General features: G+C 42.7%; 1 protein-coding gene and 1 pseudogene across 1 annotated transcript; one reads left to right on the forward strand and one right to left on the reverse strand.

The window, feature by feature from the left end:
- The first annotated feature begins 22,331 nt into the window (after nt 1-22,331).
- LOC124039603 (heparan-sulfate 6-O-sulfotransferase 1-B-like) lies at nt 22,332-120,233 on the forward strand. Its single transcript, XM_046355751.1, has 2 exons — nt 22,332-23,160; nt 118,233-120,233. Exons 1-2 carry the CDS (start codon nt 22,643-22,645, stop codon nt 118,942-118,944), a joined length of 1,230 nt encoding a protein of 409 aa, XP_046211707.1. The 5' UTR covers nt 22,332-22,642; the 3' UTR covers nt 118,945-120,233.
- Nucleotides 120,234-126,839: 6,606 nt separating this feature from the next.
- LOC124038965 lies at nt 126,840-129,182 on the reverse strand (annotated as a pseudogene).
- Between the last annotated feature and the right edge of the window lie 14,997 nt (nt 129,183-144,179).

The raw sequence follows: 144,179 nt of genomic DNA on the forward strand, positions 1-144,179 counted from the left end.
TGAGGGTTGTTTCATGGACGAAGCATGGGTTCGGAAACATGACATTCCTTTCAGAGAGTTAGAGAAGCCTACGCCCATGTTCGCCTTAGATGGTAGTCATCTTCCCAGTATCAGATTTGAGACACTACCTTTAACCCTCACAGTATCTGGTAACCACAGTGAGACTATTTCTTTTTTGATTTTTCGTTCACCGTTTACACCTGTTGTTTTGGGTCATCCCTGGCTAGTATGTCATAATCCTTCTATTAATTGGTCTAGTAATTCTATCCTATCCTGGAACGTTTCTTGTCATGTGAAGTGTTTAATGTCTGCCATCCCTCCCGTTTCTTCTGTCCCTACTTCTCAGGAGGAACCTGGCGATTTGACAGGAGTGCCGGAGGAATATCATGATCTGCGCACGGTCTTCAGTCGGTCCCGAGCCAACTCCCTTCCTCCTCACCGGTCGTATGATTGTAGTATTGATCTCCTTCCGGGGACCACTCCTCCTCGGGGTAGACTATACTCTCTGTCGGCTCCCGAACGTAAGGCTCTCGAGGATTATTTGTCTGTGTCTCTTGACGCCGGTACCATAGTGCCTTCTTCCTCTCCGGCCGGGGCGGGGTTCTTTTTTGTTAAGAAGAAGGACGGTACTCTGCGCCCCTGCGTGGATTATCGAGGGCTGAATGACATAACGGTTAAGAATCATTATCCGCTTCCCCTTATGTCATCAGCCTTCGAGATTCTGCAGGGAGCCAGGTGCTTTACTAAGTTGGACCTTCGTAACGCTTACCATCTCGTGCGCATCAGAGAGGGGGACGAGTGGAAAACGGCGTTTAACACTCCGTTAGGGCATTTTGAGTACCGGGTTCTGCCGTTTGGTCTCGCCAATGCGCCAGCTGTTTTTCAGGCATTAGTTAATGATGTTCTGAGAGACATGCTGAACATCTTTGTTTTTGTCTATCTTGACGATATCCTGATTTTTTCTCCGTCACTCGAGATTCATGTTCAGCACGTTCGACGTGTTCTACAGCGCCTTTTAGAGAATTGTCTCTACGTAAAGTCTGAGAAGTGCTCTTTTCATGTCTCCTCCGTTACTTTTCTCGGTTCCGTTATTTCCGCTGAAGGCATTCAGATGGATTCCGCTAAGGTCCAAGCTGTCAGTGATTGGCCCGTTCCAAGGCCACGTGTCGAGTTGCAGCGCTTTTTAGGTTTCGCTAATTTCTATCGGCGTTTCATTCGTAATTTTGGTCAAGTTGCTGCCCCTCTCACAGCTCTTACTTCTGTCAAGACGTGTTTTAAGTGGTCCGGTTCCGCCCAGGGAGCTTTTGATCTTCTAAAAGAACGTTTTACGTCCGCTCCTATCCTCGTTACTCCTGACGTCACTAGACAATTCATTGTCGAGGTTGACGCTTCAGAGGTAGGCGTGGGAGCCATTCTATCCCAGCGCTTCCAGTCTGACGATAAGGTTCATCCTTGCGCTTATTTTTCTCATCGCCTGTCGCCATCTGAGCGCAACTATGATGTGGGTAACCGTGAACTGCTCGCCATCCGCTTAGCCCTAGGCGAATGGCGACAGTGGTTGGAGGGGGCGACCGTTCCTTTTGTCGTTTGGACAGACCATAAGAACCTTGAGTACATCCGTTCTGCCAAACGACTTAATGCCCGTCAAGCTCGTTGGGCGTTGTTTTTCGCTCGTTTCGAGTTTGTGATTTCTTACCGTCCGGGTAGCAAGAACACCAAGCCTGATGCCTTATCCCGTCTGTTTAGTTCTTCTGTGGCTTCTACTGATCCCGAGGGGATTCTTCCTTATGGGCGTGTTGTCGGGTTAACAGTCTGGGGAATTGAAAGACAGGTTAAGCAAGCACTCACGCACACTGCGTCGCCGCGCGCTTGTCCTAGTAACCTCCTTTTCGTTCCTGTTTCCACTCGTCTGGCTGTTCTTCAGTGGGCTCACTCTGCCAAGTTAGCTGGTCATCCCGGTGTTCGAGGCACTCTTGCGTCTATTCGCCAGCGCTTTTGGTGGCCGACTCAGGAGCGTGACACGCGCCGTTTCGTGGCTGCTTGTTCGGACTGCGCGCAGACTAAGTCGGGTAACTCTCCTCCTGCCGGTCGTCTCAGACCGCTCCCCATTCCTTCTCGACCATGGTCTCACATCGCCCTAGACTTCATTACCGGTCTGCCTTTGTCTGCGGGGAAGACTGTGATTCTTACGGTTGTCGATAGGTTCTCTAAGGCGGCACATTTCATTCCCCTCGCTAAACTTCCTTCCGCTAAGGAGACGGCACAAATCATTATCGAGAATGTATTCAGAATTCATGGCCTCCCGTTCGACGCCGTTTCAGACAGAGGCCCGCAATTCACGTCACAGTTTTGGAGGGAGTTCTGTCGTTTGATTGGTGCGTCCGTCAGTCTCTCTTCCGGGTTTCATCCCCAGTCTAACGGTCAAGCAGAGAGGGCCAATCAGACGATTGGTCGCATACTACGCAGCCTTTCTTTCAGAAACCCTGCGTCTTGGGCAGAACAGCTCCCCTGGGCAGAATACGCTCACAATTCGCTTCCTTCGTCTGCTACCGGGTTATCTCCGTTTCAGAGTAGTCTGGGTTACCAGCCTCCTCTGTTCTCATCCCAGCTTGCCGAGTCCAGCGTTCCCTCCGCTCAAGCGTTTGTCCAACGTTGTGAGCGCACCTGGAGGAGGGTGAGGTCTGCACTTTGCCGTTACAGGGCACAGACTGTGAGAGCCGCCAATAAACGCAGGATTAAGAGTCCAAGGTATTGTTGCGGCCAGAGAGTGTGGCTTTCCACTCGCAACCTTCCTCTTACGACAGCTTCTCGTAAGTTGACTCCGCGGTTCATTGGTCCGTTCCGTGTCTCCCAGGTCGTCAATCCTGTCGCTGTGCGACTGCTTCTTCCGCGACATCTTCGTCGCGTCCATCCTGTCTTCCATGTCTCCTGTGTTAAGCCCTTTCTTCGCACCCCCGTTCGTCTTCCCTCCCCCCTCCCGTCCTTGTCGAGAGCGCACCTATTTACAAGGTACATAAGATCATGGACATGCGTTCTCGGGACGGGGTCACCAATACTTAGTGGATTGGGAGGGTTACGGTCCTGAGGAGAGGAGTTGGGTTCCGTCTCGGGACGTGCTGGACCGTTCACTCATTGATGATTTCCTCCGTTGCCGCCAGGATTCCTCCTCGAGTGCGCCAGGAGGCGCTCGGTGAGTGGGGGTACTGTCATGTTTTGTCATTTATTATCTTGTCTTGTCCCTGTGCTTCCCATTCTATTCGTTTCCCTCTGCTGGTCTTATTAGGTTCTTTCCCTCTTTCTATCCCTCTCTCTCCCCCTCCCTCTCTCACTCTCTCGCTCTCTCTTCTCTCTATCGTTCCGTTCCTGCTCCCAGCTGTTCCTATTCCCCTAATCAATCATTTAGTCTTCCCACACCTGTTCCCGATCCTTTCCCCTGATTAGAGTCCCTATTTCTTCCTTTGTGTTCCGTTCCTGTCCTGTCGGTTCCTTGTCTAGAATTCACCGTGCTGTGTTTGTGTATCGCCCTGTCGTGTCGTGTTTTCCTCAGATGCTGCGTGGTGAGCAGGTGTCTGAGTCTGTCTGGTTCAAGTGCCTTCCCGAGGCAACCTGCTGTTCACCTGCTGTTCAAGATCGAGTCTCCAGTTTGTCCTCGTCATTTCGAGTGAAAGTTGTGTTTTTTGTTTGTATTTACTTTACTGGATTAAAGACTCTGTTTTCGCCAAGTCGCTTTTGGGTCCTCTTTCACCTGCATGACAGTAGCTACCCTTTGCCTTGATGACAGCTCTGCACACTCTTGGCATTCTCTCAACAAGCTTCATGAGGTAGTCCTGGAATGCTTTTCCAAAAGTCTTGAAGGAGTTCCCACATATGCTGAGCAACTCATCCCAAGCCATCTCAATTGGGTTGAGATTGGGTGATTGTGGAGGCCAGTCATCTGATGCAGCACTCCATCCCTCTCCTTCTTTGTCAAATAGCCCTTATATAGCCTGGAGGTGTGTTGGGTCATTGTCCTGTTGAAAAACAAATGATAACCCATCTGGTTTGCACTTAGTGGGACTGGCATATCGCTGCAGAATGCTGCGGTAGCCATGCTGGTGTGCCTTGAATTCTAAATAAATCACTGACAGTGTCACCAGCAAAGTACCCCCACACCATAACACCTCCTCCTCCATGCGTCACGGCGTCACACAAAGACACAGCGATTGGAACCAAAATCTCAAATTTGGACTCATCAGACCAAAGCACATATTTCCACCAGTCTAAAGTCCATTTCTTGTGTTTCTTGGCCCAAGCAAGTCTCTTCTTATCATTGGTGTCCTTTAGTAGTGGTTTCTTTGCAGAAATTCGACCATGAAGGCCAGATTCACGCAGTCTCCTCTGAACAGGTGATGTTGAGATGTGTCCTTACTTGAACTCTGTGAAGAATTCATTTGGGCTGCAATCTGAGATGCAGTTAATTGCCGATTTCTGAGGCTGGTAACTCTAATGAACGTATCCTCTGCAGCAGAGGTAACTCTGGGTCTTCCTTTCTGTGGCGGTCCTGATGACAACTAGTTTCATCATAGCGTTTGATACTTTTTGCAACTGCACTTGAAGAAACTTTTAAAGTTCTTGACATTTTCTGCATTGACTTACCTTAAAGTAATGATGGACTGTTGTTTCTATTTGCTTATTTAAGCTGTTGTTGCCATAATATGGACTTGGTCTTTTACCAAATAGGGCTATCTTCTGTATACCACCATTACCTTGTCACAACATAACTGTTTGGCTCAAACGCATTAAGATGGAAAGAAATTCCACAAATTAGCTTTAAACAACACACACCTGTTAATTGAAATGCATTCTAGGTGACTACCTCATGAAGCTGTTTGAGAGAATGCCAAGAGTGTGCAAAGGTGTCATCAAGGCAAAGGGTGGCTACTTTGAGGAATCTCAAATATGAAATATATTTGGATTTGTTTGATACTTTTTTGGTTAATACATGATTCCATATGTGTTATATCATAGTATGATGTCTTCACTATTATTCTACAATGTATAAAATATAAAAAATAAAGGAAAACCCTAGAATGAGTAGGTATATATATTTGGATGTGATATTTTATTCCTCTGTGGGTATGATTGTAGTTACACAGGCTAATAATGCTATGAGATAGTGGAGGTGTGCGGAATGGCAGCCTGGTCTCATAGACTAGCCGTAACAAAGTAAACCTAAATCCGGGACATTCAAATGACTATTATATGTTACATTTAGTATGGTTACGTAAGACAGAAGGTTACTTAAGGCAAAAACAAGGGTGGTTGGTCGGGGTGGATGGTAGGCACGTAACGCAAAGATTGTGTGTTTGAATCTCATCACGGAAACTTTAGAATTTTAGCTAATTAGCAACTTTTCAACTACTTACAACTTTTTGGGTACTTTGAAACTGCATGCTAGCTAACCCTAAACTTTAGCCCTTTAACCTAAATCCTAAGATTAATCCTAACTGCTAACTGTAACCCCTAGCCTAGCTAACGTTAACCAGCTAGCTAATGTAAACATTAGCTACCTAGGCAACATTAGACACAAAAAATTAGAATTCGTAACATATATGTTTAGCAAAATTGTAACATATTGTACGTTTTGCTAAATCGGAGCATTGTACGTTTTTCAAATTCGTAACATATCAATGAATTGTAATTCGTAACACATCATACTAAATGGCTGAAGGACATCCACAAATTAATCGAGCCATACGAAACTCAAAATAGCATATTAAATGGAGTGTCTCTGATTTACATACAGAATAATACAAAATGCTCTGAGACCAGGTTGACAATGGTGGTTGTGTGACTGACTCACATTTACACCCATAACCTCTCTTATGTCGTGTATACAATACCTAATCAACGTCTTTTGTCTGACATGCATTGCTCTTTGATTCCTGTTCTTCTTTTGTTTCTCTCTCTCTCTCTCTCTCTCTCTCTCTCTCTCTCTCTCTCTCTCTCTCTCTCTCTCTCTCTCTCTCTCTCTCTCTCTCTCTCTCTCTCTCTCTCTCGCTGTTTGAACTGTTGATTACATTCGGACTGTTTGATGTCAGGCAGATAATTACATTGAACTGCCTGGCGTGGAGACATGTTCCATGCATTGTTTGTTCGTTCTCGTCGTGTGTCGGTCGGAGCCTCCGGGTTCCTCTCTGTCTTTGCCCTGTCAGAAACGCCTGTGAACTGCCTTTATCAGGCTTCTGAAGCCTGTCATTGGTCTGCCGTCTCACCGATAATAAACTTTGAAGTGACAGCCCCATCCGTACCCCTAATGGATGCAAACCAATGAGGATGTCACTCATGAGCTTTTTCATGTCACAACTGATTGTAATAATATCACACTGCACTCAATATGCTCCATAGGCTTATTATCAGGGACCAGCAATACTATAGAAGTGTTGTGATAACACAGTTGAAATTATGGCGATGGTGCAATCACATGAGTGGAATAGGACGAGCAATCTCAATGCACCTCTGCTCATGCAATTTGGATGTGAACGGCTTTGTGAATGGCAATCTCAGACAAAAGAGCCCTCTTGAACAGGGTGGAAAGCCAGAAGACCGGCCATTTTCCATCACCGGCATACCCTTAAGATCAACTTGCGCACTCAAAGAACCCTTCATTCCTCTGACAAGTCCAACAACTGCTCTTGGTGGCTATGGTCAGGATCTACAGCAGGGATTGGAAACTAGATTCAGCTGCGGGGCAATTTTTGTCGAAGGGGAAGTTGTGGGGCCGGAACACTGCAAATTGAGCACAACTAAGCCCCAAAATAATTATTCTTTGATTACATTGAGACACTATCACGTCTATTTTTTTATTCATGGGAATAGATTTCCTATATATATATATATATATATATATATATATATATACATTCACTGGACAGTTTATTAGGTATGGATGACTTCTACAAAGTGAGTCACGTGGCCGTGGCTTTTAATTTTTTAAAATCTTTATTTAACTAGGCAAGTCAGTTAAGAACAAATTCTTATTTTCAATGACGGCCTAGGAACAGTGGGTTAACTGCCTGTTCAGGGGCAGAACGACAGATTTGAACCTTGTTAGCTCAGGGGTTTGAACTTGCAACCTTCCGGTTACTAGTCCAACGCTCTAACCACTAGGCTACCCTGCCACCCCGGCCTGCTTTATAAAGCAGGCAGACAGGCATCGAGGCATTCAGTTACTGTTCGATTGAATGTTAGAATAGGCAAAACGAGTGACCTAAGCGACTGAGCGTGGTATGATCGTCGGTGCCGGATCCAGTATCTCAGAAATGTCCGCCCTCCTGGGCACCCTCCTACAGTTTACAGAGAATGGTGCGACAAACAAAAAACATCCAGTCAGATGCAGTCCTGTGGGCAAAAATAGCTAATTCATGAGAGAGGTTGAAGGAGAATGGCAAGAGTCGTGCAAGCTAACAGGCGAGCCACAAACAGACAAATAACGGTGCAGTACAACAGCGTTGTGCAGAACGGCATCTCGGAACGCAAAACTCGTCAATCCTTTTCATGGATGGGCTATTGCAGCAGACGACCACACTTGGGTTCCACTCTTATCAGCTAAAATCAAGAAGAAGCGTCTCTAGTGGGCACGTGATAACTAACACTGGACAATTGAGGAGTGGAAAAACATTGCCTGGAACATGACAGAGAGTTCTTGAGTGGCCTGCACAGTCCCCAGACCGTAGCCCAATAGAGCATCTTTGGGATGAGATCGAACAGGCTGTTCGCAGCATACTGCCATCCAATCTGCAGCAACAGCTTGATGCCATCGTGTCGACATGGACCAACCTCACTGTGGAACGTTTCTGACACTTTCTAGAATGCCCAGAAGATTTCAGGCTGTTTTGGAGATCTAACCCGGCACTAGATCGGTGTACCTAATAAACTGTTCGGTGAGTGTATTTAAAAAAAATACTCGCGGGACGGTTTTTGCCGACCCCTAATCTACAGAATGCCTGCAATTGGAACAGAAGCCTTACTACGTCAAGGTGATCATATACTATACTTGTAGCTTTGTTGCTTCTCTTTTGAATATCTTATCAATCCTAAAGAGCAATCCAGTTACTGCTTTTGCCAGTACAGAGGACTGCACCAGTTGTAATGACCATCTGTTGAGTCAGACAAACAACAGACAGAGATCAATGCATTCTAAATGAGAAGTTCATATTACCTGTTCTCCAATCACAACAACACAAGATTAGTATCTTATGTGTAATGTTTCTCTATGCCCAACCCGGTAAAGAGTAGCCCAACCCGGTAAAGAGTAGCCCAACCCGGTAAAGAGCAGTTCAACCCAGTAAAGAGTAGCCCAACCCGGTAAAGAGTAGCCCAACCCGGTAAAGAGCAGCCCCACACGGTAAAGAGTAGCCCAACACGGTAAAGAGCAGCTCAACCCGGTAAAGAGCAGCTCAACCCGGTAAAGAGCAGTTCAACCCGGTAAAGAGCAGCTCAACCCAGTAAAGAGCAGCCCAACCCGGTAAAGAGCAGCCCAACCCGGTAAAGAGCAGCCCAACCCGGTAAAGAGCAGCCCAACATGGTAAAGAGCAGCCCAACACGTAAAGAGCAGCCCAACACGGTAAAGAGCAGCCCCACACGTAAAGAGCAGCCCAACACAGTAAAGAGCAGCCCACCACGGTAAAGAGCAGATGGCTGTGTTTCTCTACGCCCAACCAGGTAAAGAGCAGATGGCTGTGGTTGTGCATTTTCGACTGGCATGATTGCCTCCCCATCTCAAAGAGACAAAGAGTACTTGCACAAAGTACCATATGCCCCAACGTTGCAGAGCATATGTTGCTGGCCACATGAAATGGAAAAACATCATTCAAGTAATGAGGTTTCTTGTCAAAGCATCCATGCACTTCAACCTGGAGGCTGGCACGGACATGGACTTCAGGCGCACAGTCCAGACGGTTCCACTTTAACCTTGGAATTGTAAAGGATGATATCATTCGACTGTGCCATCTTGAATGGTATGATGATATGTGACGCAGGCAGCGAGGTTGTGTTCATTATGGGACATGGTGGAAACTGGTTTAAAATGTTATACAATGGAAAACAAAAATGAGCGTTTCTTATTGGTCAAGTTCAGTGTCATATACACTAGCCAACAAATGGCAGAAAACAGACTGAAAGGGGGAGGGACTACCTATACTTGTCCAATAAGAAAACCTTATTTAATTTTCCGTAGCGGTGTGCACTAATGAATACGACCCAGGTAGTCCTTCTCCGTTTCTGTCAACTTTCATTCGTTTGATGCCTACTGAACACAACCTATAGATATACTGATTGTGAACGTTGACCTTTGAGCATGAAACAATTCCTCTTACAGCCTGCACGTGTGGATGCAAAGAAAGAGCGACGGGAAGGCATGCATGTCGCTGTGCCCAACACATTATGATTTATTACACCAATCACAACCCAACCTCATGGTAAATAGAAGTGAAAAATAGCACCCTCACTTTAGAAATGGTGCATTATTTCTCATGGCTCTCGGGACATTGGTGTGTATGACCTCACTCAGTTCAATGAAGGTGATTAAAACAGTTTCAGTGCACCATTGACTGTACAGTTTGAGGGGGAGCCTCAATGGGAGAATACAGTAGGTGCTATTCATCACCCATTCCTTAGTCACTTGTACTGTGGAGAATAAACCACAGGGTCAAAGTTATTCAAGGTTATGGGGTTTACGAATAATAGACAGAGCACCCTGCTGTCATTATAGACTTCGTTATAAAACCATTGATGGAATGTTGGAGCAATGTTTACTGACAAAAGTGTAAAGTGGGCAGGTGGCGCCACAGATAGAGCAAGCCTTATGGGAGCGCTCGCCTACAGAATGGGCCTGTGAGTAGTACCCTTGACAATAGAAAATGTCTCTGTCATTACAGTTTCATTCCTCAGGAGAAAAGTAACTGAAAATCAATAGAATGTTAGTATTCTTCTAGGAAGACTGAATCTATTTCAACGGATGAAAACAATCTCTGTCTGTAACCTCCAACTCCCACTCACCAAGAGCAGACTGTGCGTGAAAGGGTAACTGGATGTGTAAGCCTAATACGTAACAGTGTAGGCCTACACACGGTGGAGAGGCATAAACCTAGTATCCTAGATAAACCTAGTATCTCCAAAACTTTCAGGAATTGAAAACAATATATATTTTCAGATCTATTGGCATGTTGGCCTAATGAGTCAACACCTGAGATACAAGTTTTTTTTTAGGATGTCGATGAATTTCTTCAATCATGGTGATTCAATGAAGCATATTATTTACAAAAAATATTTAGATTAACCATATGCATTTTTTGTTTCTGATTACCTTAAAAGGCCCGGTTTAGTCAGAAACATGATTTTCCAGTGTTTAATACAATAAACAAAATATAAACAGAAGTTACAGTTCATATGAGGAAATCAGTACTTGAAATAAATAAATGAGGCCCTAAATCTATAGATTTCACATGACTGGGAATACCGATATGCAGCTCTTGGTCACAGATACCTTTAAAAAAAAGTAGGGGCATGGATCAGACAACTAGTCAGTATCTGGTGTGACCACCATTTGCCTCATGCAGCGAGGCACATCTCCTTCGCATAGAGTTGATCCGGCTGTTGATTGTGGCCTGTGGAATGTTGTCCCACTGCTCTTCAATGGCTATGCGAAGTTGCTGGATATTGGCGGGAACTGGAACTAGCTATGGTACACATCGATCCAGAGTATCCCAAACATGCTCAATGGGTGACATATCTGGTGAGTATGTCAGAAGAACTGGGCCATTTTTCCATGCTGAAACATGAGATGATGGCGGATGAATGGCACGATAATGAGCTTCAGGATTTCGTCACGGTATCTCTGTGCATTCAAATTTCCATTGATAAAATGCCATTGTTTTCGTTGTCCGTAGCTTATGCCTGCCCATACCATAACCCCACCGCCACCATGTGGCACTCTGTCCACAACATTGACATCAGAAAACCTCTTGACCACACAACGCCATACACGCTGACTGCCATCTTCCCGGTATAGTTGAAACAGGAATTAATCCATGAAGAGCACACTTCTCCAGCTTGCCAGTGGCCATTGAAGTTTGTGCATTAGCATACTGAAGTCAATTACGACGCCAAACTGCAGTCAGGTCAAGACCCTGGTGAGGACGACGAGCACGCAGATGAGCTTGTCTGAGACGGTTTCTGACAGTTTGTGTAGAAATTCTGTCAGCTGTCCGGGTGGTGAAGAAGCTGGATGTAGAGGTCCTGGGCTGGCATGGTTACATGTGGTCTGAGGTTGTGAGGTACATACTGCCAATTCTCTATAAAGATGTTGGAAGCGGCTTATGGTAGAGAAATGAACATGGTGGACATTCCTGCAGTCAGCATGCCAATTGCACACTCCCTCAAAACTTGAGACATCTGTGGCATTGTGTTGTGTGCACATTTTAGAGTGACCTTTTATTTTCCCCAGCACAAGGTGCACCTGTGTCATTATTATGTTGTTTAATCAGCTTCTTGATATGCCACACCAGTCAGGTGGATGGATTATCTTGGCAAAGGAGAAATGCTCACTAACAGTGTTGTAAACAAATTTGTCCACAACATTTGAGAGAAGTAAGCTTTTGTGCGTATGTACAATTTCTGAGATCTTTTATCTCAGCTCATGAAACATGGGCCCACTATATGTAATTTTAACTTACATGTCCGAAAGAGCCCCTACAGATCCGAACGCGACTGCAACAATAGAGAGAAATTTAATAATTTATGCTGCTGCTCTTGCATTTCACGAGAGTGGAGAGTGACGCTTGTTGCTGTTGGCCAATCATAAGTTATCAAAGCCGCAGTAGGCTAGTCATAGAGCCTCAGTGTATAGCAAAAGTGATCAGATATCTAATTAATGGAATTAAAAGTTAAAGGAGAAGGATAGGCTACAACCACCACGACTATATGAATGGAATTATTTGTAAGTGTAGGATGAGAAAGCGTTACCACTGCAGCCTCAACTGGCCTAGCTCGCCAGCTTCACTAGCTTCTCCCGGTTGGATGCAATCAAGATTTGCACTACGCAATCATATTTGATAAATAATTGAGCTATGGCAGCTATTCATCTACTTGTTGCGTTTATAGTTTTGTTCAGTGTATATACAAAACATCTGAAGTAAAATGTTGTTTTTAAGAATGGAGGTCTAGTGGTTTAACATAACTGTTTACAATGGGCTTTGAGAAGATTGAAGATAGTGAGTGGTTTCTTGAAAAATTCTGTTCTAGAGCTTCTATAAATACATTTTTTTTCGATGGTTTGTTAAAAGTGTCACACTTGAATGGATTTGGTGTGTACAATGTCAGTTTTATTTGAATGTTACAGATCTATTCGTCTCTCGTTGACACACTTTTTCTTTCCAACATTTAATCATTTTCAGTGGTGATTGGATTTAGTGTCCTAATATTTACACAGAAAACACTTGATTCTAAATCGATCATATTCTATACCTTTACACTTGACATCCTCAACAAGACACACAGATACCCATTCAAGTAATATCATTGAGACAGGTCAAATAACCTCCTAGACTAAGTCTAACAAAACCTATACAGGTCAAAGGCCAGAACCATTAGGTTTTACAAGTCAATGATTGAAGCATTACTGTTGCAACACTTCAGTTTTAATTGGACAGCCCATCATGCTGTGTGTTTTATGGCCGGAGATTGGTGAAATTTTACAGCCTTAGATTGGTTGAACTTGTCTGCTCATTAGCTAAAATCCAATGAACCATATGTTCGCCTCAGTAAGCCGCTCGTTGGAACAGAGGGGTATTTACCCTCAGATGTGTGTCTCTTTGTGCAGGTGTTGGTCCATTTGTGTGGACTGGAAGTTAATTGTGTAAACTCTTGTTCTTCAGTGAAGAGTGAATATGAAATTATCTTGGGAACAAGCAATTATATGGCCACATTTACTACATTTACTACATTTTTTCAGAGGAGAGTAAAAGACAGAAAACATAGCAACAGTTTAAGCTAGAATACCTTTTATGTTTCCAAATTCCTTCCCTTTTCTAATCAGCAGAGGACCCTATACAGCATATTCCTCAGTTTCGCTAATATTCATTGTGAGCTGAGAAATATGACAACACCAGAAAAAGTGATACTCGCCATTGTTATACACATTGTTATATTGTCATGTTATACGTTGTTGTATGGTGCGGCAGGTAGCCCAGCAGTTAAGAACATTGGGCAAGTAACCGAAAGGTCTCTGGTTGGAATCCCTGAGCCGGTAAGGTGGAAAATCAGCTGTTCTGCCCTTGAGCACGGCCGTTAACCCCCAACAACAACTGCTACAGGGGCACGGATGATGTGGACGTGGATTAAGGTAGCCTCACCTCTCTGATTGAGAGAGATTGAGTTAAATGTGGTAGTCAAATTTTGGTTGAATGCATTCAGTTGTGGAACTGACTAGGTATATCCTTTCCCACCTTGGAGCATAACAAGGTGACAGAACTTGAAAGGGAAAAATCACTTTATCATTGATTGAGGGTGGAATTGTCAAATAATGTGAAATCAACAACAAATGTCACCATGTTATTGGATTTATGTTAAAAGAAAAAATATGAAATGCCCTGACGTTGATGACTTTTGCAAATCCAATCAGTTTTCCACATTGATTCAATGTCATCACATAGATTTTTTGGGTTGAAATTACGTGGAAACATCGTTGATTCAACCAGTTTTTGCCTAGCGGGATAACACATGATTGGTTTCCTCTCGTCCCATACTGACAAAAGTGACAGTAAGAATAGCCATCTACATGGGGGAAAGTGAACCCAGAAATACCGACACATACACATGTGAAAAATGTGATTTTCTTTGCGGTTGAGATTCAGATACTTGTTTTTCTTGCAAAAGTTTACGTCACTTTAAAGGGCAGATTACGTCAGTGACTGGAGCAGCTGCACAGAAAATGTAATTAGTAAGAGATGAACGCCACCCTGAGAAGCGCTGTGTATTTCCGAGAAGCTTTTTGGAAACAAATGTATCACAGCTCAAAACCCTTTCCATTATGACCTCATGCAGCCTACTGACTATGGTTTTAAGACCTAAAGTGCACCTTATGTGGCACCTTCAATTCTCCAATAGGAGGTTGAGGAGACGGAACAAGGAAGTAGTGAAATAAATGGAAATACTTAAAGGTCCAGTGCAGCTGTTCTTATCTCAATATCAAATCCTTTCTGGGTAACAATTAAGTACCTTACTGTGATTGTTTTCAATTAAAATGGTCAAAAAGAGCTTCTTAGCAAATAGCAATTTTCCAAGTAAGAATTTAGCTATGACTGTCTGGGAGGGGAAAACTGAAAACTAGAAGAGAGGTTTGGAACTAAATTTCTTATTGGTCTATTAACTCATTTAACTACAGTATTTGAAAATTGCTCAGCCTAGATCAGTTTCTAGGCACCATAGTGATGTCATATTCCGGCGTTTCAAATCTCCCAGAGGGGATAGAGACACGTTAATGTTCAATGCAGCATTTGTCTGGCCCAGACGTGCTCCACGACATAACATGTTGTGCCAAAAATAAAATCACACAATCAATTGAATGTGTTCTCAAGAGGCTTTCCTGCCAAATATCATGCAATGTGGCTAGGACAAAACTCAAAGAGTGATTTGGGGGAGGAAAGGCATTGGTTTGGGTGGTGCTTCCCATACTACTAATTCAATTAGCGCATAGGCTCTGGATAACTGAAATCATTCCTAACTTTTTTTCAAGAGGAGGAAAGAAAATGCATGTCCTACTAAACACACCGTTTCACCACTAGGTTCATTTCATAAGGGACTGTCTCTCTTTGTTTTCAATGAAGGCTTGCACACTTTTAGAACTAGATTTAAAGATCTAAAAATAAATGTCAGTAAACTATCTCAAATTACAGGGAGGGAGGGAGGGAGGGAGGGAGGGAGGGAGGGGGAGGGAGGGAGGGGGAGGGAGGGAGGGGGAGGGAGGGAGGGAGGGAGGGAGGGAGGGAGGTGCATCTGCACATCTATCACTCCAGTGTTAATGTTAAATTGTAATTATTGTTGTTTTTGTCGTACTTTGCTTAATCTTGGCCAGGTCGCAGTTGTAAATAAGAACTTGTTCTCAACTGGCCTACCAGGTTAAATAAAGGTGAAATAAAAATAAAAAAGGAAGGAAGGAAGGAAGGAAGGAAGGAAGGAAGGAAAGAAGGAAAAGAAAGAAAGAAAGAGACAGATACAAGGCTATTGAGTGATGTCTTGGGTATAGGGATCTGTGTCTATTTAGAAAAATGGGATGAACTAGAGAGGAATGTGCTCTGTGGGGATTTGGGGCCATACCTACCTGCCACAGTGGAAACCGATGGAATTATGTTGAAATAAGGCCTTCACTGAGTGGCTTAACATACCGATTAAAAATGCCCTCAGCAGTCCCTTGTCCATCACGCTTCAATACTGCCAAAATCTGATGAGTCATTTCTCAACCTAGCTGTGTGATGTGGCTTCAATACTGGAGGAAGGGATTTGGATAGGAAAAATGCTAACTAGTCCCTATTAGGTAGATGTTCATGAATCAGATGTGTAACACAATTAAGTATTTGCTCTTACCAATCCAGAAGATTGTCAACCGTGGATGAATTTGGGTTCAAACAGGAAAAGCAGATGTTGGACATGGAGATAGCAGCATTTCCAGGAAATGCACCACAATTTTGGCGGAAACAGGTGGAGATGCATTCTCCAGTCAGTCCTGCACCCAATTAGACCACACAATAAATTAATTCAAACAGGCAAATACAAAAGCATATACATTTTACTCTAATATAGGCACCTCTACCCTGTTACCCTGTTGACTTCGCTTTTAGGACATTTTTCAGGCTCTAAACTAGTGGCACCATAATTCCCCAAAAATGATATTACATTTACTTAATTTAGAAGACACTTGTCCAGTCCAGAGCAACTAGGGTTTAGTGCCTTGCTCAAGATCACATCGACAGATTTTTCATCTAGTCGTCTCGGGGGAAACAAACCAGCAACCTTTTGCATACTGGCCCAACGCTTTTAACCACTAGGCTACAGTTACATGGCAAACATACAATAATGGCACTTTAACACATCAGCACCAAACCATCCGGATTTCACAAGAGCACTCTTGACATAGTATTGTCAATATGTTAAGAATTTGTTGTGCTTAAGATCCCGGACTGCATCTTTAAATACAGTGAAAGATGTTAATAGAATGTGAATGAAATCCACAAAGTATAATGTGGTTAATGATACAGAGAGAGAGAGAGAGAGAGAGAGAGAGAGAGAGAGAGAGAGAGAGAGAGAGAGAGAGAGAGAGAGAGAGAGAGAGAGAGAGAGAGAGAGAGAGAGAACACGTGCCTGTGTGTGTATTGGTATTGCTCCATGCCCTTCCAGTGAACTTTAGGATACTTTTTTTTGCCCGTCCTTGATTTATTGTACGTTGATTTATTGTATGTCTCCTCTCCATCGAGGAAGCTGACTTCAGATCTTTGGTCAACAAGAGAACAAATTAAATGCAATTATGGAGGGGTTGGAGCAGGCTAGGCTAGGTGCTCTGTCCTAGCACATTATAGGAACTTAAGGTACTAGCTAACATGCTCCACTGCCTTCAATCCCTACAGGCAAATAGCTAAGGTTAATGTCAAAACAGTCCACCAATGTACAAAACTGAGGACAGTTCTGTGCGACGAGGTCATTTGCACCAATGGTCATTCATTAGCAATAGAGCCCCATGTGCATGTGGAGTATTTTTAATCAACCCTCCATAGGTACTTGGTGCCCTAGCTAATTATCATTGAATGACATGTTTAGTAAGTCAAATAGTGGCTTTTACTTCTATACATTTGCTGAGTACAATTAACATGTTTTTTGATAGAAAGTCATGGTTAGCTCTGTTTGATATAGCTTCAATTAAACCAAACAAGTCAAATGTCTGTTTAGGAAACTGCAAAATACACATAGGCCTACCATATCCTGACAACTGAATGATCTATCTGACTGTGAGGGGGGAGTCAGCCTGTATCTCTATCATTGTGCTCGTGCTAAGTGCTATCAGGCCTTATTGAGGCCTGGGTCAGGCTAGTGCTCTGATTTACAGTATGTTGCTCTTCGTTCTGTTTATTATTTTCTAAATATTGTAAGTATTTGGTGCTAGTTTATTTGCACTTTGCAAAATAAAAGACTTCACCTTGGGCAGAAAAACAATACTATCCGTGTGTGCCTCCTTACTGCAACAGTATATTCACTGTGGTAGCCTACCTCACAGACCAACACACACAAATGGTTTATATGCTAGGCCCACTGCGTTATAATACAATGGTGTTTTGAATTGATCCCCTTCTAATGAAAGGGCTATGATAGCCTAGGCTTCTTCTCGGCCTGTCCTCTCGATGCCCTTTAAAGAAAATGCCATATCACAGTATAAAAATTAAAATTTCCCAGCAGTCAGGGAACATAATTTGCACATTGGAGATAGGGAAATGATCCCAGGATATAAGTCAGTCCAGTTTCACACTGGACCTAGTCTTTCAATTAACAGCTATTTCCTTTCTCCAGATTAGAAAACCATATGGTGTACAAAAATCGATATCAGTCATTATCTTGGGAAGATATGAACCTGTATGAATCTGCTCTGAACATCACATAACGTTAATGGTATTTGTTCATTCATATTTTTCTCCTTGAATATGGTCAATTTCAGGTTTATTCTTCTTACGTTTATGCATGGATACAGTGCAAAGACACTTTCCCTAGGCTACTTGAGGTGAAAAATGTATTTTGAGAAGGCTATTATTATTATGATCACTTAAACAGCCATAGATTGTAAGAAAAGTACCCAAATTATCCAAACAGTCAGAGATCGCGCCAAATGAGGTTTGATATTGACCTGTGACTACTAACACATAAAATTATCAAAAACTGAACTTGATGCCCTCTCTGCACCAAATAATTAATATTTGCATAAAAGATAGGAGGCAGATAGGAGTTCATGTACGGCACTGGATGCGTTGTAATACTGCAGCACTGTGAGGCACATAGCATCCTAATAATGCAACCCAGATACGCACCAATAGATTTGCATAGTTCAATTAGACATGTTGCGGAACACAATCTGATCATAAATAATGAGTGTAAATGCGTGGGCTGCCATTTTGGGAACAAATAGGCACGACATTTGAAGGCATCATTGCATAAACATCCTTTATTTACATTCTTAAACGTTAAAAGAGTTATAATGCCGCATCTTAGTATGTTTCAAGCTGCAAAATAACTATCACTGTGTGTGCTAAAAGGGAGCAGAGTCAAGCCTCCCACTAGTGAATGCTAAACAAATGGGGTTAAAGCATGAATAAATGGCTGCACACAAGTACTCTTACAGCACCGCCACAGAAGAGTGCATGTTCCTAATAGAGCACCAGCACTCAATCGCAGAGATTATGTGGCAGATTTCAGTTATTTCCCTGACAAGTGTGTGGCATTTTGTCATGGCACTGCTGTGATCATGCTACACACGGTCTGCCACCAGCCGTTTCTATGGTTCATGGTCTGTAGACTGGCCAGCGTTTAGCATATGATTCAACAAAAACATACAGAGTAGAAAAATGTTAATGGTTTGATTAAACCTGCACTGTGTAACTATGTTTGTACAGCTGTTTTTGGAGACCCCTCTGGCAAGAATTTAGTATTTATATATATTTTTTCTAGATTTGAACACGATATCCCAGAAACCTCATATTACATTGGTAGTTGCCGCTGGGATGATGTAGCATCAACATCTGTTCTGAGACTTTGTGGCTGTGTTATCTAACTGAAACTCAGTGTAGACCATTTTTACTTTGTGGCGGTGGTAACTAGTGACAACCCAACAGAGTCTGGAAATGTGAGACTGTCGATGTGATAACAGTTACGTACAAGATGGAAGATAACCCAATTCAATTTGAGCAACAATGTTGTCACAACCAGTACTAAAAAAGTTATACATGTTATATTTACATTGTCAGCCAGAAAGATACCATTCTGTATACCTCTGCCCCTTCTTTGGACACTGTGTTAACAAACCTCGAAATGAGCTTCAATGCCATACAACTCTTCTTCCGTAGCCTCCAACTGCTCTTAAAAGCTAGTAAAACTAAATGCATGCTCTTCAACCGATCTCTGCCCGCACCTGCCCGCCTGTCCAGCATCACTACTCTGGATGGTTCTGACTTAGAATATGTGGACAACTACAAATACCTAGGTGTCTGGTTAGACTGTAAACTGTCCTTCCAGACTCAGATTAAACATGTCCAATCCAAATTTAAATCTAGAACCGGCTTCCTATTTCGCAACAAAGCATCCTTCACTCATGCTGCCAAAACTGACCATCCTACCTATCCTCGACTTCGGCGATGTCATTTTGCAAAAATAGCCTCCAACACTCTACTCAGCAAATTGGATGCAGTCTATCACAGTGCCATCCGTTTTGTCACCAAAGCCCCATATACCACCCACCACTGCGACCTGTATGCTCTCGTTGACTGGCCCTCGCTTTATACTCGTCGCCAAACCCACTGGCTCCATGTCATCTACAAGTCTCTGCTAGGTAAAGCCCCGCCTTATCTCAGCTCACTGGTCACCATAGCAATCTACCTAATCCCCATACTGTATTTATTTATTTATCTTGTTCCTTTGCACCCAGTATCTCTACTTGCACATTCATCTTCTGCACATTCTACCATTCCAGTGTTTCATTGCTATATTGTAATTACTTCGCCACCACGGCCTATTTATTGCCTTACCTCTCTTATCCTACGTCATTTGCACATGTTGTATATAGATTTTATTCAACTGTATTATTGGCTGTATTTTTTTTATTTCATGTGTAACTCTGTGTTGTTGTATGTGTCGAACTGCCTTGCTTTATCTTGGCCAGGTCGCAGTTACAAATGAGAACTTGTTCTCAACTAGCCTACCTGGTTAAATAAAGGTGAAATAAGATCAAATAAATAAATAAAGGTAGCAGTTTTATTTATTTTATTTAACCTTTATTTAACTAGGCAAGTCAGTTAAGAACTATCCTGGCAAGTTAGTTAAGAACAAATTCTTATTTACAATGATGGCCTGGCCAAACCCTGACAACGCTGTGCCAATTGTGCGCCGCCCTATGGGACTCCCAATCACGGCCGGTTGTGATACAATCGAACCAGGGTCTATAGTGACGCCTCTAGCACTGAGATGCAGTGCCTTAGACCGCTGCTCCACTGATGCCTGTTGCATCACATTAGATGACCACTAGCAAGTTATTGGAGCTTTTGAATATTTAAAAAATACAAACAGTTGCAGCTTTAAGTGTGTGATGTATAGCCATTTCAAGTGGTGTAGCCTACACACAAACCACCAGAGTAAGGTACAGGTATCAATATATCTGGGCCAAAAGTATGTATATTTTGTCTCTATGATAAGCTACATGTCCATACCATAATCATAAGTAGAGTACATTTAACCAATTTAATCCGTATCACATCAAGAATGTGTAGCAATTTGCATTTGAATTAGAAGAAGTAAGAATACTATAGGCCTAATCTGGACAATCTATGGATGTGTTACATTCTTGGTACATAAGAACTGCATGATTATGACGGCAAGAACTATTTCACAAAATCCTGTTCGGAGGATTGCGGATTTAATGCTTAGTCACTCCTGACTCAGGGAATAATCCAGCCAGGATTTGGGAAAACCAGGGAATTGATTGAACATTCCAGGAATTGTGCAACCCTATACATAGCCCTGGGAGTGATATAGCACACTGTTTTGTGTGTCTGAGGTAAAAGAAGTATTGCCCCCTTCTAATGCACCCATGTAAAACACCTACCTTTTACATACCTGAAGCTTCCAAGGTTTTTTACAGGTTTGATCTTCTGGTTAACATTCTACTACTGTATTGATAATCATTACTCTCATTTCGGTTACATTTTTGTTGCTTGATACAATAATTTCAGAGACATTATTGCAGTGTATCCAGGTAAACATTATACCTTGTTAAAACAAATTTCACCACATGCCCGTTGAAATTGAGGGGACAATTTTTGTTATACAATTATACAATACAGTGAAATTATGCAAATCCGGGGATTTGGCCATAAATGCACCCTCAAAATGTCGTGGTGTATGACACCACTGTTTTTCACTGTGAAGTGTTTCATTGACATTAGACCTACAAATGCTTGTTGTTTGACGAAGATAATTACATATTTTGTCACAGTGCCTTTCATTTACGTTCACATGAACACTAATAATTTGATATTAATAAACTGATTATGGCAGTAGGCCGAGTATGGGATTAGTCATGTAAACACCTTACTCTTCTTATCTTAATCCGTGTAAACTCATAATCGAAGTAAGCATACGTTTATTAAAACACCTGGTTTTCTGAGCAATCTTTTGAAATATTAGGACATGTAAACGCCTTAATCAGAGTTATAGCGAAACATTTAATATGCGCACGTGCAGCGCGAGTTTCCTTCTTTTGCGCGAGTGAAATTAGTTCGTAGAAACTAAAAGTATGCATTTAAGAAATAGTTCACATACAAACCATAAATGTCTGAACTCCGCACCAAATAGGCATCACAAAAATAACTTGGTTGCTGTGGTACGTTTATTCTGATTGGCAATTTTCTGCATCAGGTGGCCTGATTTGAGATGTGTCCATGCAAACAGGATTATTAGGGCAATCATTCTTCTTGCAAAGCATGTAAACGGTAAAATCGAACTATTACTATTCACATCGTATTATTGTGTGCATGTAATCACACTCATTGTATTCATTCCTTAGGATTAATTAGACACTAATTATAAAACACATTGTAGATACCATATATGATATAGAATATGTTGTTAATTCAGCTTATAATAGTAATTTAATATGATTTAATATGGTTTTTAGAGACAAGGAATTCCACTGTGGGCGTTGTATTGTAAACAAATAATTACACGTGTAGGCCTATAGGTAGGTTTTCTTGCGTGTGTGAGATGAACGTAAATGTGTGTTGAGAAGTGGGTGTCGCTGTGCATGCTGGTCCTTGAGCAACAGAACAACCGGGTTTTCACTGGTTACCACGGCCACAAAGTGATAATTGGCTATATTATTTAAAATAAATGTTGGTCTTAATTTGAGGTTAGGCATAAAGTTAGCAGTGTGTTTAAAGTTAGGGCTGAGGTTAGGTTAAGATTTTAAAATCAGATCTTAAGAAGATAAATTGTAGAAATGGGCGGGATTTATGATTTTGTGGCTGTGGTAACTAGTGACGACCGAAAAACAGTGTAGAGGGGGAAGACGATTCGAATGCTGCTTACTTTGGTAAGAAGCGAACAGTTCTTCTGCAGGAGCTGTGACTGTCGGCGTAGCAGGGTTCAAAGTTGCTTCTGATCCGCAGTTTTGGATTTTTGCCAACTCGGATTGAGGTTGCTCTGTGAAAGCGGGCGAGATACAATGTATCCAAGCCTGCTCTCTCATCGCTCCGTGGTCCTCTGACGAGCTAAAACCCCACTGTCTATGGAGGGACAAACGAAGAGCGCAACGCTCAGGTACCAAGTACCCCCATTTCGGTTATCTGGGAGATGGTAACAAATGAACGGCACTGGAGGGAACATGGTTGAGAGGACCAGCAAATTTTTGTTGATCGTCGTCGGATCCGTCTTCTTCATGATGATTTTATATCAGTACGTGGCTCCTGGGGTGATGAACTTCGGGTCTCCACAGGGGTACCTCGCCGAGGACAATATGGATATTTTCCCTACTCCGGATCCCCATTATATAAAAAAGTACTACTTCCCTGTCAGAGACTTGGAACGCACCGTTGATTTCGAGATCAAGGGTGAAGACGTGATAGTGTTTCTTCACATACAGAAAACTGGCGGAACCACTTTTGGCAGGCATCTAGTGCAAAATGTTAGACTAGAAGTCCCATGTGATTGCAGACCAGGGCAGAAAAAGTGTACATGCTACCGTCCCAACAGAAAGGAGACCTGGCTGTTTTCGAGGTTCTCCACTGGCTGGAGTTGCGGGTTACATGCAGATTGGACCGAGCTCACAAACTGCGTTCCTGGAGTGCTCAACAAGAAGGAAAACAAATCGAAAAAACTGAGGTATGTTGTTTTGACATTCCGTTTGCCATCTCATCAGTGATGCCGTAGGCTATATTAGAATAAAGAGCCACACAACCACAGCCTATGCTGTTGACCCTATGCCCCACTCAACCCAGCGGGCGGTGGTAAACACGGGCAATCTGCTCCCAACTGTGAAGTGAAAGTGGAAAATTACTGCGTTATCAACAGCTCTTGTAAACACCGATGGGATTCCTGTTCTGTTTTAAGTGGTTGCAATATCACACCAGGGTACATGTTCACATCGGTGTCCTCTGAAGTAGAAAGTACACTTTTGCCACCTTTTTATCATGACATTATAGGCTACTTAAATGTGTCTATTTCTATGACTACATTATTTAGCACACTGAACAATATAATGATTATCTACGATTTTATCACATTGCTGTAGCTTACCTCATGGATTCACTTGACTTCAAACCTTTGTTGTTCATGGAGTGCTGCAAAAAAGCACACACATACCATGAATTCACACATTCTGGGTTTGGACCAGATATGGCCCACCCCATGCTTCATAAATGCCCGTTTCACCTCAGTGTTGTTGAGATGTGTGGTACAGGCCTGGCTGCAATGCAAACTTTGCCGTTTTTTTGGGGGGGGGGGGGGTGCTTTGTTACATTCTAGCAACTTCCAATGCTATTTTGACAACGGAGACCCTCTGCAGAATTCTTCCCATTCATTTGGGTGGTGCGAGGGTTTCCCTCTGAGTGCGGGTCTGCTGGCACATGGTACCACAGTAATCAGCATGCTCCCTAGCTGTGGACCACACTATTATGGGTGTAGTTTCACCTATCACTATTCTTCCAGGGCCATCTTTGTAGTAGTTTTAATGGCCAGAGAGTCCCAGCGATGGTTTCTTTTAGCCACATTGGGGCTTAACAATCACTCATAACCTAGTTAAATAAAGGTTAAATACGTTGTTTAAAATAAATAAACACCTGTCCGTTATGTTACTATCAAATCATCATACAAAGTTAGGTAACAGAATGACGGCACAAACGGTCATTCTGTTAAGAAACTTTACATCTGCGCTGTTCTTCAAGTAAATGTGTTTTTGTTCAATTTAAAGTTCTATGCACAGCGATTTTTGAACTTTTACTATCGAAAAGTGATGTCCCAAGTATAAATACAGTAAAGTACACACACTAAAGGGTAAAAAACAAACATATTTTTCACAAAATAGTGGGGGGGGGTTAGACACAACTGCAAACTTCTAGGAGTAGGGCATTCAAGGAGTTTGTCTGATGATAATACTTGATGTCATCGGCCTTCCCCGTCCTTGATGAACAATGGAGAACAAAAGAGGAAAGCACCCCACCCCCCACTTGTGCAATGTCATGACTTATCTGGACCACCTATTGAGATGTGCCTTGTGTTAAGTAAATGAGGTGAAAAGCAGACTGGAGTGCCACTATCTTTGCAATCATTGGTTTTTGTTTGGCATGCCTACATTTTTTAAAGTGAAAAATCTTGAGTCTTGGGATCACTATGCTACCATGAAATTGCCCTCATGCAGTATTATGAAAGTTGAGCCACAGTTTTAGGAGCGCAGTGGTTTGGAACATAGAATTGTGTCTGGGGTAATCATTCAAAAGGCATGCCGCGTGCATGTTGCATACCCGTGTTTCCATGGCCAGTGTTAGTTGCCCTGATTCAAGGTCTCGTGACATGCTGTCAAATATGCATGGCGGTGAACAGTAATGCATTTGGTTAGTTTTATTTTGTCGTAGCAGACGGAGCCAACATCTGAGATTGGTTTACTGTTTTTTCTATGTACATTTCCATGTATATTGAGACATTCATATCGTATATGCTTATTATATGCTTATTATATTTGTATGGCAATTTTTTTTAGCTTTATTTCCTGGGGGTGTTTTCATCTCTACCGTTGACCATTCAGTGTGAGTGATTGGCCTCTTCCCTTATATGAGCTCTGGATACCACTGCCTGTTGTTGTTCCAGTCTCTGATGTGCCTGTATCACAGACGCATTTTAATAATGACTATATCCCTCCTTTCCCAACCACCGTGAAAAACAAAGCCCTGGATTGTGAGCGCCCCAAAAGACATGAAAAGGGGCCTTTTTAAAATGCGGCACAATGGCCGACCATCACGGATGGTCCACCACAGGCTATACTGATGGAAATTGGGCATTTCATGGATGATTATGTCCAATCACTGGCTGAGAAGGGGGTAAAAATACGAGCTCAAGTGGTCTATTGCTGCACACTGCTGGCTGAGCGCATCAATTATGTCCTGAAGCGCGGGTCTAATCTGGTTCTGCTGCCAGCAAAGCCTCATAGTTATTACAGATGTGCATCACAACCTGCAGCTCTGACCAATAGAGCCACATCAACAAGTATCCCTCCTCTCTGTTTTTAACAACATGGATTGTGTGAGTGAGTTGGCTTACCCTTTGGCTTAATGAATTCACCACTTATTAGAAACCTGATTACGGTCCCCTCCAGAAGCTCATATTTTGTATTATATTCTACACAGCATGACATGGCATCTGTCTGATAATGAATATGCTAGATGCGCATTACATTTCGCTTCAAAATAGACACATGATTATCTGTGTGGTAATGTGAAGTAAACATGAGCATGTTTAGGTACCTCAACCTCATCATTGCTGGGTTTGAGGGACTGGTCACAGCCAGAGCATGCTATTCATGTGTTTGTTTGCACATCTAATTCAGAACCTCAAGAAAAGTAATGCAAGTACTTCAATCAAATAGCCGATAAGAGTGATGACATCAATGCCATTTAAATTGTGTATTTGAAAAGAAAGAAATGTCCTAATCACATCATACAGGTCATTCAAAACCTGTCTGTTGTTTTGATCACTATAATGACCCTTTTTTGCAGTTTTGAAAGTGGCTCCAGTAGACTGTGTGTATGCCTCGGATTAATCCTCCTTGTTAGTTATATGTGGGTAATGTGGTCATGTGATACTGATGTAATTCAGTGCAGGGCTCAGACTTTTTTTAAATATCCGCCTTTAATGGATTTCATGAAGGGGCAGTAACTCATTATGGCCATCATAAAGTCCACAGTAAAGGCTCATTATCGGTGGCCGGCGGGTCCCCCCCCCTCCACACACACATTTTCTGCGCAAAAGCAACCCTCTTTTTGTTGTTGTTGGTCATAAGACTGTAAAGTCACCAGGGCATCACCTCAAAGCACATTTAAATGAGGAAATCTGTTCCCAAGTATTCCCATGCATAACTAGAGAGGCATATGTGATTTGTAATGTAATCAATGTTTGACATTTTTCTGGTTTTGTCAAATGCTATGTCTGTTTGGGATTCTAGTGGTCAATTTGCAGTGTACAAATGATTTAGAACTATGTTCCGGCCCCCCGACCATCCGCTCAAGGAAAAATCGGTTGAATGTAATTGGGGACCCCTGGCCTATATGTTATCACACGCACTCATGCATATATTACATAAACACGTGTACTGTACACACGTGTGACAGGGGGGAAGAAGGTGATGAATGGGTGCTTTGGAGTTAATCTCCCTTGATGAAAGAGCAGTCTGTTGTATTAAGGTCTTGAAGGCTCTGAATGAAAACATGAAAAAAGATCCCTGAGTGCTCTCACAGCAAAACCTCTCTGGGGAGTAGGATTCTCAGGGTACTCATGAAATATCAAAAGTGCTTCCCTCAAGTATTGGTGTCTTTTTTCCCCCCGAAGTCAAGCTTCATCACTGTTGTGGCAATAACAGCTGCAGTGAATGAGGTCTTGCGAGCCGACAAGTACCTCAAACTAACTGAGGCATGGACCATCGCCCTATCTCATCACAAGTATGTTCATATCACCCATGTTTATCTCTTCCATATGTCATGGGTCATTCCACAAGAAAGAGGATTTTGACACCCATCATCTCGGATTGTTCTGAAAATGTTTCTGTTAGAAACGGATAAGATTAGCATTCCTGCAACATTATTTTGTTGAAATATAATTTGATCTCTTGAGAAATTAAGCTAACTGATTGTATGCAAATTTGCAATTTTTTTTAATTTATAGGATTCATGTAATATTCAATAAATATATAGTACCTAACATCCGATTTAGACTTTTTTCTAACAGTGAGTAGGCTGAAATGAGGAATCCAAAGAAATGGTCAAAAGCAACACAATTAGCTTAATTTCTTAGAGATCAAATCATATTTCAACAAAATAATGTTGCAGGAATGCTAATCATATCTGTTTCTAACTACATAAATGATTTCAGAACAATCTTGAGATGGTGGGTGTCATGGCTTGCTTAAATTACATGGAACGACCCTCATGTTTTCCTAACCTCCTTGTTGCCTTAAGCAGAAATGGGCCCATTTTCTAATCCGCTTGCATGATTAATTATAGAGTCCCTCAAGAATGAAGACAGAGTTGCCCAGGTGTGTCAACGCTTTTGCTTGCATCGGTTTACGTGGGTATGTGAACTTTGGCAGACCGAGTTTCTTTCACATTCTCTCAGATTCTGCAATATGTTTTTTCTAGAACGGCTGTGTCTGTATTTGCGTGGGACTGGGTCAGGAGAGTTGTTATATCAATTTTACAGTATATTACCTAATCTGTTAAGTATGTCCTTCAAAATGCATTCAACAACATTTCCTCCCCCCACAGCACAAATGATTAGTTCCTGGAAAACATTCCCGACCTAGAAACAAGTTTGTGTCTCTACTCTACCAAATTCACTTACAATGGTTGATTATTTGAGCACTAATCTCTTAAGTATCCCTTGGCAACAGACTATTTGGATTCCCTGTGGGACTGACTGTCTTGTCCTTTGTCTGCCAACAACAGAAAAGATCATATTTAGAAAACAGGTACAATTACCCTGTAGCCTTTGGGTATTTATGACCCTCCCCGAGGAAGTTGTTGACACTATTTGAACATAATTCCCTGTCCTAGAGAGAAAATGCATGTTTAGGTTCCAGCTCTGAAGAATGACAAAGGCTACTTATACAAATTGGGTGTGGGAATTTCCAGGTGGAATTGATAAACATCAACAAATAGGTCACTGACGGCTTTCGGTGTAGCTAGCTAGCATGCTAACCTAATCTCGCTTTTTTTCACATTTTTATAGAGCGAGCTTATGTTATCTGTTGCATTTTTTCCCTTATTTTTACTACACCATGTTCAAAAGATTAGCCAGCTGATTCTGGAGCTGGATGTGTCAAATGCATTGATTTATGGAAATATTTGCCACCGATAGAAACCACTAGCCTATCCCTGAAGTCTGATATGTGTTTTTCTACGTTGTGCAACGATTGCCGGCTGCGGCACAGAAAAGCCAAGTCAGTCCATGCTCATGGTTCTCACAGGGGAAGTGAAATGATAGGCTACAATGACCTTTGAATATTGTTTTGTGGGTGCCTTTTCATTATCTGGTTTCTAGCTAACGATACACCAATGAAAGCAGTGGGGCATTTAGTGAAGCAAATCTTTAGTGGTCAAAAAACATTAATCTTGGGGGGACTGGGGGAGTAGGTTTGCAAAATGCTATCATATCATGCAATTATACAATTTTGTAAAATGGTCAGATACTGTATATGAATTTTTAATACAGACGCACTAAAAAAATAAAGGAAAATTGACCAATTATCCAATGGATTATGGTAATTTTCACGTACAAAAAAAAGCAGAGGTGCAAAAACATACAATTTGCACCCCTTGTTTTAATGTGCTCCATGGTTCAGGTGGCCAAGTGGACACAAGGCTGTTTGGCTCATCTCAGTCATGAAGACGACTGACGTTGCATCTGTTTCTGATTAATATGCACTGCCAGGCTGAAACTAAATGTAGGCTGAAAAAATGTAAATGTCATGTAGGAAAAGACACCGCATTTACACAGATTTTCACAAAGTGGGCAGTTCAGACTTGTCACTTCAAGCCCAAATATATCATACTTTGAAAAATAACTATGATTTATTGACGTAAATAGTTCAGCAACATCATGGAGAAGATCTGGCCATCATCTTTAAGCTTTCTACTGGTGTGGCTGTTTTAAAATTGTCAGTCTAGTCTCTTGCTTTGTCATTTAGACAGACATCAACAATTCTTCCCCCTAGAAATTGAAGTGAAGAATTACAGTTTGTGGCGTTTACCTACTCAACCTGCACACCGAAGAGGATCAGTTTGCTGAAACATTTCTGCATAACTTGACTGCCGCGCGCATTTACAAATTTGGCCTCATGTTAATGAATAGAAAAATGTAATGTCCCTAAGAATGTCTTGTGTGAACAACGATTCGCTATTGCGCTGGTATTCCTGCAAAGGACAAATGTCGTCTACTAGTCCAGCAGCCCAGACTGTGCAACAACATTGGTGTTGAGTGTAACTACTGCCACAATAGCAGCTTGCCTTTCGCCCAAGTGATGCCATTGTTCCAGATTTGCCACTGTAGCTTTTTTTGGAACTGAAGGTGATCTATTTCATCAAATTAAAGGACACAGTATATCCCCAGATCTGATTATTAGTGAGTGGTTGTGGGGTTGGACATTTTATTGGATGTACCACACTTACCACCTCAGATTTGAATGCTGGTGACAATAATCATTAATGATCAAATAGACTAGTCACCTTGTATTTATTAATCATTAGGTGACAGATGCTTAATTGATGCAAATATAAAGAGAGACCCTAGATATTTAGAATAGCATATTCTACCATCCTCTTAATAGAACAGGAATTCAGTAGCCTATTCTAGATGAAGGATAATGTGTTGAGCTAGTAACTACACAATATCACCTATAGAGGCTCGGTGGGATAACGTGCTTGGTGTATTAAAATATAGGCTAGCTTGAGCAATGGACTTGGGCTGATTTTTCAAAAGGGGTCAGGAGGGTACGGGGGATGAGCAGATATAAATAACCTGTCAATTGGGGAATCCTCCTACCCCTGTAATCCTGTTGAAAGGTGTTCCTTAGAGGTAATAATAGCACCGGTGGTTTACGAATGTGATTTAGTGCATGAGTGTGGGACAGGGCCCGGCCAGCGTGTGGCAGGGTATGGGGGCCATGGCTAAGCTACTAACGGGCTGTCTGTGGAGACAAATGAAAAGCCAAAGCCTTTCTGGCTTGCTTTCCCTCTGTGTGCAGTGTTTCCCCTATATGCATTTAGCAGTGGCGCAAATAATACTTTTCGGGATGGTAAAAGGTTTTCAGCAATGGTGGGAAAAGTACCCAATTGTCATGCTTGAGTAACAATAAAGATACCTTCATAGAAAATGACTCAAGTAAATTGGACTATTTTCCTGTCCTAATAAGAATTCAATATGTAATGAGTACTTTTGGGTGTCATGAAAAATGTATAGGGTTAAAAAGTACATTTATTTAGGAATGTAAGGGAGTAAAAGTTGTCAAATATAAATAGTAAAGTACAGATGCCTAAAAAATGACTTAATTAAGTAGTACTTGAAAGTATTTTTACTTAAGTACTTTACACCACTGGTTTTCAGTGTAAACTAAAATGACTAAAACCAGATAAAGCATGTAAAAAGATAATGGAGTATTATATTTTTTAATAACATCATCTTTGAGAACTAACATTCACTGTCCGGGAGAATATAAAATTCCAAAAAATGTAAAATTCCATTTTGATGGCTTATGCCTTGTTCTTATGCTATGTCAAAAATGTGTTTAATTGAAGGAAATTAGCTTTGAAACTGACATTTTTCTCTCAGCCCCATGACAAAAGGTGTAGAATTGCAGTAAACTAGCTTTATTTAAATATATGTGTGTGTTTATATAATATACATATACAGTTGAAGTCGGAAGTTTTACATACACCTTAGCCAAATACACTTAAACTCAGTTTTTCACAATTCCTGACATTTAATCCTAGTAAAAATTCCCTGTTTTAGGTCATTTAGGATCACCACTTTATTTTAAGAATGTGAAATGTCAGAATAATAGTAGAAAGAATGATCTTTCAGCTTTTATTTCTTTCATCACATTCCCAGTGGGTCAGAAGTTTACATACACTGAATTAGTATTTGGTAGCATTGCCTTTACATTATTTAACTTGGGTCAAATGCTTTGGGTAGCCTTCCACAACCTTCCCGCAATACGTTGGGTGAATTTTGGCCCATTCCTCCTGACAGAGCTGGTGTAACTGAGTTAGGTTTGTAGGCCTCCTTGCTCACACACGTTTTTTCAGTTCTGTCCACAACTCTTCTATGGGATTGAGGTCAGGGCTTTGTGATGGCAACTCCAATACCTTGACTTTTTTGTCCTGAGGCTAGTTTGCCACAACTTTGGAAGTATGCTTGGGGTCATTGTCCATTTGGAAGACCCATTTGCAACCAAGCTTTAACTTCCTGACTGATGTCTTGAGATGTTGCTTCAATATTGTCACATAATTGTCTTTCCTCATGATGCCATCTATTTTGTAAAGTGCACCAGTCCCTCCTGCAGCAAAGCACCACCACAACATGATGCTGCCACGCCTGTGCTTCACGGTTGGGATGGTGTTCTTCGGCTTGCAAGCATCCCCCTTTTCCTCCTAACATAGCGATGATCAATATGACCAAATAGTTTTATTTTGTTTCTTCAGACCAGAGGACATTTCTCAAAAAGTACGATCTTTGTCCCATGTGCAGTTGCAAGCCGTAGTCTGGCTTTTTTTTAATGACGGTTTTGGAGCAGTGGGCTTCTTCTTTGCTGAGCGGCCTTTTAGGTTATGTCGATGTAGGACTCATTTTACTGTGGATATAGATAGTTTCCTCCTCCAGCATCTTCACAAGGTCCTTTGCTGTTGTTCTGGGATTGATTTGCACTTTTTGCACCAATTTACGTTCATCTCTAGGAGACAGAACACGTCTCCTTCCTGTTCGGTATGACGGCTGCGTGGTCCCATGGTTTTTATACTTGCGTACTATTGTTTGTACAGATGAATGTGGTACCTTCAGGTGTTTGGAAATTGCTCCCAAGGATGAACCAGACTTGTGGAGGCCCACAATTTTTTTTCTGAGGTCTTGGTGGATTTCTTTTGATTTTCCCATGATGTCAAGCAAAGATGCACTGAGTTTGAAGGTTGGCCGTGAAATACATCCACAGCTACACCTCCAATTGACTCAAATGACATCATTTCCTGGAATTTTACAAGCTGTTTAAATGCACTGGAAACTTAGTGTATGTAAACGTTTGACCCACTGCAATTGTGATACAGTGAATTATAAATGAAATAATTTGATTGTAAACCATTTTTGGAAAAATGACTTGTGTCATGTACAAAGTAGATGTCTTAACCGACTTGCCATAACTATAGTTTGTTAACAAGAGATTTGTGGAGTGGTTGAAAAATGAGTTTTAATGACTCCAACCTAAGTGTATGTAAACTTCCCACTTCAACTGTATATAATGCTATTTGACCTTTTCTTTGCTGTTTTTTTTAACATTTGAAAACAAACTTTTATACATGTCAACTACAACTTATAGACACATAAAAACACATTCCCCCTCATCAATCTACACACAATACCCCATAATGACAAATCAAAATAGGCTTTTTTGAAAATGTATAAAAAATAAAAACTGAAATATCACATCTACATAACTATTCAGACCCTTTACTAAGCACTTTGTTGAAGCACCTTTGGCAGCGATTACAGCCTCAAGCCTTCTTGGGTATGATGCTACAAGTTTGGCACACCTGTATTTGGGAACTTTCTCCCAATCTTCTCTGCAGATCCTTTCAAGCTCTGTCAGGTTGGATGGGGAGCATCGCTGCACAGCTATTTTCAGGTCTCTCCAGAGATGTTCGATCAGGTTCAAGTCCGGGCTCTGGCTGAGCCACTTAAGGACATTCAGAGACTTGTCTCGAAGCCACTCCTGCGTTGTCTTGGCTGTGTGCTTAGGGTCTTCCTGTTGGAAGGTGAACCTTCACCCCAGTCTGAGTGGCTGAGCACTCTGGAGCAGGTTTTCATCAAGGATCTCTTTGTACTTTTCTCATCTTTCCCTTGATCCTGACTAGTCTCACATTCCCTGCGGCTGAAAAACATGTCCACAGCATGCTGCTGCCACCACCATGCAGTTTGGAATTCAGGTCAAAGAGTTCAATCTTGGTTTGATCATGTGCCTTTTACTGAGGAGTGGCTTTTGTCTGGTCACTCTACCATAGACGCCTGATTGGTGGCGTGCTGCAGAGATGGTTGTCCTTCTGGAAGGTTCTCCCATCTCCTCAGAGGAACTCTAGAGCTCTGTCAGAGTGACATCAGGTTAGTAGTCACCTCCCTGACCAAGGTCCTTCTACCCCGATTGCTCAGTTTGGCCAGGCGGCCAGCGCTACGAAATTTCTTCCATTTTAATGATGATGGGGGCCACTGTGCTCTTGGGGGACCTTCACAGCTGAATACATTTTTTTGGTACCCTTCCCCAGATCTGTGCCTTTCAACACAGTCCTGTCTCGTAGCTCTACGGACATTTCCTTCGACCTCATGGCTTGGTTTTTGCTCAGACATGCACTGTCTACTGTGGGACCTTATATAGACGGGTGTGTACCTTTTTCCAAATCATGTCCAATTAATTTACTTTACCACAGGTGGACTCCAGTCAAGTTGTAGAAACATCTCAAGGACGATCAATATAAACAGGATGCACCTGGGCTCAATTTCAAGTGTCATAGCAAAGGGTTTGAATATTTATGCAGATAAGATATTTCTGTTTTTCATACATTCGCACAAATTTCTAAAAACCTGTTTTCACTTTGTGGCATTGTGTTGATTGAGGGAAAGCATTTATTTTATGAATTTTAGGATAAGACTAATGTAACAAAATGTGGAAAAAGTGAAGGGGTCTTAATACTCTCCGAATGCACTGTACACTGGATTAAGAATACAAACTGTATTAAAACTGTAAAATACATGTTACATCTGCCCCATTGCAAAATGAAAAGAAATGTGGAAAATGTGCTTTTAAACAGCAGTATTCTGGCTCTGCCACCAAGAGGAGGGCCTCTAAAACCGCACAAATCCTAGTGAAAACAGTGTGTGTGTGAGCGAGCGACTGGTTTTAACCCAACCATATTTTACGAGTAAATTCTTTACTGTGGGATCTTGACCCCCGAATGTGTTATCCTAACCCTGTAGCACGTGTAGACAACAATCTCTCTTGTTCATTTCTTTACCCACACTGTTCTGCTAATAAGAAAACAAAGTGCTTATCCAGATGATGATGTGTTCAATAGCTGCTTTTTTTTTTTTTAAATGGCCACATTTAGCATGTGTGGTCAGTCTGGGCTTTTGACTGTGGTAGGTTATTTAGGAGAGGGCATTTAGCTGACTTGATTAAATTGCCCGAGCCATTGCCCGAGGCATTTGTCAGGCTATCAAGTGTTTCCCCTGTATTCATTTAGCAGGGGTGGGTCGTGGCTGAAAAATCATTACCGCCACTCCAACAAATAATAATTTTCGGGATGGTAAAACGTTTTCAGTGTAAACTTAAACGTCATTTTAGATAATATGGCAGTACATCAAACCGACCTCACAACCGTGTAACCACGCCAGCCCAGGACCTCCACATCCGGCTACTTCACCTGTGAGACCAGCAACCCTGACAGCTGATGAAACGGTGGATTTGCACAACCGAAGAATTTCTGCACAAACTGTCTTAGGGAAACTCCTCTTCGTTCTTGTTTTCCTCACCAGGGTCTTGACCTGACTGCAGTTTGGTGTCTTAACCAACTTCGGTAGGCAAATGCTCACCTTCCATGGCTACTGGCACACTGGAAAAGTGTTCTCTTCACAAATGGCATTGTTTGTAGTTTGCTGATGTTCACCATGTTGTGAACAGGGTGCCCCATGGTGGCGGTGGGGTTATGGTATGGGCAAGCATAAGCTACGGAAAACAAACACCATTGCATTTTATCGATGGCAATTTGAATGCACAGAGATACCGCGATGAGATCCCGAGGACCATTGTCGTGCCATTCATCTGCTGCCATTACCTCATGTGGCCGTGCATTACCATGCTGAAACATGTTGCCAGGATCTGTACATAACTCCTGGAAGCTGAACATGTCTCAGTTCTTCTATGGCCTGCATAGAAGTTCAATTTCTTCAGCCATTCCTGAACCTGCTGCGACCAAAAAACAAGCTACATATGGACAGTACCAAAACAAATGATCTAATTATTCTGTCTCTTCGCAGCAAAATCTGCGCTGAATTTGCCACCCCTGCTAAAAAATAAATCTAGTGGGCTATCCGCATTAGCCTCCATCCATGAGGACGGCCACCCCAGCCACACATTCCAAGTAATTGGGAGTCTTAGTCACTCTCACTCCCACCCAATCCCCTTTGGCAACAGTGCATGAACTGTTCAGTCAAGTATGGCCTGCCCGCTATAACACCATTAGCTTTGAGGAGAAACTGCTTAAAGTGGCTAAAAAGGGGAGAAGATAGGAGAGGGAGGATGGCTTAATTGAAGTAAATTATTGAAGAGGCCCACTTCGCCACTGCCAATAAGCAGAAGGAGGTCAGACCCAAACTATTTTAGGTCTGACTCCTCTGGATTTAATTTAGCTGCTCCTCTGAACCTTGTTTTGCTCTGTCTCTGAGCAGAGTGGAGAGAGGGGTCTGTGCCACGGCATCTTGGCAATCTATTTCAAGCTTATATTTGATTTCTGTCGTTATGTATTGGAGAGTGCGGGTCTTCTTGCCGTGCATCTGTTGCCAAACCTTCAGTTAGTTGGTTAGTCAGTCAGGGGCAAGCTAACACGGTCATTGGCGCATCTGAGGGTTTGGTTTCAAAATGGAAGTGCAGATGGAAATGGAATGCATAATGGGATTTCATATCAGATAGCGCCCTTTGTGCCCTATTTGTGTGCGGTCAATCCGCCTGCAATGGTTTTTCTCGTATTACGATAACCTGCTAACCAAATGCCAGTATTAGCCTACCTCACGATAACCTGCAAACTGGATACCAGTTGACAGTCTTTAGGTCACCCGAGTTTCGCCTAAATAATTTCTCCCCGTTGAATCTGTTTGACCTGACTTTTAGGCGAGCCCAAGGCACCGGAGCAAAGCCATGGCTCTCTGAGCCAGCGTCAGCATAGTCCTCGTGTTAATCCTATCAGATCAGTGGGGATTAAAGGCCGTCGGCACCAAAGAAGGCTCTGCGGCTTTGAAAATCCTTCAGCTTTGTTTGCCTGGGCAAGGATTGTACAGTGTTCACTGCTCTGTTGCTGTGTACATGTAGGCCTATACTGTATACAAGACAAGTTAGTAGTAGTTTATGTTTTAGGCAGTAAATCCAGTACATGCCTAAGGAGGAGGAGGATTTCTTTTGATTATAGAGTTGTGGAATATTACAGCATAAGCGATGCACTAATAATAACGTGAGAAGACACTGGGCTTAGATCCACCTGTTCGACTTGATCCTCTAAACAAATCATTTGATACTTGCTTGCTATGTTCTGATTGAGAAACATTTTACCGGTGTTAGCTTATCTCAAGGCATGCTATAATGGCTTACGTTGCTCAGCTCACAGATTCTAGGCTTTCTTTAACATGGTTCATCATAAACTCACTAGGAGGACAAGGACAAGAAATGTGCCTGATGAGTACAGGGCATTCGGAAAGTATTCAGAACCTTGTGTTATGTTAGAGGCTTTTTCTAAAATGGATGAAATATATTTGTCCCTTATCAATCTACACACCATAACCCACAATGACAAAGCAAAAACAGATTTTTAGACATTTTTGGAAATGTATTAAAAATGATGATTGATGATGAAAACATGATTTACACAAGTATTCAGACCCTTTGCTATTAGACTCGAAATTGAGCTCAAGTGCATCCTGTTTCCATTGATCATCTTTGAGATGTTTCTACAACTTGATTGGAGTCCACCTGTGGTAAATTGAATTGATTCGACATGATTTGGAAAGGCACACACCTGTCATAAGGTCCCACAGTTTTCAGAGCAAAAACTAAGCCATCAAGTCAAAGGAATTGTCTGTAGAGCTCCGATCCTACAGGATTGTGTCGAGGCACCGATCTGGGGAAGGGTACCAAAGAATGTCTGCATCATTGAAGGTTCCCAAGAACACAGTGGCCTCCATCATTCTTAAATGGAAGAAGATTGGAACCGCCAAGACTCTTCCTAGAGCTGGCTGCCTGGCCAAACTGAGCAATCTGGGTAGAAGGGCCTTGGCCAGGGAGATGACCAAGAACCCGATGGTCACTCTGACAGATCTCCAGAGTTCCTCTGAGGAGATGCGAGAACTTACCAGAAGGTAAACCATCGCTACAGCACTCCACCAATCAGGCTTTTATGGTAGAGTGGCCAGACGGAAGCCACTCCTCAGTAAAAGGCACATGACAGCCAAAAGGCACCTAAAGGACTCAGACATTGAGAATCAAGATTGAACTCTTTGGCCTGAATGCCAAGTGTCATGTCTGGACGAAACCTGGCACCATCCCTATGGTGAAGCATGGTGGTGGCAGCATCATGCTGTGGGGATGTTTTTCAGTGGCAGTGAATGGGACACTAGTCAGGATCGAAGGAAAGATGAATGGAGCAAAGTACAGAAAGATCCTTGATGAAAACCTGCTCCAGAGCGCTCAGGACCTCAGACTGGGGTTAAGGTTCACCTTCCAAGAGGTGAACAACCCTAAGCACACAGCCAAGACAACACAGGAGTGGCTTCGGGACAAGTCTCTGAATGTCCTTGAGTGGCCCAGCCAGAGCCCGGACTTGAACCTGATCGAACATCTCTTGAGAGACCTGAAAATATCTGTGCAGCGATGCTCCCCATCCAATCTGACAGAGCTTGAGAGGATCTGCAGAGAAGAATGGGAGAAACTGGCACACCTGTATTTGGGGAATCTTGTAGTGTCATACCCAAGAAGACTCAAGGCTGTAATCGCTGTTGAATGTTCTTCAGCAAAGTACTGAGTAAAGGGTCTGAATACTTAATTGTATTTTATTGTACTTTTACCCCTTTTCTCCCCAATTTCGTAATATCCAATTGTGCGCCAGCTCATGGGTCTCCTGGTCACGGCCAGCTGTGACACAGCCTGGGATCGAACCCGGGTCTGTAATGATGCCTCAAGCACTGTGAGGTAGTGCCTTACACCTCTGTGCCACTCGGGGTGCACCCAATTTCTTTTTCTTTATAATACATTCGCAAAAATTAAATGAACTGTTTGTGCGTGGTTATCATAGAAATGTAGTGTCCTTAGTAGTGTGTAGATTGATTTAGAAGAGAAAAAAAACAAATCAATTTTAGAATAAGCCTTTAACGTAACGAAATATGGAATGTCAAGGGGTCTGAATACTAAGCAAATGTGCTGTGTGGTTAACCCACAGAAATCTGTAACATTCTAGAAAGAGCATGCCGGCGTGTGAATGACCCAGCCATAGAAATTGATTCTAGTTTCAATGGACCCAGCTATCATTCCTGAGCGCTACTGTTAAAGCCTTTCTGTAATATAGCGTTACCATGAAATGCCCCAGAAAATGTAGCTAGATATCGACCTCGGTCGCTAAACACACGACGACACACGTCGCTAAACAGAAACATTCAATTAATCCCCGCCTTATCTGTTTACTGAGTTAGACAGAAGAAAAGCAAGCAGCATTGACTTTCCCCAGGCCATTGCACAAACAAGCTGCTTTTACCTCTTTTAGATCTATCAATTGAAGATATACCTGACTCAACTGTAGCAATTTGAAGAAACAAGGCTTAAGAGCTCTGTTAAGGGTTATCATTTTCTGTCGAGCCATTGACTGATTCAACCCAATTGATTCTCCTTGAGTAATTCTAGCCTCCTTTTATAGGCTCTATGTGCCTATGATTGACAGCTCACGGAAAATGTTGCCTCATGATATCTCCACTGTCAACGCTGCCATCGATTACAGTAGATATCATATAGGATTGCCTATCTTATCAGTGCAACATGTCACCAAACCTTTGGAAAATGTCATTCCCATTGGCTTTTTTTTGCTAAATGAACTTGACCTTGGTGGTGGGGTGTCTTTCTCAAAAGAAAATATTTGAACCAGGCCTTGATGGAATGGCGTTCTGTCTTCTATCACACGCCGGCTAACTTGTTGAAAAATGGCACCCGGTAGTCATTTATAGCACAAAGACATGGTAAATGGGACATCTTCTGTGTGCACTAAATTGATTCTCCCGACAAGGGACAAATTGCAGTGAGATGACTGATTAGCCGGAAAAGGGTTCTTTAATTAGGACTTTGTGGCCTTAACGTACGAGTTTGAAGGACAGCGTTGGAGCGATCATCGCATGGTTTGGTTGTGTTCATGAGTTGACAGTGAAATAACAACTGATTTTGTCGCTTTTTCTCTACTCTCTTCCCCATCTTTTTTTCTGTGACCCAAACTTGAATAAAGAGTCCTCAAATGGTTCAGTCTAATAAAAGATAAAGAGGCCTATCACATCAATCTGAGGTAATGTGTCTCCTCCAACTCCCCTGGAAGGGTAAGGTCCTCAGAGGCCACCGCTGTGTCAAGGAAACACTCTGATGGGAATTGAGTACATGCCAGCAGGATGTCAAATAGTTCGCTTAGTTTCGGTTTATGTGACTAAACAGGCAAGTATAATGTAGAGAATCATTGTACTATCTAAACCGCTATAGAATTATATTTTTCACAAGTACAAATATTGTATTTTCAGCTGTTTGAAGCTGGTGTACAAAACCGAAAATAAAAGACGCAAAAACAAAACTTAAGAATGGGAAGCATAGAAAAAGTGCAAATAGAACAGAGCTACCGCTTCTTAGACTTGCTTTTAATGAGAAAGAAAGGTGTGTTTGATATGTGAATTTGGTCGGGTCGCCCAAAAAGTTACATGTTGCTGCTTTAAGTGTTCATACCCCTGAGTCAATAGAATATAATCAATAGAATCACATTTGGCAGCGATTATGACTGTGAATCTTTATGGGTAAGTCTCTAAGAGCTTTGCACACCTTGATGGTACAATATTATTAAAATTCTTCAAGCGCTGTCAAGTTGGTTGTTGATCATTGCTAGACAGCCTTTTTCAAGCGTTGCCATAGATTTTCAAGCAGATATAAGTCAACTGTAACTCGGCCACTCAGGAACATATGCTGTCTTCTTGTTAAGCAACTCCAGTGTAGATTTGGTCTTGTGTTTTAGGTTATTGTCCAGCTGAAAAGTGAATTAGTCTCCCAGTGCTTGCCGACGACAAGCATACCCATAACATGATGCAGCCACAACCATGCTTGAAAATATGAAGTGGTACTCAGTAATGTGTTCGTGGATTTTCCCAAAACCTAACGTGTTCTATTCAGGACATAAAGTTAATTTATTTGACACATTTTATGCAGTTTTACTTTTAGTACCTAATTGCAAACAGGGTACATGTTTTTGGCATATTCTGTACAGGCTTCCTTATTTTCGATCTGTCATTTAGGTTGGTATTGTGGAGTAACTACAATGTTGTTGATCCATCCTCAGTTTCCTCCTATCACAGCCATGAAACACTGTGACGGCTTTAATTGGCCTCAGTGAAATCCCTGAGTGGTTTCCTTCCTTCGGTGCCGTTCTTTGCTAGGCATTGGAAAACCTCCCTGGTCTTTGTTTGAATCTTTCAAATGAACTGCTCGCCTGCAGGACCTTACAGATAAAATTATGTTTAGGGTTCAGGTCATTCAAAAATCATGTTTTTGTTAAGTCCATGCAATTTATTATGTCTTTTTAAGCACATTTTTGCTCCTGAACTTATTTAGGCTTGACATAAAAGGGTTGGATACTTATTAACTCAAGACATTTTAGCTTTTCATTTTGAATTCATTTAAAACTTTTCTTAAAACATATAATTCCACTTTGACGTGATGGGTTGTTGTGTGTAGGCCAGTGACACAAATCTCAATGTAATCCTTTTTAAATTCGGGCTGTAACAACCAAATGTGGAAAAAGTCCAGGGGTGGGAATACTTACTGACGGCGCTGTACATGACCCATAGGGCTGATAGTTGCCAGGGATCTCATAATACGATATTATAACAATACTTAGGTGCCGATATGCATTGCGTTGCTAATGATTCTATATGTATTGCGATTCGATACTCTTATTTTTGTTGCGATTCGATGTTCCAAACATATTGCTCACCATATGTCTCCGGCGGAGGGACAAGAGGAGAACCACGTGAGAACGAGTTTTGATCAGTCATGGAAAGAAGTGCTAAAAACAAATGGGATTTTTGGTGCAGGTACAGCAAACTAGCGCAAAAATAATATTGCTATACCGTCAGAAATAATATCCCGATATGTAACTGTATCGATTCCCCCCCCCATCACTAATGACCTACAACATGGTCAAACAAGTTCATGTTTCTGACATTTTAAGACTGCTTAACAACTATTGATTTACTGTAGAACCACAGAGTTGTCGCAAAAAGAAACAGGAGCTGCCTCTGCTAACGTCATTTCTGCACCATTTCAACATCCTTCATTCACCTATGCTTAGACTAACACAGTGACAACTTGCATACCGAAAACATTGTAGTCCAATCAACATAAGCTAAATATCATGTGGCTGTCCATGGTGCTGATTCCTGTGTGTGTGCGCATGTTTTGTTGTCGTCCTAGAAAAGGCTACCTGTCTAAAAGGCTTTTTAGTTAGCCTATCTTTAATTGGCAACGATGAGCCAGCTAGTTAACGTTAGCCTACTACATCTAGCTACATATTGAACTTCCGTTCTCTCAGGCCAGGGGCACAATGTATGAATTTATGGTTGAATCAGCATTATTATCATTGGCCGGTACACCAAGTCCAAATCCCTATCTCCATTCATGGTTGCCCGAGAGGACGACAACACAACAAGATGCAACAATTCACGTTTTTTTCTGTCATTGACGTTTTGCCTGTGATGTGAATGGTGTGAAGCCAAATTCAATCTGGCTTCCCTCGACAATTTCTTTTTTTGGTGTGCCAGGACAATTCAGAGTTGGGCTCACTCAGCTTAACTCAACGCTGATTGGCTATTCTTTTAATAATAAAGAAATATCAGGGAGGCCAAATGCTTGCTTGCTTCCCTTGCTATTGAATTCAGCGCTACTGGCGGCAACAATGTCATACTGTTTTTGACCAGACAGCATCAGATAGATGGGCTACACATACTGAGACAGAGGGACGCTGTTTTGCTCAATCGGATGCTTTCTCTGGTGACATACATTCAGCCACTTGTGGAATGAAGGACAAACACAGAGAGAGAGAGAGACTAAATAAAAAGGATTTTATATTATTTATTTATATTTAAAACATTTTTTGTTGGAAGCCTGGCTTCCCTTGGCATCCATGAATACACACCACTGCCTATTGGCCTTTACATATGACATTGGATGAATACTATTTTGATCCATCTCACTGATATGATGGACTTCTCATCATATCACCGCTGTAGTTCTAGTAATGTGATGGTCGCACCATACTACACAATGTGAATGAGAAGGGGACGGGGAGAGGCAAGGAGAAAAAGCCCGTAGTGATGTATTGCCCCTGCAGTGTTAGACAACTCAAGATGATCTGCTGCAGAGGGAAAGGGAGAGTGAGGGAGGGACAAGGAGAGAGGAAGGGAGCAGAAGCGAGGGAGAGTGAAGCCAGGGACAGTTGCTGCAGTGTTACAGCATGGTTGTTTCACATTTAGTTTGTAATGGTACTCCATTCACACAATTGTTTCCAAATGTGGCTGCATCTTGACTATATTCGCCCCATTTGTGTGCCCCCCCCCCCCCCCCCATTTCAGTGTGTGAGTATAAGTCAGTGCAGTGGCTTCTCGTTTCCTAGGGTCTAAACCTAAAGGAGAGGCCTGGGTGCCTATTCCCTCGTCTGACATGTATCCTAGTGCCTCCCATTCAGAGCTGAGCAAGATTACACTTCAGTTCTGCGTGCTGGTGCTGCTACCGCCGCTTATGACGCCCACAACCTAGCCTACCCCTCCTCACAGAGCACAGCCATCAACAGAACCCCTGTGGGTTGGAGGAGACCTATGGTCGGTTCTGTAAGAAGGTGCTCCCATTTTAAAACCTGTGGCATGCAAATAAGCGGAGGAAATTGTGTGTATCCATTGGTTACATATTGAGATCCATTCCTCTGAGTGTGCATCATTCAATGGGACCACCCTGGGCTAGTAAAACAAATGATGTGTGTTCTGACAGCAAGGGTTCCCATTTAAATCATACATGTGGGTAAATGAAAGCCATCCATCATGTAACTTCTACAGAAAGTGTCAGCCATTTTGATTTGGCTGATTTTGTATGAGTTTAACCAATTTGTCCTTAGAGAGGCATTGCTCATACTGTACATACCACTGGGGTTATAGCATTTGGCAAGCAACCTCGACTCGGAAGCAATTTTGGTTACGTTCTATGCCTCACTCATGCCTTGTGCGATGGCTGACTTGGGATACAAGTCTGTCTCACCAAGTTACATACTCAATTCCAGCTTACTGTCAAGAGCATTGATAGACAAGAGGCTATGGTAAAGGAGAAAACCAAAGCCAGGAGAGAAATCTGAGGGAAGCGAGCGTCTGACAAGTAGGCGAGAGATCTACCCGGTACGCAGCGAAATGTGACACGAGTGGGAGATGGGACTAGAGAAAAGATTGATGCGCATTCCACAGCAAAGATATTAATATCTATGTGGGCCACTATTTATATCGGTGCTATTGCTCTATACAAGGGGGATCCGAGGGCAGATATGTGGGGATTGCCAGAGGGTGAGTTACTCTACCAAGCATGATATACACTCACCGGACAGTTTATTAGGTACACCCATCTAGTACTGTGTTGGACCCCCTTTGCTTCCAGAACAGACTGAATTCGTCGGCGCATGGATTCTACAAGTCGTAAACGATCCACAGGCGTGTTCCATGCTGACGCGATGGCATCACACTGTTGCTGCGGATTGGACGGCGGTACACCACCGCCACCAGCCTGTACCATTGACACCAGGCTGGATGGGTCCATGGACTCATGCTTCCTATGCCAATTCCAACAGGAACCGGGATTCGTCAGACCAGGCAATGTTTTTTCCCCCTTCCACTCCTCAATTGTCCAGTGTTTGTAAGCGTGTAGCCACTAGAGACCCTTCTTGTTTTTAGTTGGAATCCGGTGTGGTCGTCTACTGCAATAGCCCATTCGTGACCAGGTTTGGCGAGTTGTGCGTTCCGAGATGCCTTTCTGCGTACCACTGTTGTACTGCGCCGTTATTTCTGTTTGTGGCCCCCATGTTAGCAGGCACGATTCTTGCCATGGCCCTTCGACCTCTCTAGTCAACGAGCTGTTTTCGCCCACAGGACTGCCGCTGGACTGGATGTTTTTTGTTTGACACACCATTCTCAGGAAACCCTAGACACTGTCATGCGTGTAAAACCCAGGAAGGCGGGTGTTTCTGAGCTACTGGATACGTCGAGCCTGGCACCGACGATCCTACCACGCTCAGTCACTTAGGTCACTCGTGTTTCCCATTCTAACGTTCAATCGAACAGTAACTGAATGCATTGATACCGGTCTGCCTGCTTTATATAGCAAGCCACGACAAAGTGATTCACTATCCGTAGGAGCAATCCATTTTTGTGAATGTGGTGGTGTACCTAATAATCTGTCTGGTGAGTGTATATTACTGCCGATCAAGGGCCAGAACCTCCTGGCAGATAACTGCAGAAGAGCACAGTAAAGGTTGCTCAGTGATAACTTATGTGATGATGGAGTGTTTTGGAAATTCATATACCTTGGTCGGGGTGGGAACTTTGCATGATACCCACTGCGATTTACCAACAATGCAGTGCTCTAGGTGGTGGTATTCGTTGTGTCGGCCCTTGAACAGAGAATGCATTCGCTCATCTGTGGACCCCATTTGTGACTCAGTCAGCATGAAGCCAGAAATTGTGCAGCATTTATCCTATTTCCCTCCCTCCCGCCGATATTATTTGCAGTTATTCTTGGACCCAGCCTCCACTCCCCACAGCTGTTCTATTGGATGACTCGCAAATGTGCCCATCAGTGCAGAAAACAAATTCCAAACAAGAAATCATGGATCAAGAAAAAAAAAGTAGGAAGACTGGTGAAATGAGGGAGGGGGGAGTGAGAGACCGAATGCACAGTCCTGGAGGCTCCACGTTGACCTCTAAAACTGTTGCCGAAGAGTAATTGATGACAAAAGCGAACAATCGTTTATCTCCTCCTCTTCATCAGGGTACACAAAGGCGTCGCTCCGGAAAATAACTTGCCGCCTTTCATAGTCGTCTATACCCCAGCTTCCCGAGGGGTGCTCATTCACTCTGTCTGCCGCGCCGATAGTGTCGGCGTCAGTCTTCCAGGAAATCATGTCTTCAATCCAGTCCGTGTGTCTCCCCCATACCCCCGCCCTGCTTCACTTTATAGCTCGCCGTGAATGAGCTGTCCATCAAAACCCAGATGTGTTTTCCCCTACGCTAGAAATCCATGTCAACTCTGGCATAAATCAAGTCACCTTTTTTATTCAAACCTTCAGAAATCTGACAAGTTATCGCTCATCTTTAATGTTTTTTTTAAAGAATAGTGACTGATAACTTGACTACTCTCTTAATTCCATTTTGATAGTCACAAACAATGTTCCCGCAAAACATATTTTCCGGCACAGAGCATATTTGAGGTCTGCTGAGCACAAACTTGAAAGTTTTGAAAAGTTTGTGACTTCCAGTGTGCGTTTTACTGTAAACACGGAGTCTGTACCCCTTTAAGTTACAGTGGTCATGTAGGCTACTGTGGCTATTTGATCATAATGTAGGTCTACCAGAGTGGCCTGCCATCAAAAACAATAGAGAAAAAGCATCCCAAAACATTTTAACATGGAAATAGCTGTTTTATCATTCAGCCTACAGTATCAACCAATATGTGGTGTCCATTGGAGGCCAACATTCCATGAGACTTTTGAAAAAACATGCAGGACTTGACATTAACCTGTTTAACCACTTGACCTTCAGATAAGGTGACTGAAAATTCTGTTGTGTTTGATGCAAGAAACCACTTTACAAAATAAAATACAAAAAAAAAGCTAGTTACCTGACTACATGTGTTGTTCTCTTGTAGGAAGCAATCACCCCCCTATTGCTGACTACAAATGATCTATAACTGTGCTAATAACTACCTAACTAGCAAAGGATATGAAAAATAATTGCACACATGGCTACATGCAGCTCTTACTTTAATCTCAAAATAAATCCATCTACTCATGACCACTCATGCTGTAAACACAATCCAGTTCAAAGTAAATGGCACAGGTCCGTATATGGCAATGGTCTATCTGCATATAGGCCTACTGCAGCTCTGATTGTTTATGACGCACATGACTGTGTAGAGTCGGGGCTGAGTAGTGCATGTCAATGCAATAGAATCCTACTCTGATGCGTTCTGCCAACTACAAAATTGCTTGCATAAATCATTTTGTTTCGGTATGTTGCATTGAAAGTGGCTAACTTTGCGTTGATTCGATCACAATTGTCACAGTAAAGCGAAATGTTGATAGTGTTAACAGGGAAAACTTGAGTACAGTGGTCGCCAAACTTTTTTTTCAAGATGAAAGCCGAGATCTACCATGTAAGCCTATGTAACATTAGCCAATTAAAAACAGTTCTGTAGCAATGAGATTTGTGCAGTAAGCTATAGGCCCAATACATTATCACCGCATATCAACTTTCCTTGAATTGCCCTGCCAATGCATTGTCGTTTTGGGCCGTTAAAAAAAATATCCACATTGGAGGTAGGCTATATGATCACACTGGTAATAGATCCGTTGTTTTATTACTTGTGAGGCACAGCTGAGTGAGCATACATTTTAAATAATTAGCTTTTTTATTTTACTGGGCTGATGATGCCTGTATCTGATAGTCAGTATCAGCAGAGGGAGAGAGCAGCAGACTGAGGGTCCGCCTCTCAACATCCCTGCGCTCTCCCTTTCCTCCACTGACACTGACCTAAAAGCCACACCGTCTTGCAGATGATGGCGACACTCCAGTCACACCGCTTTATTTCTGCCTCCTGCACAAATTCATGTAGTTACTCCTATGAACAGAGAGAGTGAAATATTCCTCAATATTAAAGACCAAGGCCTCTAATGATACACTTTCCTACTCATTCATTACTGCTGCAGTGCTTGTTGTAGCGGTGAGTGGAAATAGGAACAAACATTTTTTATGGCTTATAAAAGTGTTGAATACAATGTGTTGACGGTCTCTCTAGTCATGGTTTTAAACATTTTGATATCTCACAGTATCAGTTTTGCTGTAGCTTTCTTTTATGCTTGCTACTTACTGCAGACTTGTTAATCTGAGCAGTCCGATTGGCCAGTGTTAGGCCTATAGTGCACTTGATTTGCTCTCTGGGCCCGCCGTGAAGGCAGAGTTAGTACCTTCAGACACATGAAATGGTTCAAAATGGCAACCACTCGCCTAGCCGGCACACAGGGCAGCTGAATCGGATGCACCTACCGTTAACAAGCCCGAGACAAATAAAGTATGAAAACACTGCTTTATTGTTTTTTTGTGTGTTTTAGTTCAGAAATGTTTGCCAATCGACTAGGAATGCCTCGGAGAACGACCAGTCGATCGCGATCGATCGGTTGGTGACCACTGCTCTAGAAAGTTGAGTGAAATTCAATCTCGTGCTTCTCTGTGGGGCAGTCCCGGGAAGCTGTGCGGCAGTCTCTGGGTACTGCACGCGTGCAGCTTAGAGGGAACCTTGGTCACATAGGACTGCTGCTGTAGCAGTACTACTATTGACTTTCATTGGAAATGGAACACGCTGTGGCTAATGTGTTAGCAAGGTAGCAAATAACAGCAGGAGATTCCAATTCAACAATCTTATGTCATGCTTTTAAGAAACTGAACGATGACACGAGGGTTTCAGGCGACTTCATTTTAGTCCAGTTGGCGCTATCTGCGACATACTGCAACTCCATGTCCTGCAATATTCTAACATTTTTCTTTGAATTACTTTCAGTACCAAACTCTGGCGCCGGTCCAGCATCTCTCCAGAGTTGAAATGTGATTCAGTGTTTTTCTTTCATTTTTTAAACAACCATATGGTGGACTCCCCTCTCTCTCTCTCTCGGAGGAGATTACGTTTTTTGTATTAATGAGATAAAAGATGTGGTAGGGGCGGTATAAAAAGACATGAAACTGCAGCCGGAGAAGCTAATTTGATTTTGAGATTGCCCATACTCGATTGCCTTGCTTTTGGTTTCATTGTTTCGCTTATATCTGCTCTGGCCTGGAATATTTCACCGGCAATATTCCCAGGAAACATCAACAAAACAGATTGTTTATGTTTTTTTGGAGAAGACTTCACCGTGCTCCAAAAAATGCATATGAAGATGAAGATTTGAAAACCGTCTGATAGGAAGTTGAGGGATTTGTCTGATTGATTGCCTCAGGGCAGACCGACATTAAAATAGAAGATTGAAAGACTCCTATTTAAAAAAGAAAATGTTTAATAATGTGATCGGACTTTTTTTCTCCACATGCACTCGACTAGTGGCTTCAGTCTACTCCTCCACCTCCTCTCCCTCTCACTGCATTGTAATTATTAGCCCTATGGTGCCCGGGTGGAGGGAATTCTTTAAGCTGCCATCTTGGCGCCCTTCCAAAACAGATGTTTTTGAGAACACAGAACAGAGACCGGCATAATCCTCTGTTGGTGCACTACTGAGCGGCTACCAGAGCTGGTTCCTTGAAAGAGATTCAAAGAAAGAGTACTTGCAGAGGGTACTTGAGGTGAGTTTCTCGTTCCGTGCCCTCCTTTGTATGCTCTTTTGTGTCACAGGGTAACACCTTTAAATAGCCCCTTCAGAGGTCAATGTTTCAAGTTGGATTCAAAGCAACCCACTAAGTGTTGTGTTGGGCGAGCTTGAGAGTGTTAGGGTGGGGAGAAAGCTGGAAGGGGTGGGAGGGGCAGCATTCATTTCCCCAAAAAGCTTAGAAGGGTCAGTGTGAGTTGCGGGGTGCCAGTCTTAGTTGGACGGCATGTGAACAGGCCCAAGCGTCTGACAACCGTGCTAATTGAATTGTGGAAAAATGCAAATGCCAAACCAAGGGACGTATTGGGTTCGCTCTTAAACCGTGATGCACTACCTCCCATTGATTCATTAATTATTTTTCTCTCTTCAACTGACCACAGACAACAGCAGCTGCAAGCAAACTTGCTAGGCAGGTGGCGTCGTGGAGAAGTCGATTTCAGGCGTTTCACTCTCCCCTGCAGCTATGTCTTGAATGCACAGCTATGGGGCTTGACGATTCAGTTCTGGTCTTTGAATTCATTATATACTGTTTACCTAAGGGCATTTTTATACTTGAATTCCTGTGGCCAATGTTAGCCCTGTAATTGGCTGGAATTGTTATGGAGTTGAACCCAACCCCTCTGTATTGCAATAGGCGCTTCAATTTATTTGTAAAACTGGGAAATGGACAAATTTGTGACCTCTGTTAACCACTTTATTCTAGCCTTATGCATTGCTTACCCATATTCCCTTACATGCTTTTGTACGCAATGTAGGCCTACTGCATAATGCTATTTATTGTGGCATGGTTCTGCAAAATGTATTCTCTGTGGAAGTGTGACAGCAATAACTAGTGGATGATATTTGCAGGTCACACAACATAACCCCACGGTAATGGGAACCCTTGAGAACCTGAGGGGGAGAGATATATCTTCTTAGCTCTTAGGCCTTCCCCCATCCCACTCTCCCATTCTCTCTTCCTCTGAGCTCTGTTTCTCTTGCTGTCTCGTATTCTCGCTCCATCTCCATCTCAGCAGGTTATGAATGAAACTTTGGAAGAGACAAGAACCCCGTCTCAACACTGTTTCCGTTTTACAGCGGGAGTTGAGAGGACAGGCGTGGGGCGGTAGCCTAGTCAGATTGGCGTTGCTCTCACACAAACACAGAGTGAACAGAAATTTCAGCAGATTGAGTAAGAACAGTGCACAGGAAGTTCATAGGGAGGTATAGAACCCAGACAATACACCCCCCACCCCCATGTGTCTCTCTTGGAACCTTCCGCTCTCAGAGCATGCACAGTGCATGGACTGAATGGAATGCCCCGGGGGCGGGGGTGTGAAATGTGCCCCTCATGGAAGGGGAAAAAAGCCTTATTCCCCCAGAGTCTTGTCTGCATTTGTAATTAACAGAGGGGCGGGGTAAAGCGTTTGCAGGGCATGTTTTTCTGTAAATAATTAATTTATCGTGCCGCAAACCCGCACAGGGTGTGGACATGCACCAGACAAAGTCATGTGCCAGGGCAGAGAAAGGAAATGGGATATCTATTTCACTACCCCCGCTCTTATCTGCGGGATGCATCTCTTCCTCAGTGTGAATTTCAGCACATCTTTTAAGCTTTTGTTCCCACCTCAAATGTTTTATGTCAGAGGAAGACTGCAGTGCTGAACACTCGTTTTTCATCTCAAGGACAAAGGGCTTTTACAGTCTCAGGGCCAGAACCTGGCCATGGCAAGAGCCTGTCATTCCAGACTACAGCGACATGAGCTAAAATCCACATTTGAGGTACAGTACACATGCACATTCAGTCTATATAATTTATGCGGAAGTATACCTTCATGACTATAGATATCGTAGCTAAACGTTTTCCTCCTCGAGTCAGGATTTGCGCCATTGGTTTCAACTGAAATGGCAGTTAACCTCTTGCTCCTACCTGGCACGCAGGCGTCCCATCTAGAGCTCTGGAAATGCAAATGTGCTACGCTAAATGCTAATAGTATTAGTTAAAACTCAAACGTTCATTAAAATACACATGCAGGGTATTGAATTAAAGCTACACTCGTTGTGAATCCAGGCAACAAGTCAGATTTTTAAAATGCTTTTCGGCAAAAGCATGAGAAGCTATTATCTGATAGCATGTAACACCCCAAAAGACCCGCAGGGGACGTAAACAAAATAATTAGCATAGTCGTCGCTACACAAACCGCACAAATAAAATATAAAACATTCATTACCTTTGACCATCTTCTTTGTTGGCACTCCTAGATGTCCCATAATCACTATTGGGTCTTTTTTTCGATCAAATCGGTCCATATATAGCCTAGATATCGATCTATGAAGACTGTGTGATAAACGGAAAAAAATAGTGTTTCATAACGTAACGTCATTTTTTAAAATTCAAAAAGTCGACGATAAACTTTCACAAAACACTTCGAAATACTTTTGTGATGCAACTTTAGGTATTATTAAACGTTAATAAGCGATCAAATTGATCACGAGGCGAAGTATACTCTTTAGCTGTCCGTCTGCAAAAAATGTCTGTGTAACTCTCAACCAAAATATCCGGTCGGAGACCGGAGGGAATCGATTCCCTTGATTCGGTTTGACCAAGAATCAAAGCTGAATCAAATGACAAGACTCTAGACATCGTGTGGAAGCTGTAGGCACTGAAACCTCGGCCTCGTGTAATTCGGTTCACTTTGAACAATTCCTGGAAGTGGCGCAAGGATATTTATTTCCATTTTCAGTGATCAGATTTTCTTGCACTTTTCGATGAAACGCACATTCTGTTAAAGTCACAGCCGTGATTTAACCAGTTTTATAAACGTCTGAGTGTTTTCTATCCACACATACTAATCATATGCATATACTATATTCCTGGCCTGAGTAGCAGGGCGCTGAAATGTTGCGCGATTTTTAACAGAATGTTCGAAAAAGTAGAGGGTCGACTGAAGAGGTTAAACCCTGATAATGTGGTTCCCAAAATTGTTGTGGTTGAGGCCATAACCCACCCAAAGCTGTGCAAGTGACCACGGCACCACGCAATAAACAAAGCAAAAGCCTCCAGGGAGCCATGTTCATGTCCATACATACAGTAGAACCTGGGAAGAATTAGTCATGTTCCACCGGTCGTTCCTCCTGATCTGCCATTTGTGAAACACCACCATGCTGCAGCGCTGCATACCCAAACTGCATACAGATTCCTACGGGTCTCTCTCCATCCCCAACATGCAGTATGTCTCTCCAATTCAGCATCCCCTCCAACACCACACCATCCCCTGCTTACTCTTTCACTCTTGCCCTCTCTCTCTCCATGTGGATTTGGTATGTTCCAGGCCGTGCACTTCAAAGGGCCACCAGGCTCATCCCTCATTCAGCCAGAGACACGGAAAAGGAGTTCGGGAAGGAAACAGGATATGGACAGGATAAAGAGAGAGGGGGGAATCCCCCTCTTTGTGATTTACTGAGCCTCAAGTTATTCTGAGGTCACCGTATGGAACGTAGTAGTGGGTAGTGGAGACTCTTCTTTACACATTGTGTAGACCGCTCTCCTCCTACCACCACATGTGTCAGCTGCCTTAACAAGTTCTTGCTTTTGTCCCATTTCATCCACCTCTCGCTCTTTTTCTTTCTCTCTCTTTCAACCTCTTTTCCTTTGTCTCCTTTGGTTGTCTGTCATTTTTTTCTCCACATTCCTTCGTATCCTCTCCGTTTTGTGAACTTAAAGCTCAGTTCAAATATGTATGGTGCTTGTGTGGTCCTTCTGTGGCTCAGTTGGTAGAGCATGGCTTAAAGGGTAGTGGGTTCGATCCCGGGACCACCCATACGTAGAATGTATGCACACATGACTGTAAGTCGCTTTGGATAAAAGCGTCTGCTAAATGGCATATATTATTATATTATTATATTATTATTATATTTGTGTGGCTGTGTAGCATATCCCCCTCAGTTCTTTAAAGCCCCCACCCCCTTACCCACACACAAAATGTCATGAAGCTCTCTTAGCAGTTTAACACTAGCTTGTGTGTTCATTAAAATATTGACCAAATGCATTTGCATTTGTCACTGTATGAATGTCTGTGTGTGCTTGGGGTCCACAGACACACATTGACATTATAGACTGTTGTGGTCAAGGACCCCTGCCACCCCCATGGCCATTAAATACAGGAAACGACCACTGGTTCATTGTGGCAGTAATCACTCTGTGTACCAGCTCCCCTTCCCAAATGGTCACGTTATTAGAAAGCGCTAATTACATGTTTGGTAGCTGAGGGTAGTTGCCGCACAGAGGGGACGGACGCTTCAGCTTATCAAAAAGGTGGCGTCTGTACCTCATTATCATTTAGTGGGGTCACAGTACCCAGGTAGCCTTTCAATGACAGCTGTTAACCCTGCGCCAACGGGTGGTTAATGTAAGACCCTGGACACTACCACAAAAAGCCCAGAATCTTCAACGTACTGCCATGTGTCCATTTAAAAACAAACAGCAGCTCAAGCCTTTAAAACTAATTAGGGGGTGAGAGGTCAATTTAAAGCTTTTAACATAGGCATCAAATTTATGGGACCTTTTAACGCGCACTGGTTTCCTTGAAAAGGTTTAAATGGAAAAACTGCCCATCTCTGTCTGAATACACCGGAGGTTGGCTTCTGAAATAGAAAAAGAGGACTATGGTGTCCATGTTCAGTCCTAATATGGACAATGTATTATGACCTAATATGGACAACGTAGAAGGATAAAGAGGACCTGCTACATCTTGACTGTAGCGTTTACATTCCGACATGTTGGATTGTTGACTCAGGAGTTTCTCTTCCGAGCGTTTTCCTTGATACTATGAGACATTTTAATCTCCTATGCACAGGCTGTGTAGTCTTCATCAAATGGATAGCTGCCTGGAGTCTTATTAGAAGACAAATGCCACGTTGATAACAGTATGGCTACTTACAAGCTCATGCATCAGTAGAGATTGTGCCTTACCCTGACTACTACCATATTCATGCTTATGTATTTCCTAGAAATACTAACGTCTCATTCCGCGCTGCTATTTCCAACACAAAGCCTTGGGGGACAGTGTATGGATTGCTAATGGTCTGCTCTACTGTGTATACACACATCTGGGGTATTGAAGGTTTACACCACTGTATAGCCTCAATGAGGCCCGGCCAGGGCTCCTGTGGGCAGGAATACATTAAAAAAATATATATATATATATATTAAGTGGAACACGAGGGCTATTAGAAATCAATCTTACGTTTGTTGATTTTTTTTCGTTCTCCGGATGGTGTAGATGTGTTATTTTTTTGTCAGTACTTAATGATATACTGTGTGTTCTTGTTTGGTCAATGATTGTCCGTGGTCTACGAGGTGAGACCACACTGTTTGAAAAGGGTGTAGGGTCACTGTTTGGGGTAATCAGTAACTCTATGAAGAGTGTTTAAGCATCTCGTTGGTTAATGATAGCCTCCCATCTGAAACCAATTTTGGAGTGTGTTAAGTCCCTATTTTTGTTTGAGCTTTTTATTGTAATAAAAAGCATGAGCTGCCGCACACCCAGAGAAAACTATTGAGTGTAGAGGTGCTGACTAACGGTGAATAAACTGTAAGCTATAAAAAATAAATAGTTGCACACTCATATATATATATATATAACTCCTGGTAATTTATTGGGTAAACCACCAATGTTTCCGCATCACTCTGTATTCTTCCAAGTTTTTATTGTAAAAATTGTGTTTTCATAATCATATGTTTTCAGAGAAGACCGAGTTTATGATTTAAATATATTTTTTAAGTGTAGTCAATGGGAACAATTTACATAAAACATAACTTTCAGCTGCACTTAACCTTTATCATCCCTAAAGTAACATGGCACTTGGAAAAATTCAAGTAGAACATTTGAGAAAGAATGAGGCCCAATGATTGAATTCACTGATCTAATTTGACCCTGTGTAAAAAAAAAGCAACGTAATTACAGCTCAGAGAAACTGCTTGGCTGGTCTGTGAGACACAACAGACCGACACGTGTTATTCGACACCTCAGACTTGTCTATTTTCCTGGAAGATCACACTTTAACATGCCAAAGCTTCTTCTCCATGCTAAGTAGTCTAATCATCTGGTACCTTAGCAGATACAGTGCATTCGGAAAGTATTCAAACTCGTCCCCTTTTCCACATTTTGCTATGTTACAGACTTATTCTATAATGGTTTAAATATATTTTCCCCCTCATCAATCTACACACAATACCCCATAATGACAAAGCATAAACGGGTTGTTTAAAACATTTTTTTTGTTCAAACTAAAAAACAGAACTTATGTAAATAAGTATTCAGACCTGTTGCTATGAGACTTGGAAATGAGCTCAGGTGCATCCTGTTTCCATTGATCGTTCTTGATGTTTCTACAACTTGATTGGAGTCCACCGGTGGTAAATTCCTTTTGTTTGACATGATTTGGAAAGGCCCACACCTGTCTATATAAGGTCCCCAAGTTGATATTGCATGTCAGAGCAGAAACCAAGCTATGATGTTGAAGGAATTGTCCATAGAGCTCAGAGACAGGATTGTGTTAAGGCACAGATCTGGAAAAGGGTACCAAAACATTTCTGCAGGATTAATTGTCCCGAAGAACACAGTGGCCTCCGTCATTCTTAAATGGAAGAAGTTTGGAACCACCAAGACTCTTCCTAGAGCTGGCTGCCTGGCCAAACTGAGCAATTAGGGGAGAAGGGCCTTGGTCAGGAAAGTGGCTGAGAACCCAATGGTCACTCTGACAGAGCTCCAGAGTTCCTCTGTGGAGAAGGGAGAACCTTCCAGAAGGACAACCATCTCTGCAGCAATCAGGCCTTTATGGTAGAGTGGCCAGACGGAAGCCTCTCCTCAGTAAAAAGCACTCAGAAAATCAGACTGGAGTGAAGGTTCACCTTCCAACAGGACAACGACCTGTTGGCCAAAGCCCAGACTAGAACCCGATCTAACATTTCTGGAGAAACCTAAAAATAGCTGTGCAGTGACTCTCCCCATCCAACTTGACAGAGCTTGAGAGGATCTGCAGAGAAGATTGGGAGAAACTCCCCCAATACAGGTGTGTCAAGCTTGAGGCGTCATACCCAAGAAGACTCGAGACTGTAATCACTGCCAAAGGTGCTTCAACAAACTACTGAGTAAAGGGTCTGAATACTTATGCAAACATAATGACATAATTTTAATACATTTGTAAAAAAAAAATTAAAAAAAGTAAATCTGTTTTTACTTTGTCATTATGGGGTATTGTATTCAGATTGAGGGGGGGGGAATAATTGAATCCATTTTAGAATAATGCTGTAGCATAATGTGGAAAAAGTCATGGGTCTGAATACTTTGAAATGCACTGTATGCCGGGTGTATGGTTGACTTCTAGGCATCCGACGTATAGCAGACATTATCACTCACTGTCTGTGATGTACACTTCACCAAGTCTTCCACACTGGCGTGCAGGGGATATCTGCCTCGTTGCCACGGTCTAGTCAATAGAGCTATCTTACACTGTGACTGTTTCCACAATAAGCTAAGAGGGGCACTTGTATGACTTTATCTCATAGGGATGACAGCTGAACTCTTGCTCTGGTTTTTCTTAAAGTTTCGTAATCATATGCCTGGTGGTTGAGTCTCTGCCAAAAGGCAGAAAGTCTGCTCTGACGTTTTTTTCAGCCAGCATCTGTTTGAGGTTAGTGGCGCATGGGATAGTTATGGTAGAGAGCTCATGGAGTGACAAATTTAAAGAGTTTACCCACACAAGACACACTATGCCCTCCCTCTTTGTTTCAAAGAAGGCTGAAAGCCTGGTTAGCGTAGCTACGCCGTTCAGGTTACCATTTAGTTAGGCTGTTATTTGTCTTAGATAAGCCCTGTTTTGGATTCTGTACAGTCTGAACTTACTAACTGACTCATCAAGCCTGGCCCTTTCTGTAGCCCCCCACTATCCAGAAGGTCACAGTTCATTTAGCATGGTTGCCTGAGTGGTTGCCGCCAGACAACAGAAGGAGAAAGGTCAAAGGTCAGCATGGGGACAGCGTTTCCAAGGGGCGCTCCTTTATTGGTGTGATTAGATTACCACTCCGTAGGGGGAGGCATCTCGTGTCAAACGCTGCTGTTTATCAAGACCTTGGTGGTGAGGTACTGTCCAGCCGGACAAGGCAGGGGGCCTGGCTAAGGTTCCAGCACGGTTCCAGCACGGTCCCAGGATGCCTGGGATTTATCACTCTTTTACTTCCTCTGATGTTTATCGTATATGACCACTCTCTTCGAATCTTGATAAAAACTGGTAGCCTTGTTGAATCAGTTCATTGTACTATGTCCATCTTATCCCAAATCCAATCTGGATGGGACAATCTAACTAAAAGACCGTTATGGTAATCATCTTGATTGATGGTTGGTATCTTGGCTCTTTGGCGAGGGGGGTGTCATTGCACGAGTCTGAACCCCACTGGTCCCCATCACCCTGTTTTATACTCAGCCAAAGGGGGCCAGAAAGGGGTCAAGTGCCCAGTCGTCATTCATGTCGCAAGACCTTGAGATCAAAGTACCCATCCACTGGTCCTCTACCTCGTAATAGTGGAGGAATCATAGTGGTTGCGGGATATGAAAGGGAGTGATGATGCAATCAACCATGAGACCAAATAGAGTCATGTCAGATAGCATTGTCAGCAGTGCCTAGCATCGTTAAGACGAGGTTTGGTGCATCCACTCCTGACAGTTAATGCCAACAACAGCTGTGGTACTGACAGTGTTTTATATTACTATAATGATGATGGTGATTATGATTGTGGCTCATTTGTTAGATCAAATGACGGGGTGGATATCCCACTCAGTGGGTATCTCTTTGTAAATCCACACCCAGAGTTCAGGAGGGCTTCTGTGGATTGTCAGTCCCTGGTGGTTAAGATTATCCCTCGGTGAGATCCCCTTTGCACATTGTAAACACTACTAATCTGTCCCCCACAGCATATTGTGTGGCATTTAGGGGCCCTATAAAGCGATGATATACTGTACTGCACACAGACTGCTCCAATGGGGGTTCACTGGCACACATAAAGGTAAAGATTGAGGCTAATATAGGCTATCCATCCTTTAACCTCTCCAACATCCAGCATCATTCCCCCCTCTCTTGCTACCTGGTCTGGGATTAGTCAACAGGAATCGGATGGATTATGAATGAAATATGTTTTTAAATGCAGTTCAAGCTGCCATTAGCACCAAATAAAGCTGCACTGAGCTTATTTCTCAAATAAGCTATTTCACTGATCCCAGTGTCAGTTCCCCTCTGTCCAATTACAACATGCAGTAGTACAGCTTCATTTGCAGCCTCTTTCAACACTAACCAAAACATGGCGTCGTTTGTGGACACTTCCTGCCAGGAAGGTCAATATGTGATCCATTTCTCTACAACGGCAGCTTTTCCTTCCCCATGCTGCTCTCCTTCTGGTCAGAACAGCAGCTCTTACCGGCAGCTGACAAAGGGCAGCTGACAAGGGTCTCTCTCGCACTCGGGAGAACAGGAGAATACCACTCCGCTTGCCCCGTGTTACAACGAGCCATGCATATTGCATAGACTCCTTTCTCTCAGAATCCCATAGAATTGTACAGAGTGAATACAGATGAACATGGGAATGAGATGTATTGTACACATCCTAAGAATAGAATCGCTTAATGTGGTCTGGCACCTCCTAAATCTTTAATGCGCCATTGTTTCACTCTCTTAAAAAATGAACTCGCATGTGTGCACACACACACACACACACACACACACACACACACACACACACACACACACACACACACACACACACACACACACACACACACACACACACACACACACACACACACACACACACACACACACACACACACACACACACACACACACGGAAATTCCTTCTTTTTAAATGCATTCTGTAGTTAATCCGTTGGCGCAACCCTGGCTTCAAAAGACATGTTTTGATGAAGCGTAAACATCTTTTGGTGACTGTATTCATATTCTCTTACACCCTTTTTTTCTTTTCTGACTTTCTCTCCTATTTGGTTTGCTCGCTGGCTGCTTCCTGCCTTGTGGTGTAACACCTACTACCGAGGGGTGAAGGTAAGAGTACTACTTCCTAGTACTTCCACATCACTGTCCCTTTCTTGTCCTTCGGCCCTCGATTCATTAAACAGCAGTTTGGTGTGGATGTGTCAATTTGATTGAAACAGTGTTTGAAACATTTTCTCATGTGGATGCCAATAGGAATGCCCCACGGGAAACAGTGTCCCATTCCACTTCGGTGGCACTGCCTTTTGACCATATGGGCCCCAAATAAGGCAGACATGTGACAGCAAGCACCGCCGAGGCCTTGAATGAACTGGTGCTCTTTGATGTGGAGGAGGGGACGCTGGAGGAAGACAAATGACTTGTGTGGAGGGAAGGAGGCACAGTCAGAAAGATACCAGGGCTGACAACAGGAGAAGAAAGTGTAGGCTGAGGAAGTGGTGAAGTGGACAGGGAATAAGCACAAAGATGTAGAAGCAGGGTGACAACGGCATTGCTCAATTTGACTTTTCAATTTCAATTTGTTTTCGTGACAAAGATGAAAGCATATTGGCAAAGCCAAGCTATTCCTCATATCATCCAGTCAGTGTCCTATTTTATACTTATCCTAGCATCTCTCTTGAGGTTTTTGAGTTGGCTTCTTGGCCAGGTATTTCTAAATAGATATTCTATATTTCAGGATAACATCCTTTTTTAAACTCTGGTTAAAAAATACAAGCTAAATAAGGTCAACTATTTATCGAAGTTGTTCATCAAGGAATGGATCTCAAAACACTGCCACGTTGTCTTATCGGGGAAAACATATTTAAAGGTTAATCACCCATCAAAGCCGTCTTCTCTCATAAAAAGTTACCTCACTGTTAAATGTATCAAAGCAGTTGAAAGAGATGAAATGTCAAGAAGTGGATGGGAAAGTCTTTTTTGAGTTTCAAGTGTCACTTTCATGTGTTTAATAGCTCTTTGGTGAGCTGATAAATACACTACATGACCAAAAGTATGTGGACACCTGCTTGTCATCTCTCGAACATCTCATTCCAAAATCACGGGCATTAATATGGAGTTGGTCCCCCTTTGTTGCTATAACAGTCCAGAACACTCTTCAGTAAGTCCATTCTACTGCCATTGTTTGTCTATGGAGATTGCATGGGTGTGTGCTCGATTTTATACACCTGTCAGCAACGGGTGTGGCTGCTATAGCCGAATCCACAATTCGAAGGGGTGTCCCCATACTTTTATATATCTATAGTGTAGCTCTGCCTCTTGGCCCGTACCTCAGTGGTGTCAAGCAGTAGTTGGCCTATACCATGTTTCTTTTCTGACATGCTTATTTTTGCCAGTGAGAGATTCATGCCACTGACCCTATGGATGTTCTAGCATTGGGAACATGCTATCATGTATTCTGGACAACCATTGCTGCTCCCAGATATCATAAGGAATAGATGTCGTGACCGCTGTGGTAACATTCTGTATGGTAAATTCACCTTTCTCCAATCTCTCTGGACTGCTGATGCCTTTTGTCATAAATGTCATAAGGAGTATTTACAGTATCTATTGGAAAACCACCCTTTTCCATATGTGATATTAGGCCTATACTCTTGTCATGAGCCAACGGGTAATAACCCTTTGAATGAATTGTTCAATATAGAGTCGATGTGGGAGGGAAAGCGAAAACCAAATTTGCTAAGATTAAGGAGTTTATGTGTGAGTATCGAGTGTTTTGTGTTGTCTCTCCTTTGTGTTTTGTTTTTACTGCTGAGTTTTCCTTTAGCTCCAGCTTTGACTCTAGGGTTTTGTTCACAGAGACATGTTGAAAGGTCGTGCCCTTTCTGTGACCCCCAGAGAAAGTTTGCGACCCTCTGGCATTTGTGTTGTGGCGTGTCACTGTGGCCGGAACCTAGCTGGCTCTGAGCGTTGGTGTTTCTCCTGTACATTTGCTTTAGAATTCTCTCAGCAGTGACCTTCCCACAGATTCTTCAATGCGTTATGATTAGGAGGATGCGCCCTGACAGTGGAAAGCAACACCAGCTATCGCCATAGAAACAGAATGATGGTGGTACGTTTTGCAAGCCAGTTTTTTGCAGTGTCAGGTAGAGCTTGGTTATATGGACAAAAATCCATACTGCAATAAATTGCCTGAATTGATCGGACAACGATAAATGGTAGGATAAGTTTGACATTAATGTGCACCACATGTTTTTATGTATTATCTATGAAAATACTACTACTAGTTTGATGGTTGTTATTAATTAAGCTATTAATTGTCACATTAACAATCACCTATATTAGCAAATTTATTTCATTTTAAAACTTCACATTTCTCTAGTATAGGCTACTTATCATAGTGAAGGATATCAGCGAAATTCCAGCTGTTAGTGATCGGTATGGTCGTGTCGATCATGTTCGGTTTATCGTCCCAGCTCTATTGTCGAGCTCGTTGCTCAGCCCATGAAAGGTGGGTGATAAGACCTGGGTGTTATAGATGCTTAACTTCATACAAAGGTGTATGTATTGCATGGAAAATCCAATGCCCCTCTCTCCTTTATGTAAATTGAGATAAAGAGAGAACATTTTGCCACTGTTTAATGACCATCATGCATCACTTTAACTCCACAGGATGAGTCACAGTGTGTAGGAGTATTGAGAGATAAGAGAAGCTACTGACCCTGTTTCCAACTTGACACCCTGCCTTTTAAAACCGAGATGAGTCTAAATTTAAACAAAGCTATCTTGAGATGAGTAGAAACGCCAACTTTCAATATAGGGTCTGGCATGTATTAAGCACTTATTCTTTAGACATGCTTAGTCAGTCGACACATCCCCAAACCTTAGAAGAGACCCCCCGCCCCACAATCCCACCCACTCCTTAGTTCATCCCACCGTTCCCCATGGTCCCATCACTCCCTTGTGGGCATGTCTCGAGACATAATGTGGAGAGCAGAGCAAGACCTCTTTGAGTAAGCGCCATCTGTGCATAATACATGTCCCCAGCACCTCCAGAATGGATGAAATATTCAGCGGTTTCAGGGGATGAAAAAATGATGAACCGAGTTGGAAGGAATCCCACTAATTTCAAACTAGTCAGCTCCTTCTCCCACTTTGTAGCCTAGATAAGAGAAAATGCCCTATAACCGGAAATGGAGGCTAGCCACATTTCTGTTGTTTAAAAACCAGTTTGAAAAGATTACTTCCTTGACTCCCTTTTCTCTCGATGGACTGGAGAACACCTGGATGGAACTGATTTGTAATTTTCTTTTTCATTCCATTTTGTTTGGTCTGTTGTCCTGAAATTGACTTCTTTGTTCCCGGTTCAAACCAGCTGTGATATTGTTGTGCTCTTCGGCGCTTCCCCAGCGTAGCAGACAGACACCAGCTAGGATCAAACTGTGATTTGTGTTCTACTTTTTACCTTGTACTGTGAGCCGTTATCAACTAAACCCACTGCGTAAGCTTCCGCGTTATAGTCTGCCAAAATCAACAACATGAATAATGATCAAAGGAGCCACGCCATCTTGCAGGACAATGCTCTGTCTCTACAGTCTTTATGAAAGCCAAACTTGTCGGAATCAGACTCTCTCTTATGTGTGCGGGGGGGTTGGCAAGAAGGCTATGACGAGAGGGAATGTGAATGCATTTCACAGATATCGGCATGCCCCATAATCTAATAACCCCTCCTTGCAGGTGCAAGCGTTTGGCACAGTTCCCAGCCTGCACCTCCCTAAACCAACCCTGAATAAGTATTTTTTTTTTTTTGTGGGCAGTTGCGTCTCTTGGAATTGGTCGGTCACCAAGATCTACCTGCATCCAACGGGGATCCATTCCCTGGCACTTTGATTCACGGCATAATAATTATGCACCAATTATGTTTAAGCAAAATGATTCAAGGTGCATATGGCCTTGATGGTAAACCTGTTCTATTAGTGTAGTGGCCAAGTCAGGCAGAAGGTGCTGAGGAATGATGGTGAGATGGAGATTGAGCAGCTGAGGCTACCGGGGAGGGTGGTTATGCTTGTAAAGGCCCTTATTAGCTAGTAGGATTTAGCTTATGTCTCTTCGCGAGTTAAAGGAGAACAGGAGAAGGGGTCATCGGGGAGCGGCTATTACATAGCTCGGTTCAGGCCCTCTTCGTCTCAGAGGTTAATCTCAGCGGAGCGGTGCGCTTCTCTGCCCCGTATTTACAATAATGGAGATTAGCTCTTCGCTACGGTTCCGCCGGGTCTCGGCTAATATCTTTCTGCATGCACTCATTTGTTTATTCCTTCACACTTTGAGACCTCTCCGATATAAAAGGTGAAGCCTGAGCGCTTGAGACGTCAGCTGTTTTTTTGGCTTCACTGAAGGAGAGTAGCAGAAGGATAGTGCTAGAAAGGGCTATGACCTTGAACATGCCTTACATGAAAACGTTACATGAATAGGTGAATATATTACCACAGAACAAAAGGCTGACTAACAGATGGAGCCAATACAGACCCGAGACAACGAGTAAACACTTGTTCTTTCGCAGACAAAGGTGGACACAGGGAGAAATCTAAATGATGGCCATTGTGTCTAACTTGAACAGGAAAATTGATGAGAAAGATGCACAAGTACCAGGTTTAGGGAATTCCAAACAAAGCAGAGGTTACAAACGCGGGTGTCATGTCTAGGACAAAAGATAAATGGCAGGCTGGATGTCTCCTAATGATTATGGAGGTATAATTTGATTTCACATTCGCTCGACCTGTCCTTTTCACTCTCTCTCTCTGTCTATCTTTTTTTTAAATGGTCGGTTACGGATGCCAGACATAACTCCCGATCTTAAAGGGGAAACAGTGGTATTAGCCTATCTACAAAAATGTGATCTTCAAATGTAGTTTATTTGATTAACTGGTTTAGACCTAGAAATGTATGGGCTTAATATGTGCCGGGGAGAGATGAAAACAGACCCAAAGACGTTAGTGTTGTCACGTCACCATACCAGAACTTTGTCTTCGGTACCAGGTTTAGTGTCCTGATACTCGATTATGATACAACAACAACAAAAAAGAAGGCATATTAACCAAAGTCACAGAATGGCACTTGATCCACAGATATACTCAGCTACTGCTCAGTTCAGTCATTGGGCATCTTTTGAGTTCAATGTCATTACATTTGAATATTTTCATTGCCATTTGTTTAGAGACAGCCATGTATGCAGTATGTTTAAAAAAATTAACTAGGCAAGTCAGTTAAGAACAAATTCTTATTTTACAATGATGGCCAACACCGGCCAAACCCTCCCTTATAACGGACGGCGCTGGGCCAATTGTCCGCCTCCTTATGGAACTCCCGATTTAAGGCCAGTAGTGATACAGCCCGGGATCGAACCAGGGTCTGCATCAATTATACAAATACAATCAATTTGGCTTTGGTAAAAACAATCTAAATACACAAAAACTAAATGGTAATAATTTATTTGAAAGGTAAATCTGTATTGATAAGCTGGGTAAATCAAGATGTAGCTAGCCTAGGTTGGCGCGTTTTGTTCAGTAATCCAATGGCTCCAAGGCATTCACAGCAGGCAGACGAATACATACTAAAAGTACTGGTAAAGTTCTTTGAAACATGGCTGCAATCCTACTAATGGGATAAGTGTCATCAACAACAGCTGAATGGCATAGCGCTACATTCAATAAATATTACTACAAACATTTATATTCATGAAATCACAAGTGCAATATAGGAAAACACAGCCAAGCCTTTTGTTAATCCACCTGTCGTGTCAGATTTTGAAATTATGCTTTATAGCGAAAGCAATCCAAGCGTTTGTGTAAATGTATTGATCGCACGACAAAACATTAAGTACACTTAGCATTAGGTAGCTTGGTCACAAAAATCAGAAAAGCAATCAAATTAATTGTTTACCTTTGATCTTCAGATGTTTTCACTCACGAGACTCAGTTACACAACAAATATTCCTTTTGTACCATAAATAATATTTTTACATCCAAAATACCTCGTTTGTTTGGCGCAGATGCAACGCATTATAATCAATCCTCAGGGTGTTTTTAAAATATATAATTGATAATATATCAACCGCAAATGTCTTTCACAGTAGGAGAGGGAAAATCAATACCTATCCGAACTCTGTTGCGTGAGCAAAACTCATGTGAACACTTGACACAATGTTATCGTTCTGGCTCATTTTTTCAAAATAAAAGCCTGAAACTATGTCTGAAGACTGACACCTTGAGGAAGCGATAGGAAAATAAATCTGGTTCATATCCCTTTAAATCCAGCAATGGGAGGCTATGGAACATGGAGTTTTCAAAATAGAAGCCACTTCCTGTTTTGATTTTCCTCAGTGTTTCGCCTGCAATATCAGTTCTGTTATACTCACAGACAATATTTTTACAGTTTTGGAGACTTTAGAGAGTTTTCTATCCAATACTAATAATAATATGCATATATTAGCAACTGAGACTGAGGAGCTGGCAGTTTACAATGGGCATCTTTTCATCCAAGCTACTCAATACTGCCCCTGCAGCCATAAAAAGTTAATCATTAATCCTCAGGTTGTTTATTGTCTTTATAATCAATAATATTGCTCTTAAATACAAGTAAAACTAAATGCATGCTCTTCAACCGATCGCTACCTGCACCTACCCGCCTGTCCAACATCACTACTCTGGACGGCTCTGACTTAGAATACGTGGACAACTACAAATACCTAGGTGTCTGGTTAGACTGTAAACTCTCCTTCCAGACCCATATCAAACATCTCCAATCCAAAGTTAAATCTAGAATTGGCTTCCTATTTCGCAACAAAGAATCCTTCACTCATGCTGCCAAACATACCCTTGTAAAACTGACCATCCTACCTATCCTCGACTTTGGTGATGTCATTTACAAAATAGCCCCCAATACCCTACTCAACAAATTGGATGCAGTCTATCACAGTGCAATCCGTTTTGTCACCAAAGCCCCATATACTACCCACCATTGCGACCTGTACGCTCTCGTTGGCTGGCCCTCGCTTCATACTCGTCGCCAAACCCACTGGCTCCATGTCATCTACAAGACCCTGCTAGGTAAAGTCCCCCCTTATCTCAGCTCGCTGGTCACCATAGCATCTCCCACCTGTAGCACACACTCCAGCAGGTATATCTCTCTAGTCACCCCCAAAACCAATTCTTTCTTTGGCCACCTCTCCTTCCAGTTCTCTGCTGCCAATGACTGGAACGAACTACAAAAATCTCTGAAACTGGAAACACTTATCTCCCTCACTAGCTTTAAGCACCAACTGTCAGAGCATCTTACAGATTACTGCACCTGTACACAGCCCACCTATAATTTAGCCCAAACAACTACCCCTTTCCCAACTGTATTTTATTTATTTATTTATTTTGCTCCTTTGCACCCCATTATTTTTATTTCTACTTTGCACATTCTTCCATTGCAAAACTACCATTCCAGTGTTTTACTTGCTATATTGTATTTACTTTGCCACCATGGCCTTTTTTGCCTTTACCTCCCTTCTCACCTAATTTGCTCACATTGTATATAGACTTGTTCATACTGTATTATTGACTGTATGTTTGTTTTACTCCATGTGTAACTCTGTGTCGTTGTATCTGTCGAACTGCTTTGCTTTATCTTGGCCAGGTCGCAATTGTAAATGAGAACTTGTTCTCAACTTGCCTACCTGGTTAAATAAAGGTGAAATAAATGAATAAATAAATAAACTAAATATTGCAACCGGACAATACCGTTTTCAATAGAAAGGAAAAATAACAAACACGCGCCGAATCAGGTCTGAAAAGTTCCTCTGTCCTCTGACCAAAATGGCTGTTTACTCGTAGTTTTTCAAAATACAAACCTGAAACCATGTCTAAAGACTGTTGACATCTAGTGGAAACCATATGAAGTGGAAACCATATGAACTGCAATCTGATTCCTAACCCATTGGATTCATTGAGGCATTGAGTTGAAAAACAGCCACAATAATCGGTATTGGCGTCGAAAAATCATATTCGGTCGACCTCTAGTAGGTATTTTGAAATGCACCGGTATTTGGTATAAATGGTATATCGCCCAAGCCGATGACTCACAAAACTCAAAGGCGCAGTCTAAACTTAGACTCAGCCTTGAATGCAGTTGTGTTCCTACACAGGTTTTAATTGTTGCTGAATTGTTCTGTTACAGTACAGACCATTAAGTTATCAGTGCACAACACCTAGAGCTTGTAGGTTTCTGATTAATCTTGCGCCAGCGGAATGGTCTCGTGGGAGGCCAATATTGATTCTGGAGAGAGTTTACTACCCGGCTATAAGTGTGTGTCTGCTAAAACAATTTTTGCTCACACAGCCCAGTCTGTCTGAGTTTGAGCGGGCAGTTCAAAGCGAAGTCTCATAAGGGCCCTTGTTGTTTTTGCCAACGTTTCTTGCCCCCACTGTTTTGATGCTATAAATAGAATTTGTGGAGATGAATGCCCTCAAGGTGTTCTTAGTCGAAGCTCGGAAGAAGTTTTAGCCACTTCATAAACTCCCTGGTTTCTCCATGGCTGGTTGGTTGTTTTGCCTCAGTGATGTGACCACTTCTGCCATTATAGGCCTGTGATGCCTGGTTGGCAGATGCTGATACAGTAGGTTGTCTGTTTACATGGCAAAAGGCTCCGAGTGGCCACAGGTCAGATCTTGGGCCAGTGCCAACGACTTGGCACTGTTGCATTGTTGGCACTGGCAGATTAGACGGAGGTGCGATGTGATGTTGGGTTCCTTTGATTAGGGTGGGTGTGTCTACAGAGTGAAAGCCTTTCAGTCTAGCGGGCCCCTGAGCACTAATCTGTCATTTAATTAGCTGGGCTATCTGTCACTCTAATTGGGGGGCGGTCACAGCCTGTCAGATTGGCCCTGGCATACCCGCTTTTGCCCCATCCCCCGTTCAGGAACTGCAAGGGCTGTCTAACCTCGGGGAATGTGGCACCTCGTTCTGTAAACGGGACAACAGGCTGCAGGCTTTCCTTTGAAGCTCCATGCCGCTCCTGCCGGAGTATAACCAACCCGAACTCTCCTCCATCCGACTCCCTAACCACAATGTGCGAGTAAGCACTTGTCAACGAGGGTCTCTAGCAACTCACCCAAAGCGTATATTGTTCATAAATGTTTCAACTGCCTTAAGCCTCCTGAAATACAGTATCAGTCAAAAGTTTGGACACACCTACTCATTCCAGGGTTTTTCTTTATTTTGACTATTTTCTACATTGTAGAATAATAGTGAAGGCATCAATACTATGAAATAACACATGGAATCATGTAGTAACCAAGAAAGTGTTCAACAAATCTAAATATATATTATATTTGAGATTCTTCAAAGTAGCCACCCTTTACCTTGACAGCTTTGCACACTTTTGGCATTATCTCATCTAGCATCATGAGGTAGTCACCTGGAATGCATTTCAATTAACAGGTGTGTGTTGTTTAAAGTTAATTTGTGGGATTTTTTTCCTTAATGCGTTTGAGTCAATGACTTGTGTTGTGACATGGTGGTGGTGGTGGGGGGGGGGGCAAGTCCATATTATGGCAAGAACAGCTCAAATAAGCAAAGAGAAACGACAGTCCATCATTACTTTAAGACATGAAGGTCAATCAATCTGGAACATTTCAAAAACTTAGTTTCTTCACGTGCTGTTGCAAAAACCATCGAGTGCTGTGATGAAACTGGCTCTCATGAGGACCGCCACAGGAAAAGAATACCCAGAGTAACCTCTGCTGCAGAGGATAAGTTCATAGAGTTAACAGCCCCGCAAATAAATGCTTCAGAGTTCAACAGACACATCTCAACATCAACTGTTCAGAGGAGACCTTCATGGTTGAATTGCTGCATAGAAACCACTACTAAAGGACACCAAATAAGAAGACACTTGCTTGGGCCAAGAAACACAAGCAATGGACATTAGACTTATGAAAATCTGTACTTTGGTCTGATGAGTCCAAATGAGATATTTTAGGTTCCAACTGTTGTGTCTTTGTGAGATGCAGAGTAGGTGAACGGATGATCTCCGCATGTGTGGATCCCACCATGAAGCATAACGGAGGAGGTGTGATGGTGTGGGGGTGCTTTGCTGGTGACACTGCCAGTGATTTATTTAGAATTCATGGCACACTTAACCAGCATGTCTACCACAGCATTCTGCAACTATATGCCATCACATCTTTTTTTGCACTTTTGTGGGGCTATCATCTGGTTTTCAACAGGACAATGACCCAATACACCTCCAGGCTGTGTAAGGGCTATTTGACCAAGAAGAGTGATGGAGTGCTGCATCAGATGATCTGGCCTCCACAATCACCTGACCTCAACCCAATTGAGATGGTTTGGGATGAGTTGGACCGCAGAGTGAAGGAAAAGCAGCCAACAAGTGCTCAGCATATGTGGGAACTCCAAGACTGTTGGAAAAGCATTCCAGGTGGAGCTGGTTGAGAGAATGGCAAGAGTGTGCAAAGCTGTCAAGGTAAAGGGTGGCTACTTTATTTAACACTTTTGTCTTTACTACATGATTCCATTTGTTTTATTTCGCAGTTTTGATATCTTCACTGTTATATTATAGAAAATAGTAAAAAATAAAGAAAAACCCTTGAATGATTAGTTGTGTTCAAACGTTTGACTGGTACTGTATGTCCGAGCAGCCTCGGTTGCTTGAGTCCGAGCAACAGTATCACCCCAGAAATACAGAGTGCTATTTGTATCGACTTACACAAACAATTGCCAGGCACAAACCCTCATGCAGCTATGCCCAATATCAATACGGGCCTCTTTCCTTCTCTAAAGGAGCATTCCTAATCAATGTATGCCTCTTTGGATTGGATATCTCCCTCTATCTCTCTCCCTGTCCCTGTATGAACTGGAATTAAAATAATGTACTCCTTTGGCATATTAATTATCGACATGCGGAATTAAACCGGAATTGTCCCTGTCCCCGAGGGATGAGCTGTGCATGGGGAATAAAGAGACTTTATCTTCTGAGGTTATTCACTCTGAAGCGTGACAGTCAGGCCCACCCTTTTCTCACGTAATAACATACTGTAGCCAACTATTGAATCATATCAGCACCTTTAGTGAAATACAGCCCCACTGGGGATTGTCTCTTTCCTTTTTTTGCTAGGTGATTCTACTTGGGAGATATATTAGAGAGGGTGAGGAGGCGGATGGGGTTCATAATAATATAGTGGGGCTGTGACAGTCATGGAATTTGGGAAGACAATATTTTGGCCAGCCAAATGACCGCGGTCACCGTAATAATAGTTCAAAATAAAAAATAAAGTGTTATTATTTTTTTAATGAAAATGTTTTTCTCTCACCGCTCCTGACTACGTGCTGCCATATAAGTTGAACATGCGTCCCCATTCAAGTCAATGATAGCATAATTGTTGTACTGGCAGCCATTGCGAGTGTCTACGTTGTAGATGACAGGTTAAAGCTGCAATATGTAACTTTTTGGCGACCTGACCAAATTCACATGTGAGTTATAGATCTGTCATTCTCACTGAAAGCAAGTTTAAAAAGTGGTAGATATGTTCTATGTGCGCTATTTCTATGTTTCCCGTTTCTAAGTTTTTTGTTTTTGTGTATTACATTCGGTTTTGTACACCAGCTTAAAACAGCTGAAAATACAATATTTTTGGTTATGGAGAAGAATATTTCACAGCGGTTTAGATGGTACAATGATTCTCTATACTTGCCTGTTTTGTTACATAAATTGAAATTAGGTAAACTATAATTTTGGTAAACAGGAAATGGCAACGCGATCTCTGCATAGTGCATCTTTAAGACAACAGGACAACAATATCCCATAACACTTTGCAATAATCGAACCAGCTATGCTAGTTTGCAATGGCCCTGGAAATAAGTCTCTCACTGTTGCCGCCGGTTATAGACCCCCCTCAGCTCCCAGCAGTGCCCTGGACACCATATGTGAATTGATTGCCCCCATCTATCTTCAGAGTTCGTTCTGTTAGGTGACCTAAACTGGGATATGCTTAACACGCCGGCCGTCCTACAATCTAAGCTAGATGCCCTCAATCTCACACAAATCATCAAGGAACCCACCAGGTACAACCCTAAATCTGTAAACATGGACACCCTCATAGATATTATCCTTACCAACTTGCCCTCCAAATACACCTCTGCTGTTTTCAATCAGGATCTCAGCACTCACTGCCTGCATCCGTTATGGGTCCGCGGTCAAACGACCACCCCTCATCACTGTCAAACGCTCCCTAAAACACTTCTGCGAGCAGGCCTTTCTAATCGACCTGGCCTGGGTATCCTGAAAGGATATTGACCTCACTGATATAGCCCTTGGTTCACTCCAGACCTGACTGCCCTCGACCAGCACAAAAACATCCTGTGGCGTACTGCACTAGTATCGAATAGTCCCAGCGATATACAACTTTTCAGGGAAGTCAGGAACCAATACACACAGTCAGTTAGGAAAGCAAAGGCTAACTTTTTCAAACAGAAATTTGCATCCTGTAGCTCTAACTACAAAATGTTCTGGGACACTAAAGTCCATGGAGAATAAGAGCACCTCCTCCCAGCTGCCCACTGCACTGAGGCTAGGAAACACTGTAATCAGCGATAAATCCACGATAACTGAGCATTTCAATAAGCATTTCTCTACGGCTGGCCATGCTTTCCTCCTGTCTACCCCAAACCCGGCCAACAGCTCCGCACCCCCCGCAGCTACTTGCCCAAGCCTCCCCAGCTTCTCAGGTCGCAGTTGTAAATGAGAACTTGTTCTCAGCTGGCCTACTTGGTTAAATAAAGGTGAAATAAATAAATAAAAAGTGGCTACGGTGCTAGTCCCAGATTTGTGACGATGTTGTCTTAACCTGTATATTTTTGACCTAGGCGAGTGTACCAATAGGAGCAAAGCAGGAACTAAAATATGTGCTGTGATTCGTTGATTCAACTCAACTGTTTTGTTGTTTTTATATATATTTTTTAATTCAAATGACAAAAAACAACTTACATTGCTACATCAACATGTCTAACAAAACAAAGGTATTAACAAGAAAATACTAAAACGTACAAAAAATATGAATACAAATAAGAATAAACATTTCTAGTGCAATTGTATTCACTCTGAAAGAATTTTGTTATAATGACTCAGGAACATGTTATTCTTGTTGTTATTCACTAGGGATAATGTCTTAACCAGATAATTCAATTCAATCAAAAATTTGTCATTTTGGTATAGAATTCCAGAATTTAGTTTTTTGTATGAAGTATATGGCAACAAGAATAAAATAAAACAATCACAATAATTTCAATGGTCTTGTTATCATTGCAATAGTAACATATAATATCCTGTCATGTCAAAAACATGGGTAGTGTTCATAATGGTAAATAAGTATTCTGCAAGGTTTTCACAAAATTCGGACAAATTTACATTCAAATAACAAGTGAGTCAGATTCTCACCCTTTTCACACAAAAAAACTCATATCATCAATAGCCACAAATTTGGACAAGGTAGAATTACGTGGATATATCTTCAATTTGTTTTGTATACAATATCTGTAAGGCCTTATCCAAGCTTTTTTCCAGACAATGTCAGGAATAACCATGTTCCAGAAAAATGTTCCTCTAGGCATAAGGTGGTTCTGTGAATGGAGAATTTGTCTTATATAGTTATTACAAAATTTCTCAAGTAAGCTCACGCCTTCCAAACTGAGTTCTTGATGCGCTTTGTGATCATCTCCAAAGCTAAGATGAGTTTATTAGTGTAGTTAGACCACTGGGAATGGCTTTGATCACAGAAATACATTATCTGAAAGGTATTGGAAACTCATTCAATGTTAAAAGTTGTTCATATGTAAGAATATTACCCCTGTTGTCAAAAACATCAAGAACAAAGTCAATATTCCTCTCATTCCTGCTGCGGTAGAACAATGACTTATTCCTTACAGTTCTGTCTGAATTATTCCACAAAATAGCCTTATGTGGGGAAGAATTGTGCAGGAAACACATTTTCCAGGCCATTCAAGCTTGTTGGTGAAACCTAGCCAATTTAGCAGGTAATCTTTAAGGAATATAATTACATTTCAGTAAAAATTGAAGACCTCCCAAATTATTAAACACATGATTTGGAATGAAATACCAAATTGATTCAGTATTGATCAAACATCTTCTTGAAAGTGTTATTCATGTCAACAAAATCCAACACTTCCAGACCTCCTTCAGTTCTTTTATTAGAGAGGACTGACTTTTTTAGTTTGACTTATTTTTCCAGATGAAGGTCTTGTTGATCTCTTTCCAAGTAGAGGGATTTACAAATAAAGATAATGAGGGGTACACAAAGCGAGACAGTCCCTCTCCCTTGGACAGAAGCACTCTCCCAAGTATAGAAAGATCCCTTTATTGCCAATTATTAAATATATTCCCGGTTTTCTTTATTTTAGGAGAGAAATGCACATGTTGTTTGACTAAGTGTTTTTTTGACAGATTTATTCCCAAATATTTAGCACAGTCCTTTACAGGAATATCTTCTATTTCTTTATCATCAGTCATATAAACATACGATTTCACATTTAGAATCATTCAGTTTTAATCCTGATGCAATAGAAAATGCAGTGATCACTTTAAGTGCAACCTGGTCTTTGTCTCTTAAGAAAAGAGTAGTATCATCAGCCAGTTGGGAAATTTGTATTTCTTTGTTAAAAATGGTTAAGCCATACAGATTTGCATTATTTAGAATATCTAGAGATAGAAGTTCCACAACCAAAATTAATACAAATGGCGAAATTGAAACATCAAATTATTAGCCAAATATATTTTTGCAAGAAAAGACTTGGGTCATGGAAGTAGATTGGAATTTTTCAAAATATAAAATCAGAGTTGTAGCCATTAAATGTGCCAAAGAGCTGATGCACTTAAAGAACCTTAAAGAAAAATAGTTGATGAGATAGATTATATTTTCTTTAGAAAACTCTCAAGCTATCTCAAGTCTGCATTTACATCTTTACAGCTAGAATTAGAACAGCTTTACACAGATCTGGCAAAGATCAAGAGCAAAATGGATTGAAGAGGAGAAAAGAAACACGAGTTACTTTTTTGCACTTGAAAAGAGAAACTACAAAAGACTGCACTCAAAATGAATGATGTGTTAGGCAAAGATCCCATTACAATATCAACACATATCAACATTCAACTCACAATTTCAGGAAGATGGCTGTGAAAGCTACATTTGCGACATTCAGAATTATGTCCCTGTAATTGAGGATGATTTCCACTCAGTTTGCGATTCACCTGTGTCTGTTGAAGAAATTAGAGGCCCTGAATTCAATGAAATTCTATAGACAGTTTTGGGAGTTACTAGAAGACCCTATTTTTAATGTTTCAAGATTGCATTCAAAATGGGGAAATGGTCTCCACTATGAAACTGGGGCCAGATTCACCAAACCTTCTTAAGACTACATTTCTTCTTCACTGCCATTTTTTTCCCTTAACTGTAGACTTAAGAAGAAAGTTAAGCAAAGATGCCATTCCTCAATAAAGTTATTGGAAATGTTCTTAGGGTTTTTCCTCAGTTTCTTCATAAGAAAAAAGTTGGAATGAAAAATAAATGGGATTCTTGAAAATAATGCTTTAGGATTTCTTCTTGGAAATGTACTTAACTTTATGACGGCTAAACCCTTGTCTTGAGACGAATGGATACTTTTTGGAAACATGAAAATGTTCTTGCATCACAGACACAGTTGGCTACCAGATATTTAAATACAGCAAGAAAACAAATTAAACATGCATTATCTAGCTAGCTAGTAATTAACAATATTTGAGAAGTGTTAAATAGCTAGCATTAGCTCGTCAATTTGCAAAGAAGAACTTGGCTAACTTAGTTATCGTCGTTTGCTATGTTGTTGGCTATAATGTCGGGATGCGTTGGCTAGCTAAGGTAGCTACCTAAATTACCGGTTGTGCAGTCCCTCTACCACCATCTCTCCTATTATGGACGACACCTTCTCCTCTAGCTGGTCCATTGCATGAGCACACATCAGTTAACATAATTTCAATTAACATTCTACATTATGGGGAGGCAGGGTAGCCTAGTGGTTAGAGTGTTGGACTAGTAACCAAAAGGTTGCAAGTTCAAATCCCCCAGCTGACAAGGTACAAGTTCTGCCCCTGAACAGGCAGTTAACCCACTGTTTGTTCTTAACTGACTTGCCTAATTAAATAAAGGTAAAATAAATAAAAAATGACCATGGAAATTATTGCATCACAATACCAGGCACCCATGAGTTTACTAGTCAAATTGCTAGGGTTAGAGGTTCCAAGCCTGTTATTTGGTCAATTAGTTTAACTTTCACATAATTGAAATTACTGACTGCTTTTTTGTTGTTGAATTCCCCTTTTTTCTCCCCAATTTCATGGTATCCAATTGTTAGTAGCTACTATCTTGTGTCATCGCTACAACTCCTGTACGGGCTCAGGAGAGACGAAGGTTGAAAGTCATGCGTCCTCCGATACACAACCCACAACCCGCGTATCCAACCCGGAAGCCAGCCGCACCAATGTGTCGGAGGAAACACCGTGCACCTGGCACTGCGCCCGGGCCGCCACTGGTGCACAATGAGACAAGGATATCCCTACCGGCCAAACCCTCCCTAACCCAGACGACGCTATGCCAATTGTGCGTCGCCCCACGGACCTCCCGGTCGCGGCTGGCTACGACAGAGCCTGGGCGTGAACCCAGTCTCTGGTGGCACAGCTGGCGCTGCAGTACAGCGACCTTAACCACTGTGCCACCAGGGAGGCACGACTAACTGCTTTTAAGGGGTTTATTTTCAGTTGTTAGTTAGGCCTCCTTGAAATAACCTTGTTCTATATGGCGAGTGGTTCTGTAAGATGATTTACTAGCCTGGTAGGTGGGAGTAGTCTAAGCTGTTTTACCATCCTGGAGATATCTTCTGGCCATTGTAAGTGTTGCCCATTAGCGGAGGTGACAGACTGACATGACGGGAGCAGGGTCAGGCCCAGCAGGTTGCTCCACCCGCTGCTCCACCCTCATTCCCAGCTGTCATCCACTGCGCCAGACAGGCACGGTGGCATTCCCCGGATACCAGGAATGACGACACAGCCAACAGAGTGGCAACGGAATGGAACTAGATCTATTACGCCCCGCTCTTTCCCCGTAATTATTTTCTCCGTAAGTGAAAGAGACCGACATGCACATTCCCCTGTGACGAAAACCTCTTTCCATATTGACATTCTAAGAAAAGTGAGCTGGCTGTACTACAGTAGCACACAGCTGTTATTTTAATACTGGTATGGGAAGCGTCCTCTCTTCTGTCTGGGAATGTTTGCTGTATCAAGGTGATCATTCCTTATGGACACAGTTCCAGATTCTCTTGGAAATGTGTTTTGAGTAAAGCCTCCCCACAGTGATTTTCTCCACCTGTATCCTCTGCTGCTACAGAGTGTCTGTGTGCAGAAGTAGGCTAGATGGTGCAAGGTCTCCGCTGCAGCTTGCACTGCATATTGGAACGAAGGCCTCGGACCATTTCTATCCAACTGCCCTTTCTTACGCATCCCCACACTCTCTCCTTCTTATGACAGAATCATTTATTAGAATATTTTTAATAAATGGACACTTCCGAACATCCTTGAGGATTGAAAGGATTTTAGTATGGAATTGATAATACATTTCCAAGTTTATGGCCCACTACTTTACACTAATGGTCTGTTAGGGAAATGTTGAAGCTGTTTAGAGCGAGTAAACACACAAATCGCTCCCTAATAATACCCAAAGGACGAGACTGACTGAGTGCCTTGAAGCAGTGTTTTTTTTTTTTAATCATTTATTTGAACCTACTGAAACTATTTACTTTTTTGGAATTCTTTCTGCTGTGGGGAAATAGCCTACTTAAAAGCCCTTTAGGTTGTCAATTGATTTTAGTGTTGTTTTCTCTTATTTGCAAGGCCATTCCATAATGAAGAGTACTAACACCGAACAATTTTGATTGCGATTTCCCTTGTCGAAGAATGCATCTTAGAGCTGACTTTCTTAGCACAGCAATATCCAAATAAAATCTGGTGCAGAGAGTTGGACATGAAGTCCTGTTATAGCCTATTGCTAAGGTTTTATACCTCCTTGAATAAGAACCAATCAGGAAATGGGTGATTGTGTCAGGGCCACAGTCTGAATGAGCCCAGAGGAAAACTCTCCACAGTCAGCCATCTTACATTCAACAGTATTTCCATTCTGCTGGGCCCATTCTTCCCCTAAAGAGGGGCGATGCAGAGGGCAGGGGATCTTTAACCTGCCACAACATTCCTTTATTCTGGCGTTTTCACGGCTTATCCTATCGCGCCTCAAGTCTATGTTTACAGGGCTTTGCAGATTTACCATGAGAATAGGGCCACGTCGGGGGATTTTTGCCGTGCACGCTCGACTGCATCTTGTTCAATATCACAACACTTTGATTTGCATGTTAATATGGCCCCCGCTGAAGTCACCCCATGAGACTCAACAATAAGCAAAGAAAGGATAGAGACTATATTCTCCGTATGTCTGTCTCTCTCTTCCCCCAGGAATAGTGATATTTCTTGTATCTTTTTTTCAGGGGTGATCTTTTCTCCTCTTCGATATGCTCATAAATCAAAACACAAGACCGCTGCAACATAATTGAGTCGTTAAAGGCCAAAACGGTCATTTATAGGATTGCTATTGCAATTTGGGAGAGTACTCCCCTGCAAATGAACGCCGGCATCCAACTCGATCGATACAGGGCTGTGTGGTTGAGTCATCCAATCTTTCATGGATGCCTCCGTGAGAATAGGGGTTTTCTTGCTCAGAACCCCCCCCCCCACAATCTCTTTTGTGTGCAGTCTAGTTTTTAGTTTTAGAGCTTTTTTTTATTTTCCATTCCTATAGTGGATTCATCCCGGGAGTTTTCCAGGGCGATTTGTCAGATTCATTCTCTCATTAGGTACACATCTTCTCCCATAAAACCCATCCGGCGTTGCCTCAGTAAGGAGCCTCCATATCCTGGGGGCCCGGCTGCTTGTTGGGCCCCAGTGCTCCTGCTGTGTCTTGCTCCCCCCAACCTTATTCGCTCTCTACCCCCTACCTCATCTTGACTGGCTTACAGTGTGCAGTAGCATCCTGCCACGCATCCTGAAAAACATGTATTTTTGTGTTTCATGAGATAGGATTTAATCCTCACATGCACAAACAGTCGCACTCTCTCACACACACACACACACACACACACACACACACACACACACACACACACACACACACACACACACACACACACACACACACACACACACACACACACACACACACACACACACACACACACACACACACACACACACACACACACATTTGAATTAAACATAAGCTATGGAAGGTAATTGTGTCAAAGCTTCACAGGGAGGTAAAACTGAAAAATGAGACCCATTAGCATACTGAGCAGGGGAGATGGAGGGAAGGAGAGATGGAGGGTTGGGGAGGAGAGCCAGCGAGAGCGGGAGCATTTCTAGAGAATTTCAAAGAGTACGCCTCACCATCGTCTCATTAACTCTCTTTAGCTGAGGTGGCATGTTGAGTTTGGGTTGGAGAATCTTCGAGGGTTTCTCAGATCAAATCATGTTTTCCCCAACAGCCCTCTGGATCTTTGATCAGCCTGTGTTTCCCTAGGCAGGGCGATAGGTGATCACCGCGCAAACGGATAAGCATGTAGATGAAGTGAAGGACAATAGCTCGATTACAGTGGGAGCAGCAGATGATGACGTAGTCTGAGCTTTTCATACATCGCTCAAGTTCAAACACGCTTTTGGTGGTGTTATTTGGATGTTTCTGTGATGTTTGGAGATTAGGAGTTGTTCGAGATGTTTTTAATCCACCGGGTACTCAGATCAGAAACACAGCTGCAATCCCTTAGGGAAAGAAAAGAGAACGCTGAATGGGATTGAAAATTGAAGGAACAAATGTAAAGATTTTTTTTCAGTCGTCGTAAGAGTCTTGTCGGCGCCCGAGGCGTACATTGGCAGGGGCGTTTTGTTGTTCAGTCCTGCCATGATACAGTGGGGCAAAAAAGTATTTAGTCAGCCACCAATTGTGCAAGTTCTCCCACTTAAAAAGATGAGAGGCCTGTAATTTTCATCATAGGTACACTTCAACTATGACAGACAAAATGAAAAAAAGAAATCCAGAAAATCACATTACATTTACATTTAAGTCATTTAGCAGACGCTCTTATCCAGAGCAACTTACAAATTGGTGCATTCACCTTATGACATCCAGTGGGACAGTCACTTAACAATAGTGCATCTAAATCTTAGGGGGGGGGGGGTGAGAGGGAATCACATTGTAGGATTTTTAATGAATTAATTTGCAAATTATGGTGGAAAATAAGTATTTGGTCAATAACAAAAGTTTCTCTATACTTTGTTATATACCCTTTGTTTGCAATGACAGAGGTCAAACATTTTCTGTAAGTCTTCACAAGGTTTTCACACACTGTTGCTGGTATTTTGGCCCATTCCTCCATGTAGATCTCCTCTAGAGCAGTGATGTTTTGGGGCTGTTGCTGAGCAACACGGACTTTCAACTCTCTCCAAAGATTTTCTATGGTGTTGAGATCTGGAGACTGGCTAGGCCACTCCAGGACCTTGAAATGCTTCCTACGAAGCCACTCCTTCGTTGCCCGGGCGGTGTGTTTGGGATCATTGTCATGCTGAAGGACCCAGCCACGTTTCATCTTCAATGCCCTTGCCGATGGAAGGAGGTTTTCCCTCAAAATCTCACGATACATGGCCCCATTCAGTCTTTCCTTTACATGGATCAGTCGTCCTGGTCCCTTTGCAGAAAAACAGCCCCAAAGCATGATGTTTCCACCCCCATGCTTCACAGTAGTTATGGTGTTCTTTGGATGCAACTCAGCATTCTTTGTCCTCCAAACACGACGAGTTGAGTTTTTACCAAAAAGTTATATTTTGGTTTCATCTGACCATATGACATTCTCCCAATCTTCTTATGGATCATCCAAATGCTCTCTAGCAAACTTCAGATGGGCCTGGACATGTACTGGCTTAAGCAGTGGGACATGTCTGGCACTGCAGGATTTGAGTCCCTGGTGGCGTAGTGTGTTACTGATGGTAGGCTTTGTTACATTGGTCCCAGTTCTCTGCAGGTCATTCACTAGGTCCCCCCGTGTGGTTCTGGGATTTTTGCTCACCGTTCTTGTGATCATTTTGACCCCACGGGGTGAGATCTTGCGTGGAGCCCCAGATCGAGGGAGATTACCAGTGGTCTTGTATGTCTTCCATTTCCTTATAATTGTTCCCACAGTTGATTTCTTCAAACCAAGCTGCTTACCTATTTCAGATTCAGTCTTCCCAGCCTGGTGTCCTTTGACAGCTATTTGGTCTTGGCCATAGTGGAGTTTGGAGTGTGACTGTTTGAGGTTGTGGACAGGTGTCTTTTATACTGATAACAAGTTCAAACAGGTGCCATTAATACAGGTAACGAGTGGAGGACAGAGGAGCCTCTTAAAGAATAAGTTACAGGTCTGTGAGAGAAATCTTGCTTGTTTGTAGGTGACCAAATACTTATTTTCCACCATAATTAGCAAATAAATTCATTAAACATCCTACAATGTGATTTTCTGGATTTTTTTCTCTCATTTCGTCTGTCATAGTTGAAGTGTACCTATGATGAAAATTAAAGGCCTCTCTCATCTTTTTAAGTGGGAGAACTTGCACAATTGGTGGCTGACTAAATACTTTTTTGCCCCACTGTATGTTTATGCCCAGGCTTCTGTCTCTGGATCTGCCTTGGCTGGTTTTGAAGGTCTGGAAGAGCTGACTAAATCTCCAGGTTGTTTTAGCGAGTCTTTAGAAGCCTCATCAGAGCAGGCCACTTTCATAACGCACGCCCACCAATCAAAAGACTGTCTTTTCCCATAATCCCCAGCACAAGGCCTTGAGAGTGACGGTCGTTTGGAGCTCTGACTGCACCATCTGTTTCATCATTAGCCCCATTAACTAGCACTTAGTTACCCCATGGCTGATTGTCACTTCTTTGACACACACACACACACACACACACACACACACACACACACACACACACACACACACACACACACACACACACACACACACACACACACACACACACACACACACACACACACACACACACACACACACACACACACACACACGCGCACGTCACGACTGGCCTCTTGTTTGGTGCAGTGTTCAGTGCCGCACTGTAATTGTGTAATGGTAATCCACTCATCTTGGTCTCTCTGAGGTGCTGGCCTCTCCCTCCAGAACTCACACAGGTCTGTGCCTCTTCTCTCCCACTGGGTTGTAAAAGAGCATCTCTTAGCTTCCTGTCCTACACAACCACTGATTTGATTGCACTTGACGGGAGACCGCAATACCCAGGCCTTTTCTCTCTAAATACCTATGTATCTAGTTCACTCTCCCTCTTTTATCAGTGGTAGTGAAAGAAAGAAAATGAATTTCTATTGCAAACCTGCTTCATGGTTTTAATCCTTAAGTTCATGCAGCTTTTGTTGATTTGTGGGGGGAAAAATCAATAGTAACAAATTGCAATATTATTGTTGGATGGTAGTATATTTGTGTGTGTGTGTGTATTTTCTACTGCATGTAGTATTAGCTTGTGTTAGTTGGCTGTACCTGCCCCAAAACTAGTATTTTTCATCTTACACTACAGCTTGTTCTCCATCTTATTTTTAAATAGTGAGCCAACGTGTTTTCAGCACTTTTATTTCCCTGACTGAAACTCATTTTCTCATGGTCTCTTTTGTCTATCTGCAGAATACGTATAGAGAGCAATATGTTTAGATTGTCAAATCGCGGTACCAAATCACACTGAATAAAAATGTTAATGCATTATGGAAGAATTTCAAAGATTTGACTGAATTACAGTTCATATAAGGAAATCCGTCAATAGGCCCTAATCTATGGATTTCACATGACTGGGAATACAGATATGCATCTGTTGGTCACAGATACCAAAGAAGGAAAGGGTTGGATCATAAAACCAGTCAGTATCTGGTGTGACCACCATTTGCCTCATGCAGCGCGACATCTCCTTCACAGAGCATTTCAGGCTGTTGATTGTGGCCTGTGGAATGTTGTCCCACTCCTTTTCAATGTTTGTGCGAAGTTGCTGGATATTGGCGGGAACTGGAACACGCTGTTGTACACCTCAATCCATTCCAGAGCATCCCAAACATGATCAATGGGTGACGGGTGGTGAGTATGCAGGTCAATTGTCACTTCTTTGTGTACAGATCCTTGGAACATGAGGTTGTGCTTTATCATGCTGAAACATGAGGTGATGTCGGCTGATGAAATGGCACGACAACGGGACTCAGAATCGGGTCCCGGTATCTCTATGCATTCAAATTGCCATCAATAAAATGCAATTGTGCTCGTTGTCTGTAGCTTATGCCTACCCATATCATAACCCCACCTCCACCATGGGGCACTCTGTTCACAACATTGACATCAGTAACCTGCTCGCCCACACGACGCCATACACGCTGTCGTCTGGCATCTGCCCAGTCCAGTTCAAACCGGGACTCATCTGTGAAGAGCACACTTCTCCAGTGTGCCAGTGCCATCAAAGATGAGCATTTGCCCATTGAAGTCGGTTACTGCACTGAACTGCAGTCAGGTCAAGACACATTTGTTGCCCCAAATCTGCGAGAAATAAGCTTTTTAAGAGTGTGGAACCTTTCTGGGATCTTTTATTTCAGCTCATGAAACATGGGATCAACACTTTACATGTTGCCTTTATATTATGGTTCAGTATAGAATCGTGAGAATCGCAATGCATATCGGCACCTAAGTAACGTGATCATATTGTATCCTAAAGTCGCTGGCAATTCCCAGCCCTAGTATCATTTGCACTGCAGCAATTAACACAATTGTAATATTTTATAATTGTTTGTTGTTTTTCTGTGTGCTTTCTGCTGGATGTTGTCACACCCTCGCTGGCCTTGTCCTTGGCCCTGGTTTGCTGTAGGTAAGCCACTTGTTCATCTCCTGCCTCTCATAAAGCCAGCTACTGTGATGAAATATGGCACTCGTTTTTGTCCTGTCGTTGAAACAGTGGCCACTACTGGCAATAGATGTTCATTGTAATTTCAACATCCTTGCCCTGCCACTTTGTTCGGGAAGCTGAGGGATGGGGCTGGTGAATTGTAAAACCAATGGGTATATCATTCATAAGCTATATCGTTCATTGAAATGACCATTGAACAGAAAGACTGTTCCTTTAATTAAAATAGGAGAAAGAGGTTTTTCTTGCATACCTCCATTATATACAGTATAGTGTGTGTGTGCCAAATATGGACTCCTTTAGCAGTTGGCATTTGGCACTACTGAAAATATCTCAAATCCTATCAAAAGAATCCTGGATTGATTTAAGAAATTCCACCTAACTTGTTTTCTAATTGTAAAAGTTTGATTTGAAACAGACCTGCATAGTCTAGACTGAATTGCTTTAGCAAACAGCTGCTAAAGTAATGGCAGTATAGTGTTATCAACAAGGCTGCTAAAGTAATGGCAGAATAGTGTTATCAACAAGGCTGCTAAAGTAATGTCAGAATAGTGTTATCAACCAGGCTGCTAAAGTAATGGCAGAATAGTGTTATCAACCAGGCTGCTAAAGTAATGGCAGAATAGTGTTATCAACAAGGCCGCTAAAGTAATGGTAGAATAGTGTTATCAACAGGGCTGCTAAAGTAATGTCAGAATAGTGTTATCAACAAGGCTGCTAAAGTAATGGTAGAATAGTGTTATCAACAAGGCTGCTAAAGTAATGGTAGAATAGTGTTATCAAAAAGGCTGCCAAAGTAATGTCAGAATAGTGTTATCAACAAGGCTGCTAAAGTAATGTCAGAATAGTGTTCTCAACAAGGCTGCTAAAGTAATGGTAGAATAGTGTTATCAACAAGGCTGCTAAAGTAATGGTAGAATAGTGTTATCAACAAGGCTGCCAAAGTAATGTCAGAATAGTGTTCTCAACAAGGCTGCTAAAGTAATGGTAGAATAGTGTTATCAACAAGGCTGCTAAAGTAATGGTAGAATAGTGTTATCAACAAGGCTGCCAAGGTAATGTCAGAATAGTGTTATCAACAAGGCTGCTAAAGTAATGGTAGAATAGTGTTATCAACAGGGCTGCTAAAGTAATGGTAGAATAGTGTTATCAACAAGGCTGCTAAAGTAATGGTAGAATAGTGTTATCAACAAGGCTGCCAAAGTAATGGCAGAATAGTGTTATCAACAAGGCTGCTAAAGTAATGGTAGAATAGTGTTATCAACAGGGCTGCTAAAGTAATGGTAGAATAGTGTTATCAACAAGGCTGCTAAAGTAATGGTAGAATAGTGTTATCAACAGGGCTGCTAAAGTAATGGCAGAATAGTGTTATCAACAGGGCTGCTAAAGTAATGGTAGAATAGTGTTATCAACAGGGCTGCTAAAGTAATGGTAGAATAGTGTTATCAACAGGGCTGCTAAAGTAATGGCAGAATAGTGTTATCAACAAGGCTGCTAAAGTAATGGTAGAATAGTGTTATCAACAAGGCTGCTAAAGTAATGGCAGAATAGTGTTATCAACAAGGCTGCTAAAGTAATGGCAGAATAGTGTTATCAACAAGGCTGCTAAAGTAATGGTAGAATAGTGTTATCAACAAGGCTGCTAAAGCAATGGCAGAATAGTGTTATCAACAAGGCTGCTAAAGTAATGGCAGAATAGTGTTATCAACAAGGCTGCTAAAGTAATGGCAGAATAGTGTTATCAACAAGGCTGCTAAAGCAATGGCAGAATAGTGTTATCAACAAGGCATATAGCATCCTGTTCACATGTGTCTAATGACACACAACAAAAGAGAACCAAACAGACCAACACATTACTACCAGATGGTGTACCCCATCACGGCGGTGCGTAAATAAATAGCCAACAGCTCATTTTGCCGGCGCTAACTGGCATTTAGTGCATTAAGCGACATCAAATGCCCGATGATTTATTTTCCGACGACTTTCATTAAGTTTAATCCGCCACCACTAAAAGGTGTTTAATTGCTGGGCTGCTCTTAAGAAAAGGAACCCGGGTAGCAATAATGCAGATTCATCTAATAGCATCAATTTGTATTGCTATCATTTTAAGAAGACTTGTGTAAAAATCTTTTTTTTTTTTTTTTTTTCTGTATGGGTTTGTGTGTGCATGGCATTTTTCCCCAGGGTGTTGGTAGCTATAGGCTATATTGGGAGTTGCTTATAATGATATTTTATTGGTATGCGTGCTCTTATACATGTAAAGGTAATAATGTTTATGGAGTGGTGTTTTTTTAGTGAGAAGTTCTGATTAGAGTTATGTCAATGGGTACCTGCGGTAGACTGTATACTGCCGTAAGACAACGTCTGCTTAGACAGGTCATTACTCGTGTTGACGGAACCTTGCCCTCAAGTCACATGACGTAACCCTGTTATAACCTTGTTAGAAAGCATAGAACAGTTATGGCCGTGCACCGTGGCGTTATACCGCCACAGTTACTACGTCTGGCGTGTGTGTGTGTGAAAGTGACAGGCGCTATATCATTCCCATAAGAGTTCATACAGGCTCGGTGTGTTTGCTAACATCCCGGAGAAGTGTGCTGAAGAGAGTCAATGCTGCCCAAGGACAAAATAATGACCTGTTAATCCACAGCTAGTGTGTGTAAATGAAGACCGAAAGGGGCTGTCACACTTGACAGGTACCCACTCCAGGCTTTCCAATGGGGGGGATGTTTATAACTTACTGACTGTTTTAAGAGGAGGGAAAAATGTCTTGCCACCTCGCTATATTTTCCTCGGCTTGAAAATGGTTAGTAACGCCGTCTCTTTGTTTTGATGGATAACAACAATGGGAATCTGGAATCTTCCGTGGAATAGAAAGGCATGATATACTATACCTGCCTGCCGCAGCCATCTGGCGTTTCCAAGGTGACTGTATTATGAAAAATAAGCAAAAGGTTGGTAGACTGTGGGGGCTATCAGCTGTCAGGGAAAGTCCGGCTATTGACGGTGTTGGAGCCCATCTAGAACGAGTGGCTCCTACAATAGTTGCGAGAGATACGGTTCGGATGCTGGGTGAAAGGAATTCCGTTCAGTTTCTGTGTTTATTTCCTCAGTGAGGTCCGAACTGTGAGATTTGACAACCTTTTCTGAGACCTGTGTGAAGTAGGTGCACCATTGCATATGTCTTGCATCACATTCCCATGGTCAGATGACATTGTCTTTGGCCACGGCAGTCCCTTTTGACAGATTTTCCCCGTACAGTACTAGGCAGAAAGTCTTCCCAGTTCTGTTTGTGCTGTCTTGCCATGGTCATTGCGTTGGCATGACAACGACCATAGGAGTTTGCTATGTAGAGCTCTGAGACAAGGCTAATGCAATACGTCAAGGAACTGTGGATTTCTCATTTGTCCTGCTGACATTCTCTTTGACACCTCTGTTAATGCCATTCTAGCATTTGTGCGTGTATGTGTGTGTTTATGACCGCCATTCAGGAAGTGGTGACTCACCACCTCTACACTCCTTCCCGGGGCCATATTCCAACACCTCTACAAGCGCACCACGCAGCACGGCCACGGGATATATCAAACCTGTGCAGACCTGGGGTCAAAAGTCATTTGAAAATGTGTTTGTGGTCATATTCAGTATAATTGCTAGGGAAACAAGCTCACTGTTGATATCTAAAGTAAGGGTCGTGCACCGACTCCCTCATGTCCCAACACATGCCCTGTATTATAGGAACAAGACTGACAATGCCCCGGGCCAAGCAACTTTTTCCCAACCATGGTATGTGTTGGCACATAGTGCAGCTGGGGCCCTACACTGTACTTTAAACTTCACATGCTCTGAAATATGAGGGGAATGGAAATGGTGAATAAGCAGCGTTGAATGAATGGAATGAGTTTTTCAGAGAAGTCAGGATGTCATCTATTGCCACAGATGAGCGAGCGGCGAGGCAGTGAGAGTTCCCTAAAACAAGGCAGTTGTTTCTAAGTGCTAGGCCGCTTGATCGGAATCCTTGCCGGTATTGGGCAACACACACACACACACACACACACACACACACACACACACACACACACACACACACACACACACACACACACACACACACACACACACACACACACACACACACACACACACACACACACACACACACACACACACACACACACACACACACACACACACACACACTCAAACTAAATGCGGAAGACACATTTCAGTTGAAGGCATTCAGTTGTAAGTTGTTCAACTGACTAGGTATCTCTCTTTCTCTCTCCCGATATTAATCTATGAAAACAGCCATGAGAGCCATGGTACAGACTGGGCAGTGCCACCAGAGGTCCCTGTACTAGTTGATCTTATCACGTGTGCAAATAGGTTTCTCTGGGATTGACTTATCTCTGGCTTCTGTCAAATAAATAGGCCGCTTTATACACACCGGCCACAACGGTATGGGAGAGGGAATGATTGAGGAATGTAACAGTGTGTGTCTGTCCATACATCCATGTGTGTGTGTCCACATTTCAAATCAAATTTGATTAGACACATGCGCTGAATACAACAGGTGTAGACACCTTACAGTGAACTGCTTACTTACAAGCCCCTAACCTACAGTGCAGTTAAAAAAAATATGGATAAGAATAAGAGATAAAAGTAACAAGTAGTTAAAGAGCAGCAGTAAAAAACTATATATACAGGGGAGTGCCGGTAGAGTCAATGTGTGGGGGCACCGGTTAGTTGAGGTAGTATGTACATGTAGGTAGAGTTATTAAAGTGACTATGCATAGATGACAACAGAGAGTGGCAGTGGTGTGAGGAGGGGAGGGGGGGGTAGAAGCCTCTTGGTCCTAGACTTGGCGCTCTGGTACCGCTTGCCGTGCGGTAGCCGAGAGAACAGGGTATGACTAGGGTGGCTGGAGTCTTTGACCATTTTTAGGGCTTTCCTCTGACACCGACTGGTATAGAGGTCCTGGATGGCAGGAAGCTTGGCCCCAGTGATGGTAGTGCGATTGTCCCAGTACCTCTGTACTGCCTTGCGGTCGGAGCCCAAGCAGTTGCCATACCAGGCAGTGATGCAACCATGCTCTCGATGGTGCAGCTGTAGAACCTTTTTGAGGATCTGAGGATCCATGCCAAATCTTTTTAGTCTCCTGAGGGGGAATAGGTTTTGTTGTGCTCTCTTCACAACCGTCTTGGTGTGCTTGGACCACGTTAGCTTGTTGGTGATGTGGACACCAAGGAACTTGACGCTCTCAACCTGCTCCACTACAGCATCATAGATGAGAATTGGCCCTATTTTTCCTCTAGTCCACAATCATCTCCTTTGTCTTGATCACATTGAGGGAGAGGTTGTTGTTGTCCTGGCACCACACGGCCAGGTCTCTGACCACCTCCCTATAGGCTGTCTCGTTGTTGTCAGTGATCAGGCCTACCACTGTTGTCATTGTCAAATTTAATGATGGTGTTGGAGTCGTGCCTGGCCGTTCAGTCATGAGTGAACAGGGAGTACAGGAGGAGGATCCGCGTGGCGGATGTGTTGTTACCTACCCTCACCACCTGGGGACGGCCCGTCAGGAAGTCGAGGATCCAGTTGCAGAGGGAGGTGTTTAGTCCCAGGGTCCTTAGCTTTGAGGGCACTATGGTGTTGAATGCTGAACTGTAGTCAATGAATAGCATTCTCACATAGGAAAGGGCCGTGTGGAGTGCAATAGATATTGCATCTGTGGATCTGTTGGGGCGGTATGCAAATTGGAGTGGGTCTAGGGTTTCTGGGATAATGGTGTTGATGTGAGCCATGACCAGCCTTTCAAAGCACTTCATGGCTGCAGACGTGAGTGCTACGGGTCGGTAGTCATTTAGGCAGGTTACCTTAGTGTTCTTGGGCACAGGGACTATGGTGGTCTGCTTGAAACATGTAGGTATTACAGACAGGGACAGGTTGAAAATGTCAGTGAAGACACTTGCTAATTGGTCAGCGCATGCTCACAGTACACGTCCTAGTAATCCATCTGGCCCTGCGGCCTCGCGAGTGTTGATTTCTGCGTAGTACAGTGTGTTACGTGCGTCTGTATGACTGTCTTGTGTGTGTATCTAATGTGTTTACCCCCTGTATTTAGACATTAATAATAATATATTTGGCTTAATTACGTTTCTAATTACACATGTTTGGCCCCACGCTGGCTCCCTCTGCGGGGAAGTGACAGCTGTTCATTTCCTGGCTCTGACTCAGACACTTGCGTAACTCCGGAGTCGAAAGGGAACAGATCTCCAGCAGCTCCATCTTTCTGAGAAAATGCCCTTGGCTTCTTCCCGGTCTGAAGGAGTGTTTGTGGGAACGTTTGGGGAAAGGCAGGCTGGGAGAGTGTTATAGGGGGAAATGGAAAACTGTTCTGCAGAGAAAAGATACACACACACACACTCACACACACACACACACACACACACACACACACACACACACACACACACACACACACACACACACACACACACACACACACACACACACACACACACACACACACACACACACACACACACACACACACACACACACACACACACTCTGCATCTATGTGATGGTGGTGTCTGCCTTATCAACGTAATTAATGTCAACATTAGTGCTTGGCTCGGCCCATAATGGTCTCTCTCTCTCTCTCTCTCTCTCTCTCTCTCTCTCTCTCTCTCTCTCTCTCTCTCTCTCTCTCTCTCCTCTCTCTCTCTCTCAATGCAGGCATTGCTATTATACTCAGCCACAAACTACCTCTCTTTGAAAGGGACAGTGTCTTATCGATCCAAAGCCCAAATCTGTCTGTCCTCTTCCCTCTACCCCCCCCCCCCCCCCCCCGCACCTGACCGTGTGATAGTGGGAGACATGCTCAGCCAAGCCTGACGCCCAGGAGGAAATGGGCAGAACAAAGTCGATTTTAGGGAGGAGGGAGGGCTGACAAAATGCGAAGACCCAAGTTAATGTGCAGATGAACTGATAATCATCTCAAAGCCAGAGTACAGCTAGTGGGAGAGTGAGCTCTACAGCTGTGGTGCGTACAGCACTAAAACACCGTCATTCATCCACCCGCAGTATGTGGGATGACAATGTATGTGCCAAGATGTGAGGCAATGTAGGAGCCAAATGTTACTGAAGGATCTACACACAACCAGATTTGATGTTCAAGATGTTCTATATTGTCACATACTGTCATTCTCTCTCAAGTCATTTTTTACTACCTACCCATTCTCCCATCACCCTCATTTGATTTTTTAGGATCATAATGTTGCCAATTCAGTCAGTAGTCACTAAATAATACACCACCGTCATTATTGCTCCCCCATTCTCCTTTTCCCCTGTCCATCCATCTATCCCTCCATTCCTCCTTACCTTGCTCCATCCTCTCTCTCTCTCTGTGCGATTTGAGTCGTATAGTATTAAAATGTCAAAAGGCCTGCTCCTTTGGACTCTCCCGTCAATGAAGGCCAGTGGCGATGTTTAAGGGATGTGAAGTATGAGGATGTCGGAGGGCAGAGCTCCAACTGTTTACTTTGCTATGTCACGTATCATTAGGCCAGTTGGTAAGGCCTCGCTGCTCATCTCACCTGGCCCTCCACACCAAGGCCTCCCCCACCATAACATGCCCCAGGCCGCTCATTGATCAAACTCAAAAGCCTTTTAACAGCTTTTTTTATTTACACACACCATGCCCCTCATGGTGTGTGTGTGTGCACACTACATTGATTCAATACCCATCTATATCTATTGGCTCTGTATGCCTATCTCCTTTATTTCTGGACGTGAGCACTCCAAATGATTCTGTTAGCAGATTTCTCACCTTACCCAAGGAGCGAAACAATAAACAAACCTGCCGCATAATGAGCTCGGGGGGGGGAAATAATGTTTTCCCCGGCAAGACTTGGTGCTTCCAATTATCACTGTGTTACTGTGACAGGCTCCCTGCGGGCTGGGATCTCAGCGCTCCCCCTGAGTGTTTGTTTACACATGTGTACAGTATGTGCCTTAGCATTTGTCTCTGAGGTGTCAAAGAGGCAGTGCGGATCTGATGCTCCTTGTCCTAACAGAGTTTATTCGCTCATAAGCACATAACCCACCATACATTCATCTTATGCGATAACTCGCCTGTGCGGCAGGCGGCTGCTTTACCCTGACTCCACTTGGGAGTCATTCCGAGCGTTGCACGAAGCTAGCTAGTTCCATAATACACATGGATATGCAGGAACTGTGGTCGACTGTTAGAATAATCATTTTTCCTCATTTTGTTGTTATTGCGGAGTTTGAGAATCTAATTTGGCTCAGAAGCTTATGAGATATTAGTGTCATTCATCAAGAGTATGCTGTTGTCAGCCAGACAGAGAGAGAGAGAGGGGGGGGGGGAGACAGAGCGGGAGAGAAAGAATAGACGACTGATAGAGAGGGACTCCGAGATGGTGAAAGCGAAATGGACAGAGAGAGGGAGAGAGAACCTTAAGCGTGGTAAAAGCTATGGCGGGCTCCCCGTTGTGCCTGTCGCTCACCCTCACGGCTGAGCTCTGCCAAAACCACCCAACCAACCCTAAAGCTTGAAAGCCCCGGCCCCCAAGAAAATGACAGCATTTTGACAGCAAATGTTTTTCTCCCCCCTTCCCCTTTTTACTCCCACACTTCTCTTCATGTGCAGCCCACCCACTCTCTCTATATTGTTTAGGCTGACAAGACAGGAGCTAAGCGACTGAGCAAGCCAGGAAAAGGAGAGGGAGAAAAGAAATTGGCAGTTCTCCAAAGAAGGCAAGAATAAGGAGAGCTAGTAAGGAGAATGGAGGGGGGAGAAGAAGCAGGGGAAAGGCATCTGCTTCTCGCTTCATCGATTCTCCAAAAAAAAGAGGGGAAAAGGAGCCACGTTCCTTTCAGATGGAAGGGGAGCAGCACGGCTGCTATCAACTGCCTGCTACCTCACATGGAGGTACATTTCCATGGCAACCCTATTAGAAAGCCAATAGAAAGGGACTTAAGGGTGAAAGGGGAATGCCAAACGCTGGGGCAAAGATGGTTGACTGTGACAGATGGTATAGGCCAGGGTACGGAGAAGGTTATTACAGAGAAAGGAGGGTGGAAACCCCTACACATGTTGGATCTTAATTTGATCACCCTGTTGCAGGATAACTTTCCATTGAAACTTGAACTGTATTTGAGGTTTAAAAAGGCTTCTGAAGTTTTGTCATTTCCACTTCATCACTTGACTTGATTTTACAAATGCATCAACCCCTACATAAATGTCCGTTAATTATAATCCACATAATAATTCACATTTTATTTTGCTGCTGTAGCAAAGGGACTCAAATGTATGTCCTGCATCTGTAGATAGATATAATCGTGTTAGGTACGTCTCCCGACCTCTTCATGTAGAAATTCAGGAAATTCAGGAAAAAATTTGCGGTCATGTAAGTCCCCGACTATGTTTTTCTCAACCGTATCGCTTTCTCTATGTATTGTGAATCAGCCCTGCCCTGAATTTGAACCAGCAAACCACAGCAGTTTGCACCCACAAAGACACTCACTGTGCTCTTCAGGCAAAACCCTTCTACAGATCTCAAGCAAAGTAACACAGCATCAATACTTAAACTATTATGCCTCACTTGCATTCATTCATTCACTTTCCCCCTTAAACCACAGACACACACTTGCTGTAGACACAAGCACACGCATTCTGGCTCTGAAAAGTTCCACACAGCCGGCTAGCCAGCGCGCCTCTAAAGCGTGTAATCTTCAAAAATGTACAAAGCCAAAATCCCTTTGCTTCTGCAAGAAACCTCTGAGGTAATATGTGTGTAAAATATGACGTTTGAGATCCAAGGCTTTCCTTTTTTCTCTTTTCCTCTCGTGTCTCTTCCTGCAAGCTTGTTTAGAACACACACCTCTCCCTGCATGACAAGCAGGATCTCCGAAATGAAAAACCTTGAAGTTCATGGATTGCGGGTCAAAGGTCGCCGAGAGGTGTCCCACCACCGCTCTTATTATCTCCTGGATTTATGGAAGTGTTTCATTTTCCTCTCCTTTATTATTCCGCCAGGCTCCACCTGGCAGGAGTTAGTCATAAATAACCATAAAGTTAACCATGAAGCTCTCTGTATATCACTCGGGGTCTGTCGAGTTTGAGGAATAACAAATGTCTTTATTAAGTAGCCATACCTCTGCAGTATATCAAGTCTGACTGTAATTCCAAGCCCCCCCCATGTCTTCTCCTTCTCTCCCATGTACATTCCCTACTGCGTTCCTGTTCATTAGTTAGGAGATATTATTCTGCGGGGCTCTGGACATGATTCACCGCCATGACACCTACTCACGTCGTCTCGACAGAATGGTTCAGTTTAGTGCGCATTTATATCTCTGCTTGACTCGAGCTCGGCACTTTCCCTAGCCCCTCCAGACACCCTCCACCAGCTTTCCCCAGTTGAAATGGCAATCTCACATGGACCCCCAACTGTACCCAGTTGAAATGGCAATCTCCAATAAGTGGCCAAAAAGGAGAGTTAAACGGCACCTGTTGCCAAGTATGTTGCCCTTAGCTTTCAGAAACTGCTAGAAAGGTTAGATATGACCTATACTTTGCTGTGAACTCTAGATAATCACTGGTATTACTACAGATAGGTAGCTTTTGTAAGTGCAAAGATCAAAAGAAGAAAGGAAGGACAGACTACATTTCTTTAAACAAACTGTCGAGTGAAAATCTCACTTTTAAGCATTCATATTCTATTAATGCATACACAAATAATGTTGACTTGTCCTATACTCATACTTGTGGCCAAAGCATACATTGGAGAAAAAAACACTTCAAAAACCCACCTCAAACAGTTACAGAAATGTTTGCTCTTTCCTACTTGAACATGTCATCCTCCACACCATTCAAACACAGAAAAGCTGCTTTTTAATTAACATACTTAATTAAAACATTTTGGAAGGAAAACTATTTCACTCATATTGTAATTAATTATAGGTCATATTTCATAGAAATCTGGAAACGTCGGACAGTTACTTTAAGTAATAGGCTGTGTAAAACAGTTTAGTTATGGCTGTTCTCTCCCCTGGCCTTGTATATTGGCAATGGTGTAATGTAAATGAAGGTAGACCTAATGTTCATACCAAGTAGCCTATATCTGTCCTTTTTGTACTTTTGCACTCACCCTGAAGGCTGTATCTAGCTAAGTGTAAGCCTTAATTGCTAATGCTAATAGCCAGTCATTATGCAGTTGTGTCAAGATGGCGACTGCTGGGTTGGGTATTTGGTTACGTAAAAAAAAAAAAGGTACCCTGGTCCTTCTGTACTGCAGTCAGATCTTTTGTGTACCGGCCATTATTAAAGGTGTCTAGCATATACTGGATGATTTGGGGCTGGTTTCCCTGTATATTGGATAGACTAAGATGACCAATACAACCAAAGTCATCCACTGATTTTATGACAATTGTTGTTCGACACAATTTTGGGCTGGAAGACTGGGACCTGATTTGTTTTTTGCCTCGTTATTTATGGCCTACTCTCTCTTGCAGAACACCTGCCACTGTCGAGCATCGTTGACCATTTAACGACCCCCCCATCCTCCCCCTCGAGTGACAGGGAGCCAATCTTGAATTCCACCAGTGTCCGGATTTATCATGCAGTTCTATTCGGCACACCTATCTGCAAAAAAAAATGGATAATCTTTTATTTCACCACACTGGGTTCTCTGGCATCAAGGGGGCATCTGCCAGTATCGGACATGGCTGGTGTTTATGAGACCCCGGTGTGACACAAGCCAATCCTTTTTTCCACGCAAAGGTTATTTATCTACCAATGGTCCCAGTACTGGAAACCCTGGCCGTATTAAACATGTCGGAAAAACCTTATTTCCTTTGCAGGAAATGTCATCTAAATTTGTAAGAAAATAATCTTAGCTTTATGAACAAATTCAGAGAATTGCAGGAAATGTGGCTTAAAAATGCAAACATTTCACAAAAACCCAACAAGTTGGGGGCTTCTAAAATGGTCTCTAAAATTCAGCCACACCGACAGCGCCCATTGCCACGCCCCTTCCACACCCACCACCTAAGCCGTTTTTTTTTTAACCAGAAAAAACCCTGGACATGTTCACAGTTCCAAGAAAAGCCTGAACTGATACATTATTCTGGCTCCCAAAAAAGAAAATGTTCTGAGCTTCTTTGATAGTAGAGGGAAACCTAATTGAAATTCTGCTCCCTGCCTTTCTTTCTCTCTCGCCTCTCCCTCTTTTTATTTTACCCACTTTACTGCCTCGCTGCTGACACTGTGAAATTTCCGCCTACTGCTGCCACCACTACCAACTCTGCACCCACTCTTTGAGCGGTTCAGTGGGAGAGCAGAGCACACCGTCCGCTATCCATGTAACCGCGTGGGGGGATTACAGCTTGTCCTCAAATGCCACTGTGTCTTTATCACTGTGAACATTTCTCATCTAAGTGAAACACCCACCTGCACAACCATCCAGTTGTTTCTATTTAATATAGAAATGGATGTTATGATCCTGGGCGACTTCTGTTTTATATTTATCTCTATGGATGTGTGTTTGTAACCTTCATTTCTTGATTATGGTTATTATATTCAATCTCCTCCCGAGGACTTGTGGGTCTTAGAATAAATAACTCACGGTGACAACGGGTAAAGCACTTTATCTTGTATTAGTTCTCCAAACACAATAACACAGCCAAGTAGGAATCACATCAACATCAAAAGCTATTTTCTTTCCCTGTGGACACGCACAGGTGCCTTCTGGGAATAATTTAAGTGCTAAACAATAAAAGGTGTACTGTCAGTAATAATGACTCAATATACACTACTGTTCAGTTTGGGGTCACTTAGAAATGTCCTTTTTCACAAAATGTAAGACGAATAAGCTTTTTGTGCATATGGGAAATTTATAGGATCTTTTATTTCATCTCAAGAAACATGGGACCAACACTTTGCATGTTGTGTTTTAGATTTTTGTTCAGTGTACACTACCGTTCAAAAGTTTGGGGTCACTTAGGAATGTCCTTGTTTTTTAAAGAAAAGCACATCTTTTGTCCGTTTAAAATAACATCAAATTCATCAGAAATACAGTGTAGACATTGTTAATGTTGTCAATGACTAGATTTGCACACCTTCGTACCTGTGGCATCCCGGGATATATATGGTATTACTGGTAGTGCACACAAGGGGCTAAAAAAGCCCAAAAACATAATTTACCAGAATACTAACAAGTACTAAGGAATTATCATAGTAGATGCTAGGTAAATGCTAATGAGTGCTTGCAAACTTATCCATATATACACACACATATATACAGTGGGGCAAAAAGTATTTAGTCAGCCACCAATTGTGCAAGTTCTCCCACTTAAAAAGATGATAGAGGCCTGTAATTTTCATCATAGGTACACTTCAACTATGACAGACGAAATGAGATAAAAAAATCCAGAAAATCACATTGTAGGATTTTTTATGAATTTATTTGCAAATTATGGTGGAAAATAAGTATTTGGTCACCTACAAACAAGCAAGATTTCTGGCTCTCACAGACCTGTAACTTCTTCTTTAAGAGGCTCCTCTGTCCTCCACTCGTTACCTGTATTAATGGCACCTGTTTGAACTTGTTATCAGTATAAAAGACACCTGTCCACAACCTCAAGCAGTCACACTCCAAACTCCACTATGGCCAAGACCAAATAGCTGTCAAAGGACACCAGAAACAAAATTGTAGACCTGCACCAGGCTGGGAAGACTGAATCTGCAATAGGTAAGCAGCTTGGTTTGAAGAAATTATTAGGAAATGGAAGACATACAAGACCACTGATAATCTCCCCCGATCTGGGGCTCCACGCAAGATCTCACCCTGTGGTGTCAAAATGATCACAAGAACGGTGAGAAAAATTCCAAGAACCACACGGGGGGGGACCTAGTGAATGACCTGCAGAGAGCTGGGACGAAAGTAACAAAGCCTACCATCAGTAACACACTACGCCGCCAGGGACTCAAATCCTGCAGTGCCAGACGTGTCCCCCTGCTTAAGCCAGTACATGTCCAGGCCCGTCTGAAGTTTGCTAGAGAGCATTTGGATGATCCAGAAGAAGATTGGGAGAATGTCATATGGTCAGATGAAACCAAAAAAATAACTTTTTGGTAAAAACTCAACTTGTCGTGTTTGGAGGACAAAGAATGCTGAGTTGCATCCAAAGAACACCATACCTACTGTGAAGCATGGGGGTGGAAACATCATGCATTGGGGCTGTTTTTCTGCAAAGGGACCAGGACGACTGATCCGTGTAAAGGAAAGAATGAATGGGGCCATGTATCGTGGGATTTTGAGTGAAAACCTCCTTCCATCAGCAAGCGCATTGAAGATGAAACGTGGCTGGGTCTTTCAGCATGACAATAATCCCAAACACACCGCCCGGGCAATGAAGGAGTGGCTTCGTAGGAAGCATTTCAAGGTCCTGGAGTGGCCTAGCCAGTCTACAGATCTCAAACCCATAGAAAATCTTTGGAGAGAGTTGAAAGTCCGTGTTGCCCAGCAACAGCCCCAAAACATCACTGCTCTAGAGGAGATCTGCATGGAGGAATGGGCCAAAATACCAGCAACAGTGTGTGAAAACCTTGTGAAGACTTACAGAAAACGTTTGACCTCTGTCATTGCCAACAAAGGGTATATAACAAAGTATTGAGAAACTTTTGTTATTGACCAAACACTTTTTTTCCCACCATAATTGGCAAATAAATTCATTATAAATTCTAAAATGTCCTTTTTTCCTCATTTTGTCTATCATAGTTGAAGTGTACCTATGATGAAAATTACAGGCCTCTCTCTTTTTAAGTGGGAGAACTTGCACAATTGGTGGCTGACTCAATACTTTTTTGCCCCACTGTACATACACACAAAGAATCATTATTTAAAAATAAATATATATATATATATAAAACTTGCAGGAGCACTATCAATGTTCTTATTAGCTATTTCCAGCCTTAGCTGAGACAATGAGCAAATAATTCATTTTTAGATTTTACAGCACCTTACATTTCCCTAATCATCCCATTCACTCTGTCCAATTTGAAATATAGTTGAGTAGTGGAGACCAGAGTCTATCAAACTTGGGCTGTCTCTTGCGGATGTCGTAAGTGAGTTTTTTCAAGAGGGAGAAAGTCAACAATCTGGTCAATCCATATTTTAAATGTAGGAGAGGTCTTAGAGGCCCATAATAGAATAATACATTTCTTAGCTAAGTATGTAATAGTCATAAGCAAATTTCCTCCGTCAGGATCAAGAACAAAGTCCTGCTGGGCATGAAAAAGATAGATACACGGGCTGCATGCAGTATGTATAGATTTCCAGATTTTGGTAATCTCTCTACAGCTCCAAAATACATGCATTTAAGTTCCACTTTCAGAGGTACATCTTTTACAGTTAGGAGAAATGTCTGTTTTCATTCTATGGAGTCTCAAAGGAGTGTAATAAAATTTGTACAAAAATGTGTAATTAGATTATTTTAGATTCATTTTTACATTAGTAGAGGAGCAGTATACCCTGTCGCCAACCTCCGCCCATAACTCATCACTGATAGTCAGACCTAGGTCCTTTTCTCAGATTATTTTCAAAGGAGAAAAGGAGGAGCCTCCTTTCTCAGAAAGGAGTCTTATATATATATATAAGATATTTAGTCTTTAATGGATTGTGCTGTGACACGAAGGGTTTCAACTTCATTCAACGGAGTTCTAAACCTCATCTTGAAAGTAAATGAGGAAATGACATGTCTAATTTGAAGATATATATTTTTTTTAAATGGGCTCTTGGCATATTGGATTCACTGCAGAGCTCTTGAAAGGATTTCAGTGTAGTGGTTTTCTGATGAAATAGGTCTGAAAGGGTCCTGATTCCTAGAGTATGCCAAAGATTAAAGTTGGCATCCCTCAGGGCTTTTGACAAGTCTGAGTTGCCTACTATAGGCGAGTGAGAAAATATTTGGGAGAAAATGCCCAGGTATTTCTTACAGTCCCTCCACGCTAGTAGGGTGCTGTAAATCACAAAGGTTTTGGCTATGTTGCCCACTTCACTAAAGTTATTAGTGAATATAATTCAGTTTAGGGGCAATGAACCACAGGATTGGGCTTATATCTGAATCCACTTTGACTCTTGTCTGTTTGTGATCCATGTTAGCATTTTGCGGATTTGGGCAGAAAAGTAGTACATTTGAAGGGAGGGAAGGGCAAGACCACCTTTAAAATCAGGTTTCGATAAAGTGGAGAATTTGATCCAAGGTTTTTTATTGCCCCATATAAATTTGGTGATGCTTTGGTTAGTTGTTTTGAAAAAGGAAACTGGGAGATAGCATGGGAGCATCTGAAATAAATAGTTTAGTCTAGGGAGTATGTTCATACTGATGACATTAATTCTTCCTAGTAAGCTAATTGGGAGGGAGATTCAGGTTTGGAGATCATTCTTGATTCGATCCAGGAGTGGAAGATAATTTTCCTTGAAAAGGTTATTCAGATCTGGTGTTATGAAGATCCCAAGGTATTGAAACCCCTGTGTCTTCCATTGGAAAGGACATTGTGTCTTCATAGAGCTGGTGAGTGTAATATTGAGAGGGCAGACAGTGGATTTGTTCAAATGTATCTTATAACCTGAAAACTTGCCATACTGAGCAATTGTGTCTAAAATGGGAGCGAGGGATTTCTCAGGGTTGGATATGTAGAGCAAGACATCATCCGCGTAAAGCGAAATCTTGTGCTGCAGGCCGCCTGCAGAAACACCGATAATACTTGGATTGCTCCTTATCAAGGAGCCAGAGGCTCCGTCCCCAACAAGTAGAGCAGGGGGGACAGCGAGCAGCCTCGTCTTGTGCCCCGTCCCAAAGGGAATCTGTCAAAGTTCAGTCCGTTAGTAGTCACCATGGCATTTGGATGAGAGTGTAGTGATATGATCCATTTAATAAACTTTGGGCCCATATTGAACTTTTCTAAGACTGAGAAAGCTCCACTCCATCCTGTCGAACGCCTTCTCAGCATCCAGTGAAGCCAGCAGGACAGGGGTCTTCTGTGCGTTTACTTGATCAATAATATCAAAAGGACGGTGAATATTGTCAGAGTAGAGAGTGTTATCAGAGTAGAGAGTATCTGACAGAGTATCTGTCTCTAAAAAATACAGTTTGGTCCGCTTTGATTATTTTGGGAAGGAGAGTGTTTTTTGGCGAGCAATTTGGTAATTATATTGTAGTCGAAATCCAACAAGCTTATGGGCCGGAAGGACGAGCAGGACAGAGGGTCCTTGTCTTTTTTGAGCAATACTGTAATGCGAGCTGTGTGCATTGAGTCTGGGAGAACTCAGTTTTTGCAAAAATCCTCCAGCATTGGCACGAAGATAGGGCTGGGCTGGGGCCAAAAAGCTTTGTAGAACTCTCTGGGGAATCCATCTGGGCCTGGGGACTTATTAGGGGGCAATTGCCTCCAGGATCTCCTCAGGAGTGAAGGGGGAGTTGAGATCTTCTTGGTCGATCTCTGATAGTTTAGGTAGCGAGATTCCCTCTAGGAAAGAGTGGAGTTCTGCCTCTGTGTGTCTTCTCTCAGAAGTATATAGTTTGCAGTAAAAATCGTGAAAAGTTCAATTGATATTTTTTGCATCATATGTGACCTCGTCCTCTGCTGTTCGGATAGCCACGATTGTACGCTCTGACTGCTCTTTTTTTAAATTGGTAAGCAAGCAATCTACTAGGCCTATTGCTATACTCATGGTATTTATGTTCAGTCAAAATTCAGTTTGGCTTTGGCTGCTTTAAGTTGACTCCAGTAGGTGCTGTCTGGGGATTGTTAATGTACTTTTCACAGCATTCCAGCTCCCTCTCGAGATCTAGCCTGTGTGCTTCCATTGCTTTTTCCTTAGAGGAAGCATATGCAATTAATGACCTCTTAGGGTGGCTTTAGCAGCATCCCACATTGTGGCCGGAGAAACAGGAGAATCTTTGTTGTCTTGTGTGTAGTTGTCTATCCATGTAGTTACCAATGTATGGAACGCTTCGTTTGATAACACGGAGGTGTTGAATTTCCAGCTCTTTGACCTTTTTGCAGAGGTCAAAGCGGAGGAGGACAAAGGCGTGATCTGAAAGTGCTATGGGTCCGATTGTACACGTGGTTGAATTTATGAAACTCTTTGGGATAAAAATGTAATCTATACGGGAGTAGGTGTTATGGACATTAGAGTAGTTTGTATAGTCCATAGATGAGCTATTAGTCTCTCTCCAGATATCGATCAGTCCCATCTCTTTAGTAAGAGAGTTAAACATCTTTGCAGATCTAGGATTTGTGGTGGGGACTTGAGATGATTTGTCTAGGGTTGGGTTAAGGGTACAATTAAAATCTCTGTCCACCACGCCAAAGGAAACACAATGCTCATTGAACAGGGTTATCATTTTGTCCATACAGTGACCCAGTTATCAAAATAAGTCTCCCCTCCGGATCAGATATGTTTTTGTCAATTATGAATGGAACATTCTTATGGCTGTACCTCTACTGTTTGATTTGAAAGATGAGAAATACACCTGTCCCACCCAAGCTCTGCAGAGTTTGGCATGTTCGACATCACAGAGGTGTGTCTCTTGTAATAGCGCAATGTCTGCTTTTTCCTTTTTTAGAGCACATAGTATCTTTTTCCGTTTTATTGCATGCCCTAGACCATGGCAGTTCCATGTCAATAGATTTAAGGTACTAGTCATCGTCATCGAACAGTAATCGAACTTTAGTGAAAGTCATCTCTGGGTAAAGGTGGATAATAGTTACAGCTGCGTTCACATAAAAGGAAAATAAATGGTGTACATAAAATAACAATCTCTGAACACCCCAGCCGAGTTCCCAAACAACTAGACATATCCCGTTGGATCTATTAACCCCCCGCTCAGTCTCAATTCTGTGATCGAAAAAAAACGTGAACAGTTAGCAACGCACAACGTCTCCCCCTCCCCACCAAAGAAATGCCTCATCCAGGGAACCACAAGTAATAATAGAGGGGGCTTCTTGGAGGCTTTTTCTGTCGCTAATGCTCGAGTCCGGGTAAAAATGTTGCCTTTTGTAGCCACCATGACTTGTTGAATAAAGCTAAAGGAGTTTAAACCTGAAGTGGAGGTAAGATTAGGAATTGGAAAGTATTTGTGAGGAGCTCTTAGTTCATGCTGCCATCTCGTTCAAGGGTCACGTGATCCCCGCTTGCAAACTTTTACTACTAGGACAGACAACCCAGCTCAAAGTTATGCAAGTCTCTCAAAATGCAGTTTGCAGCACGCACAAAACAAATATTAGGCAGCAGGGATCTTAATCCAGGACGGAATTGTTACCAAGTAGCTTGATCTTGCAAGCTAATGTTAGCAATTAGCTAAACCCAGCTGGAGAGAATTTAGATATATACCTTACAAACATAAGTAGTGAATGTCATACAAGTGTAACTTGATCACCTCACTTAAGTTTGCGCTGCAGGAGTAACTCACCTCATGAAGCTCACATTTTGCTTGTTGCACTTCTTTGTAAACAAACACACATAGCTGTCTCAAACCGCTGTTTTGGGAAACTAGTACTGGAAAGCTTCTTACTGAAAAATTATCTAATGGGCGAAATGAACGCGATCAGCTTTATCTATTACCTAGTGCACAAGTTGACTGGAGGTGGTTATTTAAAAAGTACTAGTATTCAAAGCCCAGAAAATGTCACTTACCAGAATGCTAACAACATTTTAACAAGTACTAAGGAATCCTCAAAGAACTGCTAACTAAATGCTAACGAGTGCATTGCGAACATTTTGTGACCTAAAGTATACAATTAACAAAAAAATGCTACACAGTTTGCTGCGCGCACAAAACAAATATTAGCCAGCAAGGCTCTTGATCCAGGAGAGGATTGATTATCTGCGGTTACCAAGCAAATGCTTGATTTTGGAAGTGGCTAACCACTTAGCTAACTCGCTACTAAATTAGCAAACCAAATGCACAACTGAAGAACATCTATCTATCACATTAGACTGTTAGCTTATAAGATATCTAGCTGGCAAATATTTAGTTGTTAATTCCATACTGTAATTATATCACCCGGCGTATGCTGCACGACAGTAAGTGACTCAATAATCCGGTCTCATCATTGTGTGCTTGTAAACAATCACCACGTGACAGGGGGACTACCGTAAACTACCGTAAACTACATAACAATGTGACAGGTGAAATGAAGAATGCGATGTTCTTTATCTCCTAACGTATTGCTCAATTTGACTGCAGGTATCTACTTAAAAAGTAGAAACAAATATTCACATTTATTAAGACTTTCAACGGTTTTGAAAAACCATCCTGTGGCTTTTTCTAAATACCCCGGTATATGGTGTATAAGGTATACCTCACAAGGCTAGTTTGCACAAACTGTCACAAACCGTCTCAGGGAACCTCCTCACCAGGGTCTTGACCTGACTGCAGTTCGGCATCGTAACCGACTTCAATTGGCGAATGCTCACCTTTGATGGCCACTGGCACACTGGAGAAGTGTGCTCTTCAGAGATGAATTCCTGTTTCAACTGTGCCGGTCAGATGGCAGACAGTGTGTATAGCGTCGTGTGGGCAAGTGGTTTGCCGATGTCAACGTTGTGAACATAGTGCCCAAATGGTGGTGGTGGGGTTATGGTATGGGTAGGCATAAGCTACGGACAATGAACACAACTGCATTTTATCGATGTCAATTTGAATGCACATAGATACCGTGTCGAGATCTTGAGGCCCATTGTCGTGCCAGTCATCCGTCGACATCACCTCCCGTTTCAGTATGATAATGCACGACCCGATGTCGCAAGGAACTCTACACAATTCCTGGAAGCTGAAAATATCCCTGTTCTTCCATGGCTTGCATACTTACCAGACATGCCACCCATAGAGCATGCTTGGGATGCTCTGGATCAACATGTACAACCGCGCCTTCCAGTTTCGCCAATATCCAGGAACTTCGCACAGCCATTGAAGAGGAGTTGGACAGCATTCGACAGGCCACAATTCACTCCCTGATCAACTCTATATGAAGGAGGTGTCATGCTGCACGAGGCACAGTGGTCTTCTGATCCACACCTCTACCTTTTTTTTGTATGGTGTCCGTAACCAACCCATGCATATCTTTATTCCCAGTCATGTGAAATCCATAGATTAGGGCCTAATGAATTTATTTCAATTGACTGATTTCCTTACATGAACTGTAACTCAGTGAAATCTTTGAAATTGTTGCGTGTTGTGTTTTTAAAAATATTTTTGTTCAGTGTAGGTTTAGAATAAAAGTATAATTTACAAAAACGGAGGCAGCAGTCGTCCCCTGTTTATGGCACTTAATTATATTTATAATTTGCTTATGCTGTATACCATAGAATTAACAGTTTGCTCAACAAACTGAATTGTAAACAGTACATTATTTTTTAACATTTATAATAACTAGCATGTCACAACACTCAAAAATGCAAAAATGCACAACATGCAAAAATGGCATGAATCGAGAAAGGTACTGAACATAACAGCATCTTTTGTGATTAAGTCAATGACTCAATATAGTTTCTAAGTAGAAGTGTAATTCCAAACCCCAGGCTACATGTTCAATCTCTTGTCTATTTAGAATCTAAGATCAAGAGTGTCTATTTAAAGGAAGTACTTCCCCTTCATATCTACAGTATTAAGGCTGTGGGGAAGGATCATCATGTCTATTTTGTATTTATCTTTGAATGTTAATGTTCATTGTCTATTTTGTATTTATCTTTGAATGTTAATGTTCATTCTCTATTTATTATCTATGATCAGGAAAGACTATTTAACGCAAATACTCCACTCCCTATCTGTCATAGTGCCCCTCTGCATCTCCATATCTACAGTATTATATTATGGCTGTAGAGGAGGCTCATTTGAGCCTAATCTAAGATGACATGTTCCACTGGAACGCAGAGTAGAAAGAACAGCAACCTGGAAGATGTGACAGTGCTAATGATATGTGGCCATCTTGGTGAAGTGCACAGGCAATTTGCTGTAAATGTATTAGTGGTCTCCGTGATATCGGTATCATCCAACCCATTATTTAGGCTATGGGCTTATTGATGTTCTAATGAAGATTATTTGGTGTCGTATCGTATCTCTGTGTTGATATGTTGCTGTCCAAATACCTCACAATGGTATTATCATTGATAAACACGGAATACAAAATAATTGCAATGTTCAAGACGAGTCAAGTTCCGCAGTTCACACTGATAATCCCAGAGAAGCACAAGATGAGCCATCTTTTAGGTATCTACTTCAAATGTACGTCCAATACCATTGTCTTCGATTCCTATAGAATCTAGATTTTTAAAAATCTCTTTCTCAAAATGGACACCGATGAAGCAATAGTAATTCAAATGGCCTCGGGATACAGACACTTAACTCCCTCTCACTTACTTAATGCACTCCGGAAATCTAAAGCGCTTTCTTTGAGAGGAACTTTCCGTTGAGAGTCAACAGCGCTGTTGTGTTCGACAAGGCCTCTGAAAGGCTATGTAAATCCTTGCTCTATATCCCCCACGTTCAAGTCAAGTACTTCTGGCCCCTGAAAAGCTGAAAAGAGACTGCGCTCTGAGTTGTTTGCTGTTGCGGCTGAATGCTTGGTTAGACGCCCTGAAGCCAGTCTGTGCAGCCTCTCGCTGTAGCCTAAAAACCAACGGTGTTGCTTGCCGTGTTCCCACTACCAGTGTTATTGATGTGTTTTCCTTTGAAATCCTGTGTTCCCGGGAATCTTCAAAGGGTCTTTAATGGGTTTTAATGTGACGTTGGAATTAGACGCCTCACTGTTGCGGCGGTGGCAGGTTTAGGTGTAACTAACCCAGTGGTGCTCCACGAAGTGTCTCTTCCCCCAGTGTTGAATTATTCAGCGTCGCTCTATTTTCACAGTTGGAGAATGCCAGCGGGGTGTTCTTAGTGGAAGACGAATAGAGATGGAGAATTGTGTGTGGGTGTGCCTCACTGCCTGCATATGTACCTATGAGGTGGCCTTCTTCAACCAAGTAATACACCACTAAGTCCCTGTCTGGCGACACTAGACTGCATGCTAATTGAAAAACCATGAAGCCCCAGCAAATACAAAGAATGTGCACGTGTGGATTGGAGGAGGCTACGTGTCCAGAACCAGTCCGAATCTAGTCTACCTCCTGTCTGTTCATCTGTTTTTCCTTTCTCCTTTCTTTCTTTCTTTCGTTCTTCAATCTGAAATGTGTGTTGAGTGCCTTTAACATCTGGCCCCGGGCCCCCAGAGTCCTCTTCAGCACTGAAGCACCTCTCAAATCCCGTAGACTGTCGTCTCTCCTATCAGCATGACAGGGCCTCTTTCTCTCTTTCTCTCTTTCTCTCTCTCTGCGGGTTCATCTCAATAGTCTAAGCTGGCTCATCTCCACTCTTCCATCTGCACTGATGTGGAAGAACCTGACAGGGGAAATTACATGACACTCAGACACAATCCATGTCTCAATTGTCTCAAGGCTTAAAAATCCTTATTTAACCTGTCTCCTCCCCCTCCTTTACACTGATTGAAGTGGATTTAACATCAGGGATCATAGCTTTCATCTGTTCAGTCTATGTCATGGAAAGAGCAGGTGTTCCTAATGTTTTGTCCACTCAGTGACAGTTTCCAGATCACTGCAGAAAGAAAATAGAGGAGAGGAAAGTATTGAGATACACACTTGCTCTAGGACTTTACTAGCCACAGCCCCACAGACCTCTCACCTGCCCATCCTTCTGAGAATATTACCAGCTGGACAGTGTTTCCCCTGCCATTGTATAGGCAGGGCGGGCTCCCCTGCTGGATCTCTTGCCCCCCACCTAAAGGATTGTACTGTTGGTGTCAGAGGATGTTGCCTCAGGAGCCTTTGCATGTGGCCTGGAGAAATTAACTGGGGATAAGACTACAGCTGGGTGATGCTGAGGTTAGTCAAAGGTGTCACACTTAATAGTAACAAACTTCATTTGGACGTTGTAGTAGGTGCATTCATTTTGTTCACTTGCCGTTGTACCCGCCAAACTCTTTGCCTCGGGAACAGTAGATGACATCAAGTCAATTCAAGGCGGACAACCAAGGGCTTCATCACTTTCTTGCTGTCCCTTTTGGCGCTGACGTCCCGCTTAGAAATGGCTTCCCCTGTTTCCTGTTTGTTGTGTAGAAAATAATGAGTTTAAAATCTAGTCCCTATGGAATCGGGAGTGGAGAATGGGTAATTGTCCTCACCCAGAGAGAGCTAGTTTTTCTGCAGAGAAAGAAAAGAAGTGAGGAGTGACTACTGACGTGAGGAGTGACTACTGACGTGAGGAGTGACTACTGACGTGAGGAGTGACTACTGACGTGAGGAGTGACTACTGACGTGAGGAGTGACTACTGACGTGAGGAGTGACTACTGACGTGAGGAGTGACTACTGACGTGAGGAGTGACTACTGACGTGAGGAGTGACTACTGACGTGAGGAGTGACTTCTAAATATCAGATGGGGAGCTTAAGAGACTTTCCACTTCGCCTCGCACACACTCCGTAATATAGTCTGTCAATGACCTACTCTTTGAGAAACACACACATACATTTATATCCACAGATTTACACACACAGATGCTTTAAACAACATACTGAAACCGTAGTCATACATTTTCACCACACATCAAATAGGCTAGTGGCCAATCCTCAAAAAGGCCTTTTTAGTTTTTGATAGCCGTAGTTTTTGCCTTTAGTTTTTGATAGCTGTAGTTTTTGCATTTAGTTTTTGATAACAAACACAGCAATTTTACATCTTTAATGTCTCCCATTTTGTGAAATGGATGGTTGTGGGAAAATATTTTACTGCAAAAGTGGTTAAATTGACAGATATTGTGACCACCCCCTAAACTCAAAACATGCAGAATAATGTCTGGCTGGATGGGGATGGGCCACATAAGATCATGTAACCTAATATTGCCAGCTCTAATACAGCAAAAATTGGAATACAAGTAGTCAGTTGTCTGCCCTACACACACAAACAAACAGCATTAGGAGATCTTAATGCTTCTTGGCAATATAGACCTGTAAACACAGAGATGTAATAGGTGGAAATATCATCTACAAAATATTTATGGTGAATGTAAGCTTTACTTTTGGGTAGCTGATAAATAGACAACTTTCCAAGTCAAACGTGCTGACAAAAATACACATAGTTACATGTTTTTTGATGATGTAGTTATTGTAATCTTACGAAAACTGTCATTTATTTTCAGTCAAAGGGTCCTCTGTAGATGTTATGTTAAGCTTCTTGCAATTACGTTAGGGGACCCCCTAGATTTGACTGCCACGATAGCATTAAATGGTGGTTTAATCAGCTGTATTTACATGTTTTAAAAGAGACATCTTTCAAATTTGTGTACTCTACTTATGACCTGTACTCAATAATATTTTTGTCCAATACAGCTATGTTGGGTATCCAGTAGGCCTGCCATAATGACACTCAAACACCATCGTCTGTATATAGAAAAGGCAGCTGACTGCTTGGCACCAACTGTGTTATAACCTGTACCTCCAGGATTGGGCTCTTAAGTCACCTCCTTATTATTAAGAAGTAAGCTTTGATTCATTGCTAGTCAGAAAAGGCTGCTGAATCCAACATGGCCTTCCGGTGGCTCGCTGCATTTGTGATGCGCATTGGGACGTTGTCGTGCACTCTTATGCTGTTTGGGTTGAGCTGTCTGCCCTGTCCTCGATAGGCCCATGCCACCATCAGTCCTCCCCTCTGGCAGTTACTAGAGACAGAGACATGTCAGGAGCCCATTCAGCAGCCAAGATGCCATCTGGAAAGTGCTGCTGTGCATTGCCCTTATATGTACCTATTTTGTTACCACCAATGGCTGGCCAGCCCATGTGACACCTGAAGAATGAGCTCTCATGCTGGGGTGACTCATGCATTGATCTGGGAAACTGTGCACTAATCCCAACACCCCTATAAGGACATAATGGCATATTTGGCAAACAAGAGGTCTCTTAGGATGGTAGGACTTATAGAAAGATGCTGTTTATCATTGTGTATGGTGGCTGTGGATTGACTGGGGGATAGTGGTCAATATGCACCCTGCTTGATCAGCTCTACCACCTCTGCAACCCCTTTTTACTTTTCATCAAAGGAATTATTTTCAATTATATATGTGGCTGGGGCTGTGCTCATAACCAACGCCTCATAACCAACGCTTCATAGTCTATGACCTACACTCTAAGTAACCTCTATGAAACCTGAGGTCACCCTCAGGTTCTGTCACTCTCCTCATGTCCTGCTGGTCCTGCCCCCAGACCCTAATCACAACCAACTACCCAGAGTAAATATTGGCCAAATAATCATCCTACATGACTTCTAAAGGACAATGTAGGACTTTACCTGCAGGACTTTTTGCCACATTCAACATCTAAATAAAATCTGCTCTACAGATGGGCATACTATCTCCAACTGCTTGCTAAGGTTAGGGTTAGGTTCAGAATAAGGTTACGGTTAGAGCTAGGATTAGTAGATGGTTATGTTAAATGTTTCTGATTAGTCTGTAGCGCATCTACAGATGGACTAACCAAATAAACTGTTAGCAACACTCCAACCACATGTCAGTTAGGTGTTGGGAACATCTGTTTCTGACAGCTCTTTCACAGACTCCCTCTTAAACAAGTGGACAACCAACCATTCCACTACTGGAGTAGATTAAGATGTTACTGGGATCCCCATTAACCGACACCAATGACTACAGCTAGTTTTCCTGGGGTCCGACACATTTGTATTTTTATTTATTTTTATTACACCTTTATTTAACCAGGTAGGCAAGTTGAGAACATGTTCTAATTTACAATTGCGACCTGGCCAAGATAAAGCAAAGCAGTTCGACATATACAACACCACAGAGTTACACATGGAGTAAAACAAACATACAGTCAATAATACAGTAGAAAAGGAAGTATATATACAATGTGAGCAAATGAGGTGAGATAAGGGAGGTAAAGGCAACAAAAAAAGGCCATGGTGGCGAAGTAAATACAATATAACAAGTAACACACTGGAATGGTAGATTTGCAGTGGAAGAATGTGCAAAGTAGAGATAGAAATAATGGGGTGCAAAGGAGCAAAATAAATAAATAAATACAGTAGGGGTGAGAGGTAGTTGTTTGGGCTAAATTATAGATGGGCTATGTACAGGTGCAGTAATCTGTGAGCTGCTCTGACAGCTGGTGCTTAAAGCTAGTGAGGGAGATAAGTGTTTCCAGTTTCAGATATTTTCGTAGTTCGTTCCAGTCATTGGCAGCAGAGAACTGGAAGGAGAGGCAGCCAAAGGAAGAATTGGTTTTGGGGGTGACCAGAGAAATATACCTGCTGGAGCGTGTGCTACAGGTGGGTGCTGCTATGGTGACCAGCGAGCTGAGATAAGAGGGGACTTTACCTAGCAGGGTCTTGTAGATGACCTGGAGCCAGTGGGTTTGGCGACGAGTATGAAGCGAGGGCCAGCCAACAAGAGCGTACAGGTCGCAGTGGTGGGTAGTATATGGGGCTTTGGTGTCATTACGGATGGCACTGTGATAGACTGCATCCAATTTATTGAGTAGGGTATTGGAGGCTATTTTGTAAATTACATCGCCAAAGTCGAGGAATGGTAGGATGGTCAGTTTTACAAGGGTATGTTTGGCAGCATTTGTGAAGGATGCTTTGTTGCAAAATAGGAAGCCAATTCTAGATTTAACTTTGGATTGGAGATGTTTGATGTGAGTCTGGAAGGAGAGTTTACAGTCTAACCAGACACCTAGGTATTTGTAGTTGTCCACATATTCTAAGTCAGAACCGTCCAGACTAGTGATGTTGGACGGGCGGGCAGGTGCAGGCAGCGATCGGTTGAAGAACATGCATTTAGTTTTACTTGTATTTAAGAGCAATTGGAGGCCACGGAATGAGAGTTGTATGGCATTGAAGCTCGTCTGGAGGGTTGTTAACACAGTGTCCAAAGAAGGGCCAGAAGTATACAGAATGGTGTCGGTGTCGTCTGCGTAGAGGTGGATCAGAGACTCACCAGCAGTAAGAGCGACATCATTGATGTATACAGAGAAGAGAGTCGTTCCAAGAATTGAGCCCTGTGGCACCCCCACAGAGACTGCCAGAGGCCCGGACAACAGGCCTTCCGATTTGACACACTGAACTCTATCAGACAAGTAGTTTGTGAACCAGGCGAGGCAATCATTTGAGAAACCAAGGCTATCGAGTCTGCTGATGAGGATGTGGTGATTGACAGAGTCGAAAGCCTTGGCCAGGTCAATGAAATAGGGCTGCACAGTATTGTTTATTATCGATCGTGGTTAAGATATCGTTTAGGACCTTGAGCGTGGCTGAGGTGCACCCATGACAAGCTCTGAAACCAGATAGCATAGCGGAGAAGGTATGGTGGGATACGAAATGGTCTGTAATCTGTTTGTTGACTTGGCTTTCGAAGACCTTAGAAAGGCAGGGTAGGATAGATATTGGTCTATAGCAGTTTGGGACAGGAGTGTGTGTCCCCCTTTGAAGAGGGGGATGACCGCAGCTGCTTTCCAATCTTTGGGAATCTCAGACGACACGAAAGAGAGGTTGAACAGGCTACTAATAGGCGTTGCAACAATTTCGGCAGATCATTTTATAAAGAAAGGGTCCAGATTGCCCGGCTATTTGTAGGGGTCCAGATTTTGTAGGTCTTTCAGAACATCAACTGACTGGATTTGGGAGAAGGAGAAATGGGGAAGGCTTGGGCGAGTTGCTGTGGGGCGTGCAGTGCTGTTGACTGGGGTAGGGGTAGCCAGGTGGAAAGCATGGTCAGCCGTAGAAAAATGCTTATTGAAATTATAGTGGTTTATCGGTGGTGACAGTGTTCCCTATCCTCAGTGCAGTGGGCAGCTGGGAGGAGGTGTTCTTATTCTCCATGGACTTTACAGTGTCCCAGAGTTTGTGTTGCAGGAAGCAAATTTCTGCTTGAAAAAGCTAGCCTTGGCTTTTCTTCCTGCCTGTGCATATTGGTTTCTATTTTCCCTGAAAATATGCATATCACGGGGGCTGTTCGATGCTAATACAGAACTCCATAGGATGTTTTTGTGTTGATTAAGGGCAGTCAGGTCTGGAGAGAACAAAGGACTATATATGTTCCTGGTTCTAAATTTCTTGAATGGGGCATTCTTATTTAAGATCGTGAGGAAGGCATTTAAAACAAATAACCAGGCATCCTCTACTGACGGGATGAGGTCAATATACTTCCAGCATACCCACTACGGATGCAGGCAATGAGGCAGTGATCGCTGAGATCTCGGTTGAAAACAGCAGAGGTGTATTTAGAGGGGAAGTTGGTTTGGATGATATCTATGAAGGTGCTGATAATTTGTGTGAGATTGAGGGCATCAAGCTTAGATTGTAGGATGGCTGGGGTGTTAAGCATGTTCCAGTTTAGGTCGCCTAGCAGCACAAGCTCTGAAGATAGATGGGGGGCAATCAGTTCACATATGGTGTCCAGAGCACAGCTGGGGGCAGAGGGTGGTCTATAGCAGGCGGCAACGGTGAGAGACTTGTTTTTAGAGAGGTGGATTTTTGAAAGTAGAAGTTAAAATAGTTTGGGTACAGACCTGGATAGCAGGACAGAACTCTGCAGGCTATCTTTGCAGTAGATTGCAACACCTTTTGAACCTTTGGCCGTTCTATCTTGTCTGAAAATGTTGTAGTTTGGGATGAATTTTTGGTGGTCTTCCTAAGCCAGGATTCAGACACGGCTGGAACATCCAGGTTGGCAGAGTGTGCTAAAGCAGTGAATAAAATAAACTTAGGGAGAAAACTTCTACTGTTAACATGATGTTAACATAACATTATGTTAACATTAGAAGTTAACATAATGAAAAAGACCATACAGAAAAAAATACTTAACAATTTACATTTTAAAAACATTAACAAAGACATTAGACTTACACACATAGTTATTTTTTTAACCTTTATTTAACTAGGCAAGTCAGTTAAGAACAAATTCTTATTTACAATGACGGTCTAGGAACAGTGGGTTCACTGCTTTTTTCAGGGGCAGAACGACAGATTTTTTACCTTGTCAGCTCGGGGATTCGATCTAGCAACCTTTCAGTTACTAGTCCAACACTAACCACTAGGCTACCTGCCTCCCCTATACAGGCATTACTGTTATACATTCAGGCTGAGATAACATTCCAGTTTGTTAATGGGTCTCGTTGGCATTGAAGCGGCATCTGCCTGAATACAACTGTTGTAGAAATGGAAACGGATCACCTCGCAGCCCTGAATATCCTGCCAGCCATACAGGAAGGATACTGGCCTTGTCGCTGCAGCTTTCCCAGAGTCAGCTGTGCAAGCTGGTCAGGCCCCAGAACTACAACGACTACTGGCGGCTTTGTCTACTCACCCTGTTAGGACACACTCATGTCCTGTAACCTCAAAGACGATGAATCCCCCAAAGACGATGAATCCCCCAAAGACGATGAATCCCCCAAAGACGATGAATCCCCCAAAGACGATGAATCCCCCAAAGACGATGAATCCCCCAAAGACGATGAATCCCCCAAAGACGTTGAATCCACCAAAGACGATGAATCCCCCAAAGACGTTGAATCCACCTATACGCTACTAGAGTGGCTGACTGTTGTATTACAGGTTGCCTGGTAATGCTACTATGTACTTGTGTTGTGAAAAACATGAACACCATCTAGTTGGCTTCAGCTTTTCATACACAGCGGAGGCATGACAGTGCCACTCACAGTTCTCATACCAAGAGACGTATGAAACCCTTCTAAAATATACCTAGCAATTTACCCACTTTTGCAGTAAATTATTTGTACACAACCATCCACTGAGTCTCGACGTTCCCCCAGCCCTCTCTCCTAACCCCATGTTTACCTGCGGTATCTTATACTTTTCACCCATTTGAGCCACACGCCAAAGTGCTCGAGAGAGCAAAATGGTGACTTCTAGAGAGATAATGAAGCAGCACTACTTCAGCAAAGTGTCAGTCAACAGAGCTAAATCCTGAGCCGTATGACCAGCCTGCTACGCCTCAGTAATAAGGCTAAAGCCTTGGCCAGTATTAGTATTGACTGGCCGCGCGTAAAGCGGGCAGGTAGGTAATTACCAGGTTATTGGCTCATGCAGCCACCCTCTAATGCTGTCGGGGCATGCACACGGCTGCCCAGTTTAATCACTGTGGAAACAGGGGGAGATGGGTGATTATAAAGGGAAGGGGGGGGGTCTATCAGTAGTCAGGACTCGGCCTCGCACCAATGGGCTCCAGGGGCCTGCAACACCATAATGACCTCATAGGAGAGAGGAATGGAACAAGGCCTCTCCTCTTGGCAGCAAGAGAGATGGGAAGATAAGCAGGAGATGGAGAAAGAGGGGTGACAGAGTGAGATTAGAAAAGAATGAGAGAAAGAGAGAGAGAGGGAAGATTGGTGGTAAGTGGACAAAGGAGAGGAGTGTGAACGGAGTGTGAACGATTTGGGGGGAAGGCGAAGAAAACATTTGGGCGACAGACAAAAAATAGAGAAGAAGAAAGAGAGAGAGATTTTGGAAGTGAGACGGGTTAGAAGGAAAATACTCCTAATTCTCCCTCTTCGCTCCTCTGTATCACTGCAGTGCACCGCTCCCACCCTCCCTGCATCGGGACTTTGGCTGAAGTGCCTTTGGTTCTGGTCCAGATATGGCCGGGGTGGTGGAGTGTGTGTGCCTGCGCGGATGGCAGGTGAATGGGAGGATATGTCATCGTAATGGCTCTGTGTAATGTGGTGTCACGCCGTGTGAGGAACAGGCACCATTGTAAAAGGGTGCCTATGCAAGCGTTATTCAGAGGCTTCCACAGCACAGCACAGCAGCAGCACCGGCACCGGCCCCGGTCACTCTCCTTCCGCCTCTTTGCCATTTTCAATCTTTCTCATTTCACCTCGTGCTGTTTAATTTCCCTTTTCATTCTCTCATTCTCCTCTGTCTCTGTTGTCATGGTTATATTTAACGTTTTCACTTTCCTTTTCTGAAGCTGTCCTCTATTCCCCCCCCCCCCACCCCCTTTCTCGCTCTCTCTCGGTTCTCTTCCCACTCTTTCTCTTTAACTTCCCCTTCGTGTAGCTGTTGCCTCCTACTGTGCATATCTTAACGTCAACATTGTTTGTTCTACTTCTCTTAATCTCGGGTTTGTCTTTCATCTTTTCAATCAAAAGCGGCCGACCTATAGTCTTTATGTTGTTAGTTAGAGAACTGGTCGACCACTTGAGAATCTATTGAGTTTAGTGTTACCTAATTGTTTGAGAAACACTACTCTGTCCATCTATCTCACTCAATGTTGTGAACATAAGAAAACATGGCCTCACTTATCTTTTTAGAGAACACTGTAAAAATGGACGTCACGCCGGCTGAGGGGCTTGTCAAAATATTGTGGTATGGATATCTCTTGCGATATGGATATTGGAATGTGATTTCAATTAATTGTGCCGCCTTAATCCGTGTGACTTTATTTACTATACAGTAATTGTAAATCAACATGTTCTCAGTGATTCAAGGAATATTTTGTGCATACTGCCATCAAGTGGCATTTTTGTGAATTACATCCTAACTAATTCTGTGCTGCATCCAAGTGTCTGTTTTTAAATGTATGTAAAGTATTTTGTATGTAATGTCTTTTTCTTTATGTGTCGGACCCCAGTAAGACTAGCTGTCAACATTGGCGTTGCCTAATGGGGATCCTAATCAAATCCAAAAGCAGTCATGGCTGGTCTACTACACAAAGAACATGTGTGTGTTATAACACTCTATCCATCTTGTGAGACGCTGTCCTGTTTCTGAAATACCCATCTTATGGCAAATTGTCATCATTATTGCTATCCCATTAGAACAGCGCAGTCAGCATTTGTGGCTGATAGATACAACCAGTATTGGGCCCATCCATCAACAGTGGTGCAGAGTTGCTCCGCTGTGGGTGGGTGTGAATGTGCAACTTTATCGCCTGCTGTGTGGTTGCTTGTGCGTGAATGTGAGTGTGAACTAGATGGTCTGTGTGTGTGTGTGTGTGTGTGTGTGTGTGTGTGTGTGTGTGTGTGTGTGTGTGTGTGTGTGTGTGTGTGTGTGTGTGTGTGTGTGTGTGTGTGTGTGTGTGTGTGTGTGTGTGTGTGTGTGTGTGTGTGTGTGTGTGTGTGTGCAAGAGAAAGACACATACACACTCTAATACAACAGCGTGGTGTCTAGCCAAAACTCTGAGAGAGAGAGAGCAGACGCACAAAGTCTCTGTGTCTAAATTCCAACCCCATCATATCTCATTCTACCAGGTGTGCTGGTGTAGTGAAGGCCCCCCCCCGGGGGGGGGTGGGGGTGGGGGAATCCTGCCATGCCGTACACTATGATTCGCTCGTAAGCTCGTAATGTTGACTGAGCAGAGCGCTAATTTGTAATGAGATCAGAACTCCCACTTGAAACCCACCTCCAGACTCCAGTTCTCCCCAATCCAGCTCAGCCATTCATCAAGAAATGCTCATTTTTCCCCCTCTCTCGCATTAGTTCCCCTTCTTATCTTCTCTAGTCATACCAGGGGGCATGGCAGGGAATTGAGGTGTGATACTCTATTCTACTTTTGTTTTGTGCATCTGAATGCTAAATGGGATAAACTACTTTTAAAAAGTTAACAGTTATTTTGTTTCTCAATGTGAGAAAGTGCCATTTTTTCCCACACCCAATTCACTCCAATTATACAAAACTCGCTAATGCAGTCAAGTCCCCTGGATTTTTCCTGAGAATCGCGAAAACCCCAAAGGTCTAGAATTCCACACTCAAAATGTATTGAACCTTGACTACTACACTGATAGTAGACCGAGGTGGGCGCGATTGGACACGGAATGAGAGACAATAAGAAGAGTAGTTGTCATCCCCTGTCATCCCCTGTGTACCCCTTCGAAGACCTGAAAGTCTGACCAAAACAAGGGGCTCCTCTTTTCCCCCTCTGTTACCTGGCACAAAATGGCCGCCTTGTTGCGTCACTGTCTCTCTTTTCCAGCCAGGGGTGTAAACTAAGTAGCAGTTGGCTCTATTGTTGATTGAATTGAACTTGGCATTACTGTGCCCACTGTCTCTGTTTTAAAGGTTGTGTTATGACCCGGCAAATGTAGATAAGAGTATAGGGATCACTCTGAATCATTATCAGACCCCGTCTCCAGCTCTCTAACCCAAATCCTATTACCATGGTCTGTCTGTTTTGCCAAGGCAGTGACCCTTGGCTGTTTCTCTAGTCAGATTGAATCTTAATGATGTTATGACATAAGTACAGGCCAGACAGTGGAGTTAAATGGGAAGAATAGCGAACAGTTTGTTCATCTGGCGTGTCAAGGAGAACAGGGTTGTGTAGGCGGGGGCTATGGATGTTGGGGTCAGGGTTGGTCAACAACAATACACACACACACACACACACACACACAAACACTGCCCCCCGGAGTTGGAATGTATTTACTGTTGTCTCGGTGTCTGTGAATGTCTGGCTGCCGCTGCAGAGCAGTAGAATACCACACCAAGGTCAGGCCTCTTGCCATTGCACGACAGGTATTTGTGATTACACAGATGCAGAGGAATGTTCCGCCCCTGTTTTCTCTCTCGCTCTCCACATCTTTTATCCTCTGGAGATGATTGTTTCAAGATGTGCGTCACTCCAGGTCTCTGGTCTGGACCCCGTAGCCCCTGAGGTCTGGAATTTTTGCTATCTGGTTAAGCGCCAACAATAATTTCCCCAATATATCAAAACTGAAGTCAATGTCAACATTCACTGCAGTGATTTGTGATGACACGAAGCACCCCTGATTCTTCAGACTGCCCCCCCCATTTGAGTACATTTATACATTTCACAGGTGTGCTCGTCATAATTCACTTCAGTTTTTGACAAAACTTCCAAGTGGTCGGTAGAATGTGCATGGAAATCTTTATATGGTCACTGTTGATCCTTGAAGGCTTCCGTAGTTCCTCTCATGTTGAGGAGACCATAGCGAAACCAGATTTGATCCTGCTGACTTAGTCAGTCGTCGCTCATTCGTGTTCCTTGAAATATCACTGTGTTGATTTAGTTTTCAGTCACTGTGATTTCCTCTGTTGTGTTTTGCAGGAAGTTCTACTACATCACTCTGCTGAGGGACCCTGTGTCACGCTATCTGAGCGAGTGGCGCCATGTGCAGCGCGGCGCCACCTGGAAGACGTCCCTCCACATGTGCGACGGGCGCACGCCCACGCCCGAGGAGCTGCCGCCCTGTTATGAGGGTACGGACTGGTCCGGCTGCACCCTGCAGCAGTTCATGGACTGCCCCTACAACCTGGCCAACAACCGGCAGGTGCGCATGCTCGCCGACCTCAGCCTGGTGGGCTGCTACAACCTCTCCACCGTGCCCGATAAGCGGCGCTCGCAACTTCTCCTCGAGTCAGCCAAGAAGAACCTGCGTGACATGGCCTTCTTCGGTCTGACTGAGTATCAGCGCAAGACGCAGTTCCTGTTCGAGCGCACCTTCCGACTGCGCTTCATCCGCCCCTTTGTGCAGTACAACAGCACCCGGGCGGCCGGCGTGGACCTGGACAATGACACAGTGGCGCGCATCGAGGAGCTCAACGACCTGGACATGCAGCTGTATGACTACGCTCGCGACCTCTTTCAGCAGCGCTATCAGTACACTCGGCAGCTGGAGAGACGCGCGCACCGCTTGGCACTTCGGGGTCGCGGTCTCGACCCCCGGGATTTTCTCAGAGATGAGGGCGGTATGGGGGGTGAAGGGACAGCCAGGCTGCCCACAGAGGACTACATGAACCACATCATCAACAGGTGGTAGCCCCCACCCACCTAGACACCCACTTTCCTGACCTCCCCATTGTCTTTTATGGTGAGGTTGCATCAGAGTGATTGTTTAGGAAAGTTTAAATTTGGCACTTGTGGTTTGGGAAGGAGACCGTTGCAGAGGATTGGGTGACTTACCTATGGACTTTGCATGAGCCAAGCTGTGGGTTGCGGACCAGATGATATCCCTCCTGGATGACATAGACGTTTTGGTTTTCTTAGACTATGTGGAGAGGTCAGATATTTGTGAAAGGAAGCCCATGATAAACCTGAGTCACCCTCTGGAGTTCTAGAAGCAGCAACTGTCTCCACACTCCTCAGATTTTCCTTTACAAAGTAAACAAACTTGTTTTACTTGCTGTTCTATGTCTTAGCCCACAAGAATAACCTATGTGTTAATAAGTTGTTTGAGGAGTTTCAAAGCAGCGAGATGAGAAATTACCTGTACTTTGGGCCAAAAGTATTTCAATAGTGTCTAAGCGAAGGACATTTCCGACAAGCTATCTTTTTATTTATTCAATTGCTTCTGATCATTTGAAATAGATATTTTTCCAATGTGAGAGACTATTTGGCCCACCTTGATATACAGTATGGCACTTGTAAGTGATATAAAGTCATGATTGTCATAACATACCCATCAATTTGCTGAAAGTTTACTAACATGTATCAAAGTTTAGAGTTATATCTTAATATAAATGACAGGTAAACAGATTTTTTTTTTTACACTTGTATGTTTTTACCATTTTGTCTGAATGTCTATGAAGAGGCCAGTCTCTTTGGTTCCGATGTATTTTAATTCACCCGTTGGATTGTGATCTGTACACTAAAGGAGATGTACATGAATGAGAAGGTAAATGATTGACATGAAGGTTTGTTATGCGATTGTCTAGGAACATTTTCGACCACATAACCTAGATACAACAATGGATGCTCACCAGGAGACGGACTGGGGGTCTCATACTGAAGGGAGACACTAAAAACAGGAAACACTGTCGTTCTTATTACTTGTACAAAGTTGTGTGTGTGCGTGTGTGTGTGTGTGTGTACGTGTGTGTGCGTGTGTGTGCGTGTGTGCGTGTGTGTGTGTGTGCGCGCGCTTTTGTTTCTGTGCTTTCCCTTCTCTGGGATCAAGTGTGTCATTTAAAACCAGAATACAATGAACATGTGTAATGGATGGATTATTAGTCGAGGTTGCCATGCTCCCCAAGATGTGTTTTATTTTTAATAATGCATATTTAAGTGTCTAAAAGTGCAACAGGTAAAATATTAAAGTTGAAGAATGGACAGCCTCTTTCCAACCACACTCTTTTTTTGTTAATAATCTTTTTTTTTTAACATTTCTAAATAGAATGATCCCCTGGAGAACGGTGTGTTTAATTACAATTCAAACACAATGGGTATGGACATGATATAACCATTATCATTAAATACTGGTGTATATGGAACCTCCATATTTATCCTATTTATAATTCTGTTCACAAAGTCTCCAATCCAACAGCAAATACTGTGATCCCACAGGCATGGCCAGTACTAAAAACAGGGCCACATCTGAATGTTTTGGGAGTGTTAAGATGCTAAGGGATTATTATTATTATTATTAAGGAAATGTGGACCGGTGTGTGCAGATCCTGCAAATGACTCATAGTCTTGTCATCAATAGCAGAATGTTTGTTTGAGTGACTTCTACTTATGTCCCAGGGCTCATAAGCAACCATTTCATGGTAAAGTCTACACCAGTTGTATTCGGTGCATGTGACAAAATAATAATGATTTGATTTGAGCAGAGCAGAGGTCAAACAATAGGTTCCAGAAGATTTCGCTGATGCAAAGGTGTGTGTGTGTGTGTGTGTGTGTGTGTGTGTGTGTGTGTGTGTGTGTGTGTGTGTGTGTGTGTGTGTGTGTGTGTGTGTGTGTGTGTGTGTGTGTGTGTGTGTGTGTGTGTGTGTGTGTGTGTGTGTGTGTGTGTGTGTGTGTGTGTGTGTGTGTGTGTGTGTGTGGACATGTTTAACTATACTTGTAGGGACTAGAAGTCCCCACACGAATAGTATATAAACAACATTTTGACCAACTGGTGACATTTTGTTAGTCCCCACAAGAACAATTGATATTTCTAGGGAGTTAAGGTTCAAATTAGGGGTTAAAGGTTACTGTTACGAGTTACGGTTAAGATTAGGGTGAAGTTTAGGGTTAGGGAAAATACGATTTTAAATGGTAATCAATTGTGTGTCCCCACAAGGTTAGTTAAACAAGACTGAGTGAGTGAGAATTGAGAGATGTAGGGCATTTGTAAACAAAGTCTCCAGTCTGGTCTGGTCTGGTTTTACCCATATTGTATTATTGCTGTGAGTATTTCTGTTCTTCATGCAGTTTGAATCTTCTATTCAACAATGATAATAAAAAAAAGATATTCCTTTGTATTTCAGTCTCTGCTCCTATTCCTTGTCCTCAGAATGGACCGGGCAGCATCATTTGTCCTCAGAATGGACCGGGCAGTATCATTTGTCCTCAGAATGGACCGGGCAGCATCATTTGTACTCAGAATGGACCGGGCAGCATCATTTGTACTCAGAATAGACCGGGCAGCATCATTTGTCCTCAGAATGGACCGGGCAGCATCATTTGTACTCAGAATGGACCGGGCAGAATCCTAAAAACAGCTCTGAGATCAACCTCTCTTGGAGCGAGCTACAGCATGTTGCCAAGGACTCAAAGACATGGGAGCACATTGTGGTCATGTCCCATAGGGGATGAAGAGGGTAGAGTAAGTAAGTATTGGTTGTTTCAGTTCACACACAAATGACCTCCTCAATGACCCACAATGAAAAGGATGAGGCTGCTAATACATATCATGGTAGCATCTCTATGAAATGTTTTCATAAGTAACATGGCCCGTTTCATTTGATCAACACAGAAGTAATTCCCTTTATGAATAATGTCCAGCCACATTGTGGCCAGATGGAGAAAAAAAAAATCAGATAAAACAACAAGTAAGAGACAGCAGACAATCACTCTGCCTTTTGCCATTTTCTCAGGCAGACTCATTGCCAAGGTAAGTTGACGCTTAATCTTAAATGAATAATCCGCAGATGAATGAGTTGCTTTGGGTTGAGAACAGGGACTTGGTCTTAACCCAATGTCGTCTGCACAAAGTCAGGAAACGGAAATCAGGAAACGTTTTGAGATTGTGTACAGTTGTGTAGGGTTTGAACAAACAGCAGTGGAAACGGAGAGGGTTTGTGGACTATCATGCCCTCCCTGTCCCTGCAGAGCCACGGCAAATAAATGGCAACAGCTGGCCAGGTTTAACCCGGGGGGAAATCTGCTCGAGTTGAGCTCCACATGAGGCATAGCTGAGGGCATACCGAGGTCACATTCAATCACCCATTATGTATAATTATTCTCTCCAGAAAAACATTGCATTAACAATGTATAAAAGCACTGCCACAAAACACACGACAGCACCACAGCTGTTCTCTTGGAATACTGGTACTGTGTTCATGTTTTAACTGATCAGAACATACAGTAGAGCAAACCGCTTGACGGGAAATTGGGTCATTTATAGGTGAAGTTAGTCATAAACGTTTTAGTATTATCTAGTGTAAGCATGATTTTGATAAACAATGTAAACCTACATTTGTTGTCATATGTAGTGCTTGTGAATGCTATGCGGAGAGAACATCAACATAAAGATGGAATCCGCAGTACAGGGAAACAGTGCCACTGGCTGCCCCACTACGTTATTGTTTTTGTAGCAGAGCTGAGGAGCGTCACGCTGCTCGCCCAGCGAAACAAAAGAAGAAATACATGACTGTGCTCTTCTATTGCTCGTGCAATGATGTCTGTGGTGGAGAACTCGGTTTATTGTTTGCAGTAACATGTTAGTTGGTGTACTATTGCAAACTGACATGTCTGTTTCACCATTAAAGATTCCATCTTTAAGGCTTCCGTTGTTTTTTTTCTTCAATTTGACTGTTGAAACATTACTTGAATTTGTTTCCCACTTACCTCACAATTTCTGTTCCATTTTTACAGTTTTCTTTCAAATGTGTGTGTCTCAATTTCCCACTGTGTTTAAAATGAACATGTGTTCACAAACACAACTAGGTGCACTTGTTACTATATCTGACCTCAACCCCAGACATCATGTATGAACTGAATAACTAGTATTTATACTGATATAGATATACATGTTGTTTCATGTCTGAATCGCAATGAATAAGTCCGGTCAACTGGTGGCTGTGTCTGGAGAGAACTCCAACTGGTGGCTGTGTCTGGAGAGAAGTCCAACTGGTGGCTGTGTCTGGAGAGAACTCCAACTGGTGGCTGTGTCTGGAGAGAACTCCAACTGGTGGCTGTGTCTGGAGAGAACTCCAACTGGTGGCTGTGTCTGGAGAGAATTCCAACTGGTGGCTGTGTCTGGAGAGAACTCCAACTGGTGGCTGTGTCTGGAGAGAATTCCAACTGGTGGCTGTGTCTGGAGAGAAGTCCAACTGGTGGCTGTGTCTGGAGAGAACTCCAACTGGTGGCTGTGTCTGGAGAGAAGTCCAACTGGTGGCTGTGTCTGGAGAGAAGTCCAACTGGTGGCTGTGTCTGGAGAGAAGTCCAACTGGTGGCTGTGTCTGGAGAGAACTCCAACTGGTGGCTGTGTCTGGAGAGAACTCCAACTGGTGGCTGTGTCTGGAGAGAAGTCCAACTGGTGGCTGTGTCTGGAGAGAAGTCCAACTGGTGGCTGTGTCTGGAGAGAACTCCAACTGGTGGCTGTGTCTGGAGAGAAGTCCAACTGGTGGCTGTGTCTGGAGAGAAGTCCAACTGGTGGCTGTGTCTGGAGAGAACTCCAACTGGTGGCTGTGTCTGGAGAGAACTCCAACTGGTGGCTGTGTCTGGAGAGAAGTCCAACTGGTGGCTGTGTCTGGAGAGAAGTCCAACTGGTGGCTGTGTCTGGAGAGAAGTCCAACTGGTGGCTGTGTCTGGAGAGAACTCCAACTGGTGGCTGTGTCTGGAGAGAAGTCCAACTGGTGGCTGTGTCTGGAGAGAAATCCAACTGGTGGCTGTGTCTGGAGAGAAGTCCAACTGGTGGCTGTGTCTGGAGAGAAGTCCAACTGGTGGCTGTGTCTGGAGAGAACTCTAACTGGTGGCTGTGTCTGGAGAGAAGTCCAACTGGTGGCTGTGTCTGGAGAGAAGTCCAACTGGTGGCTGTGTCTGGAGAGAACTCCAACTGGTGGCTGTGTCTGGAGAGAAGTCCAACTGGTGGCTGTGTCTGGAGAGAAGTCCAACTGGTGGCTGTGTCTGGAGAGAACTCCAACTGGTGGCTGTGTCTGGAGAGAAGTCCAACTGGTGGCTGTGTCTGGAGAGAACTCCAACTGGTGGCTGTGTCTGGAGAGAACTCCAACTGGTGGCTGTGTCTGGAGAGAACTCCAAAGAAAGATATCATCAAAACACTGCATTGAAAAATATGTGGATTTGGCACATTCAAATGGTGTTAGTGGAGACAGAATTGAATTAGCAAAGGTATTAGTGTATGTGAGATAAATCTGGTTTACTTCGTAGAAAGCTCTATATGCCACAAAATCAAAAGGGGGAGGCATGTAGCCCAGAGGTTTGTGTGTTGGGCCAGTAACCGAAAGGTTGCTGGATTGAATCCCTAAATTGACAAGGTAAAAATCTGTCGTTATGCCCTTGAACAAGGCAGTTAACCCACTGCTCCCCAGTAGGCTGTCATTGTAAATAATAACTTATTCTTAACTGACTTGCCTAGTTTTAAAAAATTTAAAGACTGCCTCAAAACTAAGACTGCTTTTGTTATGGTCTCAATGATTCAGACTATTTGTGTATTTGGTCTCCCTTGATGAGTGATTCTAACTGTTACATTAATTGAATCAAACACAACAGCATTTCAACTCTGAGCAGTATTTATATCATTGAGCAAAGTATTTATTGACATAACAAAATCGTTTATGTGAGGTGACATAGGGTGACTGCACCAAAACTTTTCACTGAGCCTTGAGTGTTGATTGAATATTGAACTGTTTAACAAAGATTAGGCTCTGTCTCCATCTGCTGGCTATATGCTGCCTGTCAACAACAATTCCTACTCATGTTAGCTGGACATGTCCCCATTTATTGTTTGAGTGAAAGATGAACTTAGAGCCAACATGTATACTGTATAATTACATGTAATAAGTATGTATAAACAGTATAAACATTTATAAGAGCTTTATATTATATTATTTTTCGATGCTGTACATTGTCAAGTCAACATATACAATTGCATTATATAACCACATACAGTTGAAGTCGGAAGTTTACATACACCTTACATACACATTAGCCAAATACATTTCACAATTCCTGACATTTAATCCTAGTAAAAATGTCCTGTCTTAGGTCAGTTAGGATCACCACTTTAGTTTAAGAATGTGAAATCTCAGAATAATAGTAGAGAGAATGATTTATTTCAGCTTTTATTTCTTTCATCACATTCCCAGTGGCTCAGAAGTTTACAAACCCTCAATTAGTATTTGATAGCATTGCCTTTACATTATTTAACTTGGGTCAAACGTGTTGTGTAGGCTTCCACAAGCTTCCCACAATAAGTTGGGTGGATTTTGGTCCATTCCTCCTGACAGAGCTGGTGTAACTGAGTCAGGTTAGTAGGCCTTGTTCGCGCACGCACATTTTCTATAGGTTTGAGGTCAGGGCTTTGTGATGGCCACTCCAATACCTTGACTTTCTTGTCATTAAGCCATTTTGCCACAAGTTTGGAAGTATGCATTATCCATTTGGAATGGAGGACCCATTTGCGACCAAGCGACCAGGCCTCTTTCATCTTTTTAAGTGGGAGAACTTGCACAATTGGTGGCTGACTAAATGCCCCACTTTACATCCATAGGTACACCTCCAAATGACTCAAATTATGTCAATTAGCCTATCAAAAGCTTCAAAAGCCATGACACAATTTTCTGGAATTTTCCAAGCTGTTTAAAGGTGTTATGCTGGTGAATGAGGACCCAAAAGCGACTTAACAGAAACAGAGTCTTTATTCCAGTCTTAAACAAAAACGATAATCCTGGATATTATCTAGGTAAATACAAAACAGGAAAACTGAAATCCTCTCGTCAGTAGAGAGGAACGACTGGAGACGCGACCACAGACTGCAGGTCGCTTTGGGAAGGCACAGGCCGTAGCTGACATAGACACCTGCTCACACGCAGCATCTGAAGAAGGCAAAAACACGACAGGGCGGAACAATGACACAGAACAGCAAACATCAAACAAGGATCCGACAAGGACAGAAGCGGAAAACAGAGGGAGAAATAGGGACTCTAATCAGAGGGCAAAATAGGGGACAGGTGTGAAAGAGTAAATGAGGTAGTTAGGAGAATGAGGAACAGCTGGGAGCAGGAACGGAACGATAGAGAGAGAGAGCGAGAGAGGGAGAGAGGGAGGGGGAGAGAGAGGGATAGAAAGAGGGAAAGAACCTAATAAGACCAGCAGAGGGAAACGAATAGAAGGGGAAGCACAGGGACAAGACATGACAATCAATGACAAAACATGACAAAAGGCACAGTCAACTCAGTGTATGTAAACTTCTGACCCACTGGAATTGTGATACAGTGAATTATAAGTGAAATAATCTGTCTGTACACAATTGTTGGAAAAATTAAATGTGTCATGCACAAAGTAGATGTCCTAACCGACTTGCCCAAACTATAGTTTGTTAACAAGAGATTTGTGGAGTGGTTGGAAAAACACACTTAGGTTGGAGTCACTAAAACGTATGTAAACTTCTGTCTTCAACTGTATGTACAATGCTACAGGATTTTCCGTCAGCTGTTCAATTTTCTTAATTTGAAAATATCCCAGGTCTAGCCTGTGAGCATGGCAAGCTCATCAACTTTCATCTTCCTCCTGTGTGCTTTCCCTCAAGGCATTCTCAAGTCTGATCCAGAACACCCCCTGGTCACGCTCGTCTGTGGGCCACAACAAGTATGTTTTCCGACGCACCATCTTTCATAACCAAGTGTAAGGAGAGAGACAGTAGAGTGTAAGGAGAGAGATGGGGATCTCTTCGAGAAACACCATCAGAAGAACATCGCTCCCCTCACACAGAAGTCTGACTGGCCACCTGGAACTCCAGGGCCACCACTCACTGTGGAGAAAGTCACGGGTCACCACTCAGAGTGTGCATCTGGCATTTTAGATGGCTGTTTCAATGTTCTCTAGGATAGCCTTGCCCGGACGGGAGTCGAGGTGTTGCAAGCACAGTCGGAACAGAGCTGATCCTAATCCTAGTCCTTTCTAGATGGGCTACCAGCTCACTCACGGCTCATCTCTGGAGCTGTAGCAACCTTTCCCCGCTGCCTCATGCCTTCGAAGGCGAGGCCGCAGGAGGAGCAGGTCATAGATGGCACATTTCTGATTGTGCCAGATTAGGCACATGGTCACAGTCACCAAGTCCAGAAGGAAGGTGGCCAAGAAAAGGCTGTGGAAGAACTGGTCATAAGAGCATGCTTTGTCATCTAATTCCCGCATGTAGTGAGCTGTCCCCATATTGTCACAGTGGTGGTCATAGATATGGGCTATGTGTACAGTAGGATCATTTAAAGCTTTTGAACCAGGCATTTGGGGGGGAACAGTACAGTGGGTTGTCGCTGATATCAAGGAATAGCAACATAGGGAGGTTATCAAACAAAGATTTCTCCAAAACGTGTAAATGGTTGGACTGAATTAGTAAAACCTTCAAGTAATTCCCTGGAGGCAGTAAGATGTCGGGTAGAGGATCCAGGTCTGTTTTGTAAAAAGTCAGCATTTCCAGTGATTTAAGTGGATGAAGGACAGTACTAGATTGGTGTTACTGAAAGTGATGCCGGCCACAAAATTCCGCCTTAAATTGACAAGGGGGACAAAGTTATTTGGATGGAAATTGCTCAAAATGGCGCTTCCTATGGATAAACATCTTACGCGCACTTACTCTTTGAAGAAGCCCGGTCCAAAATGTTCAACTCCATCTCCTCCAGGGCCTTGGTAGCGTAACTCCACATACTCTAGGGCGGAGTGTTGTCCTTATCAAAATAAAGGCAGTTGTTATACAACACCGGCTGCTTCAGTTTCACAAGACCTTGTAAGATGGCAGGAGTTAATCTTTTGATATGCTTCCCAGGTCCAGGTAATCAAGATTTTCCAGGTCTTGGAAGGATCCTTCCTCAATGTATTTGATAATGAGGCCGAGGTCCAGCTTCACAAGTCTGCTGAGTTTTTAGGAATTCAATGATTTCATTTCGATAATGGACAAGCATCTATGGTTCCTTAGAGGGAGGAGCCAGCGAGGGTTGAGTTCTTGAATCTTGCTTCTATCTAGATTTACGTGCTGACCAGACAAGCAGGTGCGTGTGCGTCTGCCATCACACGCTTGTTGATTTTGTCCCTCCACACCAGATGCAATCAGGACACGCAGGTTGAAATATCAAAACAAACTCTGAACCAATTCTATTAATTTAGGGACAGGTCGAAAAGCATTAAACATTTATGGCAATTTTGCTAGCTAGCATGCTGTTGCTAACTAATTTGTCCTGGGATATAAACATTGGGTTGTTATTTTACATGAAATGAACAAGGTCCTCTACTCCGACAATTAATCCACAGACAAAATGGTAAACCAGATTAGTTTCTTGTCAACTCTCCTTCTTCCTTCAGGCTTCTTTTTCTTCTCTGGACTTGATAAGGTGGTTGGCAACCAGATTTACGGTGCATTACTACAACCGACTGGCGCTTCCTATGGATAAACACAGCTCGCGAGCGTCTGCGTAGCCGGTTCATCTTTCAATCACCCTTGTGGGTATATACTCCTAAAAACCAATGAGGAGATGGCACGTGGGTATTTGCTCCTAAAAACCAAGGAGAAGATTTGAGAGGCAGGACTTGCAGCGCTTAGAGCGTCACAAATAGAACCAAGTTCTATTTTAGCGACCGGCTACGCAGACGCTCGCGAGCTGTGTTGGTGTATTGATTGAATAACATGTATGTATACTTTTATTTTGCAACCCTCGCACACGTATGACATGAGCGCTGTGGTCAGCATGTTAGGAACGTCTCATTTCTGAGGCCAGTAAACGTATCCATTTGAATGTTCAGCTAGTTGTCATTAAGTTGTCAAGTTTAAAGACCCTCAAGGCTTTGGAAGGTGGTGTGAGAGATTTCCTTTAAACCACAGTCAACTAGATAAAGTATTTTCATTTCCCATCCTGCACGAGCTGGGATTCTCCCAAATCCCTAAGATTTGCTTTTTCGAAGACTACCACATTTGGTGTGGATAATTCAAACAGGAAAGAACGACAGACCTTGTCAGCTCGGGGGTTTGAACTCGCAACCTTCCGGTTACTAGTCCATTTGGAGGTAATTTGGATCTTCCAAGATTGATCTCTATTCTTAAAAGGTTGTCCGTTACATCTGGCAGGCCCCAACTAGTGAAATTAGATCTTTCAAGCGAGAAAGAGAATTCAACCATTGAAAGAGTTTTCTTTGTCTCCATTTGAATTCCAGCCAGGAATTCTGTTTCTATCCCCATAAGGAGCAGGACCTTCAATCTGTGGTTGTGAGCAAAAATGCCTGACTTTGGAATGTAAATGTAATAAGAAATTTTGTTCTTTCGTTTTTTTTTTTTTGACAAATCGAGGACCGTTAACTGTTTCAGGTTGTGGAATACATCAACCTTGATCACTGAGTTGTTTCTGGAGATGTTTCGAAAATAGGGAATGTGTAGTCCTTTGGATTCACCTCCACTTAGAGATGCGAGTTTGTTCTGGTCCCGTGTTAGTACACCCAAATGACGGAACTTGAGAAATGTCTCAGGCGGACTGTTTTGAATTTTGTTCTTGGACAGATTGATCTTGGTGGCATTTTTGGGGATGGTCTGTAGAGCGTCCGACACATTCACAATGGTTTGACTCGTACACCAGATAGTGGTGGGGTCATTATAGTTTGCCTGACACCCCTTACATCCATAACCCCAGCTGAACCTGATGTTGATGAGAAGCATGAATAAAAGAAAGGATCTTGACATCTTCTCTTCACAGCCAATTTAACCTGAAGTAAAGCAGGCTTTTAAATCGGAAATACAGAAAAGTAACACGAGCTAGTAAACTGAAGAAAAAAAAATCACCACAGCTGTGATGGAAACAGGTCGTTTCGGTAAATATTATAAATGCCGACAGATCATTTGTTCGTTTCACATGGTGGGATACTTTTGTGTCGGTAAAATGTATTATGCAATAAATGGTGGTGGAAACGACTTTAAGCGCAAATATTGATATAATAGCCATCATATCGAAAGTAAATTTGGAGTCACGAGATGATATGGTGTGTGGTCCACCCACTACGACTCGGGAAACCATGCAGTTTATTAGGCTACATATTATTATTATTATGATGATGATGATGATCTTCACAGGGGGTGAACGTGCACAGTGATCTTGTTGCTACTTTCCAATAAATATGAAGGGTCTTTTTCTGGTGACATGTTGATTGGTGCTTGCATGCCATTTGACAAATAAAAATATAATCCCATGTAGACTAGTCTACCTGCACAGCCTACCCCCACTGTATCTGCGAGCGCACAAGTAGGCACATTTTCTATTAAACGCTAACCGTTTTTGTGACTAAACTATCAATGGAAACCCATCGAACATACATGTTGTGTGCTACGTAATCGCGCACTGACTTTTATACAGACCAGAGAATCGTTGGTGCCTTTTGGAACATGATTCCATATGTGTTATTTCATAGTTTTGATGTCTTCACTATTATTATACAGTGTAGAAAATAATAAAAATAAAGAAAAACCCTTGAATGAGTAGGTTTGTCCAAACATTTGACTGGTATAGTACCACGGCTAAAGGCTGTGTCCAGGCACTCCGTGTTGTGCCGTGCTTAATAACATCCCTTAGCTGTGCTATATTGGCCATATACAACACCTCATCGGGCCTTATTGCTTAATAATAAACCTTGCTGAAATGTATCCCCTGCACACAATGCTGCCTTCAATCATAATACTGCATAATAATACATTGAGACGTCTTAACCTAGCGGTTAAGAGCATTGGGCTAGTAACTGAAAGGTTACTGGTTCGAACCACTGAGCAGACTAGGTGAAAAATCTGTTCCATAATTGCACATGTAAATCGCTCTGGATAAGAGCGTTTGCTAAATTATGTACATTTCATTCGCTGTGGCTTTGTATAAGCTGTAGCTAGTACCTAGAAATAGTCGAACCCCCGGGTAGTTATATGATTTGGATGTCATAACGGAAGTTACTAAGACAATGATTAGTCAATCATGGTAAATACACAAACGCACTGCGATTTAACGTACTTCTCATAATAGAAGATGATATCTACATCTTAATACCTTATTGCATTATCTATGTGTGTTTCTCTTACAATACATCTATTAAGCCTCACCACACCTCAAAAATAAAATTGACCTGATTAATCAATAACATGATTTGATTTTATCTATTTTAACACACACACACACACACACACACACACACACACACACACACACACACACACACACACACACACACACACACACACACACACACACACACACACACACACACACACACACACACACACACACACACACACACACACACACACACACACACACACACACAATTGAAGTATCATTAGCGTTGCCAGACTTTAATGACTTCTCGTGTATTCATATGTGGACAGGCATTTGTTTGACTTCTTCCTCTGCTGGTTTCCAGTGGATTAGTCATTCTGACTAGGGCTAACGTGTTTAGGATTGCCATGACAACAGTCAAACTTTGTCAGAGCAATTCACCCGTTGATTGCCTTTAGCGTCAGCTAGCTGAGCTGACTCTAGAGGCTCTTTTACCACACACCCCGGCAGGAGAGCAGCAAGAGACAGAGCAGAACAACTGAGGGGAAGGTCTGGTATATTCAACATTTAATTTAGAAATTGTTGGATTATTTATCCTGTGTTCTTTTCCATTTGTGTGGATGCGCATAGTGAATGTTATGGAAACACTTGAACTACAGTATCCATAGACAGTGCAGCGCATTGTTAGATTTCATATTATCATTATATCTGGCATAGAGCATTAGACAATTGCACAATATAAGTTATTCTAATAATAATTTTCAATGGACAAATGGGTTTATTTGTTAAAACTATGTTGTTCAATACTGCAATAAAGTTGTGCGTAGATCATGTAAAGGTGTAAGATAATTATAGAAAACTGGATCAAATTAAGATCCTACACTTGACTAGACCATGTCGTCTAATAGTTTAAAACCCAAAAGTGACTATTAACTAACTCCTCTGCTCTTTAAGATGTGTGACACTCAGAATCTCCAGCCAGTTGAAGTAGTGGACCCTGAGGTGGATGAGGGGTCCGGCATCCCCCCAGTGGAGAAGGTGGATCCAGAGGAGGAAGTGTCCAATCCTCCCACAGAGGAAAGCCTTGATGCTGGGGAGACGATGCAGGATAGCCCTGAGGAAGCAAAGAGGGAACCAGAGAACAAGGCCGAGGGAGAGCTAAGCCAGACAACTGCACCCGACCATTCAAATGAGTTAAAACCTCCACTTGTTAGTATACGAAAAGGTACAGTGCAAGTGCAGTGTCTTGCGAAAGTATTCACCCCCCTTGGCATTTTTCCTATTTTGTTGTCTTACAACCTGGAATTAAAATATATTTTTTGGGGGTGTTGTAGTATCATTTGATTTACACAACATGCTTACCACTTTGAAGATGCAATATATTTTTTATTGTGAAACAAACAATAATTTTTTTAAATTTTTTTTTTACCTTTATTTAACCAGGCAAGTCAGTTAAGAACATATTAAGAACATATTCATATTTCAATGACGGCCTGGGAACAGTGGGTTAACTGCCTGTTCAGGGGCAGAACGACAGATTTGTACCTTGTCAGCTCGGGGGTTTGAACTCGCAACCTTCCGGTTACTTGTCCAACGCTCTAACCATTAGGCTACGCTTCCGCCTAAAATAAGACAACAAAACAGAAAACTTGAGCATGCATAACTATTCACCCCCGCAAAGTCAATACTTTGCAGAGCCACCTTTTGCCACAATTACAGCTGCAAGTCTTGGGGGTATGTCTCCATAAGCTTGGAACATCTAGCTACTGGGATTTTTACCCATTCTTCAAGGAAAAACTGCTCCAGCTCCTTCAAGTTGGATGGGTTCCGGTGTACAAAATCTTAGTCATACCACTGATTCTCAATTGGATTGAGGTCTGGGCTTTGACTAGGCCATTCCAATACATTTAAATGTTTCCCCTTAAACCACTTGAGTGTTGCTTTAGGAATATGCTTAGGGTTATTGTCTTGCTGGAAGGTAAACCTCTGTCCCAGTCTCAAATCTCTGGAAGACTGAAACAGGTTTCCCTCAAGAATTTCCTTGTATTTAGCGTCATCCATCATTCCTTCAATTCTGACCAGTTTCCCAGTCCCTGCTGATGAAAAACATCCCAACAGCATGATGCTGCCACCATCATGCTTCACTGTGGGGATGGTGTTCTCGAGGTGATGAGAGGTGTTGGGTTTGCGTCAGACATAGCGTTTTCCTTGATGGCCAAAAAGCTCTATTTTAGTCTCATCTGACCAGGGTACCTTCTTCCACATGTTTGGGGTGTCTCCCACATGTCTTTGGTCGAACACCAAACGTATTTGATTATTTTTTCTTTAAGCAATGGCTTTTTTTCTGGCCACACTTCCGTAAAGCTCAGCTCTGTGGAGAGTATAGCTTAAAGTGGTCCTATGGACAGATACTCCAATCTCCTCTGTGGAGCTTTGCAGCTCCTTCGGGGTTATCCTTGGTCTCTTTGGTGCCTCTCTGATTAATGCCCTTTTTGCCTGGTCTGTGAGTTTTGGTGGGCGGCCCTCTCTTGGCAGGTTTGTTGTATTGACATATTCTTTCCATTTTTAAATAATGGATTTAATGGTGCTCCGTGGGATGTTTAACATTTAGGATATTTCTTTATAACCCAACATTGATCTGTACTTCTCCACAACTTTGTCCCTGACCTGTTTGGATAGCTCCTTGGTCTTCATGGTGCCGCATGCTTGATGGTGCCCCTTGCTTTGTGGTGTTGCAGACTCGGGGATGGTGTTGCAGCCTTTCAGAACAGGTGTAAATATACTGAGATCATGTGACAAATCATGTGACACTTAGTTTGCACACAGGTGGACTTTATTTAACCAATTATGTGACTTTTGAAGTGAATTGGTTGCAACAGGTCTTATTTAGGGGCTTCATAGCATTTATTTAATTTATTTTTTGAAACAAGTTATTTTTTAAATTTCACTTCACCAATTTGGACTATTTTGTGTATGTCAATTACATGAAATCCAAATAAAAATCTATTTAAATTACAGATTATAATGCAACAAAATAGGAAAACTACCAAGGGGGATGAATACTTTTGCAAGGCACTGTATATGGGTAGGACTATAGACATACAGGAAGTACACACACGGACCATGCCATACAGTACATATAGACGTGAAGCTCTGATTTTATTGGCCACAAAAATAGACAGTCATGTTTTGCCATATCAACAGACGTGGGTGTGAGTGGACACAGGCGAATAGGAGGTCACAACCCTAAAAGCACCAATCACACGGCATCGGCAGCTCTTCCTTCCTCAACAGCCAGTACAACTGTGAGTATTTACGAAGTCAAGACAGCTGAAAGGGCACAAAGGGTGTTAACCCCTCAGTCATTTGAACTTTTGATGGGCATCAACTGATCGGTTATTCATATCTCACAATATGGGTGACGTTTCTTAATGTGGAAAACCCTAAACCCTGTCTCCCTAAACGAATGTCACAGTAGCTCCGCCAGGTTGTGTTTTCTTTCACTCCCATTCTGTCTGGATGTGATTAGGTTTCAGGGAAACGGACGATGGTACTCTCCAACGAAGCCAGGAAAGAGATGGCCAAGCAGGCCAGGGCTGCCAAGGATGAGCGTCGGGCCATGCTAGATGCCCGCCACAAGTACCTCATAGCCAAGCTTGTGGACAGTGTGAGCCTGGGGGAGACTGAGGTGGAGGAGGCCTTTATATCGGATGACAAGGTAAGGGGTGGGGGGGGGGATTTGGTCAGACATTCACAAAATGCATCCAAACTCCAATAATACTAACTGTCATAAACTCTGCTCTAGTTCAATTTGATAGAGGAGTTTTTTGCGCCTAATGGATCAAAGAGGTTGATATTCTTCTATCAAGACATAAAATTGGTAAACTGACCTTTCTCTTCATTGTCATCATTAAAAAATGAGTGAAGAACATCAGTCCTATAATATTAAATGATTTTACTTTCCCCATGTCCCTTTTTCAGCCTTCATCAAACCACCCCACCTGGGCAGACACAGTCAGTTCTACCCCTGGGCAGAAAAAGCTCTTTCTCACCACTGGTACTTCAGAGGTAACGTTTTGCTGCAGAACTGATTGAAGTCGGTGTTGGTTCTACTTCTACTTGAAATCCTTGTCCGGAACTTCTTCCATTTAATAATTATCTCTGACAAAAGTTTCTAGCCCTAAAAGGGGACTTGAATGCCATCATGGCTTTACAAGACACAGTCTGTAATTTTCACATTCTTTCTTTAAAGTATACAGTCCTGCACTCAACACCTTACAGGCATAGTCATGGGGAAGAACACTCTCCGTGAAATATACCAGAGCCCCCTTCTCCAAACAAGCGTATCAGAACGACCTCATAATTACTAGTTTGGTAATGTTTGCATTACGTTGGTATTGGAGACAGAGCCTCTGCCACTTCTTAAGTATTGATTTCCATGGTATCAGTAAAAAACAAGACTCTTTCTTTGTTTCTCTCATTCAGTCTCATCACCAGACCGTGTGATGTGTTGGCTCTTATGTTTCAGGCCTTACTTGAAAAGTGTTTGTTTTTCTTGAGAACGACAGACAAGGCTATAACGACCGCCAATGTTTCTCAGGTCAGTAGTAAGCCTAGCGTTTCTAGCCACCACTCTAGTGGCACTGTTTACGAATTGTTTCACTGTTTTGCTATTGCTCTTGTACTGCTTGTTTCTTCCAGGAAGTGAATTTTGGAATGCTAGACTGCACTAATGGGAGCATTCTGTACAGTATGGAGAAATTGTTCTCACAAATTATGCTGCCTGCACTCAAGTCTCAAGAGGTAATTCCCTATTGAGTATAATAATGCCCTATCAACATGCATGCTAAGTTGTTCAAAGTAGACAGAATAATCAAACACAACATAACAGGGCGCTATAGTGAAGCAAGAGTTTCAAGGTCCTTGGTGTCCACATCACCAACAAACTATCATGGACAGTCGTGAAGAGGGCACGACAACACAGTTTCCCCCTCAGGAGACTATTTGGTATGGGTCCCCAGATTCTCAAAAAGTTCTGCAGCTGCACCATCGAGAGTATCTTGACCGGTTGCATCGCCACCTGGTATGGCAACTGAGGCCAAGCTTTCTGCTATCAAAGACCTATATACTAGACGGTGTCAGAGGAAGGCTCCAAAAATTGTCACAGACTCCAGTCACCCAAGTCATAGACTGTTATCTCTGCTACCGCACGGCAAGCGGTACCGGAGCGCCTAAGTCTAGGTCCAAAAGGCTCCTTAACAGCTTCTACCCCCAAGTCATAAGACTCATGAACACTGTATCTGTCACGTCCTGACCATAGAGAGTCCTTATTTTCTATGGTGGAGTAGGTCAGGGCGTGACTGGGGGGTTAGTCTAGTTTATTATTTCTATGTGGGTGTTCTAATTTTCATGTTTCTATGTTGGTGATTTGTATGATTCCCAATTAGAGGCAGCTGGTAATCTTTGTCTCTAATTGGTGATCATATTTAAGTAGTGTTTGTTCCCACCTGTGTTTGTGGGATATTGTATTTTGATTAAGTGTATGTAGCACCTCTGTAGTCACGGTTCATGTTAGTTTATTGTTTATTGTTTTTGCTAAGTTTCACTATTCATCAATTATGTAGAACTCAACATTCGCTGCGCCTTGGTCCGTTTCTACAAACGATCGTCCCAGTATCCAATGACCACCCAGACTATTTACATCGACCCCCAGGCCCCCACTCCCCACCCACACCTTTGTTTTTACACTACTGCTACTCTGTGTTTATCTATACATAATCACTTTACCTCCACCTACATGTACAAATGACCTTGAGTAACCTGTACCCCCGCACATTAACTCGGTACCAGTACCCCCTGTATATAGCCTCTATATTAAGTTATTGTGTTACTTTCTATTTAGTAAATATCTTCTTAACTCTGTTTCTTAAACTGCATTGTTTGTATGTAACTATTCAGCGCATGTGACATATACAGTTTGATTTGAACTCTCCTATATCTCCTCTACTTCAACCCCAATAAATGTTTTGTTCCATCCTCACCAGAATTGGGGCTCCATGAAGGATGGACTTCAGAATGCTCAGATTCAGGACTTCCTGAGTTCAGTGGACAAGTTCATTAGCAACCTCTCCTCTGCCAGACTGAATATGGAGGGAAGGTTCCATCTCCACAGAGTGGACACTGGACAGAGCCTAAGCAGCCTACTAGGCCCAGCAGACTACACAGCTGCAGGTATAGATGTTACCTAAGTTATGGTTTTGATGTTTCAGTGTTTGTGTGTGATTAGCGACTGTCCGCTCTGCTGTATGTTGTGGGAAATGTGTTCATTCTTACATATTTGCCTGTCAATGTTGTGCCGAGCAGTTATTCCCATTAGGGATTAATACAGTTGATTTAATTTAATTTAATTGGTAGTCCTGTGCAAAGACCCTCTGAAAAATCTATTTGAGTAGAATAGATGATGTATAGTACAGCACATGCACAGGAGGCTGCTGAGGGGAGAACGGCTCAAAATAATGGCTGGAATGGCACAAACGGAAGGCATCAAACACATGGAAACCATGGAAACCATGCATTTGATGTATTTGATACCATTCCCCTGATTCCGCTCCAGCCATTAACACAAGCCCGTCCTCCCCAATAAAGATGCCACCATCCCCCTGTGAGTACATCCTACAAGGGCAGATACTGGACATGAACAAGCATCATAGAGAAATGTCAACGTCAGCGGTACTGCTAAGCTCATACTGCACATGAGAAAATAAATGCTCAAAGTAAGTCTGTAACATAGACAGTTTGTCTCTTCCCTCAAGCCAATAACTCCGAACTGGTGGAGGAGCTGGAGGGAGTTCTCCTTCACTGGGCCCACCAGATCGAACAGGTGCTGACAGAGGGCGAGCAAATGAGGAAGGAGGCCGATGACATAGGGCCCTCTGCTGAACTGGAGCATTGGAAAAGCCGCATGACCACTTTTAACAGGTACCCATACTCACTTTTAACAGGTACCCATACTCACTTTTAACAGGTACCCATACTCACTTTTAACAGGTACCCATACTCACTTTTAACAGGTACCCATACTCACTTTTAACAGGTACCCATACTCACTTTTAACAGGTACCCATACTCACTTTTAACAGGTACCCATACTCACTTTTAACAGGTACCCATACTCACTTTTAACAGGTACCCATACTCACTTTTAACAGGTACCCATACTCACTTTTAACAGGTACCCATACTCACTTTTAACAGGTACCCATACTCACTTTTAACAGGTACCCATACTCACTTTTAACAGGTACCCATACTCACTTTTAACAGGTACCCATACTCACTTTTAACAGGTACCCATACTCACTTTTAACAGGTACCCATACTCACTTGTCATGCCACCCACCAGAACAATTCCCCCTTTTTCTGACACAAGTGTCAACTCCACACTCAGTCTGTCTCATTTCAAAACCTTAGAACATCTGTTACATTTAGTAACTTAGCAGACATTAGGGTCAAGTGCCCTGCTCAAGGGCAAGGCCCTTCCGATGACTGGCCTTAACTGCTAGGTTTCCTGCCTATTCCAATGAATTGTTCTGTTATGCTGGCCAATATTTTTCTGAATGCTGCATGTCTTGTTTGGTGTGTTGGTTGAGTGCACACTAGTCTATATTGATTGTGATCGATGTTTTCTCAGCTTAATGGATGAGATCAAACGACCCCATGTGAAGAAGGTTATTGGAGTGCTGCAGGTGGCCAAGTCAAAGACACTAAGGACTTGGAGAGAGCTGGTCAGTTTCACTCTCTCTATTTTCTATATACTCTATATGTAAAGGCAAGCATTTATTATCAGTTACATTCAGTCATTTTGAACATGGATATTTTGAAATCAGGTGTTACTTTTTGGACTAATGCTCATATATGCTTATAATATATATGCATATAATGCTTGAACTGCACCGTTGGTTAAGGGCCAGTAAGTAAGCATTTCTCAGTGAGGTCTACTCTTAATAAATCAAGTTTGATTTGATATCCTGCTACAGAGTACAGTGATTTTTATTGTGCATTTCTCACAGTTTAGTGGGGTTGTGTGGAAGTAAAAATCAAGCCCTGTAGAAACATAACACAAATGTTATCTGCGGTAGGATGGAAACATCACTGTTGTGGCAAATGAAGCAAAAGACAATATGAAATACCTCTACACATTGGAGAAGTTCTTTGGCCCACTTGGAAAGTGCACTCCGGTAAGAACTTTGACATCACACAACATTGTATTGGTTGCATTCCCATATTCAGCAGATGTTATTGCAGGTGCAGCGTAGTGCTTGTGTTCCTAGCTCCAACAGTGCAGTAATATCGAACAATACACAACAACACACACAAATCTACAATTAAAAGAATGGAATTAATAAATATAGAAATTTTAGGACGAGCAATGTCGTATTCCGGAGTGTGTGTGTGTGTGCATTTTAAAACATACATATAGACTTTATATAGACAGTATGTGATGGGATGTACATACAGTATGTGGTGGGATGTACATACAGTATGTGATGGAATGAACAGACATTATGGACAGTATGTGATGGGATGAACAGACATTATGGACAGTATGTGGTGGGATGAACAGACATTATGGACAGTATGTGGTGGGATGTACAGACATTATGGACAGTATGTGGTGGGATGAACAGACATTATGGACAGTATGTGATGGGATGAACAGACATTATGGACAGTATATGGTGGGATGAACAGACATTATGGACAGTATGTGATGGGATGAACAGACATTATGGACAGTATGTGATGGGATGTACATACAGTATGTGGTGGGATGAACAGACATTATGGACAGTATGTGATGGGATGTACAGACATTATGGACAGTATGTGATGGGATGTACATACAGTATGTGGTGGGATGAACAGACATTATGGACAGTATGTGATGGGATGAACAGACATTATGGACAGTATGTGATGGGATGAACAGACATTATGGACAGTATGTGGTGGGATGAACAGACATTATGGACAGTATGTGGTGGGATGAACAGACATTATGGACAGTATGTGATGGGATGAACAGACATTATGGACAGTATGTGATGGGATGAACAGACATTATGGACAGTATGTGGTGGGATGTACAGACATTATGGACAGTATGTGATGGAATGTACAGACATTATGGACAGTATGTGATGGGATGTACAGACATTATGGACAGTATGTGATGGGATGAACAGACATTATGGACAGTATGTGATGGGATGTACAGACATTATGGACAGTATGTGATGGGATGAACAGACATTATGGACAGTATGTGATGGGATGAACAGACATTATGGACAGTATGTGATGGGATGTACAGACATTATGGACAGTATGTGATGGGATGAACAGACATTATGGACAGTATGTGATGGGATGAACAGACATTATGGACAGTATGTGGTGGAATGTACAGACATTGTGGACAGTATGTGATGGGATGAACAGACATTATGGACAGTATATGGTGGGATGAACAGACATTATGGACAGTATGTGATGGGATGAACAGACATTATGGACAGTATGTGATGGAATGTACAGACATTATGGACAGTATGTGATGGGATGTACAGACATTATGGACAGTATGTGATGGGATGAACAGACATTATGGACAGTATGTGATGGGATGTACAGACATTATGGACAGTATGTGATGGGATGAACAGACATTATGGACAGTATGTGGTGGAATGTACAGACATTATGGACAGTATGTGATGGGATGAACAGACATTATGGACAGTATATGGTGGGATGAACAGACATTATGGACAGTATATGGTGGGATGAACAGACATTATGGACAGTATATGGTGGGATGAACAGACATTATGGACAGTATGTGATGGGATGAACAGACATTATGGACAGTATATGGTGGGATGAACAGACATTATGGACAGTATATGGTGGGATGAACAGACATTATGGACAGTATATGGTGGGATGAACAGACATTATGGACAGTATGTGATGGGATGAACAGACAGTATGTGGTGGGATGAACAGACCGTATGGACAGTATATGGTGGGATGAACAGACATTATGGACAGTATATGGTGGGATGAACAGACATTATGGACAGTATATGGTGGGATGAACAGACATTATGGACAGTATATGGTGGGATGAACAGACATTATGGACAGTATATGGTGGGATGAACAGACATTATGGACAGTATATGGTGGGATGAACAGACATTATGGACAGTATATGGTGGGATGAACAGACATTATGGACAGTATATGGTGGGATGAACAGACATTATGGACAGTATGTGATGGGATGTACATACAGTATATGGTGGGATGAACAGACATTATGGACAGTATATGGTGGGATGAACAGACAGTATGTGGTGGGATGAACATACATTATGGACAGTATGTGATGGGATGTACATACAGTATATGGTGGGATGAACAGACATTATGGACAGTATGTGATGGGATGTACATACAGTATATGGTGGGATGAACAGACATTATGGACAGTATGTGATGGGATGTACATACAGTATATGGTGGGATGAACAGACATTATGGACAGTATGTGATGGGATGTACATACAGTATATGGTGGGATGAACAGACATTATGGACAGTATGTGATGGGATGTACATACAGTATATGGTGGGATGAACAGACATTATGGACAGTATGTGATGGGATGGGATGTACATACAGTATATGGTGGGATGAACAGACATTATGGACAGTATGTGATGGGATGTACATACAGTATATGGTGGGATGAACAGACATTATGGACAGTATGTGATGGGATGTACATACAGTATATGGTGGGATGAACAGACATTATGGACAGTATGTGATGGGATGTACATACAGTATATGGTGGGATGAACAGACATTATGGAAAGTATGTGGTGGGATGAACAGACAGTATGTGGTGGGATGAACATACATTATGGACAGTATGTGATGGGATGTACAGACAGTATGTGATGGGATGAACAGACATTATGGACAGTATGTGGTGGGATGTACATACAGTATGTGGTGGGATGAACAGACATTATGGACAGTATGTGGTGGGATGTACAGACAGTATGTGGTGGGATGAACAGACATTATGGACAGTATGTGGTGGGATGTACAGACAGTATGTGATGGGATGAACAGACATTATGGACAGTATGTGGTGGGATGTACATACAGTATGTGGTGGGATGAACAGACATTATGGACAGTATGTGGTGGGATGTACATACAGTATGTGGTGGGATGTACATACAGTATGTGGTGGGATGAACAGACATTATGGACAGTATGTGATGGGATGAACAGACATTATGGACAGTATGTGGTGGGATGTACAGACAGTATGTGATGGGATGAACAGACATTATGGACAGTATGTGGTGGGATGTACATACAGTATGTGGTGGGATGAACAGACATTATGGACAGTATGTGGTGGGATGTACATACAGTATGTGGTGGGATGAACAGACATTATGGACAGTATGTGGTGGGATGTACAGACAGTATGTGATGGGATGAACAGACATTATGGACAGTATGTGGTGGGATGTACATACAGTATGTGGTGGGATGAACAGACATTATGGACAGTATGTGGTGGGATGTACATACAGTATGTGGTGGGATGAACAGACATTATGGACAGTATGTGGTGGGATGTACATACAGTATGTGGTGGGATGTACATACAGTATGTGGTGGGATGAACAGACATTATGGACAGTATGTGATGGGATGAACAGACATTATGGACAGTATGTGATGGGATGAACAGACATTACGGACAGTATATGGTGGGATGTACAGACATTATGGACAGTATGTGGTGGGATGAACAGACATTATGGACAGTATGTGATGGGATGAACAGACATTATGGACAGTATGTGGTGGGATGAACAGACATTATGGACAGTATGTGATGGGATGAACAGACATTATGGACAGTATGTGGTGGGATGAACAGACATTATGGACAGTATGTGGTGGGATGAACAGACATTATGGACAGTATGTGGTGGGATGAACAGACATTATGGACAGTATGTGATGGGATGAACAGACATTATGGACAGTATGTGGTGGGATGAACAGACATTATGGACAGTATGTGATGGAATGTACAGACATTATGGACAGTATGTGATGGGATGTACAGACATTATGGACAGTATGTGGTGGGATGAACAGACATTATGGACAGTATGTGATGGAATGTACAGACATTATGGACAGTATGTGATGGAATGTACAGACATTATGGACAGTATGTGATGGAATGTACAGACATTATGGACAGTATGTGATGGGATGAACAGACATTATGGACAGTATGTGATGGGATGAACAGACATTATGGACAGTATGTGGTGGGATGAACAGACATTATGGACAGTATGTGATGGAATGTACAGACATTATGGACAGTATGTGATGGGATGTACATACATTATGGACAGTATATGGTGGGATGTACATACATTATGGACAGTATATGGTGGGATGTACATACATTATGGACAGTATATGGTGGGATGTACATACATTATGGACAGTATATGGTGGGATGTACAGACATTATGGACAGTATGTGATGGAATGTACATACATTATGGACAGTATATGGTGGGATGTACATACATTATGGACAGTATATGGTGGGATGTACATACATTATGGACAGTATATGGTGGGATGTACATACATTATGGACAGTATATGGTGGGATGTACATACATTATGGACAGTATA

Source organism: Oncorhynchus gorbuscha, linkage group LG07 (assembly GCF_021184085.1).
Source record: "Oncorhynchus gorbuscha isolate QuinsamMale2020 ecotype Even-year linkage group LG07, OgorEven_v1.0, whole genome shotgun sequence".
NCBI classification, from domain to species: Eukaryota; Metazoa; Chordata; class Actinopteri; order Salmoniformes; family Salmonidae; genus Oncorhynchus; species Oncorhynchus gorbuscha.

Coding starts and splice junctions, on each gene's coding strand:
- LOC124039603 (XM_046355751.1), top strand. CDS start 22,643: ATGAACGGCACTGGAGGGAACATGGTTGAGAGGACCAGCAAATTTTTG. Junction 23,161..118,232: donor AACAAATCGAAAAAACTGAG/GTATGTTGTTTT, acceptor TGTGTTTTGCAG/GAAGTTCTACTACATCACTC.